Source organism: Phyllobates terribilis, unplaced genomic scaffold (assembly GCF_046119375.1).
Source record: "Phyllobates terribilis strain yellow unplaced genomic scaffold, ASM4611937v1 Scaffold_176__1_contigs__length_3987557, whole genome shotgun sequence".
NCBI classification, from domain to species: domain Eukaryota; kingdom Metazoa; phylum Chordata; class Amphibia; order Anura; family Dendrobatidae; genus Phyllobates; species Phyllobates terribilis.
The window spans coordinates 3,389,572-3,533,750 of record NW_027362936.1 but is presented as its reverse complement, the minus strand read 5'-3'; positions in this window follow the sequence as shown (position 1 = coordinate 3,533,750).

Below are 144,179 nucleotides of genomic sequence, written 5' to 3'. Positions count from 1 at the left end.
GGGGGACTTGTCTATATACCGTATGCTGTGTGTGGGGGACTTGTCTATATACTGCCTCCTGTGTGTGGGGGACTTGTCTATATACTGTTTGCTGTGTGTGGGGGTCTTGTCTATATACCGTATCCTGTGAGGGGGACTTGTCTATATACCGTATGCTGTGTGTGGGGGACTTGTCTATATACTGTATGCTATGTGGGGGACTTGTCTATATACCGTATGCTGTGTGTGGGGAACTTGTCTATATACTGTATGTTGTGTGTGGGGGACTTGTCTATATACCGTATGCTGTGTGGGGGGGACTTGTCTATATACCGTATGCTGTGTGGGGGGGACTTGTCTATATACTGTATGCTATGTGGGTGACTTGTCTATATACTGTATGCTGTGTGTGTGGGGGACTTGTCTATATACCGTATGCTGTGTGGGGGGGACTTGTCTATATACTGTATGTTGTGTGTGGGGGACTTGTCTATATACTGTATGTTGTGTGTGGGGGACTTGTCTATATACTGTATGTTGTGTGTGGGGGACTTGTCTATATACTGTATGCTGTGTGGGGGGGACTTGTCTATATACTGTATGTTGTGTGTGGGGGACTTGTCTATATACTGTATGTTGTGTGTGGGGGACTTGTCTATATACTGTATGCTGTGTGTGGGGGACTTGTCTATATACTGTATGCTGTATGGGGGACTTGTCTATATACTGTATGCTGTGTGTGGGGGACTTGTCTATATACCGTATGCTGTGTGGGGGACTTGTCTATATACTGTATGCTGTGTGGGGGGGACTTGTCTATATACTGTATGTTGTGTGTGGGGGACTTGTCTATATACTGTATGTTGTGTGTGGGGGACTTGTCTATATACCGTATGCTGTGTGGGGGGGACTTGTCTATATACAGTATGCTATGTGGGGGTCTTGTCTATATACCCTATGCTGTGTGTGGTGGACTTGTCTATATACTGTATGCTGTATGGGGGACTTATCTATATACTGTATGCTGTGTGTGGGGGACTTGTCTATATACCGTATGCTGTGTGGAGGACTTGTCTATATACTGTATGCTGTATGGGGGACTTATCTATATACTGTATGCTGTGTGTGGGGGACTTGTCTATATACCGTATGCTGTGTGGGGGACTTGTCTATATACTGTATGCTGTGTGTGGGGGACTTGTCTATATACCGTATGCTGTGTGGGGGGGACTTGTCTATATACTGTATGTTGTGTGTGGGGGACTTGTCTATATACTGTATGTTGTGTGTGGGGGACTTGTTTATATACTGTATGTTGTGTGTGGGGGACTTGTCTATATACTGTATGTTGTGTGTGGGGGACTTGTCTATATACCGTATGCTGTGTGTGGGGGGCTTGTCTATATACCGTATGCTGTGTGGGGGGGACTTGTCTATACACTGTATGCTGTGTATGGGGGACTTGTCTATATTAGATATTAGAAAAAACTTTACAGATTAGATATTAGAAAAAACTTTTTGACAGTTAGGGTGATTAATGAGTGGAACAGGCTGCCACAAGAGGTGGTGAGTTCCCCTTCAATGGACGTCTTCAAACAGAGGCTGGACAGACATCTGTCTGAGATGATCTAGTGAATCCTGCTTTGAGCAGGGGGTTGGACCAGATGACCCAGGAGGTCCCTTCCAACTCTACCATTCTATGATTCTATGATTCTATATACTGTATGTTGTGTGTGGGGGGGACTTGTCTATATACTGTATGCTGTATGGGGGACTTGTCTATATACTGTATGCTGTGTGTGGGGGACTTTTCTGTATACCGTATGCTGTGTGGGGGACTTGTCTATATACTGTATGCTGTGTGGGGGACTTGTCTATATACTGTATGCTGTGTGGGGGGGACTTGTCTATATACTGTAGGCTGTGTGTGGGGGACTTGTCTATATACTGTGTGCTGTGTGTGGGGGACTTGTCTATATACCGTATGCTGTGTGGGGGACTTGTCTATATACTGTATGCTGTATGGGGGACTTGTCTATATACTGTATGCTGTGTGTGGGGGACTTGTCTGTATACCGTATGCTGTGTGGGGGACTTGTCTATATACCGTATGCTGTGTGTGGGGGACTTGTCTATATACTGTGTGCTGTGTGTGGGGGACTTGTCTATATACCGTATGCTGTGTGGGGGACTTGTCTATATACCGTATGCTGTGTGTGGGGGCTTGTCTATATACTGTATGCTGTGTGTGGGGGACTTGTCTATATACTGTGTGCTGTGTGTGGGGGACTTGTCTATATACCGTATGCTGTGTGGGGGACTTGTCTATATACTGTATGCTGTGTGGGGGACTTGTCTATATACTGTATGCTGTGTGGGGGGGACTTGTCTATATACTGTATGCTGTGTGGGGGGGACTTGTCTATATACCGTATGCTGTGTGTGGGGGACTTGTCTATATACCGTATGCTGTGTGTGGGGACTTGTCTATATACCGTATGCTGTGTGTGGGGACTTGTCTATATACCGTATGCTGTGTGTGGGGGACTTGTCTATATACCGTATGCTGTGTGTGGGGGACTTGTCTATATACCGTATGTTGTGTGTGCGGGACTTGTCTATATACCGTATGCTGTGTGTGGGGGACTTGTCTATATACCGTATGCTGTGTGTGGGGGACTTGTCTATATACCGTATGCTGTGTGGGGGGGACTTGTCTATATACCGTATGCTGTGTGTGGGGGACTTGTCTATATACCGTATGCTGTGTGTGGGGACTTGTCTATATACCGTATGCTGTGTGTGGGGGCCTTGTCAATATACCGTATGCTGTGTATGGGGGACTTGTCTATATACCGTATGCTGCGTGGGGGGGACTTGTCTATATACCGTATACTGTGTGTGGGGGACTTGTCTATATACCGTATGCTGTGTGTGGGGGACTTGTCTATATACCGTATGCTGTGTGTGGGGGACTTGTCTATATACCGTATGCTGTGTGTGGGGACTTGTCTATATACCGTATGCTGTGTGTGGGGGACTTGTCTATATACCGTATGCTGTGTGCGGGGGACTTGTCTATATACCGTATGTTGTGTGTGTGGGACTTGTCTATATACTGTATACTGTGTGTGGGGGACTTCTCTATATACCGTATGCTGTGTGGGGGACTTGTCTATATACCGTATGCTGTGTGTGGGGGACTTGTCTATATACCGTATGCTGTGTGCGGGGGACTTGTCTATATACCGTATGCTGTGTGCGGGGGCCTTGTCTATATACCGTATGTTGTGTGTGGGGGACTTGTCTATATACTGTATGCTGTGTATGGGGGACTTGTCTATATACCGTATGCTGTGTGTGGGGGACTTGTCTATATACCGTATACTGTGTGTGGGGGACTTGTCTATATACCGTATGCTGTGTGGGGGACTTGTCTATATACCGTATGCTGTGTGTGGGGGACTTGTGTATATACTATATGCTGTGTGTGGGGGACTTGTCTATATACTGTATGCTGTGTATGGGGGACTTGTCTATATACAGTATGCTGTGTGTGGGTGACTTGTCTATATACCGTATGCTGCGTGGGGGGGACTTGTCTATATACTGTATACTGTGTGTGGGGGACTTGTCTATATACCGTATGCTGTGTGTGGGGGACTTGTGTATATACCATATGCTGTGTGTGGGGGACTTGTCTATATACTGTATGCTGTGTATGGGGGACTTGTCTATATACAGTATGCTGTGTGGGGGGGACTTGTCTATATACTGTATGCTGTGTGTGGGGGACTTGTCTATATACCGTATGCTGTGTGGGGGACTTGTCTATATACCGTATGCTGTGTGTGGGTGACTTGTCTATATACCGTATGCTGCGTGGGGGGGACTTGTCTATATACTGTATACTGTGTGTGGGGGACTTGTCTATATACTGTATGCTGTGTGTGGGTGACTTGTCTATATACCGTATGCTGCGTGGGGGGGACTTGTCTATATACTGTATACTGTGTGTGGGGGACTTGTCTATATACCGTATGCTGTGTGGGGGGGACTTGTCTATATACTGTATGCTGTGTATGGGGGACTTGTCTATATACAGTATGCTGCGTGGGGGGGACTTGTCTATATACCGTATGCTGTGTGTGGGGACTTGTCTATATACCGTATGCTGTGTGTGGGGGCCTTGTCAATATACCGTATGCTGTGTATGGGGGACTTGTCTATATACCGTATGCTGCGTGGGGGGGACTTGTCTATATACTGTATACTGTGTGTGGGGGACTTGTCTATATACTGTATGCTGTGTGTGGGGACTTGTCTATATACTGTAAGCTGTGTGTGGGGGCCTTGTCAATATACCGTATGCTGCGTGGGGGGGACTTGTCTATATACCGTATACTGTGTGTGGGGGACTTGTCTATATACCGTATGCTGTGTGTGGGGGACTTGTCTATATACCATATGCTGTGTGTGGGGACTTGTCTATATACCGTATGCTGTGTGTGGGGGACTTGTCTATATACCGTATGCTGTGTGTGGGGGACTTGTCTATATACCGTATGCTGTGTGTGGGGGACTTGTCTATATACTGTATGCTGTGTGTGGGGGACTTGTCTATATACCGTATGCTGTGTGCGGGGGACTTGTCTATATACCTTATGTTGTGTGGGGGGGACTTGTCTATATACCGTATGCTGTGTATGGGGGACTTGTCTATATACTGTATACTGTGTGTGGGGGACTTGTCTATATACTGTGTGCTGTGTGTGGGGGTCTTGTCTATATACCGTATGCTGTGTGTTGGGGACTTGTCTATATACCGTATGCTGTGTGCGGGGGACTTGTCTATATACCTTATGTTGTGTGGGGGGGACTTGTCTATATACCGTATGCTGTGTATGGGGGACTTGTCTATATACTGTATACTGTGTGTGGGGGACTTGTCTATATACCGTATGCTGTGTGCGGGGGACTTGTCTATATACCTTATGTTGTGTGGGGGGGACTTGTCTATATACCGTATGCTGTGTGGTGGGGGACTTGTCTATATACTGTATGCTGTGTGTGGGGGACTTGTCTATATACTGTATGCTGTGTGAGGGGGACTTTTCTATATACCGTATGCTGTGTGGGGGGGACTTGTCTATATACCGTATACTGTGTGGGGGGGACGTGTCTATATACCGTATGCTGTGTGGGGGGGACTTGTCTATATACTGTATACTGTGTGTGGGGGACTTGTCTATATACCGTATGCTGTGTGTGGGGGACTTGTCTATATACCGTATGCTGTGTGTGGGGGACTTGTCTATATATCGTATGCAGTGTGTGGGGGACTTGTCTATATATCGTATGCAGTGTGTGGGGGACTTGTCTATATATCGTATGCAGTGTGTGGGGGACTTGTCTATATACCGTATGCCGTGTGTGGGGGACTTGTCTATATACTGTATGCTGTGTGGGGGACTTGTCTATATACCGCATGCTGTGTGTGGGGGACTTGTCTATATATCGTATGCAGTGTGTGGGGGACTTGTCTATATATCGTATGCAGTGTGTGGGGGACTTGTCTATATACCGTATGCCGTGTGTGGGGGACTTGTCTATATACGGTATGCCGTGTGTGGGGGACTTGTCTATATACGGTATGCCGTGTGTGGGGGACTTGTCTATATACCGCATGCTGTGTGGGGGGGACTTGTCTATATACCGTATGCTGTGTGCGGGGGACTTGTCTATATACCGTATGCTGTGTGCGGGGGACTTGTCTATATACCTTATGTTGTGTGGGGGGGACTTGTCTATATACCGTATGCTGTGTATGGGGGACTTGTCTATATACAGTATGCTGTGTGTGGGGGACTTGTCTATATACAGTATGCTGTGTGTGGGGGACTTGTCTATATACAGTATGCTGTGTGTGGGGGGGACTTGTCTATATACCGTATGCTGTGTGTGGGGGACTTGTCTTTATACCGTATGCTGTGTGTGGGGGACTTGTCTATATACCGTATGCTGTGTGTGGGGGACTTGTCTATATACTGTATGCTGTGTGTAGGGTACTTGTCTATATACCGTATGCTGTGTGTGGGGGACTTGTCTATATACTGTATGCTGTGTGGGGGACTTGTCTATATACCGTATGCTGTGTGTGGGGGACTTGTCTATATGCCGTATGCTGTGTGTGGGGGACTTGTCTATATACCGCATGCTGTGTGTGGGGGACTTGTCTATATACCGCATGCTGTGTGTGGGGGACTTGTCTATATACCGTATGCTGTGTGTGGGGGACTTGTCTATATACTGTATGCTGTGTGGGGGGGACTTGTCTATATACTGTATGCTGTGTGTGGGGGACTTGTCTATATATCGTATGCTGTGTGTGGGGGACTTGTCTATATACTGTATGCTGTGTGTGGGGGACTTGTCTATATACTGTATGCTGTGTGGGGGGGACTTGTCTATATACCGTATGCTGTATGGGGGACTTGTCTATATACCGTATGCTGTGTGTGGGGGACTTGTCTATATACTGTATGCTGTGTGTGGGGGACTTGTCTATATACTGTATGCTGTGTGTGGGGACTTGTCTATATACCGTATGCTGTATGGGGGACTTGTCTATATACTGTATGCTGTGTGGGGGGGACTTGTCTATATACCGTATGCTGTATGGGGGACTTGTCTATATATCGTATGCTGTGTGGGGGACTTGTCTATATACTGTATGCTGTGTGTGGGGGGACTTGTCTATATACTGTATGCTGTGTGGGGGGGACTTGTCTATATACCGTATGCTGTATGGGGGACTTGTCTATATATCGTATGCTGTATGGGGGACTTGTATATATACTGTATGCTGTGTGTGGGGGACTTGTCTATATACTGTATGCTGTGTGTGGGGGACTTGTCTATATACTGTATGCTATGTGGGTGACTTGTCTATATACTGTATGCTGTGTGGGGGGGACTTGTCTATATACTGTATGCTGTGTGGGGGGGACTTGTCTATATACTGTATGCTGTGTGGGGGACTTGTCTATATACCGTATGCTGTGTGGGGGGGACTTGTCTATATACTGTATGCTGTGTGGGGGACTTGTCTATATACCGTATGCTGTGTGTGGGGGACTTGTCTATATACTGTATGCTGTGTGGGGGGGACTTGTCTATATACTGTATGCTGTGTGGGGGGACTTGTCTATATACCGTATGCTGTATGGGGGACTTGTCTATATACCGTATGCTGTGTGTGGGGGACTTGTCTATATACTGTATGCTGTGTGTGGGGGTCTTGTCTATATACCGTATCCTGTGAGGGGGACTTGTCTATATACCGTATGCTGTGTGTGGGGGACTTGTCTATATACCGTATGCTGTGAGGGGGACTTGTCTATATACCGTATGCTGTGTGTGGGGGTCTTGTCTATATACCGTTTCCTGTGAGGGGGACTTGTCTATATACCGTATGCTGTGTGTGGGGGACTTGTCTATATACCGTATGCTGTGAGGGGGACTTGTCTATATATCGTATGCTGTGTGTGGGGGACTTGTCTATATACCGTATGCTGTGAGGGGGACTTGTCTATATACCGTATGCTGTGTGTGGGGGACTTGTCTATATACCGTATGCTGTATGGGGGACTTGTCTATATACCGTATGCTGTGTGTGGGGGACTTGTCTATATACTGTATGCTGTGTGAGGGGGTCTTGTCTATATACCGTATCCTGTGTGTGGGGGACTTGTCTATATACCGTATGCTGTGTGGGGGGGACTTGTCTATATAACGTATGCTGTATGGGGGACTTGTCTATATACCGTATGCTGTGTGTGGGGGTCTTGTCTGTATACCGTATGCTGTGTGGGGGGGACTTGTCTATATACTGTATGTTGTGTGTGGGGGACTTGTCTATATACCGTATGCTGTGTGTGGGGGACTTGTCTATATACCGTATGCTGTGTATGGGGGACTTGTCTATATACTGTATGCTGTGTGTGGGGGACTTGTCTATATACCGTATGCTGTGTATGGGGGACTTGTCTATATACTGCATGCTGTGTGTGGGGGACTTGTCTATATACTGTATGCTGTGTGTGGGGGACTTGTCTATATACTGTATGTTGTGTGTGGGGGACTTGTCTATATACCGTATGCTGTGTGTGAGGGACTTGTCTATATACTGTATGCTGTGTATGGGGGACTTGTCTATATACTGTATGCTGTGTGTGGGGGACTTGTCTTTATACCGTATGCTGTGTGTGGGGGACTTGTCTATATACCGTATGCTGTGTGTGGGGGACTTGTCTATATACTGTATGCTGTGTGTAGGGTACGTGTCTATATACCGTATGCTGTGTGTGGGGGACTTGTCTATATACTGTATGCTGTGTGGGGGACTTGTCTATATACCGTATGCTGTGTGTGGGGGACTTGTCTATATGCCGTATGCTGTGTGTGGGGGACTTGTCTATATACCGCATGCTGTGTGTGGGGGACTTGTCTATATACCGCATGCTGTGTGTGGGGGACTTGTCTATATACCGTATGCTGTGTGTGGGGGACTTGTCTATATACTGTATGCTGTGTGGGGGGGACTTGTCTATATACTGTATGCTGTGTGTGGGGGACTTGTCTATATATCGTATGCTGTGTGTGGGGGACTTGTCTATATACTGTATGCTGTGTGTGGGGGACTTGTCTATATACTGTATGCTGTGTGGGGGGGACTTGTCTATATACCGTATGCTGTATGGGGGACTTGTCTATATACCGTATGCTGTGTGTGGGGGACTTGTCTATATACTGTATGCTGTGTGTGGGGACTTGTCTATATACCGTATGCTGTATGGGGGACTTGTCTATATACTGTATGCTGTGTGGGGGGGACTTGTCTATATACCGTATGCTGTATGGGGGACTTGTCTATATATCGTATGCTGTGTGGGGGACTTGTCTATATACTGTATGCTGTGTGTGGGGGGACTTGTCTATATACTGTATGCTGTGTGGGGGGGACTTGTCTATATACCGTATGCTGTATGGGGGACTTGTCTATATATCGTATGCTGTATGGGGGACTTGTATATATACTGTATGCTGTGTGTGGGGGACTTGTCTATATACTGTATGCTGTGTGTGGGGGACTTGTCTATATACTGTATGCTATGTGGGTGACTTGTCTATATACTGTATGCTGTGTGGGGGGGACTTGTCTATATACTGTATGCTGTGTGGGGGGGACTTGTCTATATACTGTATGCTGTGTGGGGGACTTGTCTATATACCGTATGCTGTGTGGGGGGGACTTGTCTATATACTGTATGCTGTGTGGGGGACTTGTCTATATACCGTATGCTGTGTGTGGGGGACTTGTCTATATACTGTATGCTGTGTGGGGGGGACTTGTCTATATACTGTATGCTGTGTGGGGGGACTTGTCTATATACCGTATGCTGTATGGGGGACTTGTCTATATACCGTATGCTGTGTGTGGGGGACTTGTCTATATACTGTATGCTGTGTGTGGGGGTCTTGTCTATATACCGTATCCTGTGAGGGGGACTTGTCTATATACCGTATGCTGTGTGTGGGGGACTTGTCTATATACCGTATGCTGTGAGGGGGACTTGTCTATATACCGTATGCTGTGTGTGGGGGTCTTGTCTATATACCGTTTCCTGTGAGGGGGACTTGTCTATATACCGTATGCTGTGTGTGGGGGACTTGTCTATATACCGTATGCTGTGAGGGGGACTTGTCTATATATCGTATGCTGTGTGTGGGGGACTTGTCTATATACCGTATGCTGTGAGGGGGACTTGTCTATATACCGTATCCTGTGTGTGGGGGACTTGTCTATATACCGTATGCTGTATGGGGGACTTGTCTATATACCGTATGCTGTGTGTGGGGGACTTGTCTATATACTGTATGCTGTGTGAGGGGGTCTTGTCTATATACCGTATCCTGTGTGTGGGGGACTTGTCTATATACCGTATGCTGTGTGGGGGGGACTTGTCTATATACCGTATGCTGTATGGGGGACTTGTCTATATACCGTATGCTGTGTGTGGGGGTCTTGTCTGTATACCGTATGCTGTGTGGGGGGGACTTGTCTATATACTGTATGTTGTGTGTGGGGGACTTGTCTATATACCGTATGCTGTGTGTGGGGGACTTGTCTATATACCGTATGCTGTGTATGGGGGACTTGTCTATATACTGTATGCTGTGTGTGGGGGACTTGTCTATATACCGTATGCTGTGTATGGGGGACTTGTCTATATACTGCATGCTGTGTGTGGGGGACTTGTCTATATACTGTATGCTGTGTGTGGGGGACTTGTCTATATACTGTATGTTGTGTGTGGGGGACTTGTCTATATACCGTATGCTGTGTGTGAGGGACTTGTCTATATACTGTATGCTGTGTATGGGGGACTTGTCTATATACTGTATGCTGTGTGTGGGGGACTTGTCTAAATACCGTATGCTGTGTGGGGGGGACTTGTCTATATACCGTATACTGTGTGTGGGGGACCTGTCTGTATACCGTATGCTGTGTGTGGGGGACTTGTCTATATACCGTATGCTGTGTGTGAGGGACTTGTCTATATACCGTATGCTGTGTGTGGGGGACTTGTCTATATACTGTATGCTGTGTGTGGGGGACCTGTCTGTATACCGTATGCTGTGTGTGGGGGACTTGTCTATATACCGTATGCTGTGTGTGAGGGACTTGTCTATATACCGTATGCTGTGTGTGGGGGACTTGTCTATATACCGTATGCTGTGTGTGGGGGACTTGTCTATATACCGTATGCTGTGTGTGGGGGACTTGTCTATATACCGTATACTGTGTGTGGGGGACCTGTCTGTATACCGTATGCTGTGTGTGGGGGACTTGTCTATATACCGTATGCTGTGTGTGAGGGACTTGTCTATATACCGTATGCTGTGTGTGGGGGACTTGTCTATATACCGTATGCTGTGTGTGGGGGGCTTGTCTATATACCGTATGCTGTGTGTGGGGGACTTGTCTATATACTGTATGCTGTGTGTAGGGGGACTTGTCTATATACCGTATGCTGTGTGTAGGGGACTTGTCTATATACCGTATGCTGTGTGTGGGGGACTTGTCTATAAACCGTATGCTGTGTGTGGGGGACTTGTCTATATACCGTATGCTGTGTGTGGGGGACTTGTGTATATACCATATGCTGTGTGTGGGGGACTTGTCTATATACTGTATGCTGTGTATGGGGGACTTGTCTATATACTGTATGCTGTGTGTGGGGGACTTGTCTATATACCGTATGCTGTGTGTGGGACTTGTCTATATACCGTATGCTGTGTGTGGGGGACTTGTCTATATACCGTATGCTGTGTGTGGGACTTGTCTATATACCGTATGCTGTGTGTGGGGGACTTGTCTATATACCGTATGCTGTGTGTGGGGGACTTGTCCATATACCGTATGCTGTGTCTGGGGGACTTGTCTATATACTGTATGCTGTGTGTGGGTGACTTGTCTTTATACCGTATGCTGCGTGGGGGGACTTGTCTATATACCGTATACTGTGTGTGGGGGACTTTTCTATATACCGTATGCTGTGTGTGGGGGACTTGTCTATATACCGTATGCTGTGTGTGGGGGACTTGTCTATATACTGTATGCTGTGTGTGGGGGCCTTGTCTATGTACCGTATGCTGTGTGTGCGGGACTTGTCTATATACCGTATGCTGCGTGGGGGACTTGTCTATATACCGTATGCTGTGTGGGGGACTTGTCTATATACCGTATGCTGCGTGGGGGACTTGTCTATATACTGTATGCTGTGTGGGGGCTTGTCTATATACCGTATGCTGTGTGTGGGGGACTTGTCTATATACTGTATACTGTGTGTGGGGGACTTGTCTATATACCGTATGCTGTGTGTGGGGGACTTGTCTATATACTGTATGCTGTGTGTGGGGGACTTGTCTATATACTGTATGCTGTGTGTGGGGGACTTGTCTATATACTGTATGCTGTGTGTGGGGGTCTTGTCTATATACCGTATCCTGTGAGGGGGACTTGTCTATATACCGTATGCTGTGTGTGGGGGACTTGTCTATATACCGTATGCTGTGTGTGGGGGACTTGTCTATATACTGTATGCTGTGTGGGGGACTTGTCTATATACTATATGCTGTGTGGGGGGGACTTGTCTATATACCGTATGCTGTGTGTGGGGGACTTGTCTATATACTGTATGCTGTGTGTGGGGGCCTTGTCTATATACCGTATGCTGTGTGTGCGGGACTTGTCTATATACCGTATGCTGCGTGGGGGACTTGTCTATATACCGTATGCTGTGTGGGGGACTTGTCTATATACCGTATGCTGCGTGGGGGACTTGTCTATATACTGTATGCTGTGTGGGGGCTTGTCTATATACCGTATGCTGTGTGTGGGGGACTTGTCTATATACTGTATACTGTGTGTGGGGGACTTGTCTATATACCGTATGCTGTGTGTGGGGGACTTGTCTATATACTGCCTCCTGTGTGTGGGGGACTTGTCTATATACTGTTTGCTGTGTGTGGGGGTCTTGTCTATATACCGTATCCTGTGAGGGGGACTTGTCTATATACCGTATGCTGTGTGTGGGGGACTTGTCTATATACCGTATGCTGTGTGTGGGGGACTTGTCTATATACTGTATGCTGTGTGGGGGACTTGTCTATATACTATATGCTGTGTGGGGGGGACTTGTCTATATACCGTATGCTGTGTGTGGGGACTTGTCGATATACCGTATGCCGTGTGTGGGGGACTTGTCGATATACTGTATGCTGTGTGTGGGGGACTTGTCGATATACTGTATGCTGTGTGTGGGGGACTTGTCTATATACCGTATGCTGTGTGTGGGGGACTTGTCTATATACCGTATGCTGTGTGTGGGGGACTTGTCTATATACCGTATGCTGTGTGTGGGGGACTTGTCTATATACCGTATGCTGCGTATGGGGGACTTGTCTATATACCGTATGCTGCGTGGGGGGGACTTGTCTATATACTGTATGCTGTGTGTGGGGGACTTGTCTATATACCATATGCTGTGTGTGGGGACTTGTCTATATACTGTATGCTGTGTGAGGGGGACTTGTCTATATACTGTATGCTGTGTGTGGGGGACTTGTCTATATACCGTATGCTGTGTGGGGGGGACTTGTCTATATACTGTATACTGTGTGTGGGGGACTTGTCTATATACCGTATGCTGTGTGGGGGGGACTTGTCTATATACTGTATGCTGTGTGTGGGGGACTTGTCTATATACCGTATGCTGTGTGGTGGGGGACTTGTCTATATACTGTATGCTGTGTGAGGGGGACTTGTCTATATACCGTATGCTGTGTGGGGGGGACTTGTCTATATACTGTATACTGTGTGTGGGGGACTTGTCTATATACCGTATGCTGTGTGGGGGACTTGTCTATATACCGTATGCTGTGTGTGGGGGACTTGTCTATATACCGTATGCTGTGTGTGGGGGACTTGTCTATATACCGTATGCTGTGTGTGGGGGGGACTTGTCTATATACCGTATGCTGTGTGCGGGGGACTTGTCTATATACCTTATGTTGTGTGTGGGGGACTTGTCTATATACCGTATGCTGTGTATGGGGGACTTGTCTATATACTGTATGTTGTGTATGGGGGACTTGTCTATATACAGTATGCTGTGTGTGGGGGACTTGTCTATATACCTTATGCTGTGTGTGGGGGGGACTTGTCTATATACTGTATGCTGTGTGTGGGGGACTTGTCTACATACCTTATGCTGTGTGTGGGGGGGACTTGTCTATATACTGTATGCTGTGTGTGGGGGACTTGTCTATATACTGTATGCTGTGTGTAGGGTACTTGTCTATATACCGCATGCTGTGTATGGGGGACTTGTCTATATACTGTATGCTGTGTGTGGGGGACTTGTCTATATACTGTATGCTGTGTGTGGGGGGGACTTGTCTATATACTGTATGCTGTGTGTGGGGGACTTGTCTACATACCTTATGCTGTGTGTGGGGGGGACTTGTCTATATACTGTATGCTGTGTGTGGGGAACTTGTCTACATACCTTATGCTGTGTGTGTGGGGGACTTGTCTATATACCGTATGCTGTGTGGGGGACTTGTCTATATACTGTATGCTGTGTGTGGGGGACTTGTCTATATACCGTATGCTGTGTGTGGGGGACTTGTCTATATGCCGTATGCTGTGTGTGGGGGACTTGTCTATATACCGCATGCTGTGTGTGGGGGACTTGTCTATATACCGTATGCTGTGTGTGGGGGATTTGTCTATATGCCGTATGCTGTGTGTGGGGGACTTGTCTATATACCGTATGCTGTGTGTGGGGGACTTGTCTATATGCCGTATGCTGTGTGTGAGGGACTTGTCTATATACCGTATGCTGTGTGTGGGGGACTTGTCTATATACCGTATGCTGTGTGTGGGGGACTTGTCTATATACCGTATGCTGTGTGTGGGGGACTTGTCTATATACTGTATACTGTGTGTGGGGGACCTGTCTGTATACCGTATGCTGTGTGTGGGGGACTTGTCTATATACCGTATGCTGTGTGTGAGGGACTTGTCTATATACCGTATGCTGGGTGTGGGGGACTTGTCTATATACCGTATGCTGTGTGTGGGGGGCTTGTCTATATACCGTATGCTGTGTGTGGGGGACTTGTCTATATACCGTATGCTGTGTGTAGGGGGACTTGTCTATATACCGTATGCTGTGTGTAGGGGACTTGTCTATATACCGTATGCTGTGTGTGGGGGACTTGTCTATAAACCGTATGCTGTGTGTGGGGGACTTGTCTATATACCGTATGCTGTGTGTGGGGGACTTGTGTATATACCATATGCTGTGTGTGGGGGACTTGTCTATATACTGTATGCTGTGTATGGGGGACTTGTCTATATACTGTATGCTGTGTGTGGGGGACTTGTCTATATACCGTATGCTGTGTGTGGGACTTGTCTATATACCGTATGCTGTGTGTGGGGGACTTGTCTATATACCGTATGCTGTGTGTGGGACTTGTCTATATACCGTATGCTGGGTGTGGGGGACTTGTCTATATACCGTATGCTGTGTGTGGGGGGCTTGTCTATATACCGTATGCTGTGTGTGGGGGACTTGTCTATATACTGTATGCTGTGTGTAGGGGGACTTGTCTATATACCGTATGCTGTGTGTAGGGGACTTGTCTATATACCGTATGCTGTGTGTGGGGGACTTGTCTATAAACCGTATGCTGTGTGTGGGGGACTTGTCTATATACCGTATGCTGTGTGTGGGGGACTTGTGTATATACCATATGCTGTGTGTGGGGGACTTGTCTATATACTGTATGCTGTGTATGGGGGACTTGTCTATATACTGTATGCTGTGTGTGGGGGACTTGTCTATATACCGTATGCTGTGTGTGGGACTTGTCTATATACCGTATGCTGTGTGTGGGGGACTTGTCTATATACCGTATGCTGTGTGTGGGACTTGTCTATATACCGTATGCTGTGTGTGGGGGACTTGTCTATATACCGTATGCTGTGTGTGGGGGACTTGTCCATATACCGTATGCTGTGTCTGGGGGACTTGTCTATATACTGTATGCTGTGTGTGGGTGACTTGTCTTTATACCGTATGCTGCGTGGGGGGACTTGTCTATATACCGTATACTGTGTGTGGGGGACTTTTCTATATACCGTATGCTGTGTGTGGGGGACTTGTCTATATACCGTATGCTGTGTGTGGGGGACTTGTCTATATACTGTATGCTGTGTGTGGGGGCCTTGTCTATGTACCGTATGCTGTGTGTGCGGGACTTGTCTATATACCGTATGCTGCGTGGGGGACTTGTCTATATACCGTATGCTGTGTGGGGGACTTGTCTATATACCGTATGCTGCGTGGGGGACTTGTCTATATACTGTATGCTGTGTGGGGGCTTGTCTATATACCGTATGCTGTGTGTGGGGGACTTGTCTATATACTGTATACTGTGTGTGGGGGACTTGTCTATATACCGTATGCTGTGTGTGGGGGACTTGTCTATATACTGCCTCCTGTGTGTGGGGGACTTGTCTATATACTGTATGCTGTGTGTGGGGGTCTTGTCTATATACCGTATCCTGTGAGGGGGACTTGTCTATATACCGTATGCTGTGTGGGGGCTTGTCTATATACCGTATGCTGTGTGTGGGGGACTTGTCTATATACCGTATGCTGTGTGTGGGGGACTTGTCTATATACTGTATGCTGTTTGGGTGACTTGTCTATATACTATATGCTGTGTGGGGGGGACTTGTCTATATACCGTATGCTGTGTGTGGGGGACTTGTCTATATACTGTATGCTGTGTGTGGGGGCCTTGTCTATATACCGTATGCTGTGTGTGCGGGACTTGTCTATATACCGTATGCTGCGTGGGGGACTTGTCTATATACCGTATGCTGTGTGGGGGACTTGTCTATATACCGTTTGCTGCGTGGGGGACTTGTCTATATACTGTATGCTGTGTGGGGGCTTGTCCATATACCGTATGCTGTGTGTGGGGGACTTGTCTATATACTGTATACTGTGTGTGGGGGACTTGTCTATATACCGTATGCTGTGTGTGGGGGACTTGTCTATATACTGCCTCCTGTGTGTGGGGGACTTGTCTATATACTGTTTGCTGTGTGTGGGGGTCTTGTCTATATACCGTATCCTGTGAGGGGGACTTGTCTATATACCGTATGCTGTGTGTGGGGGACTTGTCTATATACCGTATGCTGTGTGTGGGGGACTTGTCTATATACTGTATGCTGTGTGGGGGACTTGTCTATATACTATATGCTGTGTGGGGGGGACTTGTCTATATACCGTATGCTGTGTGTGGGGACTTGTCGATATACCGTATGCCGTGTGTGGGGGACTTGTCGATATACTGTATGCTGTGTGTGGGGGACTTGTCGATATACTGTATGCTGTGTGTGGGGGACTTGTCTATATACCGTATGCTGTGTGTGGGGGACTTGTCTATATACCGTATGCTGTGTGTGGGGGACTTGTCTATATACCGTATGCTGTGTGTGGGGGACTTGTCTATATACCGTATGCTGCGTATGGGGGACTTGTCTATATACCGTATGCTGCGTGGGGGGGACTTGTCTATATACTGTATGCTGTGTGTGGGGGACTTGTCTATATACCATATGCTGTGTGTGGGGACTTGTCTATATACTGTATGCTGTGTGAGGGGGACTTGTCTATATACTGTATGCTGTGTGTGGGGGACTTGTCTATATACCGTATGCTGTGTGGGGGGGACTTGTCTATATACTGTATACTGTGTGTGGGGGACTTGTCTATATACCGTATGCTGTGTGGGGGGGACTTGTCTATATACTGTATGCTGTGTGTGGGGGACTTGTCTATATACCGTATGCTGTGTGTGGGGGACTTGTCTATATACCGTATGCTGTGTGGTGGGGGACTTGTCTATATACTGTATGCTGTGTGAGGGGGACTTGTCTATATACCGTATGCTGTGTGGGGGGGACTTGTCTATATACTGTATACTGTGTGTGGGGGACTTGTCTATATACCGTATGCTGTGTGGGGGACTTGTCTATATACCGTATGCTGTGTGTGGGGGACTTGTCTATATACCGTATGCTGTGTGTGGGGGACTTGTCTATATACCGTATGCTGTGTGTGGGGGGGACTTGTCTATATACCGTATGCTGTGTGCGGGGGACTTGTCTATATACCTTATGTTGTGTGTGGGGGACTTGTCTATATACCGTATGCTGTGTATGGGGGACTTGTCTATATACTGTATGTTGTGTATGGGGGACTTGTCTATATACAGTATGCTGTGTGTGGGGGACTTGTCTATATACCTTATGCTGTGTGTGGGGGGGACTTGTCTATATACTGTATGCTGTGTGTGGGGGACTTGTCTACATACCTTATGCTGTGTGTGGGGGGGACTTGTCTATATACTGTATGCTGTGTGTGGGGGACTTGTCTATATACTGTATGCTGTGTGTAGGGTACTTGTCTATATACCGCATGCTGTGTATGGGGGACTTGTCTATATACTGTATGCTGTGTGTGGGGGACTTGTCTATATACTGTATGCTGTGTGTGGGGGGGACTTGTCTATATACTGTATGCTGTGTGTGGGGGACTTGTCTACATACCTTATGCTGTGTGTGGGGGGGACTTGTCTATATACTGTATGCTGTGTGTGGGGAACTTGTCTACATACCTTATGCTGTGTGTGTGGGGGACTTGTCTATATACCGTATGCTGTGTGGGGGACTTGTCTATATACTGTATGCTGTGTGTGGGGGACTTGTCTATATACCGTATGCTGTGTGTGGGGGACTTGTCTATATGCCGTATGCTGTGTGTGGGGGACTTGTCTATATACCGCATGCTGTGTGTGGGGGACTTGTCTATATACCGTATGCTGTGTGTGGGGGATTTGTCTATATGCCGTATGCTGTGTGTGGGGGACTTGTCTATATACCGTATGCTGTGTGTGGGGGACTTGTCTATATGCCGTATGCTGTGTGTGGGGGACTTGTCTATATATCGTATGCTGTGTGTGGGGGACTTGTCTATATACCGCATGCTGTGTGTGGGGGACTTGTCTATATGCCGTATGCTGTGTGTGGGGGACTTGTCTATATATCGTATGCTGTGTGTGGGGGACTTGTCTATATACCGTATGCTGTGTGTGAGGGACTTGTCTATATACTGTATGCTGTGTGGGGGGGACTTGTCTATATACCGTATGCTGTGTGTGGGGGACTTGTCTATATACTGTATGCTGTGTGTGGGGGACTTGTCTATATATCGTATGCTGTGTGTGGGGGACTTGTCTATATACCGTATGCCGTGTGTGGGGGACTTGTCTATATACCGCATGCTGTGAGGGGGACTTGTCTATATACTGTATGCTGTGTGTGGGGACTTGTCTATATATCGTATGCTGTGTGTGGGGGACTTGTCTATATATCGTATGCTGTGTGTGGGGGACTTGTCTATATACCGTATGCTGTGTGTGGGGGATTTGTCTATATACCGTATGCTGTGTGTGTGGGACTTGTCTATATACCGTATGCTGTGTGTGGGGGACTTGTCTATATATTGTATGCTGTGTGTGGGGGACTTGTCTATATACCGCATGCTGTGTGTGGGGGACTTGTCTATATACTGTATGCTGTGTGTGGGGGACTTGTCTATATACTGTATGCTGTGTGTGGGGGACTTGTCTATATACTGTATGCTGTGTGGGGGGGACTTGTCTATATACCGTATGCTGTGGAGGGGGACTTGTCTATATACTGCATGTTGTGTGTTTGGGGACTTGTCTATATACTGTATGCTGTGTGTGGGGACTTGTCTATATACTGTATGCTGTGGGGGGGACTTGTCTATATACCGTATGATGTGAGGGGGACTTGTCTATATACCGTATGCTGTGTGTGGGGACTTGTCTATATACTGTATGCTGTGGAGGGGGACTTGTCTATATACTGTATGCTGTGTGTGGGGACTTGTCTATATACTGTATGCTGTGTGTGGGGGACTTGTCTATATACTGTATGCTGTGAGGGGGACTTGTCTATATACCGTATGCTGTGTGTGGGGACTTGTCTATATACTGTATGCTGTGGAGGGGGACTTGTCTATATACTGTATGCTGTGTGTGGGGACTTGTCTATATACTGTATGCTGTGTGGGGGGGACTTGTCTATATACCGTATGCTGTGAGGGGGACTTGTCTATATACTGTATGCTGTGTGTGGGGGACTTGTCTATATACTGTATGCTGTGTGTGGGGGACTTGTCTATATACTGTATGCTGTGTGGGGGGGACTTGTCTATATACCGTATGCTGTGGGGGGGGACTTGTCTATATACTGCATGTTGTGTGTTTGGGGACTTGTCTATATACTGTATGCTGTGAGGGGGACTTGTCTATATACTGTATGCTGTGAGGGGGACTTGTCTATATACTGTATGCTGTGTGGGGGGGGACTTGTCTATATACTGTATGCTGTGAGGGGGACTTGTCTATATACCGTATGCTGTGAGGGGGACTTGTCTATATACCGTATGCTGTGTGTGGGGGACTTGTCTATATACCGTATGCTGTATGGGGGACTTGTCTATATACTGTATGCTGTGTGGGGGGGACTTGTCTATATACCGTATGCTGTGTGTGGGGGACTTGTCTATATACTGTATGTTGTGTGTGGGGGACTTGTCTATATACCGTATGCTGTGTGTCTGGGGGACTTGTCTATATACCGTATGCTGTGAGGGGGACTTGTCTATATACTGTATGCTGTGTGTCTGGGGGACTTGTCTATATACCGTATGCTGTGTGGGGGGGACTTGTCTATATACCGTATGCTGTGAGGGGGACTTGTCTATATACTGTATGCTGTGTGTGGGGGACTTGTCTATATACTGTATGCTGTGTGTGGGGGACTTGTCTATATACTGTATGCTGTGTGGGGGGGACTTGTCTATATACCGTATGCTGTGGGGGGGGACTTGTCTATATACTGCATGTTGTGTGTTTGGGGACTTGTCTATATACTGTATGCTGTGTGTGGGGGACTTGTCTATATACCGTATGATGTGAGGGGGACTTGTCTATATACCGTATGCTGTGTGTGGGGACTTGTCTATATACTGTATGCTGTGGAGGGGGACTTGTCTATATACTGTATGCTGTGTGTGGGGACTTGTCTATATACTGTATGCTGTGTGTGGGGGACTTGTCTATATACTGTATGCTGTGAGGGGGACTTGTCTATATACCGTATGCTGTGTGTGGGGACTTGTCTATATACTGTATGCTGTGGAGGGGGACTTGTCTATATACTGTATGCTGTGTGTGGGGACTTGTCTATATACTGTATGCTGTGTGGGGGGGACTTGTCTATATACCGTATGCTGTGAGGGGGACTTGTCTATATACTGTATGCTGTGTGTGGGGGACTTGTCTATATACTGTATGCTGTGTGTGGGGGACTTGTCTATATACTGTATGCTGTGTGGGGGGGACTTGTCTATATACCGTATGCTGTGGGGGGGGACTTGTCTATATACTGCATGTTGTGTGTTTGGGGACTTGTCTATATACTGTATGCTGTGAGGGGGACTTGTCTATATACTGTATGCTGTGAGGGGGACTTGTCTATATACTGTATGCTGTGTGGGGGGGGACTTGTCTATATACTGTATGCTGTGAGGGGGACTTGTCTATATACCGTATGCTGTGAGGGGGACTTGTCTATATACCGTATGCTGTGTGTGGGGGACTTGTCTATATACCGTATGCTGTATGGGGGACTTGTCTATATACTGTATGCTGTGTGGGGGGGACTTGTCTATATACCGTATGCTGTGTGTGGGGGACTTGTCTATATACTGTATGTTGTGTGTGGGGGACTTGTCTATATACCGTATGCTGTGTGTCTGGGGGACTTGTCTATATACCGTATGCTGTGAGGGGGACTTGTCTATATACTGTATGCTGTGTGTCTGGGGGACTTGTCTATATACCGTATGCTGTGTGGGGGGGACTTGTCTATATACCGTATGCTGTGAGGGGGACTTGTCTATATACTGTATGCTGTGTGTGGGGGACTTGTCTATATACTGTATGCTGTGTGTGGGGGACTTGTCTATATACTGTATGCTGTGTGGGGGGGACTTGTCTATATACCGTATGCTGTGGGGGGGGACTTGTCTATATACTGCATGTTGTGTGTTTGGGGACTTGTCTATATACTGTATGCTGTGAGGGGGACTTGTCTATATACTGTATGCTGTGAGGGGGACTTGTCTATATACTGTATGCTGTGTGTGGGGGACTTGTCTATATACCGTATGCTGTGTGTGGGGGACTTGTCCATATACCGTATGCTGTGTCTGGGGGACTTGTCTATATACTGTATGCTGTGTGTGGGTGACTTGTCTTTATACCGTATGCTGCGTGGGGGGACTTGTCTATATACCGTATACTGTGTGTGGGGGACTTTTCTATATACCGTATGCTGTGTGTGGGGGACTTGTCTATATACCGTATGCTGTGTGTGGGGGACTTGTCTATATACTGTATGCTGTGTGTGGGGGCCTTGTCTATATACCGTATGCTGTGTGTGCGGGACTTGTCTATATACCGTATGCTGCGTGGGGGACTTGTCTATATACCGTATGCTGTGTGGGGGACTTGTCTATATACCGTATGCTGCATGGGGGACTTGTCTATATACTGTATGCTGTGTGGGGGCTTGTCTATATACCGTATGCTGTGTGTGGGGGACTTGTCTATATACTGTATACTGTGTGTGGGGGACTTGTCTATATACCGTATGCTGTGTGTGGGGGACTTGTCTATATACTGCCTCCTGTGTGTGGGGGACTTGTCTATATACTGTATGCTGTGTGTGGGGGTCTTGTCTATATACCGTATCCTGTGAGGGGGACTTGTCTATATACCGTATGCTGTGTGTGGGGGACTTGTCTATATACCGTATGCTGTGTGTGGGGGACTTGTCTATATACTGTATGCTGTGTGGGGGACTTGTCTATATACTATATGCTGTGTGGGGGAGACTTGTCTATATACCGTATGCTGTGTGTGGGGGACTTGTCTATATACTGTATGCTGTGTGTGGGGGCCTTGTCTATATACCGTATGCTGTGTGTGCGGGATTTGTCTATATACCGTATGCTGCGTGGGGGACTTGTCTATATACCGTATGCTGTGTGGGGGACTTGTCTATATACCGTATGCTGCGTGGGGGACTTGTCTATATACTGTATGCTGTGTGGGGGCTTGTCTATATACCGTATGCTGTGTGTGGGGGACTTGTCTATATACTGTATACTGTGTGTGGGGGACTTGTCTATATACCGTATGCTGTGTGTGGGGGACTTGTCTATATACTGCCTCCTGTGTGTGGGGGACTTGTCTATATACTGTATGCTGTGTGTGGGGGTCTTGTCTATATACCGTATCCTGTGAGGGGGACTTGTCTATATACCGTATGCTGTGTGTGGGGGACTTGTCTATATACCGTATGCTGTGTGTGGGGGACTTGTCTATATACTGTATGCTGTGTGGGGGACTTGTCTATATACTATATGCTGTGTGGGGGGGACTTGTCTATATACCGTATGCTGTGTGTGGGGACTTGTCGATATACCGTATGCCGTGTGTGGGGGACTTGTCGATATACTGTATGCTGTGTGTGGGGGACTTGTCGATATACTGTATGCTGTGTGTGGGGGACTTGTCTATATACCGTATGCTGTGTGTGGGGGACTTGTCTATATACCGTATGCTGTGTGTGGGGGACTTGTCTATATACCGTATGCTGTGTGTGGGGGACTTGTCTATATACCGTATGCTGCGTATGGGGGACTTGTCTATATACCGTATGCTGCGTGGGGGGGACTTGTCTATATACTGTATGCTGTGTGTGGGGGACTTGTCTATATACCATATGCTGTGTGTGGGGACTTGTCTATATACTGTATGCTGTGTGAGGGGGACTTGTCTATATACTGTATGCTGTGTGTGGGGGACTTGTCTATATACCGTATGCTGTGTGGGGGGGACTTGTCTATATACTGTATACTGTGTGTGGGGGACTTGTCTATATACCGTATGCTGTGTGGGGGGGACTTGTCTATATACTGTATGCTGTGTGTGGGGGACTTGTCTATATACCGTATGCTGTGTGTGGGGGACTTGTCTATATACCGTATGCTGTGTGGTGGGGGACTTGTCTATATACTGTATGCTGTGTGAGGGGGACTTGTCTATATACCGTATGCTGTGTGGGGGGGACTTGTCTATATACTGTATACTGTGTGTGGGGGACTTGTCTATATACCGTATGCTGTGTGGGGGACTTGTCTATATACCGTATGCTGTGTGTGGGGGACTTGTCTATATACCGTATGCTGTGTGTGGGGGACTTGTCTATATACCGTATGCTGTGTGTGGGGGGGACTTGTCTATATACCGTATGCTGTGTGCGGGGGACTTGTCTATATACCTTATGTTGTGTGTGGGGGACTTGTCTATATACCGTATGCTGTGTATGGGGGACTTGTCTATATACTGTATGTTGTGTATGGGGGACTTGTCTATATACAGTATGCTGTGTGTGGGGGACTTGTCTATATACCTTATGCTGTGTGTGGGGGGGACTTGTCTATATACTGTATGCTGTGTGTGGGGGACTTGTCTACATACCTTATGCTGTGTGTGGGGGGGACTTGTCTATATACTGTATGCTGTGTGTGGGGGACTTGTCTATATACTGTATGCTGTGTGTAGGGTACTTGTCTATATACCGCATGCTGTGTATGGGGGACTTGTCTATATACTGTATGCTGTGTGTGGGGGACTTGTCTATATACTGTATGCTGTGTGTGGGGGGGACTTGTCTATATACTGTATGCTGTGTGTGGGGGACTTGTCTACATACCTTATGCTGTGTGTGGGGGGGACTTGTCTATATACTGTATGCTGTGTGGGGGACTTGTCTATATACTGTATGCTGTGTGTGGGGGACTTGTCTATATACCGTATGCTGTGTGTGGGGAACTTGTCTACATACCTTATGCTGTGTGTGTGGGGGACTTGTCTATATACCGTATGCTGTGTGGGGGACTTGTCTATATACTGTATGCTGTGTGTGGGGGACTTGTCTATATACCGTATGCTGTGTGTGGGGGACTTGTCTATATGCCGTATGCTGTGTGTGGGGGACTTGTCTATATACCGCATGCTGTGTGTGGGGGACTTGTCTATATACCGTATGCTGTGTGTGGGGGATTTGTCTATATGCCGTATGCTGTGTGTGGGGGACTTGTCTATATACCGTATGCTGTGTGTGGGGGACTTGTCTATATGACGTATGCTGTGTGTGGGGGACTTGTCTATATATCGTATGCTGTGTGTGGGGGACTTGTCTATATACCGCATGCTGTGTGTGGGGGACTTGTCTATATGCCGTATGCTGTGTGTGGGGGACTTGTCTATATATCGTATGCTGTGTGTGGGGGACTTGTCTATATACCGTATGCTGTGTGTGAGGGACTTGTCTATATACTGTATGCTGTGTGGGGGGGACTTGTCTATATACCGTATGCTGTGTGTGGGGGACTTGTCTATATACTGTATGCTGTGTGTGGGGGACTTGTCTATATATCGTATGCTGTGTGTGGGGGACTTGTCTATATACCGTATGCCGTGTGTGGGGGACTTGTCTATATACCGCATGCTGTGAGGGGGACTTGTCTATATACTGTATGCTGTGTGTGGGGACTTGTCTATATATCGTATGCTGTGTGTGGGGGACTTGTCTATATATCGTATGCTGTGTGTGGGGGACTTGTCTATATACCGTATGCTGTGTGTGGGGGACTTGTCTATATACCGTATGCTGTGTGTGTGGGACTTGTCTATATACCGTATGCTGTGTGTGGGGGACTTGTCTATATATTGTATGCTGTGTGTGGGGAACTTGTCTATATACCGCATGCTGTGTGTGGGGGACTTGTCTATATACCGTATGCTGTGTGTGGGGGACTTGTCTATATACTGTATGCTGTGTGTGGGGGACTTGTCTATATACCGTATGCTGTGTGTGGGGGACTTGTCTATATACCGTATGCTGTGTGTGTGGGGGACTTGTCTATATACTGTATGCTGTGTGTGGGGGACTTGTCTATATACTGTATGCTGTGTGGGGGGGACTTGTCTATATACCGTATGCTGTGGAGGGGGACTTGTCTATATACTGCATGTTGTGTGTTTGGGGACTTGTCTATATACTGTATGCTGTGTGTGGGGGACTTGTCTATATACCGTATGCTGTGAGGGGGACTTGTCTATATACCGTATGCTGTGTGTGGGGACTTGTCTATATACTGTATGCTGTGGAGGGGGACTTGTCTATATACTGTATGCTGTGTGTGGGGACTTGTCTATATACTGTATGCTGTGTGTGGGGGACTTGTCTATATACTGTATGCTGTGAGGGGGACTTGTCTATATACCGTATGCTGTGTGTGGGGACTTGTCTATATACTGTATGCTGTGGAGGGGGACTTGTCTATATACTGTATGCTGTGTGTGGGGACTTGTCTATATACTGTATGCTGTGTGGGGGGGACTTGTCTATATACCGTATGCTGTGAGGGGGACTTGTCTATATACTGTATGCTGTGTGTGGGGGACTTGTCTATATACTGTATGCTGTGTGTGGGGGACTTGTCTATATACTGTATGCTGTGTGGGGGGGACTTGTCTATATACCGTATGCTGTGGGGGGGGACTTGTCTATATACTGCATGTTGTGTGTTTGGGGACTTGTCTATATACTGTATGCTGTGAGGGGGACTTGTCTATATACTGTATGCTGTGAGGGGGACTTGTCTATATACTGTATGCTGTGTGGGGGGGGACTTGTCTATATACTGTATGCTGTGAGGGGGACTTGTCTATATACCGTATGCTGTGAGGGGGACTTGTCTATATACCGTATGCTGTGTGTGGGGGACTTGTCTATATACCGTATGCTGTATGGGGGACTTGTCTATATACTGTATGCTGTGTGGGGGGGACTTGTCTATATACCGTATGCTGTGTGTGGGGGACTTGTCTATATACTGTATGTTGTGTGTGGGGGACTTGTCTATATACCGTATGCTGTGTGTCTGGGGGACTTGTCTATATACTGTATGCTGTGTGTCTGGGGGACTTGTCTATATACCGTATGCTGTGTGGGGGGGACTTGTCTATATACCGTATGCTGTGAGGGGGACTTGTCTATATACTGTATGCTGTGTGTGGGGGACTTGTCTATATACTGTATGCTGTGTGTGGGGGACTTGTCTATATACTGTATGCTGTGTGGGGGGGACTTGTCTATATACCGTATGCTGTGGGGGGGGACTTGTCTATATACTGCATGTTGTGTGTTTGGGGACTTGTCTATATACTGTATGCTGTGAGGGGGACTTGTCTATATACTGTATGCTGTGAGGGGGACTTGTCTATATACTGTATGCTGTGTGGGGGGGACTTGTCTATATACCGTATGCTGTATGGGGGACTTGTCTATATACCGTATGCTGTATGGGGGACTTGTCTATATACTGTATGCTGTGTGTGGGGGACTTGTCTATATACCGTATGCTGTGAGGGGGACTTGTCTATATACCGTATGCTGTGTGTGGGGGACTTGTCTATATACCGTATGCTGTATGGGGGACTTGTCTATATACTGTATGCTGTGTGGGGGGGACTTGTCTATATACCGTATGCTGTATGGGGGACTTGTCTATATACCGTATGCTGTGTGTGGGGGACTTGTCTATATACTGTATGTTGTGTGTGGTGGACTTGTCTATATACCGTATGCTGTGTGTCTGGGGGACTTGTCTATATACCGTATGCTGTGAGGGGGACTTGTCTATATACCGTATGCTGTGTGTCTGGGGGACTTGTCTATATACCGTATGCTGTGAGGGGGACTTGTCTATATACTGTATGCTGTGTGTCTGGGGGACTTGTCTATATACCGTATGCTGTGAGGGGGACTTGTCTATATACCGTATGCTGTGTGTGGGGGACTTGTCTATATACCGTATGCTGTATGGGGGACTTGTCTATATACCGTATGCTGTGTGTGGGGGACTTGTCTATATACTGTATGCTGTGTGTAGGGGTCTTGTCTATATACCGTATCCTGTGTGTGGGGGACTTGTCTATATACCGTATGCTGTGTGGGGGGGACTTGTCTATATACCGTATGCTGTATGGGGGACTTGTCTATATACCGTATGCTGTGTGTGGGGGTCTTGTCTGTATACCGTATGCTGTGTGGGGGGGACTTGTCTATATACTGTATGTTGTGTGTGGGGGACTTGTCTATATACCGTATGCTGTGTATGGGGGACTTGTCTATATACTGTATGCTGTGTGTGGGGGACTTGTCTATATACCGTATGCTGTGTATGGGGGACTTGTCTATATACTGTATGTTGTGTGTGGGGGACTTGTCTATATACCGTATGCTGTGTGTGAGGGACTTGTCTATATACTGTATGCTGTGTATGGGGGACTTGTCTATATACTGTATGCTGTGTGTGGGGGACTTGTCTATATACCGTATGCTGTGTGGGGGGGACTTGTCTATATACCGTATACTGTGTGTGGGGGACCTGTCTGTATACCGTATGCTGTGTGTGGGGGACTTGTCTATATACCGTATGCTGTGTGGGTGGGGACTTGTCTATATACTGTATGCTGTGTGTGGGGGACTTGTCTATATACTGTATGCTGTGTGTGGGGGACTTGTCTATATACTGTATGCTGTGTGAGGGACTTGTCTATATACCGTATGCTGTGTGTGGGGGACTTGTCTATATACCGTATGCTGTGTGTGGGGGACTTGTCTATATACTGTATGCTGTGTGTGGGGGACTTGTCTATATACCGTATGCTGTGTGTGGGGGACTTGTCTATATACCGTATGCTGTGTGTGGGGGACTTGTCTATATACCGTATGCTGTGTGTGGGGGACTTGTCTATATACCGTATGCTGTGTGTGGGGGACTTGTCTATATACTGTATGCTGTGTGTGGGGGACTTGTCTATATACTGTATACTGTGTGTGGGGGACTTGTCTATATACCGTATGCTGTGTGTGGGGGACTTGTCTATATACCGTATGCTGTGTGTGGGGGACTTGTCTATATACTGTATACTGTGTGTGGGGGACTTGTCTATATACCGTATGCTGTGTATGGGGGACTTGTCTATATACTGTATGCTGTGTGTGGGGGACTTGTCTATATACTGTATACTGTGTGTTTGGGGACTTGTCTATATACCGTATGCTGTGTATGGGGGACTTGTCTATATACCGTATGCTGTGTGTGGGGGACTTGTCTATATACCGTATGCTGTGTGTGGGGAACTTGTCTATATACCGTATGCTGTGTGTGGGGGACTTGTCTATATACGGTATGCTGTGTGTGGGGGACTTGTCTATATACCGTATGCTGTGTGGGGGACTTGTCTATATACCGTATGCTGTGTGGGGGGGACTTGTCTATATACAGTATGCTGTGTGTGGGGGCTTGTCTATATACCGTATGCTGTGTGTGTGGTGGTGTGTGGTTTGACTTGTCTATATACCGTATGCTGTGTGTGTGTGGAGGGGGGGACTTGTCTATATACCGTATGATGTGTGTGGGGGACTTGTCTATATACCGTATGCTGTGTGTGGGGGCTTGTCTATATACCGTATGCTGTGTGTGTGGTGGTGTGTGGTTTGACTTGTCTATATACTGTATGCTGTGTGTGTGTGGAGGGGGGGACTTGTCTATATACCGTATGATGTGTGTGGGGGACTTGTCTATATACCGTTTGATGTGTGTGGGGGACTTGTCTATATGCCGTATGCTGTGTGTGGGGGACTTGTCTATATACCGCATGCTGTGTGTGGGGGACTTGTCTATATACCGTATGCTGTATGGGGGACTTGTCTATATACCGTATGCTGTGTGTGGGGGACTTGTCTATATACCGTATGCTGTATGGGGGACTTGTCTATATACCGTATGCTGTGTGTGGGGGACTTGTCTATATGCCGTATGCTGTATGGGGGACTTGTCTATATACCGTATGCTGTGTGTGGGGGACTTGTCTATATACCGTATGCTGTGTGTGTGGGGGACTTGTCTATATACTGTATGCTGTGTGTGGGGGACTTGTCTATATACCGTATGCTGTGTGTGTGGGGGACTTGTCTATATACTGTATGCTGTGTATGGGGGACTTGTCTATATACTGTATGCTGTGTGGGGGGGACTTGTCTATATACCGTATGCTGTGGGGGGGGACTTGTCTATATACTGCATGTTGTGTGTTTGGGGACTTGTCTATATACTGTATGCTGTGTGTGGGGACTTGTCTATATACCGTATGCTGTATGGGGGACTTGTCTATATACTGTATGCTGTGTGGGGGGGACTTGTCTATATACCGTATGCTGTATAGGGGACTTGTCTATATACTGTATGCTGTATGGGGGACTTGTCTATATATCGTATGCTGTATGGGGGACTTGTCTATATACTGTATGCTGTGTGTGGGGGACTTGTCTATATACTGTATGCTGTATGGGGGACTTATCTATATATCGTATGCTGTATGGGGGACTTGTCTATATACTGTATGTTGTGTGTGGGGGACTTGTCTATATACTGTATGCTGTGTGTGGGGGACTTGTCTATATACCGTATGCTGTGAGGGGGACTTGTCTATATACCGTATGCTGTGTGTGGGGGACTTGTCTATATACCGTATGCTGTATGGGGGACTTGTCTATATACTGTATGCTGTGTGGGGGGGACTTGTCTATATACCGTATGCTGTATGGGGGACTTGTCTATATACCGTATGCTGTGTGTGGGGGACTTGTCTATATACTGTATGTTGTGTGTGGGGGACTTGTCTATATACCGTATGCTGTATGGGGGACTTGTCTATATACCGTATGCTGTGTGGGGGGTACTTGTCTATATACTGTATGCTGTGTGGGGGGGACTTTTCTATATACCGTATGCTGTGTGTGGGGGACTTGTCTATATACTGTATGCTGTGTGGGGGGGGACTTGTCTATATACTGTATGCTGTGTGGGGGGGACTTGTCTATATACCGTATGCTGTATGGGGGACTTGTCTATATACCGTATGCTGTGTGGGGGGGACTTGTCTATATACTGTATGTTGTGTGTGGGGGACTTGTCTATATACCGTATGCTGTGTGTGGGGGACTTGTCTATATACCGTATGCTGTGTGGGGGGGACTTGTCTATATACTGTATGTTGTGTGTGGGGGACTTGTCTATATACCGTATGCTGTGTATGGGGGACTTGTCTATATACTGTATGTTGTGTGTGGGGGACTTGTCTATATACCGTATGCTGTGTGTGGGGGAATTGTCTATATACCGTATGCTGTGTGTGGGGGACTTGTCTATATACCGTATGCTGTATGGGGGGGACTTGTCTATATACTGTATGCTGTGTGGGGGGGACTTGTCTATATACCGTATGCTGTATGGGGGACTTGTCTATATACCGTATGCTGTGTGGGGGGGACTTGTCTATATACTGTATGTTGTGTGTGGGGGACTTGTCTATATACTGTATGTTGTGTGTGGGGGACTTGTCTATATACTGTATGCTGTGTGTGGGGGACTTGTCTATATACCGTATGCTGTGTATGGGGGACTTGTCTATATACTGTATGCTGTGTGTGGGGGACTTGTCTATATACCGTATGCTGTGTATGGGGGACTTGTCTATATACTGTATGTTGTGTGAGGGGGACTTGTAATATGATATGAGTGGGGTCCATGAGGCAGAGCAGTGTGTGGTACGTGTGACATTTCCTAATATCGAGCAATCAATACTGTACCTTGGTCTGCAATGCAAAGTCTGCGTGGACAAGGAAGGGGCTCCCAGATGCCAGCTGTAAAACCCGCTGCTCCACCATCACACGCTCATCACCGTCAGCAAGCAGGGCTCTTTTGCAGATGATCTTAACAGCAAAATGTTTGCGGGTAGATGAATCTTCCGCCAGCAGGACCGTTCCATAGCATCCCCGGCCAAGCACTTGATGGAATAATAATCTCCTCTTGATGGTATCAGAGACTGTGCTTTTGGAGCCGGTTGGCCGAACACCGCTGCTTCCTTCAGCTTCTTCAGCCTTCTGGTTTAGATCCATGGGTTTCTGTCCTAATGTAATCCTTCTTCTTTTCTTCTCCTTTTTGTCCCCTGATGAGATGAAGATGGCTCCTCTCTTCATGGCTCCCATCTTCTGACTTTCTACCTTCTCCTTTTCTTCCACTTCTTCTTTCTTCTGGACTGGTTGTTTTGTCCTGTTGACTGAAGACTTCCTCTCATCATCAGATGTGTCATGGGAAGGTCTTAGTCTCTTCGCTCCTTCTCTCCTCACCACGTTCTCCTCTACTTCTTCTTTCTTCTGGACTGGTTGTTTTGTCCTGTTGACTGAAGACTTCCTCTCATCATCAGATGTGTCATGGGAAGGTCTTAGTCTCTTCGCTCCTTCTCTCCTCACCACGTTCTCCTCTACTTCTTCTTTCTTCTGGACTGGTGGTTTTGTCCTGTTGACTGAAGACTTCCTCTCATCATCAGATGTGTCATGGGAAGGTCTTCGTGTCTTCACTCTTTCTCTGTTCACCACAATCTCCTCCTCTTTTATATCCATATTATTGCTTTGCTTAGATTTAGCCGACATCTCCTCCACTGTTGTTGGTCAATTCCAACTGTCACTTACAACTGTCACTCAGTGCACTTCATATGGAATCATCATGCATGCACCACCACTGGTCATGTGATCAGCATCTGACCAATGATATTTAAGAGATAAATGAACATTAGCTGAGATTAAATATTCAGGTAATATTCAGATATTCTGTGGAACACAAGGTGCCACATTTACTAATAGTAATAGAACTGCACTAAGTCGCCAATTTAATTTACATTGTTACTACAGAGCATCAGATGAATGTAATATAATAAATATTAGCAAGATGTATGATTTCCATCCACTCTACGTATCATAGAAATACAGATGTACTATCTTTTAATATAGAGATGTAGCAGAAGCCATCCTGATTGTTTGCAGCATGCTATGGTGATAGAGAAGCATGCATGACTGTGCCATGCAAATGGTGAGGAGCACCAAAATGGGACATATGATTCACGTAGCCAGGGGCGTAATGTCCGCGGTCGCAGTGGCAGTCACTGCGACCGGGCCCAGGGGGGTTGGGGCTTGTAAATGCTAGCAGAAATTTCAACAGGATGTGTGTATCGCAGTGCACAGTCGCTTCGGGTCCGTGCGTGACAAATCAGGGGCGGACTGGGTCGGGGGCAGAGCCGGACTGGGGTGTCTGGGGCCCACCAGGGACATTGACTCCAGGGACCCACCCACCCTTCAGCTATTTGCAAATACCTGTTAGCCGTTATACCCATTATACTGGCGGCTCCTGCCCATCACTGTGCGCTCACCAGAACTGCGATGTACAATTACTGTAGTTTGCATTAAAGGGTTTTTATTGGTGAAAACAAGTTCTCAGCGATGCACAGGTTGGGAAGGTGATCACTTATTTATTGGTGGAATCCGCACTGTCAGAAGATTGTGGCACTTTGAGTATTTGGTGAGATTTTTACCTCTGTATTTATAAGACAAAACCAGGAGTGGAGCAATCCGAGGTCATGTTTTATGCATTTCTCACCCACTCCTGGTTTTGTCTTATAAATACAGAGGTGAAAATCTCACCAAATGCCAACTTGCTTTCTCTGGTGAACCTCTGTAACTGCATCTCTGCTGCTGTGTAATAGTCACAGGGCAGGGAGGGGTTAAACATCCAAGTATTTAATATCTATTGGAAATAAAGAGGTTTCCCCTTATTGATATCAGATAAAACAAATGACCAACCACAATCCACTCTACCAAGACCAATATTACCAGATAGAAGGCAGAAATACCACCACACCGTGACCAGATCACATATTACCACCACATAGTGCCCAAATAATGCCACATACAAGGCACAAATACCGCCACACCATGACCAAAGCACATAATACCACCACATAGTGATCAAATGCTACCAGATACAAGGTATAAATACTGACACACCATGAGACCACATATTACCACCACATAGTGACTGAATAATACAACATAGAAGGGACAAATATCGTCATGTCATGACCAAAGCACATAATGCCACCACATAGTGACAAATAATGCTAAAATAATAAAAATGTAAAAAAGCTCAGTATATTGGGTCAGTGTACAGGTTATACAGTGATCACCATTGACATTATGCACAGGAGCTCTGTATATAGTGTACAGGTTATACAGTCATCACCAGTGACATTATACACAGAAGCTCTGTATATAGTGTCAGTGTACAGGTAATGCAATGATCACCATTGATATTATACACAGGAGCTCTGTATATAGTGTACAGGTAATACAGTGATCACCAGTGACATTATACACAGGAGCTCTGTATATAGTGTCAGTGTACAGGTAATACAGTGATCACCAGTGACATTATGCACAGGAGCTCTGTATATAGTGTCAGTGTGTGTGTATAGGTAATACACATACTCACCAGTGATGTCTCTAGGTGAAGTTCTTTAACTGCAGACCGATATATCACATCTTCTATGCAGGACTTATCTCTGCAGAAAATAACATAGTTAGCTATAACTGATCACTTCCAGAGCACAATCCACACTTTTCCCAAGATTTCTACACTGCATGAAATGACAAAATGCAACATAGTGCCGCACTACACAGTAAAAATAAAACACAAAATACATTTAGGGACTCCATCTTTAATAAAAAAAAAACATCATGAGAGATCAGAGATTATGGGGCCCAGTCAGGGATCGTACATAGAAATCATGTGGCCCAGTCAGGGGCGTATACAGAAATCATGGGGCCAATCAGGTTAGGGGTGTACATAGAGATCATGGGGCCCAGTCAGCGGCGTACATAGAGATCATGGGGCCCAGTCAGCGGCGTACATAGAGATCATGGGGCCCAGTCAGCGGCGTACATAGAGATCATGGGGCCAATCAGGTTAGGGGTGTACATAGAGATCATGGGGCCCCCTCAGCGGCGTACATAGAGATCATGGGGCCCAGTCAGCGGAGTACATAGAGATCATGGGGCCCAGTCAGCGGCATACATAGAGATCATGAGGCCCAGTCAGCGGTGTACATAGAGATCATGGGGCCCAGTCAGCGGCGTACAAAGAGATCATGGGGCCCAGTCAGCGGCGTACATAGAGATCATGGGGCCCAGTCAGCGGCGTACATAGAGATCATGGGGCCCAGTCAGCGGCGTACATAGAGATCATGGGGCCCAGTCAGCAGCGTACATAGAGATCATGGGGCCCAGTCAGCGGCGTACATAGAGATCATGGGGCCCAGTCAGCGGCGTACATAGAGATCATGGGGCCCAGTCAGCGGCGTACATAGAGATCATGGGGCCCAGTCAGCGGCGTACATAGAGATCATGGGGCCCAGTCAGCGGCGTACATAGAGATCATGGGGCCCAGTCAGCGGCGTACATAGAGATCATGGGGCCAATCAGGTTAGGGGTGTACATAGAGAACATGGGGCCCCCTCAGCGGCGTACATAGAGATCATGGGGCCCAGTCAGCGGAGTACATAGAGATCATGGGGCCCAGTCAGCGGAGTACATAGAGATCATGGGGCCCAGTCAGCGGCGTACATAGAGATCATGGGGCCCAGTCAGCGGCGTACATAGAGATCATGGGGCCCAGTCAGCGGCGTACATAGAGATCATGGGGCCCAGTCAGCGGCGTACATAGAGATCATGGGGCCCAGTCAGGGATCGTACATAGAGATCATGGGGCCGTATGAGGTGAGGCTCTCACCACCTCAGGGAGCTCTCACAGGGCATCACAGGCCTTAGTATGAAGCAATACTAGAAGACTTGTGGAATTGCTTCATACTAAGGCCTGTGATGCCCTGTGGGAGCTCCTGAGGGCACAATACTGGGGAGGTGAGATCCTCACTTGGCAGTAGTAGGAGCAGCATCTCCATAGTGTGGCATTCACATCACACTACATGCTGCACTGTACAGGACTCCCAGCCGGCAGCAGGACAGATGAGGAGGTAACTGTCTGGGACCAGCGCTGGACTGGAGTACCTGGGGCCCACCAGGAAAAAATCAATCTTGGGGCCCACCAGCACCATGCAGTTACCGTATATAGGAATAACATAAGTCCACAAACTCTTTCAAAATGAATCAACTTTATTAACCAATAAATCTCTGCTGCTGTGTAGTAGTCACAACACAGGGAGAGGTTAAACATCCAAGTATTTAATATGTATTGCAAATAAAGAATGTTCCCATTCTTAATATCCGAAAAAACAAATGACTGACAACTATCCACTATACCTAGACTAATAATACCATATAGAAGAGAGAAATACCGCCACACCATGACCAGAACACATACCACCACATAGTAATCAAATACTACCAAGTACAAGGTATATATACTGCCACACCATGAGAAGACCACATATTACCACAACATAGTGACTGTCTGAATAATACCACATACAAGGGACAAATACCGCCACGCCATGACCATGGCACATAATGGCACCAGATAGTGACTGATAATGAAAATGTAAAAAAGCTCTGTATATAGAGTCAGTGTACAGATAATGTAGAGATTATCAGTGACATTATACACAGGAGCTCTGTGTATAGTGTCAGTGTAGAGGTAATACAGTGATCATCAGTGACATTATACACAGAAGCTCTGTATATAGTGTCAGTGTACAGGTAATACAGTGATCACCAGTGACATTATACATAGGAGCTCTGTATATAGTGTCAGTGTACAGGAAATACAGGGATCACCAGTGACATTATACACAGGAGCTCTGTATATAGTGTCAGTGTACAGGTAATATAGTGATCACCAGTGACATTATGCATAGGAGCTCTGTACATAGTGTCAGTGTACAGGTAATATAGTGATCACCAGTGACATTATGCATAGGAGCTCTGTATATAGTGTCAGTGTACAGGTAATATAGTGATCACCAGTGACATTATGCATAGGAGCTCTGTATATAGTGTCAGTGTACAGGTAATATAGTGAGCACCAGTGACATTATGCACAGGAGCTCTGTATATAGTGTCAGTGTACAGGTAATATAGTGATCACCAGTGACATTATACACAGGAGCTCTGTATATAGTGTCAGTGTACAGGTAATATAGTGATCACCAGTGACATTATACACAGGAGCTCTGTGTATGGTGTCAGTGTACAGGTAATACAGGGATCACCAGTGACATTATGCACAGCTCTGTGTAACGGGTCTGGGAGGCGGAACCTCTGAGCAACTTATACAAGGGGGCGGTCCTTGTAAGGAAGCGGGTGGCGACCAGGGAAGACAGGCAGGTAGTCACAGCAGGTGACCGGGACAGTCTCTGGGTAAACGGGCAGGAGGTCACGGCAAGTGCCCGGGACAGTCTCTGGGTAAACGGGCAGGAGGTCACAGCAAGTGACCGGGGCAGTCTCTGGGTGAACGGGCAGGAGGTCACGGCAAGTGACCGGGACAGTCTCTGGGTAAACGGGCAGGAGGTCACGGCAAGTGACCGGGACAGTCTCTGGATAAAGGGTAGGTACGACCTGTGACGGCTGAGCCTCCAGGTAGGCTAGCAGGCAGATGGCAGATGTGTGCTCCCAGGTGAGCAGACGAGAGTCTCTGGATAAGCAGGTGGTCACAGCATGTGACGGCGGAGCCTCCAGGTAGGTTAACAGGCAGGTAGCAGATGAGAGCTCCCAGGTGAGCGGACCAGAGTCTCTGGACTGGCAGGTGGTCACAGCACGTGACGGCGGAGCCTCCAGGTAGGCTAACAGGCAGGTAGCAGATGAGCGCTCCCAGGTGAGCGGGCAAGAGTCTCTGGACTGGCAGGTGGTCACAGCACGTGACGGCGGAGCCTCCAGGTAGGCTAACAGGCAGGTAGCAGATGAGCGCTCCCAGGTGAGCGGGCAAGAGTCTCTGGACTGGCAGGTGGTCACAGCACGTGACGGCGGAGCCTCCAGGTAGGCTAGCAGACAGGTAGCAGGTGAGCGCTCCCAGGTGAGCGGGCAAGCTGGTCCATAGACAGATTGACAGATGTCGGAAGGCAGACCGTCGGACCTCAGGCTAGCAAGCAGGTAAGCGGATAACAGGCAGGAATCAGACAGCAAACTGGCAGGTAACTGGCAGGTAACTGGAAACGGGACCTGAGGGCTGAAGCAGAGTAGTGAACAGTGCAACAACATTGCTCGGGCACCTCCATTTTGGAGGAGGTGCCTTATATATGGTGAAGTCCTCCGGCCATTGGCCGGGGACTCCTTAGGACGGCGCGCGCGGCCCCTTTAAGAGGGGGGGAGCGCGCGCGCGCCCTAAGCACCGTGGCCGGGAAGGAGCGCGCGCTGCCAGCAGAGCGGGAGGAGGACGCCGGGCTCGGAGCGGAGAGGTGAGGGGAACAGCGTCCCTGCCTAGCAGGAGGCAGGGACGCCGACGCTACAGTACCCCCCCCTTTAGGCCCCCCTTTTTTAGGCCAGACAGAAATTTAGCAAGGATGAGAGGGGCATCGATGTTCTCCCGGGGCTCCCACGTTCTCTCCTCAGGACCAAACCCCCTCCAATCTACTAGAAAAAAGGTCTTTCCTCTTACCCTTTTTGTGGCCAGAATGTTCTCTACCTCAAACTCGTTTTCAGCGGAAACCGGAGCAGGAGGCGTACCTGTAGACTTGGAAAAAGAGTTAAGTACCACGGGTTTGAGGAGAGATACATGGAAGGAGTTAGGGATCCGCAAGTTGGCCGGGAGTTTCAATTTATAGGCCACCGGGTTGATCTGACTGATGATCTCCAGAGGACCGATGAACCGAGGCCCTAACTTATAGGAAGGAATCTTGAGCCGGACATACTTGGACGAGAGCCAGACCTTATCCCCTGGACGGAATTGAGGAGGATCCAGACGTTTTTTGTCAGCATGTCTTTTCATACGCTCAGACGACTGAAGGAGTGCGGACCGGGTACTCTCCCACATGGAGGAAAATTTGTTAACAAGAGATTCCGCAGCCGGATTATCCACCGAGGTGGAGACGGGAAATGGGATCCGAGGATGCTGACCGAAGACTACAAAAAACGGGGATTTGGAGGAAGATTCGCTCTCGTGATTGTTGTAAGAGAATTCGGCCCATGGCAGGAGATCCACCCAGTCAGAATGGTGGGCATTAACGAAGTGCCGGAGGTAACTGGTCAGGATCTGATTGATCCGCTCCACTTGACCATTAGACTGTGGATGGTAAGCGGAGGAGAAGTCCAGGGTGACGTCTAGCAATTTACAAGTGGCTCTCCAGAAACGTGAGGTGAACTGAACCCCACGATCCGACACGATGTGGAGGGGCAGGCCATGAAGACGGAAGATGTGGCGGAAAAAGTCTTTAGCCAGCTCGGGTGCAGACGGGAGGCCTGGCAGGGGAACGAAATGAGCCATCTTGGAAAAGCGGTCAGCGACCACCCAAATGACCGTACAACCGGCAGAGACGGGGAGATCAGTTATGAAATCCATAGCTATATGCTGCCAGGGGGCAGCAGGTACAGGAAGCGGAAGGAGGCGACCGGCTGGCAGGTGTCTCGGGACTTTGTTGCGGGCGCAGGACACACAGGCAGAAACAAAGTCTATTACGTCCTTGTGCAGAGTAGGCCACCAGTAGTGCCGGGTAATAAGCTGGAGGGTCTTTTTCTGACCAGCGTGGCCAGCTAGTTTAGACGAATGACCCCAGTGTAGGATCCTCTCCCGATCAGGTACCGATCCGAACGTCTTACCGGGAGGGAGACGATTTAGACTCACGGGAGCCACCTGCATTACTCTGGCGGGATCGATGATATGTTTAGGTTCTTCCTCGAGGTCAGACACCAGAAAGGATCGGGACAAGGCGTCCGCTTTGATGTTTTTGTCAGCCGGGCGAAAATGAAGAACAGAATCAAAGCGAGCAAAAAACAAGGACCACCGGGCTTGGCGCGGGTTAAGTCTCTGGGCATGCTGGAGGTAAGCCAAGTACTTGTGGTCGGTGTAAATTATTACCGGGTGAAGAGCCCCCTCGAGTAGGTAACGCCACTCCTCCAATGCCAGCTTGATGGCCAATAACTCTCGGTCTCCTATGGAATAGTTGCGCTCAGAAGAGGAGAAGAGTTTGGAGAAGAAGCCGCAAGTTACCATTCTCCCGGAAGACGATTTTTGGGTAAGTACCGCACCGGCTCCAGAGGAGGAGGCGTCAACTTCCAGGAAGAACTGCTTGTTGCCGTCCGGGCGATGCAGCACCGGGGCGGAAGAGAAGGCCTGTTTTAAAGAAAGAAAGGCCTCCTCTGCTTCGGGCGGCCACTCTCTGGGATTAGTGCCCTTATGGGTGAGCGCGGAAATTGGGGCAGTCCGGGAAGAGAAGTGCGGTATGAAGAGGCGGTAGTAGTTGGCGAAGCCCAGGAACCGCTGAATAGCCTTCAACCCCTCCGGTCGAGGCCATTTCTCGATGGCAGACAGTTTCTCTGGATCCATTCGGAGGCCGGTCTGAGAAATAATGTAGCCCAAAAACGGAAGCGAGGTCTGCTCAAAGAGGCACTTCTCATATTTAGCGAAGAGGTGATTCTGCCTGAGCCTGAGCAGGACCTGACGAACATCCCTCCGGTGAGTCTGGAGATCCGGAGAGAAGACCAAGATGTCGTCCAGGTACACCACTACGCAGGAGTAGAGAAGGTCCCGGAAGATGTCATTGACCAACTCTTGAAAGACGGCAGGAGCGTTACAGAGACCAAAGGGCATTACCAGATATTCATAGTGGCCGTCCCGGGTGTTGAATGCCGTCTTCCATTCATCCCCCTGACGGATATGGACCAGGTTGTACGCCCCACGGAGGTCTAGTTTGGTGAAGATTCTAGCCCCCCTCAGACGATCAAATAATTCCGGAATGAGCGGAAGGGGGTACTTATTCTTCACCGTAATCTGGTTAAGGCCTCTATAGTCTATACAGGGACGGAGAGAGCCGTCCTTCTTTTTAACGAAAAAGAAGCCTGCTCCCGCCGGGGAGGTAGATTTCCGGATGAATCCCCAGGCCAGATTCTCCTCAATATATTCGGACATCGACCGGGTCTCAGCAGCGGACAATGGGTAAATACGCCCACGGGGAGGCGTAGTACCGGGTAACAGGTCGATAGGACAGTCGTATGGCCTATGAGGGGGTAATGTCTCTGCCTCCTTTTTATTAAAGACATCAGCAAATGCCCAATAAGGAATCGGAAGTCCAGGTAGATTAGTTGGGGTAGGAGAAGGACGGATGGGATGAACGGGAACCAAACAAGTCTTATGGCAGTCCTGTCCCCAACGAAGGACTTCTCCGGTCCTCCAGTCAAGCACGGGTGCATGTTTCTGGAGCCAAGGTAGGCCTAGTAAGAGGGCGTGAGAGAGTCCAGGCAGAACATGAAAAGAGATGCTCTCAGAATGCAGCATTCCCACCTGCAGAGTAATGGATTCGGTGATGAGTTGGATGGGACGTGGTAAGAGGCCCCCATCCACGGCAGCGACAGATAAGGGTACAGCCAGAGGTTTGGTGGGAATGCGGTGTTTTTCTACCAGGGACTGTGAAATAAGATTCCCGGCTGCTCCAGAGTCAAGTTGGGCTAGTTCGAAATAACGGTTCTCCCCGCAGATAATTGAGACTGACAGCAGCAGAGATGGAGAGGATTTATTCTTTTCTAGGTCGACCTCTCTGAGCGAACCTAGACACAGGCGTTTCCCGACCTCTCCGGGCAGGTACGGATCCGGTGCTCCTTGCTGCCACAGTAGAAGCAGCACCCCTCGGCACGGAGTAAGTCCTGACAGGTTTTGACCATCTTGGTCTGGTCGACCTGCATTGGCTCAGGAGAGTGTACCTGGGGAGAAACGGAGGGAGTGACGGGTTTCTGGAAGGTAGGAGCTAGACGTGGAAACCTCCTCTCACGGGTGACCTCTTTGGCACGCTCCTGGAACCGTAGGTCAATCCGGGTGGCAAGAGTTATTAAGTCATCGAGAGTGGTAGGAATGTCTCGACCGGCGAGTTCATCTTTAATACGGCCGGACAGACCCTCCCAGAAGACAGATACCAGAGCGTCGTTATCCCAGGCCAGCTCCGAGGCAAGGGTACGGAACCGTATGGCATATTGGCCCACGGTGAGACTTCCCTGACGGAGGCGTAGCAGAGACGATGCGGATGAGGTCTTCCGTCCGGGTTCGTCGAAGACTTTCCGGAAAGCCGTGAGAAAGGCAGGCAAGTCGGACACCAGGGGGTCTCCTCTCTCCCATAGAGGATTTAGCCAAGCCAGTGCCTCCCCCGTGAGGTGGGACATGATGAAGGCTACTTTGGCCCGGTCGGAGTTAAACTGGTGGGACAGGAGTTCAAAGTGCAGGGTGCACTGGTTTCTGAAGCCCCGAGCCTGAGCGGGGTCGCCTCCGAAGCGAGGAGGTGCAGAAAGCCGGAGTCCGGAGCAGGATACCATGGTATTGGTGGGCAGCGGAGCTGCCGGGTTGCGAGTCATGACACTAGCGGTGGTTGCTGGTGGAGCAGTCAGAGTGTCCAGGCGAGAATTGACATTCCGCAGGTGACTCAGGATGGACTCCTGTTGGGACCTCTGACGGGACAGTTCATGACAAAGGTCCGAGAGCGAGGGAGCTTGGGTGCCACCGGGTTCCATGGCCCGAGCAAACTGTAACGGGTCTGGGAGGCGGAACCTCTGAGCAACTTATACAAGGGGGCGGTCCTTGTAAGGAAGCGGGTGGCAACCAGGGAAGACAGGCAGGTAGTCACAGCAGGTGACCGGGACAGTCTCTGGGTAAACGGGCAGGAGGTCACGGCAAGTGACCGGGACAGTCTCTGGGTAAATGGGCAGGAGGTCACAGCAAGTGACCGGGGCAGTCTCTGGGTGAACGGGCAGGAGGTCACGGCAAGTGACCGGGACAGTCTCTGGGTAAACGGGCAGGAGGTCACGGCAAGTGACCGTGACAGTCTCTGGGTAAAGGGTAGGTACGACCTGTGACGGCTGAGCCTCCAGGTAGGCTAGCAGGCAGATGGCAGACGTGTGCTCCCAGGTGAGCAGGCGAGAGTCTCTGGATAAGCAGGTGGTCACAGCATGTGACGGCGGAGCCTCCAGGTAGGTTAACAGGCAGGTAGCAGATGAGCGCTCCCAGGTGAGCGGACCAGAGTCTCTGGACTGGCAGGTGGTCACAGCACGTGACGGCGGAGCCTCCAGGTAGGCTAACAGGCAGGTAGCAGATGAGCGCTCCCAGGTGAGCGGGCAAGAGTCTCTGGACTGGCAGGTGGTCACAGCACGTGACGGCGGAGCCTCCAGGTAGGCTAACAGGCAGGTAGCAGATGAGCGCTCCCAGGTGAGCGGGCAAGAGTCTCTGGACTGGCAGGTGGTCACAGCACGTGACGGCGGAGCCTCCAGGTAGGCTAGCAGACTGGTAGCAGGTAAGCGCTCCCAGGTGAGCGGGCAAGATGGTCCATAGACAGACTGACAGATGTCGGAAGGCAGACCGTCGGACCTCAGGCTAGCAAGCAGGTAAGCGGATAACAGGCAGGAATCAGACAGCAAACTGGCAGGAAACTGGAAACGGGACCTGAGGGCTGAAGCAGAGTAGTGAACAGTGCAACAACATTGCTCGGGCACCTCCATTTTGGAGGAGGTGCCTTATATATGGTGAAGTCCTCCGGCCATTGGCCGGGGACTCCTTAGGACGGCGCGTGCGGCCCCTTTAAGAGGGAGGGAGCGCGCGCGCGCCCTAAGCACCGTGGCCGGGAAGGAGCGCGCGCTGCCAGCAGAGCGGGAGGAGGACGCCGGGCTCGGAGCGGAGAGGTGAGGGGAACAGCGTCCCTGCCTAGCAGGAGGCAGGGACGCCGACGCTACACTCTGTATATAGTGTCAGTGTGTGTGTGTATAGGAAATACAGGGATCACCAGTGACATTATACACAGGAGCTCTGTATATAGTGTCAGTGTACAGGTAATACAGTGATCACCAGTGACATTATGCACAGGAGCTCTGTATATAGTGTCAGTGTGTGTGTGTATAGGTAATACACATACTCACCAGTGATGTCTCTAGGTGAAGTTCTTTAACTGCAGACCGATATATCACATCTTCTATACAGGACTTATCTCTGCAGAAAATAACCTAGTTAGCTATAACTGATCACTTCCAGAGCAGAATCCACACTTTTCCCAAGATTTCTACACTGCATGAAATGACAAAAAAAGAAACATAGCACTGCACTACACAGTAATAGTGCTCCAGTGTCATTCTGTGCCTGCTCATCTGTCAGCAGACATATTTGTCTGATGGCAAAGATCTAAGAGAGATGAAGACAGAAGACCTATGGATTCCGTTGGGAGTGAGGATTTTTCTTTATTAAAGATGGAGTCCCTAAATGTGTTTTATTTTTAATAATAAAAAAAAAAAATTCTGTCTTTTTTTTTTTTCTGTTTACTAGAAATTGATGGTGGCTATGTCTAATTTGGCGTGAAACCATGAATTTCGGGCTTAGTACCAGCTGATAAGGCAAAGATGGCCTGGTACTAACCCTATTATTACCCAGGTTGCCACTCACCACCAGGGCCGCTGGAAGAGCCGGGTAAAGCACTTGGAAATGGTGCTATGATGAATGCGCCATTTTCAAGGGTGGCTGTGGGCTGCGATTTTCAGCGTGGAGGGCCAAGAACGCTTGCGCCTTACCATGCTGCGAATCCCAGCCCCCAGTTGCCTGGTTTTATCTGGCTGGCGATCAACATATGGTGGGAAAAAAAAAAGTTAAGTTTAAAACAAATATTCGGCTTCTCTGTCTTTTGATCGCCAGCCAAGGTAAAGCCAGGCAGCTGGGGGTGGCAGTACGTAGCTGTCTGCTTTATCTGCAGTGAGAATCAAAAATTCATTTTTAAAATTTTCTTTTCACACTTTTATATGTGACAGACCCAACAGTCAATCGCAGATGCTGTCAAAGAGGATGGGCTTCTGTGATTGGCTGTTTGAGTAATGTACAATCAGCCCATACATTCTAGTATGATACTATGTATGGGCTGCTTTCAGGTTACTCAAGCAGCCAGTCACAGACGCCCATTCTCTGTGTCAGCGTCTGTGATTAGCTGTTGGGACTGTCACATATAGAAGTGTGAAAATAAATAAATAATAAAACAAAAATGACATAGCGCTCTGCAGAATTTTTGATTCTCAGTGCAGATAGAGGTGGCAGCCCGTAGCTGTCTGCTTTATCTGCCTGGTTTTACCTTGACTGGCGATCAAAAGTCAGGAAAGCCCAATGTTTTTTTTAAATTATTTAAAAAAATAATTAAAAAAAAAAAAATGCGTGGGCTCCCGCCATATTTTGATCGGGGGGGCTGGGGGCTGGATTCTCAGCATGGTAAGGCCCAAGCATTCTGGGCCCCCCACGCTGAAAATGGCAGCCTGCAGCCACCCCTGGAATTGGCGCATTCATCGTAGCGCCATTTCCAGGCACTTTATCCGGCTCTTCCAACAGCCCTGGTGGGGGGTGGCACGCTGGGTAATAATGGAGTTAATACCAGCTTTGTATTATCAGCTGGCACTAAGCCTGAAATTCATGGAGTCACGCCAAACTACACATGGCCACCATGAATTTCCAGTAAACAGAAAAAAACACAACACAGAATTTTTTTTTAATAAAAATAAAACACAAAACACATGTAGGGACTCCATCTTTAATTAAAAACAAAATCCTCGCTCTGACGTAATCCACGGATCTTCTGTCTCCAGCTCTGCTACATCTTTGGCATCAGACAAATATGCCTGCTGACAGAGATGAGCAGGCACAGAATAACACTAGAACCCAGTTGTCAGAGAAGTGCTCAGCTGGCCTCCAGCCGCCGACCATGTTTTCCTGTGCGTTGCAAATAATGCATACTTTCAAACACATGCCTATTTTTGCTATGCAAGTCTACAGTACATTGCGTCTGCGCTGATTTACAACGGATGCGTTGTAACGCACAGCATAAACGCAATGTTAACCCAGCCTAACAGCAGCGAGAAGGGGAGACGGAGCCCTGGAGACCGCCTAGTCAGTCTACTGGTGGTACTATCATGCCCATTGCCCAGTATGTACTGCCAGCCTCTGTGGTATTAGCATTCAAGCTCACATGGCATGTCCTGCCAGCCAGCCACTGGTGTTAGTACTAGCATGATAGCACCACACCACCAGTGGCTGGGTAATGGGCATGTATGATGGTACCAACAGTGGCTGGCAGGACATGCTGGGCATGATTCATGCCAAGTATGTCCTGCCTGCCTCCTTGGTACTATCATGCCCACCCACTATGTCCTGCCAGCCACTGGTGGTAGTACATGCTGCTGGGCATAGTACCAGTAACCAGAGGCTGGCAGCAGGACATGCTGGGCAATGGGCATGATGAGAACCATGCCCATTGTCCAGTAGTATTTACTGCCAGCCTCGGCCAGGGGTCCTCCCAGTCACCCCTCCCCCCTATCCCTTCCCCCCACCCCTCCCCGTTTCATACTGACGCGTCGAGATGAGCTGCAGCCGCTGCCTGGAGCGACGCAGGGTCCGTACTCCACAGCGCGCACAGGAAGCAGTCCCAGGGCAATGACGTCATCACCCTGAGACTGACCTCCTGCGCACGCGCCGGCAGTGTCGCGCTGCGCAGAGGAGGCAGAGGGCCCATCACTAATCATATCGGCAGTGCTGCGAACCGGGGGGGGGGGGGGCCTCTGTTCTCTGTACAGGGCCCAGGGGGGTAGGGGGCGGGACCCGGGGGTTTTCCCGATCCTCCGGTGGGCCAGTCCGCTCCTGCAGAGGGGCATATGTATATATGCAGGTCGGCCACATCCCAGTGGTGCAGACACATCCACACTGCACCCTGTATCCTTGTGCACTGCCGTCTGCTGCAGTGGTAGGAGCCGCCTGAATACATCTTCTTCCTGCCGGAGAGGAGCTTGTGGGCCTGTGCGGTGAGGAGGTGGACGCTGCGCACCTCCTGAGAAGTATATGGCACTCCATGTATCTGTGCACATAGTATACCACTCTAGTGTATAGCAGAAAGGAGACATCGACCAGAAGAGTCCAGGCATGTGGGTGATGCACATAATTATTATATTGATAACCAGGTGGAAGAGGAGGAAATGCAAAAAAAGGGGGGAATTAAAAACTATACGCAAAGGGGACGTCGAGACAGGAATTACAATTAACACCAGTGGGAATGGATCATGATTAGAACAGCAAAGGGATAATACAGAGAATCAAGCAACAAATTAATCCAGTATATAAAAATATATATACATATCATTAGTTAGATATATCTGTACGTATGATTGTTTAATTATCATAAACTTTACATAAAGTGCAAGTGCCTCCAAAGAATAAATCTACATAAATTATATATCTCATATGTGAACAAATACAGGTGTTTCTCACTAAATTAGAATATAATCAAACAGTTATTGTTTATTTCTGTTAATGCTGATGATTATGGCTATACGAGTTTCACTTTTTTGTATTGAAGAACTGAAATAAATTAACTTTTTGATGATATTCTATTTTAGTGAGATGCACCTGTATATGTATATATACAAGGGCTGGTCCCTTATTATTTGGATGTCAGTGTGAATCCTGTAGAGAGTAGTGCACTGACTTGGGCATATGTGCTGTTGACAGATATGTATTTGTATCCACTTTAAGCGTTTTTAAAAAAGGTGACCACATGTGCATTGTACTCACGCTGTAGCAGATGCAGATCCCACTCCTGAATGGCGTCCACCCGACGTATGTTTCGGCTTCTTGTCTTCGTCAGGGGGTGGCATCATTCGGAAAGAGCTAAGAGTTAAACGGCCAACTATAGCCAATCAGGATGGAGGTATGTCTCCACCAACCAATGGGTGCTGAGGAGGCGTGGCGCGATACACAACGCGCACCAACGCTACGAGGAAACTATGTGACCTGTGATGCTGCGAGCACGTGATGGAGACACTTGATCGGGGGTCACGGGGCACATATAGATACAGTCGGGGAGGATGATGTGGAGACGTTCATGTGTATTGCCTCTTCAGCAGACATCTAATCTACTGATTGAGTGTGGATATATCGGATAAAGTGGAAAATCTTCTTAATTTATAATGATGGATAACGAGTATAGGTTACATATTACAGCAATACACAGGAATAGGGGGTAGTGAGTGTTACATGTATATAAGCATAGGCGGATTATAATGAGGACGATCTGGGCTACCGCCCGGGGCCCCGAACCTCCAGGGGGCTCCGGGGTGTCTATGGCCAGATTGTCCTCATTATATGTGCGGCGCCACGGCACATACCGGCAGACAGTGGGGGGTGGCCCAGGATCGCTCCCCCAGCAGCGGCACACAGCCGCTGCTTCTTCTTCGGCCGGGCCAGCACTGCAGCAGTTAACTTCCCTGTGCTGGCCCGGCCGCGTCACTGCTAGGAGACACGGCCCTGTGCGTGGCCGTGTCTCCTAGCTGTGACGTCACGCAGTGCGCACCCGGCCTGCAGTGCTGCACCGGAAAAGAGCTGGAGCCGAGTCGGGGGATGGTGAGTGTGTGTGTGTGTATGTATATGTATGTATGTGTGTGTGTGTGCAGGCAGATGTAATTGTGTGATGTCTGTTTATATGTATTTTTATGTTTCAAATGTGTTTATGCGTGTATGTATATGTCTGTATATGTTTGTGTGTGCGTGACTGCGTGCGGCCTCCTGCTGAGTATAGATGGCGCCGAGCGGCCTCCTGCTGTCTCTGGGGGGGCGCCGTGCGGCCTCCCGCTGTGTATAGATGGCGCTGTGCGGCCTCCTGCTGTCTCTGGGGGGGGGCGCCGTGCGGCCTCCCGCTGTGTATAGATGGCGCCGTGCGGCCTACTGCTGTCTCTTGGGTGGGGGCGCCGTGTAGCCTCCCGCTGTGTATATATGGCGCCGTGCAGCCTCCCGCTGTGTATAGATTGCGCCGTGCGGCCTCCCGCTGTGTATAGATGGCATTGTGCGGCCCCCTGTGTATAGATGGCATCGTGCGGCCTTCCGCTGTTTATAGGTGGCGCCGTGGGGCCTCCCGCTGTGTATAGGTGGCGCCGTGCGGCCTCCCGCTGTGTATAGGTGGCGCCGCCCGCTGTGCATAGGTGGCGCCGTGCGGCCTCCCGCTGTGTATAGGTGGCGCCTCCCGCTGTGTATAGGTGGCGCCGTGCGGCCTCCCGCTGTGTATAGGTGGCGCCGTGCTGCCTCCCGCTGTGTATAGGTGGCGCCGTGCGGCCTCCCGCTGTGTATAGGTGGCGCCGTGCGGCCTCCCGCTGTGTATAGGTGGCGCCGTGCGGCCTCCCGCTGTGTATAGGTGGCGCCGTGCGGCCTCCCGCTGTGTATAGGTGACGCCGTGCGGCCTCCTGCTGAGTATAGATGGCGCCATGCGGCCTCCTGCTGTCTTTGGGGTCGGGTGCGCCGTGCGGCCTCCTGCTGAGTATAGATGGCGCCGTGCGGCCTCCTGCTGTCTCTGTGAGGGGGGCGCTGTGCGGCCTCCCGCTGTGTATAGATTGCGCCGTGCGGCCTCCTGCTCTCTCTGGGGGGGGCGCTGTGGGCCTCCCACTGTGTATAGGTGGTGCCGTGTGGCCTCCCGCTGTGTATAGATGGCGCCGTGCGGCCTCCCGCTGTGTATAGATGGCTACGTGCGGCCTCCCGCTGTGTATAGATGGCTACGTGCGGCCTCCCGCTGTGTATAGATGGCTACGTGCGGCCTCTCGCTGTGTATAGATGGCTTAGTGCGGCCTCCCGCTGTGTATAGATGGCTACGTGCGGCCTCCCGCTGTGTATAGATGGCTACGTGCGGCCTCCCGCTGTGTATAGATGGCTACGTGCGGCCTCCTGCTGTGTATAGATGGCTACGTGCGGCCTCCAGCTGTGTATAGATGGTTACATGTGCTCAATATTGAGTCATACAATTAATGTAAGGCTATGTGCCCACGATGCAGAAATGCTCTGGATTTTTTTTGAGTGTTTCCGCATCTCCCTGGCAGAAAAAACGCATGTGGATTGTACATGCGGATTGTACATGCTTTTTTCCTGCCTGGGACTTGCTGATGTGAAGCGTTCTTCACTTGCATTTCCGCATGCGGGTTGACAAGCGCTTTCCAAGCGATTTTAGCATCACTTGGAAAGTGCTTGACAACTTGGTCACACTATATAAATACATGCAACCGGCATGGATTTATATAGTGTGACCATAAAAGAATGGTAAAAAATAAATATATAATTACCTTCTGATGGCCTGCCGACGTCAGCGGTCGCGTGACCCGTCACATGACTAAATGACGTCACGGCAGGTCCTTTTCAGACCATCGCGAGCTGCTGGCAAGCCAGGACGCATCGGATAAAGACACCGGGGGCCATCAGAAGGTAAGTATAATATTTATTTTTTATTTTATTCTTTTTTTACAGGTTCTATGGTACCCGGGTCCGGAGGACAGTCTCCTCTTCTCCAAACCCGGGTACCATCCGCACATTGAAGCGCATGGATTCTGCATGTACAGATGCAGTGATGCGGATTCCATGTGTTCTAATGCAAGTCAATGGCGACGAAAGCGCCGTGCTTCCGCAAAATAATTGGTAGTGCAGCGGATTTTTCCGCAATGATAATTCGCAGCGGAAATTTACACAGCATGTGCACAGCACATGCGGATTATCATTGGGGAACATGGCCGACCTTCTATCAAGCGTTTTTAAGCGTTTCTGCAGCGGAATTGCCACCGCGGAAACGCTTAAAAAACGCATAGTGGGCACACAGCCTAAAAAAAATTATTATAATTAATATTGTGCTCTCCCCGCCTCAGTCCTCACTGCACAACGCAGAACACGAGCTCCTCATCACCAGTCCTCCTGTCCCGGCACAATGTGCGCACTGCTGCAGCTGCAGGTGGAATAGTGTCCACTGGACTGAGAAGGCCCCGCCCCTTCCGGTGACATCATGATTCCATGAAATCACTCCTCCCCCTCAAGAAATCAACTCCAATCTAGACGCTCCCCTGTTGCTGAGGCGTGGTGACGCTGTTGCTGGGTGATTGCAGGCAGAGTAGTGGTGTTTGGCGTCTGTACTACAGGTAAGAAGATGGGAATGTGCCAAGGTGATTACTACATTCAGGACAATAAGTAGCTAGCTGTAGGTGTGCAGAATCCCACTCCCAATATTGTCAGGGTCTCGCACCCCCTCGTGTCGTGGGCTGCCAGGCTCCCGCACCCCCTCGTGTCGTGGGCTGTCAGGCTCCCGCACCCCCTCGTGTCGTGGGCTGCCAGGCTCCCGCATCCCCTCGTGCTGTGGGCTGTCAGGCTCCCGCACCCCCTCGTGTCGTGGGCTGCGAGGCTCCCGCACCCCCTCGTGTCGTGGGCTGCCAGGCTCCCGCACCACCTCGTGTCGTGGGCTGTCAGGCTCCCGCACCCCCTCGTGTCGTGGGCTGTCAGGCTCCCGCACCCCCTCGTGTCGTGGGCTGTCAGGCTCCCGCACACCCTCGTGTCGTGGGCTGTCAGGCTCCCGCACCCCCTCGTGTCGTGGGCTGTCAGGCTCCCGCACCCCCTCGAGTCGTGGGCTGTCAGGCTCCCGCACCCCCTCGTGTCGTGGGCTGTCGGGGCTCCCGCACTCCCTCGTGTCATGGGCTGCCAGGCTCCCGCACCCCCTCGTGTCGTGGGCTGTCAGGCTCCCGCACCCCCTCGTGTCGTGGGCTGTCAGGCTCCCGCACCCCCTCGTGTCGTGGGCTGCCAGGCTCCCGCACCCCCTCGTGTCGTGGGCTGCCAGGCTCCCGCACCCCCTCGTGTCGTGGGCTGCCAGGCTCCCGCACCCCCTCGCGTCGAGGGCTGTCAGGCTCCCGCCCCCCGTCGTGTCATGGGCTGTCAGGCTCCCGCACCCCCTCGTGTCGTGGGCTGCCAGGCTCCCGCACCCCCTCGTGTCGTGGGCTGTCAGGCTCCCGCACCCCATCTTGTCGTGGGCTGCCAGGCTCCCGCACCCCCTCTTGTCGTGGGCTGCCAGGCTCCCGCACCCCCTCGTGTCGAGGGCTGTCAGGCTCCCGCACCCCCTCATGTCGTCGGCTGTCAGGCTCCCGCACTCTCCCCTTGTCGTTGTCTGTGGAGAAGATTAATACATATTTTCATTTTTCAGGTTTTCTCTTATAAAACAAGATCTCTGAGCTTCTGTCTTTGACCGAAAAAATGGCCTCTGACAAGTCGCTGCTGTCTGCAGAAATGAACACAAACATGGAGGAAGCGCTGTATGAACAGATGCTGATGAAGGTACGAAGATGAATTGGAGAGGCCAGCAATCACCGGGTGAATGTCTCCTCCGTCAGCCGCCGGGGGCGCGGCAGTCTCCAACATTTACCTAATGTGTATTGTTGGCTTTAGACCCCTCACATTTGTACTATTTTGGTGCAGGAAAAATCAGTTTGCAGAACCATCCTGTTCACGTTACTCACTGATTCTCACTTGTTGCCTCATTTCACGCCAAACAGGAGATGGAGAGCAGAATACCGAACTTACCAGAAAGCAGAGAGATCAGACCCCAGCCGGGTGAGATGGGCGTCCTCTGATTATTATCCAGATTACTTTGTGCATATTATGTGACAGATACCACAGTGGGGCAGTGGGGTCTTATTGACTGCAACGGTCACATGATGCAACCAACGTGGGGGGTCACATAATTTCTTATGCAGTTGATTACATGTAAATGCTGCTTGGCTTTTGCCGATTTTATTGTGTTTTTGTTCACTTTTTGTTTTTATTTCTGTGTTAGGTTTCTGCATTAAAACTCGCACATCCAAAAATACCAAAATCTTTATTAACATCTGCAAGTCGAACCAGATCCCAGCGGCCCCGGACCTGACGGAGCAGGAGTTAGTCAGCATCCTGGAATCTGATGATCCCTCCGGCTATCGAGTCCCCATGAGCCTTGGAGAGCCCCACGTTGAAGTTGATAATAGTACGTTTTTTTTTAATACAGCGCTTCTCTTTTTAAAGGGATAGTCCAGAGATATCCTTAAAGGGGTTAAAATAGCAAGTATTACAACTTACTAATCCTCAATGGTCAAAGGTGCCATCTCCACAGGTTCTGGTAGGTCCACTTCCAGTCTGCGGAATAAAGTTTGACATCTTGTTGTTGACTTTTGAACTTTTTTGGTTTAGATTTGGGACTTAGAGGGATTGTCCACTACTTGGATTCCCCTTTAAGAACTTATACCACTTATTCATAGCAGCCCTACTAAGGTCAATGGATTGAGTCGGCACCGCAAAGTATCTAAGTCCTGGTGCACTTTGTCCTACAGGTAGAGGCGGCTGCTCGGCGTACGACATAGTGATTAATGGCACCTTCTTTGAGAAAATTACGGTAACTGCAATTGCTTATTCCGACATACGAGCTGTCTGCTCTCCTTTGTGTCAGCTCCTTACTTTGTATTTTTTTTATTAGAATAATGAGCTTTTCAGGGAATTTTTTATCACCGTGGCCATGGAGGGACTAGAGAACAAGTACGAAATGGAGCTGTCAAGAGGTAACGACCGCATCACTGATCTTTTCCTTGATTTTTCCATCGACCACACAAGGACTTGTTCTTTCGTGGAGCAAGTTTACCATATAATATATTGAACATTTTTATGTACCAACCTGTTGTATGGCACCGTATCAAATGCCTTTGAAAAGTCCAGATAGACAACATCCACTAAGTTTCCCTGGTCCAACCTGAACTTACCTCCCCATAGAATCTTTTCAGATTAGTTTGCAGGACAGATCCCTCATAATCATATGTTTAGGTTATTCTTATTGAGGTGCTCCAGGTTAGTATCTCTTAGAAAACCCTCAAAGTTGTTGCCCACAGTACAAGTTAAACTTACCGACCTATAAATTCCAGGCTCAGATGTTATCCCCTTCTTGAATATTGGTACCACATTTGCTATGTGGGTGTAACCCTGGTGGATATGGACCCACTGCCCCATGGGAGGGTTGTGACTAGGTGTCTACTGGGTCTCCACTAGAACCTCTGGTGGTGAGGATAGACTGGGCCTCCGGTAGACACCAGGTACCACTTCAGTGCAGTTCCCGGGACTGCAGCAGCATTCCGGAGGTACCAGGGTACCAGACTCAGGAGAGCGAAGACAAGGACTAGGTCAGACAGTCCGAGATCAGGGCAGGAAGCACAGGTTCAGGATAGAGAAAAATGGCAAGGGGGACAGGGGTTTTTGATACCAGAAAACTCCTTTAACGCTTGCAACCTCTGTTGCTTGACTGCTACTCAAACAGTCAAATCAGTCAGTAAGAATTTAGGGAACTTCCATGGCGATATTTTGCATCAGTATTTGTTAGCAGACGCCAGGAGTGGATCCAAAACAGAAGAGGTGAAAGTGTTTCAGTTACTATTTTTCACTGTGTTTGTTCCCCTCTGGTTTTCAGCTTACAAATACTGATGTAAATTAGTGCCCAAAATACTCACTGTGTGAATGAGACGAGGAAGCTGCTTGTAGTACTGTAATAGAAGTCCTTATTCTGAGGATGAGTTCTGTAATTCTTGTCTTCTCTGCTCCATCAAACTCCCCAGAGCAGGGGCAACCCCTGGAGCAAAACTTCTGGCGGCAGATGTCCAGACGTATGACTCAGTGATGTGTGATGGACCCCGACTCCCAAACAAAATGAATCAGACACATACAAAATAAATACACAAATCATTGCAATTAGGTGTCAAACGTTCTCAACTTTATTTAAATTTACATGACACCGAAAATGGCACAACCCTCGACTCACGAAGAGTCACCCTCCAGCTCTCAGGAGAGGAAAACCCCCTGTGGAGGAAACCTCTAGGGAACCATGGCTGGAGGGCTGCCCTTCCCTTGGGCTTAGAGAGTTAGTGCCGATATATGACGGAGTTTTAGAATTTCTACATATTTACAGAGAACGACATAACAAATATAGACTATTAATGTGATAAACTGGATGTGGGAGAGATCTGGCTGCGATATCTGTCACCACATTTATTGCTGGAACGAATTTAGTTGATCTGATTTCCCAGGTGGATCTACCACTTCTCCCTTACAGATCCAGCTCCGTCTCTCAAGATGTTGGGTACTTGGTTACAGGGGTTGCTCATTATGGATAACCCCTAATAGGATGAGTATCCCCTCCCCCTCCCAATTTATCACCCATTAAAGTCAAGGATCCATCTATGAACTCCCAAAGAAGAGCAGCTCTTTGTACATAGTAACAGAAGGGGATCCTGTTTTGGGGACCCCCCCCCTCTGTTACCTTCCCTTCCCCCCGGGGTGTCTAAGAAGACAACCCCTTTCCCTGCTAGAACCTCCAAATTACACCAACATTGGCACATTACGTGGGGTGGTCAAGCTCAAGGTCCTCAGGCGCATCATCAGTAATGGCGCTGATCATGGCAGCGCGGCATTCTTTTATGGAATCTTCTTTATGACACTTGTTTATGCCCTCACAATAGTTGTCATGGTTACTACACGGGCTATTACTGATGCAGGGTCCAAGTATTAACCCTTTCATCATTGGTAATTCACTTTCATTATGGAGGCAAATAACTGCACTTGTTACCAAGCAGGAGTCTTATCATTACGGCTTCCCTTAGGCACCATAAGAAATAAAGATTATAGAACATACGTACAAGTGTTTCAGGAGTGTTTTGCACTTTTTAGATCCATAGATTGGGCTTATAACTAGCACTTTACAAAGCGGAAAATTAAGAGGAAATTACTTGTAAAATAATATTATAGGGAATTGCATTTCAAGCATTTTCCTAATGTGCATTCTGCATACTTGCATAGTTACATAGGTTGAAAAAGTTTTAACTTTAATGTCCTTGGTCTATCTCCAAAGTTATACATTTTCTATTACTAGATTATTTATAACCCACAATGTCATGTTTTGTTAAAAAAGTATCCAGCCCTTCTATAAATGCTGTTATACTATCTGCCATTACTATATCTTGTGGTTGGCATTCCACAGTCTGACTGCTCTAACTGTAAAGAATCCTTTCCTATTAAGTTGCCAGAATCGCTTCTCCTCCGCTTGTTATGAATGTTCCTGGTGCTTTGTAAGGTCCTGGAAAGTGATAAGTCATGTGCCAGTACTATGCATTGACCACATATGTATTTATACATATAAATGTATATTTATGAAGGAGATGATAATTACCCTTCATAGAGGTGTTATGATCATTCATAAATTGCTTTCATAGGTTTGATCTCCAGGATTAGGAGAGATTTGGGGTGTAAACGTAATAAACAATGAGTAAAACATCAAAGCAAACGAAAAAGGGTTTGTGACCCAAACTGGTAGGTGAGACCGGCTAGCCCCATATTATACAAGGTCACAACCAGGTTTCGCCTGAGGAGGGCAGCACTAATGAGTCCTCAGGAGCGCATAACCCTGAAATATGCAGCGATTCTACACGATCTATTATAAAAGGGTTTAATATGCTACTTACTACCATGTTTTAGCTAAGATACAAGGCATACTTGTAAGGAGAGATGAAAAAGGTGATGGGGGACAACATATAAATATACTGAGGAACTCTATACACTAGTGGCCAAAATTGAGGCAACACCCCCAAGATTTATGAATTTTTAGCATTTTGCCAATACAAATACAAATTTCATGAATGTTTTTGATTTCACAGTAAAGTTTTTAAGTAGAAATAAAATCTCATATAGAAACACAATATTAGCAGGAAATTTGTTCATTTGTCAACAAATTGGACACTATTGTCACTCAGATGACTGTGGGAGAAAAGCCATTGATTTGTCCTATTTTCATATCTAACACTAAATGTTAATACTCAGTTGGATAGCCCTCGGCCTTGATGACTGCCTGGCATCTACTTGGCATGCTATCTACCAGTTTGTGTAAATCAGATGGTGTGATGATATGAAGCCATGATTTGATGATGGCTGCAATGAGTTCCTGCTTGTGTGAAGCCCGCTGTTTTGACACCGCTCTTTTGAGCCGAGCCCAGAGATTCTCAATAGGATTGAGATCTGGGCTGTTTCCTGGCCAATTCAATAGCTGGACATTTTTGGCCTTGAACCAAGAGAGCCATTTTTTAGCTGTATGGCATGGGGCTCCATCTTAAAATAAACGGTGTCCCTTCACCAAATACATCACGTGCCGAAGGAATGAGTTTAGGCTGAAGGACTTCCTTGATGTACTTTTCAGCATTAACTGTTCCTTCAATTACCTGCAGCCGACCACCTGCATCTCTGGACACGCAGCCCCCTACCATAACACTCAGAGGAGGCTTCATGGTGGGTACTGTACCCTCTGGCAACCAGTCCTCTCCAGGTCGTCGTCGAACGTAGCGGACACCGTCGCTGCCAAAGATGGATATGCGTGTCTCATCGCTCCATATAACATTTCACCATTGTTCAATGGTCCATTTACAATGTTCTTTGGCCCCTGCAGACGTTTCTGACGCTGTGAGGCATTCAAAAATGGCTTTTTACCTGGTATTCTGGCTCTTAACCCCGCGTTTACCAGTCGTCGTCGAACCGTCCGGTCAGACACTGTCACTCCGGTGTTGACAAGCTCCTTGATGTTAACAGCCGTTTATTTCCTGTTATTTAGGGCGATTCTAACAATTCTTCTATCAGTCTGAGGAGCTGTAGCCTTCTTCCTTTCTCTACCTGGTTTATTCTTTATCGAACCAGTCTCTTGAAACCGCTTACACACTTTGAGAACGGAAACATGTAATTGCTTACCTTCTGATGACAAACTGGCTTTAAAATATAAAAACCGCATTTTAATCGCACAATATCTGTCTTACAACCCACACCCAGGTCACTATAAACCAACATAGAATACATATGGCAGAAGAGGGCGTGTGTACAAGTAAGTAGGTCAGTGAAATCCTCCATTAAATATTGGTGATGGTGAAAAACTGAAGGTGTTGCCTCAATTTTGGCCACTAGTGTATAACACAAAATATAAACAAAAAAGAAAGGAAAGAACATTTCTGCACAAAAAACGTGTCGCTCGGCAGGAAAATCCCGTTGATGTTGCGTTTTTTGAGATTTTTTTTCCCCTTTCTTTAGAAACGCTGCAAAAATACTGAAAGAATAGACATGAAACTGCTTCAAATCTGCAAGGATTCACTTTTCCTGCTTTTCCTGGTACTATCAAGCATAGCGTTTTTGGGAACATGGAGCTCTATATTACAAATATGTCCGTCCCTCCAGTTGAAAGAAATTAACATTTTCCTGGAGGGAAGTTTATATTTTACATTATGTCAGTTTTTGTCTATCGATGATAAAGTGCAGTTTGCAGCAATTTTTATTGTGACATATACCCAAATCATTCATGAAAATATTTCACATTCAACGCGCGTCGGGCGGGCCTGCGTCCTCTCACATGCCAGGGCTGAGTTTCAGTTCCAGTCCGACCCTGTTAATCATCTATGGTTTCCCTTCAGAGTGGAAAATGCTGAAAAATCGGAAGTTCCTGGGATCCATTTTTGAACAGAATATCAGAACCAAATCAAAACCGATGATTCATAATAGGGGTAAGTCCCAACTCTAAGGTACAAGTCTATGGCATACAGTCTGTAAAAGACGACAGAGTAGGGTGCTGTTGAGCATCGATGTTGAGCATTCTCTGATGTTCCTCGCTCATCCATGCAGTACATAGTCGGCCATTCAATTGATTGGATATCTTATAATACCACATTTCCCCTAGGGACACAAAGTATGACGAGCGCCACTCCTCCTGGTGATAGGTTATACCCAACAGATGGGGCAGCGCCACTCCTCGTGGTGATGGGTTACACCCAACAGATGGGGGAGCGCCACTCCTCGAGGTGATGGGTTACACCCAACAGATGGGGGAGCTCCACTCCTCTTGGTGATGGGTTATACCCAACAGATGGGGGAGCGCTACTCCTTGAGGTGATAGGTTATACCCAACAGATGGGGGAGCGCCACTCCTCGTGGTGATGGGTTATACCCAACAGATGGGGGAGCGCCACTTCTCGTGGTGATGGGCTGCACCCAACAGATGGGGGAGCTCCACTCCTTGTGGTGATGGGTTACACCCAACAGATGGGGGAGCTTCACTCCTTGAGGTGATGGGTTATACCCAACAGATGGGGGAGCGCCACTCCTCGTGGTGATGGGTTATACCCAACAGATGGGGGAGTGCCACTCCTCGTGGTGATGGGTTATACCCAACAGATGGGGGAGCCCCACTCCTCGTGGTGATGGGTTAAACCCAACAGATGGGGGAAGTTGCAGAATGGCTTGTTATGGTGCAAGAACAATGTGGACATTGTTTTTTTTTGTTTTTGTTTTAACTATTATGCCTTTATGTTCTTTATTTTTTTCCTACAGACCCTCCCAGCTAACTCCAAGCAAGTCCCTAATCTCAGAAATTGAAAGGTTTGGGTTTCTTTGAGGTTTAATGCATGCATTTACTTTTTTTAGAATCCCATCTTACAAAAGATATAGGATATCCAACTTCTTGGACTCCAAGAATAAGGGGGCTGCAGCCTGGAAGTAACCCCGCTGCCCTTTTTAAAGAATATGCTGGTGTGGGGCAGCTACCCGGATATTCACTATGCAGGAGAACTGCAGCTAAGCCCATTCACTTTGCTGGATCTATGCTGTCGTTCCGCTGCACAGTGGAGGCCATGATGCCGATGTGCAGGGAATGACTGTGAAAGGGGCTGTTCCTCATTACCAGCATCAGTGCCCCTTTATTATATTAGAGATCGACCCCAACAGATCATAAATTGATGGTGTACCCTTGCAGTATACTGCTGCCTTCCTTTTTTTTATCAGTTCACCCGTGAAACCAGATTACATGATTGTGGCGGAACCTCCTGTAGGACACCCAAGTTTTCTGGTGGCTGAAATCTCTTTACCTAAAATGGTGAGACCCTTAGATGTGGTTTAGGATTGTGACCTTTTTGTATTTCATGTGATTTCCAATAGTCTTCCTTTATTAAAAGTCTGTGCCAACCTCGTGCTACCGGTCCTCCTCTGCCAACTTTTATCATCACAGCTTTGATGTGTCCACAGTAGCCAATTGCTGGCAGCTGTGACACATTTACTGGATGATGATGATATAATTTTTTTTTCATACCATGGTGGGTTGTTTGCAAGCTGTTGGAATGGGAAAGAAGATCTCTGTAAACGACTCTGTCAGCAGAGAACGACTGTTCAAACCAAGCACAGACGCCCAGTGCTTCACGGCGGGACCAGTCATTTATATAAGCCTCCCCCCCTGCTTGTTTCCCCTCCATCTCCACCATCACCTCTTCTTTGACAGTTCTGGCTTCATAGATCCAGAGAGGAGATAGAGGGAAAACAAGCTGGTGGGAAGATGTATATATTATTATTGTTATTTAATTATATAGTGCCATTGATTCCATGGTGCTGGTGCATATAAATGATGTTATAATGATGATATAAATGATGAAAGAGGCTTGTTGCAATAGTGTAGAACACGCCGCTCTTTATTTTTTCTATATTAATGCGACATTTGGAGGAATCGCACAGAAAATGCTTTAAATGTATTTATTTTTTAATTTGATTTTTCTCATGTCCATGATTCACATTGCATTAAATGAGGCATAATGAAGATTAAGAATGTTTCAGCTAATGTAGCCTTCATCAGACAGGATAATGTAGCTTAAGGGGACCCACTTGGTTAAATATAGGGGTCAGTTCTGGTCTTCCCAAAAAGCAGATTAAGTAGTCACCACACGGGAATCTGGTGATTACTGGGTTTGCTTTTGGGGACCCCAGATTTCTTCATATAACCGAGTGGGCCTTCTGCCTAATGAAGGCTACATTATGTGAAATTCTGGTACCATTCATTATGCCTCACTTAAAGGGGTTGCCTGGCACTTTAATATTGATGACCTATCCTAAGGATATTCCATTAGTATTAAAGTGGTGGGCAACCCCTTTTAATGCAGTGTGAATCCTAAAAAATATTTTTCAGCATTTTCTGTGAGCAGTTCCTCCACGTGTCAGATTTAATGTAGGAGACGTGTGGAGCTACACAGTAACTTCTAGTTGGCCACGTATTAAGATAAAAGTTTAGATTTTTGTGCACTTGTTGGTTACAACTTTCTTTCCCGTACAGAAGCATTCAGCGACATAAGCGTTGTTACCACGCTGGTCTTCTCTTTACAGTCTTCTGCTAGATCTCTTGTGTTGGACTTGGGTGAAGACAGAATAGTCAGACGTCCCGATTTGTATCATCTAGACGTCTTCATTCCTTACAATATCATCCAAGAACAAAGTGGAGCTCAGTTCAACAAGGACAGTAAGGTGAGACAATTAAGCAAAGCTGGACATGTCTTCTAGCCCATTCTGAAATCTCCTTCTTAAAGAGGTTCTCTGAGAAAATGTATAAAATAAAATTTTAAAAACTGTATACATTTATTTAGCAAAAATAAATTGTTTTAATTAGTGAATAATTCTATGTGAATACTTTTATGCCCAAAAATGGCAAAAGTATTCTCGGAGTGATACCTTTATTGGCTAACCAGAAAAAAAAAAAAATATATGCAAGCTTTCAGAGCACAGAGGCTCCTTCTTCAGGCAATATTACAAATGAATTCATAACATTTGTAATCCTGCCTGAAGAAGGAGCCTGTGTGCTCTGTAAGTTTGCATATATATATATTTTTTTCTGGTTAGCCAATAAAGGTATCACTCCGAGAATACTTTTGCCATTTTTGGGCATAAAATTATTTCCATCAAATTTTCTGGCTAACACGGTACCACAATATAAATTTGTACTGTACATCACAATTAGGGGATAATAATTGCATATGGACATAATGGCCAACGATGTCAGCAGCCATCCATCCCAGATGGGTGAAAGTAAACTGTTTGAGACGGACTTCTCTGACCTACCTGTCGGAATCAAGAACGTGCATCTATGTCATCGATTGACTGACTGATCACGTCCATGAGTCAACATGTTGTAAACCTGTCATGATGAGTGAGCAGATAGGATGCTGCCCCTCACCCTGACAGGAACTTACCTATCACAACATATAGTTGCCCAGAGACATCTGAATGCATCGGCTTTCCTTTATGCCATTCATCAAACATGTCGTATATTTTGTGTATAGCGAGTCACAAGCCTCGCACTGCTCTGCGTCTTATCATTTGGTTCTATGAGCTGCAGTAAAACGTGACGTATATTCCAGGTGCTGACGATCACAATGCCGGTGCAGCCAGCATAGCGGTGGGCTCAGAAGATCAGCTTTGGAAAACGTTCCTCTTATATAGATCCAGTGGATCCTACTTACATTCGCTGCTGTTTACATTGTATGGTTACAATTCTATTTAGACTTCAATATGACTCCAGAATAATTTTTTGTCTTTCTTATACTTGCCGTATATTTTTCCCAAGGAGGGGGTTTAGGTATTGTGCTTTTTTTTTTTTATTTCTACTGTAATATTTCATAATATCTGTGAATAAGTCTTGAAAATAATTTGCATTGAAAAGGTTGAGATCCTCTGAATCTACAGGGATTTTTAGGAATTAAAAATCTACAGCAGTAAATCTGCAGCAGAATTTACATTTTGCACCATGTCTGGATTTAGTAGCAGCTGCCCCTTTAAATGGAATATGTCAGCAGGTTTTTGCTACCCCATTTGAGAGCAGCATAATCCGAGGCCCTGATTCCAACGATGTATCACTTACTGGGCTGCTTGGTGTTATTTTGATAAAATTGCAGTTTTTTTTTTCTCATGCAGATCTCTGAATGCTGAGCTCTGTATAATAACCCCACCCACACCACTGATTGGCAGCTTTCTGTGTACACTGTATATAAACTGCCAATCAGTGGTGGGGGGCGTGGTTGGACTACCTGGCTGCAGGTTTACTAGTCCTCTAGTGATAATCTTTTGCTAATAAAAGTGTGATTTTTATCAAAACTACAACCAGCAGCCCTGTAAGTGAGACGTCCCTAGAATCAGGGTCTTTGTCTCTACATCATGCTGCTCTCAACAACAACCAATATATAGTACATCCGACAAGGGGTCAATGTGTTAAAAAAGACCTTTATTATAACAATTTGGGTACATGGCGGGAAAGAAAAGAGCACACACACATATATATAGTAATACCATATAATAGTGAGGAGGTATAGTGTAAATATTTGAATTGCAGAGACACCAGGGCTAAATAGTAGTAGCTCCAATTGTGCTAATGCATACTGATAGTATATCCTAGGTCACATAGTAAAAGGATATAATCCCAAATAATAAAAGCCAATATAGGCATTCCCAAGATAATGACCTTTTGGTATATACATATCAAGGGATGTATTATATCCAAGTAGGTTAATTCCCAAGTAACAATAATGTTGTATTGGATTCATTCATACCTGGTATATATTGTCTGCACGTCTTGCAATAGCTCTGGGCTCGGTGGTCCTACTCCTAGTGTGGCGCTCACCCCATCATGCTGCTCTCAGAATAGCCAAGAAAAACCTGCTGACAGATTCCCTTTACAAATAGCTGAAATGGCTCCTAGATACCAGAGAAGGAAAACGTTATTAAAACGGTTTTATTTCCTCAATAGAAAAGCAAATTAAACACCACTGGATAATGTGCTGTGTGAAACCGTCCATTGGATTGCTGTTTCGGGTGGGCTCAGGAGCAGAGCCCCCATCCTACACAGCTGACATCTTGCTGTAACAGCAGCGGCCAGAGCGGAGCGTCAATCACTGCTGTTTAACCATTTATATGCCGTCAATCACTGATGGCAAGTTAAATAGCGCAATCGCCGGTACGCTATGCAATGTTACTAGAATTTTTTTTTTACTTTTCCATTTCCTTGAATTACTTGTTGTGATTTGCGGATCCATTGACTGGCCAAGTGGAAGGGCTGCAGCCGATCATTCATGTCCGTAGCAGATACACATTTACATGTGTAAATAGGCCCTTATAGAAATCAATCAATAGAACGTATACCTGGATATCCAGGTTTATCCTTTGCATACATTTAAAGAGGTATAAGTCATGGCATATTACTAGGATGTCATTCTTGGGGGTCTGACAGCCTAATTTAGAAAGAAGTGGATGCATTATTTTTTTCGCGCTCCCAATTTAACAATTTGAGTACAGTTGGATCTATTGTTTTTTTTATTTTTTGCACTGTGGGTGGGTGGTTGGGAGCACAGCTGTGCAGGAAAAAAAAAGCTTATAGGTTCTCAATTCCTTCATTCTTGGGATCGGTGGCGGAACCACAGGTCGGACCATCGCCAATCAAGATATTATATCCCTTCACACTCATCATTGCTCACAATTAACAATTTGAGTACGTGCATTTTTTTAGGGTATTTTTTTTAGGGTATTTTTGCTCAATGGGTGGGAGCACAGCTGTGCAGGAAAAAAAGCTGATAGGTTCCCCATTTCTTCATTCTCAGAATCAGTGGATGGAACATCGCCAATCACAATATTATATCCTTCACACTAATCGTTGCTCCCAATTATCAATTTGAGTACGGTTATACCTATTGTTTTTTTAGGGGTTTTTTTTGCACTGTGGGTGGTTGGGAGCACAGCTGTGCAGGAAAAAAAAAGCTGATAGGTTCCCCATTCCTTCATTCTCAGGATCAGTGGTGGAACCAGAGGGTGGATCATCTCCAATCAAAATATTATATTATTCACAATAATCATTGCTCCTAGTTAACAATTTGAGTACGGTTGAACCCATTGTGTTTTTTTAGGGTTTTTTTTTTTTTTGCACTATGGGTGCAAGTTATAGTAATATGTGTCACCTTAAAAAAAAAACTAATAGTGTCTCCTGATTGTTCAGACACAAATATATCTGTTGAAAATAGTCTGGTATTCACCAGTAAATTATAACTGTGGTTTTGCTGTTCCACGGTAAAAAATCTCTATTATCCTGCTTTTGGCATTTTTTGCCGCAAAGAAAAACAGTAGTAGTGTCTCCTGATTGTTCAGACACAAATATATCTGTTGAAAATAGTCTGGTATACACCACTAAATTATAACTGTGGTTTTGCTGTTCCACGGTAAAAATCTCTATTATCCTGATCTTGGCATTTTTTGCCGTAAAAAAAAACTAATAGTGTCTCCCTGATTTTTCAGACACAAATATATCTGTTGAAAATAGTCTGGTGTGGGCCCGAGAAATACAAGTGTGGTTTTGCAGTTCCACGGGTCAAATCTTTGTATTATCCACTTTTGGGCCATTTTTACCTAAAAATAAACAGTTTGAGTGTGTCGCTCATTGTTCAGCCGCAAATATATCTATTCAAAATTTTCTGGTATACCCCAGTAAACAATAACTGTGGTTTTGCCATTCCACGGTAAAAATCTCTATTATTCACCTTTTGGTATTTTTTCCGTAAAGAAAAACAGTAATAGTTTCTCCCTGATTGTTCAGATTGTTTAAAAGAGTCGGGTGTAGGCCAGAGAAATAGAACTGTGATTTTCCTCTTCCACGGTTCTAATCTACTTTATTACCCTTTTTCCATTGATAGTGCGAGTGTAAGCTATTTTACTTACTTTACAATGGGCAAGGCGCGTGGCAAGGGACATGGAAGTGGACGTTCTGGTGATGGTACATGCAGAGGACGGGGCCGTGGCCAAGATGAAAATGTGCCACAACCAACAGCCATATCTTCTCGCTCCCACTTCTTGACCGAATTACTAGGGAAGCACAGAACAACACCAGTATTGCGAACTGATCAGTGTGAACAGGTTATTAATTGGATAGCAGACCACCACTTCCGGTCTGTCTTCGACACGGTCAACTCTTAGTAGCCGTGAGTCTCGACCGCATACTCCTCCTCACCCTGATGCTCCTTCCTCCCACCATGCCGAGTATCGTCAGACAGCAACTGATCCCACACTTGGACACTCTGAAGAGCTGTTCACTGGTCCATTTCCAGATTTGTGCCCCTCGCCTGCTCCGCTTGAAGTGGTGGAAGAGGAGATCCCATGTAGAGATGCCCAAATATTTGAACAGCCACGGCCACAGGAAGTCAACGCTGGCAATTTGTCACAAGAGGTTGACGATGACGAAACACAATTGCCAAGAAGTGAGGAGGAGGATCGTGGTGCGCAAGTGGAAGAGGAGGAGGTGGTGGATGATCTAGTAACTGACCCAACGTGGCAGGAGGACATGCAGAGCAAGGCCAGCAGCAGACCGGGTGAGGGAGACAGAGTACCCCAACAGGCAGGAAGAAGCAGTGTGGTGGCCGCACACAGAAGGCCGGCAACAGTTCCCCGTAACACCAACACGAGGGACGTTGCCAGTAAAACCTGTGGGTCTTCCAGAGTCTGGAATTTTTTTAAAGACTCTGCTGATAACCCCAAAAAGGCCATTTGTACCACCTGCCATGCCAGCATCAGCAGGGGTGACAAAACTACCAGCCTGACCACCACCAGCATGATCAGGCACATGGCAGTAAAGCACCCGACTTTGTGGGGCGAACCCCAGGGTCCACGACCAGTGTCAGCAGGTGTCACCTGTTGTGTGTGCATGGCAATCCCCTGTCCATACTGCATGCAAAGATGCCCCCTCCTCTCAGTCTTTATGGCAGTCTCTCAAGTGTGTGCAAAGCAGTCATCAAAGCAAAAGGTGGCTACTTTGAAGAATCTAGAATATAAGACATATTTTCAGTTGTTTCACACTTTTTTGTTAAGTATATAATTCCACATGTGTTAATTCATAGTTTTGATGCCTTCAGTGTGAATGTACAATTTTCATAGTCATGAAAATACAGAAAAATCTTTAAATGAGAAGGTGTGTCCAAACTTTTGGTCTGTACTGTATGTACCATCTTGACCAACTTTGAGAAGTCCACCAAGATGGTGAGTGGCGATGACTCCATCATTAGCGTCAGCATTCCACTTGTCTGTCTTTTGCAATGCTCTCTGCAGAGAATTAAAGAGGAGGCATTGCAGCCAGAGTATGATGAGATGGATCAAGAAGCCGTAGCGGTCGATTACACACAGCCCAGCCTCATCTCATCCCAACGTGCATTGGGCGACAATGAGGGAGAGGAGGAGGAGGAAGAACAGGAGCTTGTATCATGCGCTGTAGGCGGTAGTACCTGTACAACTGTCATACCGTCGGTTCAGCGTGGGTGGCCTGAGGACAGGGGGGAGGAGGAGGAGGAGAGCATGGTCATTCGTCATCTTGGTGTGGACACGGAAGTCTTGCCCGTTACCAGTCTGGCGCGCATGGCTGACTTTCTTACTCTGCCTTAACCGTGACCCTCGCGTTGTCAAAATGTTGGGTGACAGTCATTACTGGTTGGTGACACTTTTAGACCCCCGCTACAAGGAGAACGTTCACTCTCTTATTCCTGAGGTGGAGAGGTCTACAAAAATGGGGCAGTACCAGAAGGCCCTTGCTGCAGAACAGTTAAAAAAAAATTCCCATCTGAAGACACTAGCGGCAGAGGTCACAGTTCGTTGACCAACCAAGGCGTACAAGCGAGAGAGAGGCAACTCCAATCCAGCAGAGGCAGGGGAACACTGTCAACATTCTGGGACAGTTTTCTGAGACCTGCCCAGCTTACAGGCCCTGAGGCGCGGGGTACTCTCACAAGGAGTGGAAAGTTTCAAAAGATGGTGAGGGAGTACCTTGCCGACCGTACCAGCGTCCTCCGTGATTCCTCTGTGCCTTTTAATTATTGGGTATCCAAGCTGGACACTTGGAATGAAATCGCTCTGTACACCTTGGAGGTCCTGGCCTGCCCTGCCGCTAGCGTGTTATCGGAGCGTGTTTTTAGTGCTGCTGGGGTAATTATAACTGATAAGCGCACTCGCCTGTCAACTGACAATGCTGACAAGCTGACCCTTATCAAAATGAACAAGAGCTGGATTGGGCCAGACTTCTCATCACCACCAAATGACAGCAGAGTAACATAAAGTCAAATCCACTGTGTTATTTCGGGAGGTGTATTCAAATGCACCACTTCACACCCACACATGGGTATACGCTTCCTCATTTCGGCTGTTTTATGTTCTTCTCCTTATCCTCAGCCTCCACTACCACTATACCACCAGGGTGACCGTGGTCCGTGTTGCCATTATTGAAAGTTCCTCAGTCCTTATTTTTGTCAGCTTTTGCTTGGAAGGCATAAGCAAAGACTGTGGGAGACCCACTCCCCAATAATGGGAATAATATATTTAAAATGCTGTACTGTATGGCTCTTGTAAGGGGCATTAAAATCGTCTTGTTAAGCTACTGCGACCTCCACCACTATTCCGAGGAGCATGAAAAGCATCTTGTTAAGCTACTGTGACCTCCACCACTTTTCCGAGGGCCATTAAAAGCGTCTTGTTAAGCTACTGGGACGTCCACCACTTTTCCGAGGAGCATTAAAACCGTCTTGTTAATCTACTGGGACTTCCACGTCTCTTCCAAGGGGCATTCAAACCGTCTTGTTAAGCTACTGCGATCTCCACCACTTTTCCGAGGGGCATTAAAAACGTCTTGTTAAGCTAGTTGGACCTCCACGTCTCTTCCAAGGGGAATTCAAACTGTCTTGTTAAGCTGCTGGGACATCCACGTCTCTTCCAAGGGGCATTCAAACCGTCTTGGTAAGCTACTGCGACCTCCACCTCTTTTTCGAGGGGCATTAAAAGCGTCTTATTAAGCTACTGGGACCTCCACCACTTTTCCGAGAAGCATTAAAACCGTCTTGCTAAGCTACTGGGACCTCCACGTCTCTTCCAAGGGGCATTAAAAGCGTCTTTTTAAGGTACTGGTACCTCCACGTCTCTTCCAAGGGGCATTCAAACCGTCTTGTTAAGCTACTGGGACCTGCAGCACTTTTCCAAGGGGCATTCAAACAGTCTTGTTAAGCTACTGCGAACTCCACCACTTTTCCAAGGGGCATTAAAACCGTCTTGTTAAGCTACTGGGACCTCCACCACTTTTCCGAGGGGCATTAAAAGCATCTTGTTAAGCTATTGGGACCTCCACCACTTTTCTGAGGTGCATTAAAACCGTCTTGTTAAGCTACTGGGACCTCCACGTCTCTTCCAAGGGGCATTCAAACAGTCTTGTTAAGCTACTTAGACCTCCACGTCTCTTCTGAGGACATTAATAGCGTCTTGTTAAGCTACTGTGACCTCCACCACTTTTCCGAGGGGCATTCAAACTGTCTTGTTAAGCTACTGGGACCTCCACGTCTCTTCCAAGGGGCATTCAAACAGTCTTGTTAAGCTACTGGGACCTCCACGTCTCTTCCAAGGGGCATTCAAAGCGTCATGTTAAGCTACTGGGACCTCCACCACTTTTCCGAGGGGCATTAAAAGCATCTTGTTAAGCTACTGGGACCTCCACCACTTTTCCGAGGAGCATTAAAACCATCTTGTTAAGCTACTGGGACCTCCACCACTTTTCCGAGGAGCATTAAAACCATCTTGTTAAGCTACTGTGACCTCCACGTCTCTTCCAAGGAGCATTCTGACCGTCTTGCTAAGCTACTGCGACCTCCACCACTTTGGCGAGGGGCATTAAAACCGACTTGTTAAGCTACTGGGACCTCCACGTCTCTTCAAAGGGGCATTCAAACCGTCTTGTTAAGCAACTGGGACCTAAACGTCTCTTCCAAGGGGCATTCAAACCGTCTTGTTAAGCTACTGCGACCTCCACCACTATTCAAAGGGGCATTAAAACCGTCTTGTTAAGCTACTGGGACCTCCACCACTTTTCCGAGGGACATTAAAACAGTCTTGTTAAGCTACTGGGACCTCCACGTCTCTTCCAAGGGGCATTGAAACCGTCTTGTTAAGCTACTGGGACCTCCACTTCTCTTCTGAGGGGCATTAGAAGCGACGTGTTAAGCTACTGGGACCTCCACTTCTCTTCTGAGGGGCATTAAAAGCGACGTGTTAAGCTACTGTGACCTACACCACTTTTCCGAGGGGCATTAAAACAGCCTTGTTAAGCTACTGGGACCTCAACGTCTCTTCCAAGGGGCATTCAAACCGTCTTGTTAAGCTACTGGGACCTCCATGTCTCTACCAAGGGGCATTCAAACCGTCTTGTTAAGCTACTGCGACCTCCACCACTTTTTCGAGGGGCAGTAAAAGCTTCTTATTAAGCTACTGGGTCCTCCACCACTTTTCCAAGAAGCATTAAAACCATCTTGTTAAGCTACTGGGACCTCCACGTCTCTTCCAAGGGGCATTCAAGCCGTCTTGTTAAGCTCCTGGGACCTCCACGTCTCTTCCAAGGGGCATTCAAACAGTCTTGTTAAGCTACTTAGACCTCCACGTCTCTTCTGAGGACATTAATAGCGTCTTGTTAAGCTACTGTGACCTCCACCACTTTTCCGAGGGGCATTCAAACCGTCTTGTTAAGCTACTGGGACCTCCACGTCTCTTCCAAGGGGCATTCAAACAGTCTTGTTAAGCTACTGGGACCTCCACGTCTCTTCCAAGGGGCATTCAAAGCGTCATGTTAAGCTACTGGGACCTCCACCACTTTTCCGAGGGGCATTAAAAGCATCTTGTTAAGCTACTGGGACCTCCACCACTTTTCCGAGGAGCCTTAAAACCTTCTTGTTAAGCTACTGGGACCTCCACCACTTTTCCGAGGAGCATTAAAACCATCTTGTTAAGCTACTGTGACCTCCACGTCTCTTCCAAGGGGCATTCTGACCGTCTTGCTAAGCTACTGCGACCTCCACCACTTTGGCAAGGGGCATTAAAACCGACTTGTTAAGCTACTGGGACCTCCACGTCTCTTCAAAGGGGCATTCAAACCGTCTTGTTAAGCTACTGGGACCTAAACGTCTCTTCCAAGGGGCATTCAAACCGTCTTGTTAAGCTACTGCGACCTCCACCATTATTCAAAGGGGCATTAAAACCGTCTTGTTAAGCTACTGGGACCTCCACCACTTTTCCGAGGGGCATTAAAACAGTCTTGTTAAGCTACTGGGACCTCCACGTCTCTTCCAAGGGGCATTCAAACCGTCTTGTTAAGCTACTGGGACCTCCACTTCTCTTCTGAGGGGCATTAAAAGCGACGTGTTAAGCTACTGTGACCTCCACCACTTTTCCGAGGGGCATTAAAACCGTCTTTTTAAGCTACTGGGACCTCAACGTCTCTTCCAAGGGGCATTCAAACCGTCTTGTTAAGCCACTGGGACCTCCACGTCTCTACCAAGGGGCATTCAAACCGTCTTGTTAAGCTACTGCGACCTCCACCACTTTTTCAAGGGGCAGTAAAAGCGTCTTATTAAGCTACTGGGTCCTCCACCACTTTTCCGAGAAGCATTAAAACCGTCTTGTTAAGCTACTGGGACCTCCACGTCTCTTCCAAGGGGCATTCAAGCCGTCTTGTTAAGCTCCTGGGACCTCCACGTCTCTTCCAAGGGGCATTCAAACCATCTTGTTAAGCTACTGGGACCTCCACGTCTCTTCTGAGAGGCATTAAAAGCGTCTTGTTAAGCTACTGTGACCTCCACCACTTTTCCGAGGGGCATTAAAACCGTCTTGTTAAGCTACTGGGACCTCCATGTCTCTTCCAAGGGGCATTCAAACCGTCTTGTTAAGCTACTGGGACCTCCACCACTTATCTGCGGGGCATTAAAAGCGTCTTGTTAAGCTACTGTGACCTCCACCACTTTTTCGAGGGGCATTAAAACCGTCTTGTTAAGCTACTGGGACCTCCACGTCTCTTCCGAGGGTCATTCAAACCGTCTTGTTAAGCTACTGGGACCTCCACGTCTCTTCCAAGGGGCATTCAAACCATCTTGTAAAGCTACTGCAACCTCCACCACTTTTCCAAGGGGCATTAAAACCGTCTTGTTAAGCTACTGGGACCTCCACCACTTTTCCGAGGGGCATTGAAAGCATCTTGTTAAGCTACTGGGACCTCCACCACTTTTCTGAGGAGCATTTAAACCATCTTGTTAAGCTACTGGGACCTCCACGTCTCTTCCAAGGGGCATTCAAACCGTCTTGTTAAGCTACTGGGAACTCCACGTCTCTTCTGAGGGGCATTAAAAGCGTCTTGTTAAGCTACTGTGACCTCCACCACTTTTCCGAGGGGCATTAAAACCGTCTTGTTAAGATACTGGGACCTCCACGTCTCTTCCGAGGGGCATTCAAACCGTCTTGTTAAGCTACTTGGACCTCCACGTCTCTTCCGAGGGGCATTAAAAGCGTCTTGTTAAGCTACTGTGACCTCCACCACTTTTCCGAGGGGCATTAAAACCGTCTTGTTAAGCTACTGGGACCTCCTCCACTTTTCTGAGGAGCATTAAAACCGTCTTGTTAAGCTACTGGGACCTCCACGTCTCTTCCAAGGGGCATTCAAACCGTCTTGTTAAGCTACTGGGACCTCCACGTCTCTTCTGAGGGGCATTAATAGCGTCTTGTTGAGCTACTGTGACCGCCACCACTTTTCCAAGGGGCATTAAAACCGTCTTGTTATGCTACTGGGATCTCCACTTTTCTTCTGAGGGGCATTAAAAGCTTTTTCTTAAGCTACTGTGACCTCCACCACTTTTCCGAGGGGCATTAAAACCGTCTTGTTAAGCTACTGGGACCTCCACCACTTTACCAAGGGGTATTAACACCGTCTTGTTAAGCTACTGGGACCTCCACATCTCTTTTGAGGGGCATTAAAAGTGTCTTGTTAAACCACTCTGAACTCCACAGCTCTTCCAAGGGGCATTGATATGTTGTTTTTAATTAACTCTAACCTCCACGACTCTTCGAACGGGCATTGCATTTCCTCTTAATATAATGTTTGTAATATGCTGTACTGCAAGGCTCTTGTAAGGGGCACTGCAAGTTCCTCCGTCCTAATTTTTGGCATCTTTTGCTTGGAAGGCATAAGCAAAGACTATGGGAGACCCACTCCCCAATAATGGGAATAATGTTTGTAATATGCTGTACTGCATGGCTCTTGTAAGGGGCATTGCAAGTTCCTCCGTCCTAATTTTTGGCAGCTTTTGCTTGGAAGGCATAAGGAAAGACTATGGGAGACACATTCCCAATAATGGGAATAATGTTTGTAATATGCTGTACTGCATGGCTCGTGTAATGGGCATTGCTAGTTCCTCCGTCCTAATTTTTGGCAGCTTTTGCTTGGAAGGCATAAGCAAATACTATGGGAGACCCACTCCCCAATAATGGGAATAATGTTTGTACTATGCTGTACTGTATGGCTCTTGGAAGGGGCATTCAAATCGTCTGGTTAAGCTACTGGGACCTCCACGTCTTTTCCGAGGGGCATTAAAACCATCTTGTTAAGCTACTGTGACCTCCACGTCTGTTCAAAGGGACATCAAAAGTCTTCTTAAGCCACTCTGAACTCCACAGCTCTTCCTAGGGGCATTGAAATGTTGTTTTTAATTACCTCTTACCTCCACGACTCTTCCAACGGACATTGCATTTCCTCCTAATTTTAGTCAGCTTTTGCTTTTCAATGCAAAGGCGAAAACTAAGGGAGACCCACTCCCCAATAGTGGGTAGAAGGTTTTTAGTACGCTGTAATCCATGTCTGTTTCAAGGGGCATTGCAGTTCCTCATAATTTTTGGAAAGCCTTCCATTCACTGCTTAGGCCAACAGTGTACAGGAGACCCAGTTGCTATAAATGGAAAAAAACGGTTTAGTTAAGGCCCTCTGACCTCCATGTCATTTCCAAGGTACATTGGAGTGCCTCGAAATTTTTGGTAGGCATTGCACTCACTGTATGCCCTATAACTGTGTAGCCAAACTGCTCCTTTTGTTACAGAAACATATCCTACAAGACATATGTGGTTGACTGGCCTGATATTGATGTGAATGGTCCCTGTTCCTCCTGCTCTTTCTCCTTTGCCACCACCTCATCCATCATTCATCACCTGAAGCTTTGTTTTAACGGGAGTCATAGAACTGGGATAGTAGTAGGAAAACATCCAGCAATCCTCGGAGGAGGTAGGATATGCGCGAAAACGCTGACCACCTCAGGCCTAGCCGCTACTACATACATGCGCTTGCATTCCAACAAAACAAAGCAGATGCTAACTTGTATCATCATCATCATGGTCCTCACCTTGTCACTCTCAACTCCCCTGATGGAGAAGCCAGGGCCCACCGGAGGAGTCTGGTTCTCTGGTGGGCTCGTCCAATGCTGCCCTAAAGCAGGCCAGGCTAAGAAAAGTGTGTAGGGGGATGTTCCAAGGAGAAATAGGGGCGACTGGGGGACCGTTTATGGACACCCGGCTGCCCCCAGGCGGCTGGGGACCGTGTGTGAACACCCGGCCGCGGGGCGGCTGGGGACCGAGTATGGACTCCCGGCCGCCCCCTGGCGGCTGGGGACCGAGTGTGGACACCTGGCAGCCGGGCGGCTGGAGACTGAGTATGGATTACAGGCCACCAATGCTGCCTTGACGCGGTGGTCAGATTCCGCCTCCATGTGCCTAAAAAGGCCCAATTTCAAGTGCAAGCAAGCAAGCAGTATGGTATTGCAGCCTGGCGGTGGGTGGGTGGATGGCAGGCTGCACACTTCGCTTGCATTCCAAGAAAACAAAGCAGATGCTAACTTGTATCATCATCATCATGGTCCTCACCTTGTCACTCTCAACTCCCCTGATGGAGAAGCCAGGGCCCACCGGAGGAGTCTGGTTCTCTGGTGGGCTCGTCCAATGCTGCCCTAAAGCAGGCCGGGCTAAGAAAAGTGTGTGGGGGGATGTTTCAAGGAGAAATAGGGGCGGCTGGGGGCCGTTTATGGACACCCGGCTGCCCCCAGGCGGCTGGGGACCGAGTATGGACATCCGGCCGCCCCCTGGCGGTTGGGGACCGAGTGTGGACACCCCGCCGCCGGGCGGCTGGGGACTGAGTATGGATACCAGGCCGCCAACGCTGCCATGACATGGTGGCCAGATTCCGCCTCCACATGCCTAAAAGGCCCAATTTCAAGTGCAAGCAAGCAGTATGGTATTACAGCCTGGGGGTGGGTGGGTGGTTGGCTGCATATTTGCGCTTGCATTGCAAGGAATGGGAGAGGTACAATTGAACCCTGCCCTGGGACAAGAACTTGCACGGGGATAATTGCAAGTCTGCATCTTCTGATGCTTCAAGGATGACTTCTGATGGGCACACTTTTAGGCAGTGACCGGGGAGTCAGAGATGCTTCCAGGGGTCTTCCCCATGCTGTCCCCATGTCTTTTCAGCACTGTATGCATGTGTCACACAGCACATGGCCAGATAAGGTTGTAAAATGTTAAAATGACATTTCCCGGTGAATGCATTTGTCACGGTTGAAGCAATACAAAAGTGCAAAAACGCATAAAAAATGCCACTTGTGAACATAGCCCAAGGAGTGGAGGAGTATTTTTTTTTTTTGGTATTTATTTTACCTTATACACGAGTCTTTACCCTGGAAAGGAACTTCCTTAACTGAAAGCAGTTTCAGTTTCGTTTTTTGAACGTTTTATTGTGAGCCCTTAAAAGTGGCTTAATACCTCTGACCACGTTGTTGACAGCAGTGACCTGGGGGTCAGAAATGCTTCCTGGGGCGATCCCCATGCTGTCCCCATGTCATTTTAGCACTGTCACGATCGTTTTGGGCACTTGTTAGGCTTTTAACAGACAGCCGGGGATGCCGCCGCGAAAGCTCTCGGGTCTCCCATTGACTAACATTGGGCTCGTGGCTCAGGTCGAGCAACCGAGTATCATGGCGAGCTCGGCCCGAGCTTCGAGCCCCCGAGCATTTTAGTGCTCGCTCTTCACTACTAAATACCCTTCATTATTTATTATTTTTGCACTTTGCGATTTACCCATTCACTTCCGGTTACTTGGATATTTTGCTTGTCTTTGGTTTTTCTTTGTCTAGTGGCCTGGTGTGAACATGCATTTACATTTTGCATGCACATCAATTTATGTTTCAGTTCAGACTTCTAGGTTTTTTCTTTATATGCTATATATGCTGTATGTGCGGGAAGGGAGCTTGTATGTACACTGCTTGCAATGTATGGGGGAGGGAAGCTGTCGGACAAAGAGGGGTCCTGCAAACATCCAACTAATGGCCCCCCATATATATTACAGGAAGGTAGGTCAAACCCAAGGATTTTTGCTGGAGCAGCCGACCATGTGCTGTGTATGGGGCCATCTCCCCCACACATATAACCACATTCATGTATATGAGGGAGTCGGGATGTGTTGTGTGGACAAGCGTCCGGTCTAAAGCTAACTAGTGTATGGGCATCTGAGAGTAAGGCAAGTTATCATCCAGAAAGTCTTTCTCCAGCCTGCTGAAAAAATGCCGGATAGAGAAAGGCTTTTATCACCTAAGCCAGATCTCACTGGAGGGGAAGCAAGAAGAAAAAAGGAGAAATGTAAAATAAGACACAAGTCCAGACAGTTGTCATCCAAAACGTTATCTGGTATCGACCAAGAAAATTACAATCAGTAAAAGTATAAACCACATTTAGGAAAAACACAGATGAGCTGCGGGACCATCGCTTCTTCTTCTGGGACTTTTTGGCGGACAGGTTGCTCTGCTGTCGGAGGCCTTTCTTGTTCTTGGACTTCTCCTTCATGTGGATTCTGAAGACTAGGAGGCTCCTGAGGGTCCATCTCTCCTGCCGGCAGCTCAGAGTGACTTGGAGATATGTTTCCTTCAGTCCAGGAAAGCAAGAGAGGAAAAAGATGAATGTGATGTAATAACAAGACAAAGCTAAAAAAAAACATGTATAAAAAATCATGTAACTGCAAACTGCACAAAAATGACCCCAATAACATAAGTGCTGTAGTATTAAAGAACCTGCAAAACGAGTGGTGTGAAAAGACCTGGGACTTGTCAGGAATATGTAATGTTTTGTCTAAAATGACAAAAAAAAAGAAAAGATTCAAGGGATGAGCAGCATTTTATAACAGGTAAAAAATGTACAAATTTGTGACAAGTGACCGGTATTAAGTATTGTGGATGATAACCAGACGTTTATTTCAAATGAAGAGTTTAATGAACGTCTTGTATTCGGCCAAATGGAAACTTCCCGGAAATGTCTGCGCCGGTGATAAAATCTACTTACTAATAGAGTTCCCGACTGGACACAAAGAACTGCAGCTCATGGAGGAATGAAGCTTCTTTCCTTCTCAGCCAAGAACTTCTTATACCAGTCCCGTACGGCCTCTATCATGTGCTGATATCTAGCAGAAAGAGAAAAAATCAATTATAAACTAAATAAAATTTATTAAAGAAAAAAAAACCTCCTGCAAACATGAAGCATTTGTAGCAAAGCACAGCCATTATTTACAGAGCACAATTGTTTTACTTTATTCTATATTAGTGGCCGCTCTGTGCAAAAACTTGTGGGTAATTACTGCAGCACTAATATTGTCCGTCCAGAGAGCACCCAAGTATTCCCCAATTTCTGACTCCACCGCCCGATAGCCCCCACAAGCACAATGCTGCACCGCTGTCACCTGCCTGGTACAGGCTCCTTTATAGGGTCCTTTCAGCTGTTGTTCACCAAGATGTGAAGTAATCCGAGTACAGGGTTTCCCATGTCTGAGTGCAGGGGTGGAGAGCAGAGAGGATCAGACAGGGAGAGGCCCATACACAGACTGCTGGTATATAGAGGACAAATCTCGCTAAACAGCAGCTACAAGAAGCTTCTGGATGGGGGCAGTGGGGGTGAGACAGCACTTCAGCAACGTGTTTGGGAGAGAAGGAAGAAAATAAGCAAATGAAAAATATTTATAAAGTTCACAAGTCTGCAATGTGAGGAGGATAATTACATGAAGAAAACCCTCTAGGTGCAGCGTCCGCAACCGGAAAACCGCCCAAGGTCCACCTGTGTCATCAGCGCCCCCCTGCTGGACCCCTAATCAGTTGTACTGCAGACTCTGATGATTGATAGTGACACTAGGTCAGCTCTTTCCCTATGGCGGCACTAGCTGACCATCCTGTGGATAGTACAGGTGCCGGATTATTCAGTCCTATCCCTCTTCCCCAACGTGAAGCAAACATCCCTCTGACCAGACAAACATCCCCCTGACCAGACAAACATCCCCCTGACCAGACAAACATCCCCCTGACCAGGCAAACATCCCCCTGACCAGGCAAACCTCCCCCTGACCAGGCAAACATCCCCCTGACCAGACAAACATCCCCCTGACCAGGCAAACATCCCCCTGACCAGGCAAACATCCCCCTGACCAGGCAAACATCCCTCTGACCAGGCAAACATCCCTCTGACCAGGCAAACATACAACCCCTTTTTTTCTTTCCCATTTTACTTCCTTTATTAATTTCTCCTCCAACATTACTGACAACTCCAAGTTCGATAGTTTGATAGTCTCATCTCCTGCCTTTGTATGTGGAGGAGACAATAAACAGCCGTATACATCCTAAACCTGTCACAAGGACTTTCTCTGCAACTCCCTACTCTCAGCTGTCCCCCTTTAACAATCCACCTTTTTCTCTTTCTCGCTCATACATTTCAGACACTTTATTAACATGTTAATCATATTTCTAAACTTACTGCATTCCACTTCATCTGATCATACATCACCGTTTAAAAGAATCACAATCACTTACTTGTCTGCTGCTGTAATTCTTGGATTGTTTTCTTGCTGTTACTTGGTCTTATTTTGCTGTTTGCTGTCCTTAAACCACCATCTGCCGCACAGTGTCCACATCTTGTTCCACCGGGTCGCTCTTTTGATCCCTGCAACAACAGACACTATGCGAGTATGACTTCACATGTGACATTTCCAAGTCCCTTTACCATTGTGGTGCCAATGGAGTACCCCTTTTCTCATTATCATGCCCCCGAAGCACACCATTTCCCGCTAGCATGCCACCGTAGCACACCTTTTCCCGTTAGTATGCCACCGGGCACACCTATTCCCGTTAGCATGACATCGCAGCACACCTATTCCCGTTAGCATGCCACCGGAGCACACCTTTACCATTAGCATGTCACGTCTCCACGTCTCTTCCAAGGGGCATTCAAACCGTCTTGTTAAGCTACTGGGACCTCCACCACTTATCTGAGGGGCATTAAAAGCTTCTTGTTAAGCTGCTGTGACCTCCACCACTTTTTCGAGGGGCAATAAAACCGTCTTGTTAAGCTACTGGGACCTCCACGTCTCTTCCGAGGGGCATTCAAACTGTCTTGTTAAGCTACTGGGACCTCCACGTCTCTTCCAAGGGGCATTCAAACCGTTTTGTTAAGCTACTGCGACCTCCACGTCTCTACCAAGGGGCATTCAAACCGTCTTGTTAAGCTACTGCGACCTCCGCCACTTTTTCGAGGGGCAGTAAAAGCGTCTTATTAAGCTACTGGGACCTCCACCACTTTTCTGAGAAGCATTAAAACCGTCTTGTTAAGCTACTGGGACCTCCACGTCTCTTCCAAGGGGCATTCAAACCGTCTTGTTAAGCTACTGCGACCTCCACTTCTCTTCTCAGGGGCATTAAAAGCGACTTGTTAAGCTACTGTGACCTCCACCACTTTTCCGAGGGGCATTAAAACCGTCTTGTTAAGCTACTGGGACCTCCACGTCTCTTCCAAGGGGCATTCAAACCGTCTTGTTAAGCTACTGGGACCTCCACGTCTCCACCAAGGGGCATTCAAACCGTCTTGTTAAGCTACTGCGACCACCACTTTTTCGAGGGGCAGTAAAAGCGTCTTATTAAGCTACTGGGACCTCCACCACTTTTCCGAGAAGCATTAAAACCGTCTTGTTAAGCTACTGGGACCTCCACGTCTCTTCCAAGGGGCATTCAAACCGTCTTGTTAAGCTACTGGGACCTCCACGTCTCTTCCAAGGGGCATTCAAACCATCTTGTTAAGCTACTGGGACCTCCACGTCTCTTCTGATAGGCATTAAAAGCATCTTGTTAAGCTACTGGGACCTCCACAACTTTTCTGAGGGGCATTAAAACCATCTTGTTAAGCTATTGGGACCTCCACGTCTCTTCCAAGGGGCATTCAAACCATCTTGTTAAGCTACTGGGACCTCCACCACTTATCTGAGGGGCACTAAAAGTGTCTTGTTAAGCTGCTGTGACCTCCACCACTTTTTCAAGGGGCAATAAAACCGTCTTGTTAAGCTACTGGGACCTCCACGTCTCTTCCGAGGGGCATTCAAACCGTCTTGTTAAGCTACTGGGACCTCCACGTCTCTTCCAAGGGGCATTCAAACCGTCCTGTTAAGCTACTGCGACCTCCACCACTTTTCCAAGGGGCATTAAAACCGTCTTGTTAAGCTTCTGGGACCTCCACCACTTTTCCGATGGGCATTAAAAGCATCTTGTTAAGCTACTGGGACCTCCACCACTTTTCTGAGGAGCATGAAAACCGTCTTGTTAAGCTACTGGGACCTCCACGTCTCTTCCAAGGGGCATTCAAACCGTCTTGTTAAGCTACTGGGACCTCCACGTCTCTTCTGAGGGACATTAAAAGCGTCTTGTTAAGCTACTGTGACCTCCACCACTTTTTCGAGGGGCATTAAAACCACCTTGCTAAGATACTGGGACCTCCACGTCTCTTCCGAGGGGCATTCAAACCGTCTTAAGCTACTGGGACCTCCACGTCTCTTCCAAGGGGCATTCAAACCGTCTTGTTAAGCTACTTGGACCTCCACGTCTCTTCCGAGGGGCATTAAAAGCGTCTTGTTAAGCTACTGTGACCTCCACCACTTTTCCGAGGAGCATTAAAACCGTCTTGTTAAGCTACTGGGACCTCCTCGTCTCTTCCAAGGGGCATTCAAACTGTCTTGTTAAGCTACTGGGACCTCCACTTCTCTTCTGAGGGGCATTAATAGTGTCTTGTTAAGCTACTGTGACATCCACCACTTTTCCGAGGGGCATTTAAACCGGCCAGTTAAGCTACTGGGACCTCCACGTCTCTTCCAAGGAGCATTCAAACAGTCTTGTTAAGCTACTGGGACCTCTACCACGTTTCTGAGGGGCATTAAAATCATCTTGTTAAGCTACTGGGACCTCCACCACTTTTCTGAGGAGCATTAAAACCATCTTGTTAAGCTGCTGGGACCTCCACGTCTCTTCTGAGGGGCATTAATAGCGTCTTTTTAAGCTACTGCGACCTCCACGTCTCTTCCAAGGGGCATTCAAACCGTCTTGTTAAGCTACTGTGACCTCCACGTCTCTTCCAAGGATCATTCAAACCGTCTTGTTAAGCTACTGCGACCTCCACCACTTTTCCAAGGGGCATTAAAACCATCTTGTTAAGCTACTAGGATCTCCACGTTTCTTCTGAGGGGCATTAAAAGCGTCTTCTTAAGCTACTGTGACCTCCACCACTTTTCTGAGGGGCATTAAAACCGTCTTGTTAAGCTACTGGGACCTCCACATCTCTTTTGAGGGGCATTAAAAGTGTCTTGTTAAACCACTCTGAACTCCACAACTCTTCCAAGGGGCATTGATATGTTGTTTTTAATTAACTCTAACCTCCACGACTCTTCGAACGGGCATTTCATTTCCTCTTAATTTTTGGCTGCTTTTTCTTGGAAGGCATAAGCAAATACTATGGGAGACCCACTCCCCATTAATGGGAGTAATGTTTGTAATATGCTGTACTGCATGGCTCTTGTAAGGGGCACTGCAAGTTCCTCCGTCCTAATTTTTGGCAGCTTTTGCTTGGAAGGCATAAGCAAAGACTATGGGAGACCAACTCCCCAATAATGGGAATAATGTTTGTAATATGCTGTACTGCATGGCTCTTGTAAGGGGCATTGCAAGCTCCTTCGTCCTAATTTTTGGCAGCTTTTGCTTGGAAGGCATAAGCAAAGACTATGGGAGACCCACTCCCCAATAATGGGAATAATGTTTGGAATATGCTGTACTGCATGGCTCTTGTAAGGGGCATTGCAAGTTTCTCCATCCTAATTTTTGGCAGCTTTTGCTTGGAAGGCATAAGCTATGACTATGGGATACACACTCCCCAATAATGGGAATAATGTTTGTACTATGCTGGACTGTATGGCTCTTGGAAGGGGCATTAAAAGCCCCTTTTCCGAGGGGCATTCAAAACGTCTGGTTAAGCTACTGGGACCGCCACGTCTTTTCCGAGGGGCATTAAAACCATCTTGTTAAGCTACTGTGACCTCCACGTCTGTTCAAAGGGACATCAAAAGTCTTCTTAAGCCACTCTGAACTCCACAGCTCTTCCTAGGGGCATTGAAATGTTGTTTTTAATTACCTCTAACCTCCACGACTCTTCCAACGGACATTGCATTTCCTCCAAATTTTAGTCAGCTTTTGCTTTTCAATGCAAAGGCGAAAACTAAGGGAGACCCACTCCCCAATAGTGGGTAGAAGGTTTTTAGTACGCTGTAATCCACGTCTGTTTCAAGGGGCATTGCAGTTCCTCATAATTTTTGGAAAGCCTTCCATTCACTGTTTAGGCCAACAGTGTACAGGAGACCCAGTTGATATAAATGGAAAAAACGGTTTAGTTAAGGCCCTCTGACCTCCATGTCATTTCCAAGGTACATTCGAGTGCCTCAAAATTTTTGGTAGGCATTGCACTCACTGTATGCCCTATAACTGTGTAGCCAAACCGCTCCTTTTGTTACAGAAACATATCCTACAAGACATAGGTGGTTGACTGGCCTGATATTGATGTGAATGGTCCCTGTTCCTCCTGCTCTTTCTCCTTTGCCACCACCTCATCCATCATTCATCACCTGAAGCTTTGTTTTAATGGGAGTCATAGAACTGGGATAGTAGCAGGAAAACATCCAGCAATCCTCGGAGGAGGTAGGATATGCGCCAAAACGCTGACCACCTCAGGCCTAGTCGCTACTACATACATGCGCTTGCATTCCAAGAAAACAAAGCAGATGCTAACTTGTATCATCATCATCATGGTCCTCACCTTGGCACTCTCAACTCCCCTGATGGAGAAGCCAGGGCCCACCGGAGGAGTCTGGTTCTCTGGTGGGCTCGTCCAATGCTGCCCTAAAGCAGGCCAGGCTAAGAAAAGTGTGTGGGGGGATGTTCCAAGGAGAAATAGGGGCCCCTGGGGACCGTTTATGGACACCCGGCTGCCCCCAGGGGGCTGGGGACCGTGTGTGAACACCCGGCCGCGGGGCGGCTGGGGACCGAGTATGGACACCCGGCCGCCCCCTGGCGGCTGGGGACCGAGTGTGAACACCTGGCAGCCGGGCGGCTGGGGACTGAGTATGGATTCCAGGCCGCCAATGCTGCCATGACTCGGTGGTCAGATTCCGCCTCCACGTGCCTAAAAAGGCCCAATTTCAAGTGCAAGCAAGCAGTATGGTAATGCAGCCTGGCGGTGGGTGGGTGGCAGGCTGCACACTTACGCTTGCATTCCAAGAAAACAAAGCAGATGCTAACTTGTATCATCATCATCATGGTCCTCACCTTGTCACTCTCAACTCCCCTGATGGAGAAGCCAGGGCCCACCGGAGGAGTCTGGTTCTCTGGTGGGCTCGTCCAATGCTGCCCTAAAGCAGGCCGGGCTAAGAAAAGTGTGTGAGGGGATGTTCCAAGGAGAAATAGGGGCGGCTGGGGACCGTTTATGGACACCCGGCTGCCCCCAGGCGGCTGGGGACTGAGTATGGACTCCCGGCCGCCACCTGGCGGTTGGGGACCGAGTGTGGACACCCCGCCGCCGGGCGGCTGGGGACTGAGTATGGATACCAGGCCGCCAACGCTGCCATGACATGGTGGCCAGATTCCGCCTCCACATGCCGAAAAGGCCCAAGTTCAAGTGCAAGCAAGCAGTATGGTATTGCAGCCCGGGGGTGGGTGGGTGGTTGGCTGCATATTTGCGCTTGCATTGCAAGGAATGGGGGAGGTACAATTGAACCCTGCCCTGGGACAAGAACTTGCACGGGGATAGTTGCAAGTTTGCATCTTCTGATGCGGCAAGGATGACTTCTGATGGGCACACTTTTAGGCAGTGACTGGGGAGTCAGAGATGCTTCCAGGGGTCTTTCCCATGCTGTCCCCATGTCTTTTCAGCACTGTATGCATGTGTCATACAGCACATGGCCAGATAAGGTTGTAAAATGTTAAAATTACATTTCCCAGTGAATGCATTTGTCACGATTGAAGCAATACAAAAGTGCAAAAACGCATTAAAAATGCTACTTGTGAACATAGCCCAAGGTGTGGAGGAGTATTTTTTTTTTTGGTTATTTATTTTACCTTATACACAAGTCTTTACCCTGGAAAGGAACTTCCTTAACATATTTCACAGGAAAGCAGTTTCAGTTTAGTTTTTGAACGTTTTATTGTGAGCCCTTAAAAGTGGCTTAATACCTCTGACCACATTGTTGACAGCAGTGACCTGGGGGTCAGAAATGCTTCCTGGGGCGATCCCCATGCTGTCCCCATGTCATTTGAGCACTGTCACTATCGTTTTGGGCACTTGTTAGGCTTTTAAAAGACATCCGGGGATGCCGCCGCGAGAATGCTGGGGTCTCCCATAGACTAACATTGGGCTCGTGGCTCAGGTCGAGCACCCGAGTATCATGGCGAGCTCGGCCCGAACTTCGAGCACCCGAGCATTTTAGTGCTCGCTCTTCACTACTAAATACCCTTCATTATTTATTATTTTTGCACTTTGCGATTTACCCATTTACTTCCGGTTACTTGGGTATTTTGCTTGCCTTTGGTTTTTCTTTATCTAGTGGCCTTATGTGAACATGCATTTACATTTTGCCTGCAATTTATGTTTCAGTTCAGACTTCTAGGTTTTTTCTTTGTAGTTCAGTGTGCTTTAGTGCATATTAGGGTGTGGCCACCCTTTGTCTGAGCTGAAATGTTTATTCTGCCTCAGGTCTATGCTTCTACTAGGGGGTCAGTCTCTCTGCCCTTATCCATATGTACGTCACTTGACAAATGGTAAGGTTTTAATATTAGAGTTAGGACTGTCCCATAAGGGTTGCCGTGATGTTGCGGCATAGCTTTTGCATTATTTTTATCAAAATTATGTTAACTAAATACCCTTCATTATTTATTATTTTTGCACTTTGCGATTTACCCATTCACTTCCGGTTACTTGGGTATTTTGCTTGTCTTTGGTTTTTCTTTGTCTAGTGGCCTTGTGTGAACATGCATTTACATTTTGCATGCACATCAATTTATGTTTCAGTTCAGACTTCTAGGTTTTTTCTTTATATGCTATATATACTGTATGTGCGGGAAGGGAGCTTGTATGTACACTGCTTGCTATGTGTGGGGGAGGGAAGCTGTCGGACAAAGAGGGGTCCTGCAAACATCCAACTAATGGCCCCCCATATATATTACAGGAAGGTAGGTCAAACCCAAGGATTTTTGCTGGAGCAGCCGACCATGTGCTGTGTATGGGGCCATCTCCCCCACACATATAACCACATTCATGTATATGGGGGAGTCGGGATGTGTTGTGTGGACAAGCGTCCGGTGTAAAGCTAACTAGTGTATGGGCACCTGAGACTAAGGCAAGTTATCATCCAGAAAGTAATTCTCCAGCCTGCTGCAAAAATGCTGGATAGAGAAAGGCTTTTATCACCTAAGCCAGATCTCACTGGAGGGGAAGCAAGAAGAAAAAAGGAGAAATGTAAAATAAGACACAAGTCCAGACAGTTGTCATCCAAAACTTTATCTGGTATCGACCAAGAAAATTACAATCAGTAAAAGTATAAACTACATTTAGGAAAAACACAGATGAGCTACGGGACCATCGCTTCTTCTTCTGGGACTTTTTGGCGGACAGGTTGCTCTGCTGTCGGAGGCCTTTCTTGTTCTTGGACTTCTCCTTCATGTGGATTCTGAAGACTAGGAGGCTCCTGAGGGTCCATCTCTCCTGCCGGCAGCTCAGAGTGACTTGGAGATATGTTTCCTTCAGTCCAGGAAAGCAAGAGAGGAAAAAGATGAATGTGATGTAATAACAAGACAAAGCTAAAAAAAAACATGTATAAAAAATCATGTAACTGCAAACTGCACAAAAATGACCCCAATAACGTAAGTGCTGTAGTATTAAAGAACCTGCAAAACGAGTGGTGTGAAAAGACCTGGGACTTGTCAGGAATATGTAATGTTTTGTCTAAAATGACAAAAAAAAAAGAAAAGATTCAAGGGATCAGCAGCATTTTATAACAGGTAAAAAATATACAAATTTGTGACAAGTGATCGGTATTAAGTATTTTGGATGATAACCAGACGTTTATTTCAAATGAAGAGTTTAATGAACGTCTTGTATTCGGCCAATTGGAACCTTCCCGGAAATGTCTGCGCCGGTGATAAAATCTACTTACTAATAGAGTTCCCGACTGGACACAAAGAACTGCAGCTCATGGAGGAATGAAGCTTCTTTCCTTCTCAGCCAAGAACTTCTTATACCAGTCCCGTACGGCCTCTATCATGTGCTGATATCTAGCAGAAAGAGAAAAAATCAATTATAAACTAAATAAAATTTATTAAAGAAAAAAAACCTCCTGCAAACACGAAGCATTTGTAGCAAAGCACAGCCATTATTTACAGGGCACAATTGTTTTACTTTATTCTATATTAGTGGCCGCTCTGTGCAAAAACTTGTGGGAAATTACTGCAGCACTAATATTGTCCGTCCAGAGAGCACCCAAGTATTCCCCAATTTCTGACTCCACCGCCCGATAGCCCCCACAAGCACAATGCTGCACCGCTGTCCCCTGCCTGGTACAGGCTCCTTTATAGGGTCCTTTCAGCTGTTGTTCACCAAGATGTGAAGTAATCCGAGTACAGGGTTTCCTATGTCTGAGTGCAGGGGTGGAGAGCAGAGAGGATCAGACAGAGACAGGCCCATACACAAACTGCTGGTATATAGAGGACAAATCTCACTGAACAGCAGCCACAAGAAGCTTCTGGATGGGGGCAGTGGGGGTGAGACAGCACTTCAGCAACGTGTTTGGGAGAGAAGGAAGAAAATAAGCAAATGAAGAATATTTATAAAGTTCACAAGTCTGCAATGTGAGGAGGATAATTACATGAAGAAAACCCTCTAGGTGCAGCGTCGGCAACCAGAAAACCGCCCAAGGTCCACCTGTGTCATCAGCGCCCCCCTGCTGGACCCCTAATCAGTTGTACTGCAGACTCTGATGATTGATAGTGACACTAGGTCAGCTCTTTCCCTATGGCGGCACTAGCTGACCATCCTGTGGATAGTACAGGTGCTGGATCATTCAGTCCTATCCCTCTTCCCCAACGTGAAGCAAACATCCCTCTGACCAGACAAACATCCCCCTGACCAGACAAACATCCTCCTGACCAGGCAACCATCCCCCTGACCAGGCAAACATCCCCCTGACCAGGCAAACATCCCCCTGACCAGGCAAACATCCCTCTGACCAGGCAAACATCCCCCTGACCAGACAAACATCCCCATGACCAGGCAAACATCCTCCTGACCAGGCAACCATCCCCCTGACCAGGCAAACATCCCCCTGACCAGGCAAACATCCCCCTGACCAGGCAAACATCCCCCTGACCAGACAAACATCCCCATGACCAGGCAAACATCCCTCTGACCAGGCAAACATACAACCCCTTTTTTTCTTTCCCATTTTACTTGCTTTATTAACTTCACCTCCAACATTACTGACAACTCCAAGTTCAATAGTTTGATAGTCTCATCTCCTGCCTTTGTATGTGGAGGAGGCAATAAACCGCCGTATACATCCTAAACCTGTCACAAGGACTTTCTCTGCAACTCCCTACTCTCAGCTGTCCCCCTGTAACAATCCACCTTTTTCTCTTTCTCGCTCATACATTTCAGACACTTTATTAACATGTTAATCATATTTCCAAACTTACTGCATTCCACTTCATCTGATCATACATCACCGTTTAAAAGAATCACAATCACTTACTTGTCTGCTGCGGTAATTCTTGGATTGTTTTCTTGCTGTTGCTTGGTTTTATTTTGCTGTTTGCTGTCCTTAAACCACCATCTGTCGCACAGTGTCCACATCTTGTTCCACCGGGTCGCTCTTTTGATCCCTGCAACAACAGACACTATGCGAGTATGACTTCACATGTGACATTTCCAAGTCCCTTGACGATTGTGGTGCCAATCGAGTACCCCATTTCTCGTTATCATGCCACCGAAGCACACTATTTCCCGCTAGCATGCCACCGTAGCACACCTTTTCCCGTTAGTATGCCACCGGGCACACCTATTCCCGTTAGCATGCCATCGAAGCACACCTATTCCCGTTAGCATGCCACCGGAGCACACCTTTACCATTAGCATGTGACCGCAGCACACCTTTACCGTTAGAATGCCACTGGAGCACACCTTTACCATCAGCATGCCACCGGAGCACACCTTTTCCCGTTGGCTTGCCACCGGAGCACGCCACTTTCCCGTTGGCTTGCCACCGGAGCACGCCACTTTCCCGTTGGCTTGCCACCGGAGCACGCCACTTTCCCGTTGGCTTGCCATCGGAGCACGCCACTTTCCCGTTGGCTTGCCACCGGAGCACGCCACTTTCTACCGGAGCACGCCACTTTCCCGTTTGCTTGCCACCGGAGCACGCCACTTTCCCGATGGCTTGCCACCGGAGCACGACACTTTCCCGGTGGCTTGCCACCGAAGCACGACACAGTCCCGTTGGCTTGCCACCGGAGCACGCCACAGTCCCGTTGGCTTGCCACCGGAGCACGCCACTTTCCCGTTGGCTTGCCACCGGAGCACGCCACTTTCCCGTTGGCTTGCCACCGGAGCACGCCACTTTCCCGTTGGCTTGCCACCGGAGCACGCCACTTTCCCGTTGGCTTGCCACCGGAGCACGCCACTTTCCCGTTGGCTTGCCACCGGAGCACGCCATTTTCCCGTTGGCTTGCCACCGGAGCACGCCACTTTCCCGTTGGCTTGCCACCGGAGCACGCCACTTTCCCGTTGGCTTGCCACCGGAGCACGCCACTTTCCCGTTGGCTTGCCACCGGAGCACGCCACTTTCCCGTTGGCTTTCCACCGGAGCACGCCACTTTCCCGCTGGCTTGCCACCGAAGCACGCCACAGTCCCGTTGGCTTGCCACCGGAGCACGCCACAGTCCCGTTGGCTTGCCACCGGAGCACGCCACTTTCCCGTTGGCTTGCCACGGAGCACGCCACTTTCCCGTTGGCTTGCCACCGGAGCACGCCACTTTCCCGTTGGCTTGCCACCGGAGCACGCCACTTTCCCGCTGGCTTGCCACCGAAGCACGCCACAGTCCCGCTGGCTTGCCACCGGAGCACGCCACAGTCCCGTTGGCTTGCCACCGGAGCACGCCACTTTCCCGTTGGCTTGCCACCGGAGCACGCCACTTTTCCGTTGGCTTGCCACCGAAGCACGCCACTTTCCCGTTGGCTTGCCACCGGAGCACGCCACTTTCCCGTTGGCTTGCCACCGGAGCACGCCACTTTCCCGTTGGCTTGCCACCGGAGCACGCCACTTTCCCGTTGGCTTGCCACCGGAGCACGCCACTTTTCCGTTGGCTTGCCACCGGAGCACGCCACTTGCCCGTTGGCTTGCCACCGGAGCACGCCACTTTCCCGTTGGCTTGCCACCGGAGCACGCCACTTTCCCGTTGGCTTGCTACCGGAGCACGCCACTTTCCCGTTGGCTTGCCACCGGAGCACGCCACTTTCCCGTTGGCTTGCCACCGGAGCACGCCACTGTCCCGTTGGCTTGCCACCGGAGCACGCCACAGTCCCGTTGGCTTGCCACCGGAGCACGCCACAGTCCCGTTGGCTTGCCACCGGAGCACGCCACAGTCCCGTTGGCTTGCCACCGGAGCACGCCACTTTCCCGTTGGCTTGCCACCGTAGCACGCCACTTTTCCGTTGGCTTGCCACCGGAGCACGCCACTTTTCCGTTGGCTTGCCACCGGAGCACGCCACTTTCCCGTTGGCTTGCCACCGGAGCACGCCACTGTCCCGTTGGCTTGCCACTGGAGCACGCCACTGTCCCGTTGGCTTGCCACCGGAGCACGCCACTTTCCCGTTGGCTTGCCACCGGAGCACGCCACTTTCCCGTTGGCTTGCCACCGGAGCACGCCACTTTCCCGTTGGCTTGCCACCGGAGCACGCCACTTTCCCGTTGGCTTGCCACCGGAGCACGCCACTTTCCCGTTGGCTTGCCACCGGAGCACGCCACTTTCCCGTTGGCTTGCCACAGGAGCACGCCACTTTCCCGTTGGCTTGCCACCGGAGCACGCCACTTTCCCGTTGGCTTGCCACCGGAGCACGCCACTTTCCCGTTGGCTTGCCACCGGAGCACGCCACTTTCCCGTTGGCTTGCCACCGGAGCACGCCACTTTCCCGTTGGCTTGCCACCGGAGCACGCCACTTTCCCGTTGGCTTGCCACCGGAGCACGCCACTTTCCCGTTGGCTTGCCACCGGAGCACGCCACTTTTCCGTTGGCTTGCCACCGGAGCACGCCACTTTCCCGTTGGCTTGCCACCGGAGCACGCCACTTTCCCGTTGACTTGCCACCGGAGCACGCCACTTTCCCGTTGGCTTGCCACCGGAGCACGCCACTTTCCCGTTGGCTTGCCACCGGAGCACGCCACTTTCCCGTTGGCTTGCCACCGGAGCACGCCACTTTCCCGTTGGCTTGCCACCGGAGCACGCCACTTTCCCGTTAGCTTGCCACCGGAGCACGCCACTTTCCCGTTGGCTTGCCACCGGAGCACGCCACTGTCCCGTTGGCTTGCCACCGGAGCACGCCACAGTCCCGTTGGCTTGCCACCGGAGCACGCCACAGTCCCGTTGGCTTGCCACCGGAGCACGCCACAGTCCCGTTGGCTTGCCACCGGAGCACGCCACAGTCCCGTTGGCTTGCCACCGGAGAACGCCACTTTCCCGTTGGCTTGCCACCGGAGCACGCCACTTTTCCGTTGGCTTGCCACCGGAGCACGCCACTTTCCCGTTGGCTTGCCACCGGAGCACGCCACTTTCCCGTTGGCTTGCCACCGGAGCACGCCACTGTCCCGTTGGCTTGCCACCGGAGCACGCCACTGTCCCGTTGGCTTGCCACCGGAGCACGCCACTGTCCCGTTGGCTTGCCACCGGAGCACGCCACTGTCCCGTTGGCTTGCCACCGGAGCACGCCACTGTCCCGTTGGCTTGCCACCGGAGCACGCCACTGTTCCGTTGGCTTGCCACCGGAGCACGCCACTTTCCCGTTGGCTTGCCACCGGAGCACGCCACTTTCCCGTTGGCTTGCCACCGGAGCACGCCACTTTCCCGTTGGCTTGCCACCGGAGCACGCCACTTTCCCGTTGGCTTGCCACCGGAGCACGCCACTTTCCCGTTGGCTTGCCACCGGAGCACGCCACTTTCCCGTTGACTTGCCACCGGAGCACGCCACTTTCCCGTTGGCTTGCCACCGGAGCACGCCACTTTCCCGTTGGCTTGCCACCGGAGCACGCCACTTTTCCGTTGGCTTGCCACCGGAGCACGCCACTTTCCCGTTGGCTTGCCACCGGAGCACGCCACTTTCCCGTTAGCTTGCCACCGGAGCACGCCACTGTCCCGTTGGCTTGCCACCGGAGCACGCCACTGTCCCGTTGGCTTGCCACCGGAGCACGCCACTGTCCCGTTGGCTTGCCACCGGAGCACGCCACTTTCCCGTTGGCTTGCCACCGGAGCACGCCACTTTCCCGTTGGCTTGCCACCGGAGCACGCCACTTTCCCGTTGGCTTGCCACCGGAGCACGCCACTTTCCCGTTGGCTTGCCACCGGAGCACGCCACTTTCCCGTTGGCTTGCCACCGGAGCACGCCACTTTCCCGTTGGCTTGCCACAGGAGCACGCCACTTTCCCGTTGGCTTGCCACCGGAGCACGCCACTTTCCCGTTGGCTTGCCACCGGAGCACGCCACTTTCCCGTTGACTTGCCACCGGAGCACGCCACTTTCCCGTTGGCTTGCCACCGGAGCACGCCACTGTCCCGTTGGCTTGCCACCGGAGCACGCCACTTTCCCGTTGGCTTGCCACCGGAGCACGCCACTTTCCCGTTGGCTTGCCACCGGAGCACGCCACTTTCCCGTTGGCTTGCCACCGGAGCACGCCACTTTCCCGTTGGCTTGCCACCGGAGCACGCCACTTTCCCGTTGGCTTGCCACCGGAGCACGCCACTTTCCCGTTGGCTTGCCACAGGAGCACGCCACTTTCCCGTTGGCTTGCCACCGGAGCACGCCACTTTCCCGTTGGCTTGCCACCGGAGCACGCCACTTTCCCGTTGACTTGCCACCGGAGCACGCCACTTTCCCGTTGGCTTGCCACCGGAGCACGCCACTTTCCCGTTGGCTTGCCACCGGAGCACGCCACTTTTCCGTTGGCTTGCCACCGGAGCACGCCACTTTTCCGTTGGCTTGCCACCGGAGCACGCCACTTTCCCGTTGGCTTGCCACCGGAGCACGCCACTGTCCCGTTGGCTTGCCACCGGAGCACGCCACTGTCCCGTTGGCTTGCCACCGGAGCACGCCACTGTCCCGTTGGCTTGCCACCGGAGCACGCCACTTTCCCGTTGGCTTGCCACCGGAGCACGCCACTTTCCCGTTGGCTTGCCACCGGAGCACGCCACTTTCCCGTTGGCTTGCCACCGGAGCACGCCACTTTCCCGTTGGCTTGCCACCGGAGCACGCCACTTTCCCGTTGGCTTGCCACCGGAGCACGCCACTTTCCCGTTGGCTTGCCACCGGAGCACGCCACTTTCCCGTTGGCTTGCCACCGGAGCACGCCACAGTCCCGTTGGCTTGCCACCGGAGCACGCCACTTTCCCGTTGGCTTGCCACCGGAGCACGCCACTTTCCCGTTGGCTTGCCACCGGAGCACGCCACTTTCCCGTTGGCTTGCCACCGGAGCACGCCACTTTCCCGTTGGCTTGCCACCGGAGCACGCCACTTTCCCGTTGGCTTGCCACCGGAGCACGCCACTTTCCCGTTGGCTTGCCACCGGAGCACGCCACTTTCCCGCTGTCTTGCCACCGGAGCACGCCACTGTCCCGCTGGCTTGCCACCGGAGCACGCCACTGTCCCGCTGGCTTGCCACCTGAGCACGCCACTTTCCCGCTGGCTTGCCACCGGAGCACGCCACTTTCCCGCTGGCTTGCCACCGGAGCACGCCACTTTCCCGCTGGCTTGCCACCGGAGCACGCCACTTTCCCGCTGGCTTGCCACCGCAGCACGCCACTTTCCCGCTGGCTTGCCACCGGAGCACGCCACTTTCCCGCTGGCTTGCCACCGGAGCACGCCACTTTCCCGCTGGCTTGCCACCGGAGCACGCCACTGTCCCGCTGGCTTGCCACCGGAAGCACGCCACTTTCCCGCTGGCTTGCCAAGGGAGCACGCCATCATCCATTTAATAAAATGGGCCACACTTAGCTTTTTCTTTTATATAATGGGCCCATATAGTTTTTCATTGAATATATTGGGCCCTACATAACCTTACATTTAATATATATAATCGTCTTATCATGTCTGTCTGTCTGTCCTTCTGTCCAGGAAGTCCTGCGTCGCTGATTGGTCAGACCGTGGTCAATCAGCGACGTGGGATTTCAGAAAAAGATGGCGGCCATTAGCAGCTCATCTGCCGCACGGAGGTCAGCGGCGATGTAGGCGGGAGATGACCGGCGCTAGCCGGTCAACTCCCGGTTGCTCGCAGCAGAAGTACCCCGACCAGCGGCGCCGCTGACCTCCATGCGGCTACCGTCGGGAGATCAGCGGTTAGGGCCGCTGATCTTCCGACGGAAAGTGTGAAGGGAGGACCGGGGAGCGGCGCCACCGGTCCGGATACTTCTGCTGCGAGCAGCCGGTCATTTCCCGGCTGCTCGCAGTGGAAGTACCCGCACAGGCAGCGCCGCTCCCCTGTCCTCACTAATACGATTCGGCGGCCACGACCAATCAGCGATATTGGCTCCAAATTTAAACACCGCTCTGCACAGAGGTCAGTGGCGATGCAGCCGGTCATCTCCCGGCTGCTTGCAGCAGAAGTACCCTGACCTGCGGCGCCGCTGACCTCCATGCGGCTACCGTCGCTAGATCAGCGGCTAGGGCCGCTGATCTCCCGACGGCAAGTGTGAAGGGAGGACCGGGGAGCGGCGCCGCCGGTTGGGATACTTCTGCTGCGAGCAGCCGGTCATCTCCCGGCTGCTCACAGTGGAAGTACCCGCTCCCCGGTTCTCACTAATACGATTCGCTGATTGGTCGCAGCCGCCAGCCGTGACCAATCACCGGTTTTGGCGCCAAATTTAAACATGCTCTCCGGTCCTCACTAACACGGTTCGCTGATTGGTCGCGGCCGGCCGCATACATATTCTAGAATACCCGATGAGTTAGAATCAGGCCACCATCTAGTTTAATATAATGGGCCACAAATTGCCTTCTAGTTATTACAAGAGGTCCTGCATAGTCTTCCATTTATTTTAATAGGCCCCATATAACCTTTCAGCATCTGAAACAACGGATACTGAAAGCCTGTGCTAGCATTTCTTCTGCGGTGTTGGTATCAGTGTGTCAAGAGTGGGAGAAGAGGGTTGCATTGACAATCCAACACAATGGGCAGCACTTTAAACACATTTTATAAGTGGTCATAAACTTGTAAAAAATTCATGAAAGAATAAAGTTATGTTAAAACCAAGCACACCATTGTATTTTCTTATGAAATTCTCAATGAGTTTGATGTGTCACATCACCCTCTTCCCATTGAAAAAAATAAAGTTAGATCCAAAATGGCCGACTTCAAAATGGCCACCATAGTCACCACCCATCTGGAAAAGTTTCCCCCTCCCATATACTAATGTGCCATAAACAGGAAGTTGACATCACCAACCATTCCCATTTAATTTAGGTGTATCCATATAAATAGCCCACCCTGTATTATTACCATTTTTATTATTGCTGTACATACTGTAGCTTTTCATTTAATTTATTGGGCCCCATATAGGCTTCCATTTAATATAATGGGCCCCACATAGCCTTCCATTTAATTTAATGGGGTCCACATAGCCTTCCATTTAATTTAATGGGGTCCACATAGCCTTCCATTTTATTTAATGGGACCCACATATGTTTTTATTTAATATAAAGAGCCCCACATAAGCCCCTAATTAATATAATGGGCCCCACCTTGCTTTCCATATAAAATAATGGGTCCCACATAGCCCTCCCTTTTCTTATGATGAGCCTTACATATCACACCATTTCCCGATGATCTGCCACCGAAGTACACCATTGGCTGCTGGGGTGCCACTGGAACACACTCTTTACAGTTGGGGTGCTAACAGAGCACACCTTTCACCATTAGCATGCCACCGGAGTACACTTTTTGCCACTGGCATGCCACTGAAGCACACCCTTTACCATTGGAGTACCATCGGGCACACCCTTTACCGTTGGTGTGCCATCGGAGAACTCTATTTCCCGTAGGCCTACCAGAGGGGCCCAATATGTGACCTTTTTTGCTTACCACCGGGGCACCCATCTTGGGCTTTTTAGCTTCCACCGGGGTGCACTCTTTGGCCTTTTAGCTTACCACCGGGGCACCCAACTTGGGCTTTTTAACTGCGACCGGGGTACACTCTGACCATTTTGCTTACCACCGGGGCACTCATTTTAGGCTTTTTTAGCCTGCCACCGGGGTGCACTTTTTGGCCTTATTGCTTACCACTGGGGCGCACTCTAGGGCTTTTTAGCCTACCACCAGGGTACATTCTTTGGCCTTATTGCTTATCACTGGGGCGCACTCTAGGGCTGCTCAGTCTGCCACCAGAGTCTACTCTTTGGCCTTTTTGCCATTGGTGTGCCACCAGAGCACACCCTATGACGTTGGAGTGCCACCGGAGCACACCCTTTACCTTTGGAGTGCCACCGGAACACACAATTTGCCATTGGCAAAAGTATAATGGACCCCCACATAGAATTCTATAAAGTATAATGGCCCCCACATAGCCCTCTATATAGTATAATGAGCCGCACATTGCCTTCCATGTACTATAATTTAATTTATTGGGCTCCACATAGCTTTTCATTTAATTTATTGAACCCCACATAACCGTCAATTTAATATAATAGGCCGCACTGGACTCCATTTAATATATTGGACCTGACATAGCCTTCCATTTAATAAAATGGGGCCAAAATATCCCTCTATTTAATATAATGGGCACCAAAAAGCCTTCCATGTTTTATATTGGGCACCACATAGCCCTCTATTTAATACAATTGGCCCCACTTAACCTTCCATTTAAAATATTGGGCCCCACATAGCTTTACATTTAATTTACTGGGCTCCATATAGGCTTCCATTTAATATAATGGGCCCCACATAACCCTCCATTTAATATAATGGTCCCCACATTGCCTTCCATTTATTATAATGGAGCCAAGATACATCTCTATTTAATATAATGGACAAAACACAGGCTTCCATTTAATATAATTGGCGCTACATAGCCCTTTATTTGATAAATGCGCCTCACATAGCCCTCCATATAATATTATGGGCCCCGCAACGCTTTCCATTTAATTTAATAGGCCTCACATAGCCCTCAATTTAATACAGAGGGCCCCACAAAACCTTCCAGATAACATAGTGGGCCCCAATATAGCTTTCTTTTCAATGTATTGGTCCCCACATAGCTCTCTATTTAATATAATGGGCCTCACATAGCCTTCCATTAAATATCATGGGCCCCATATAGAATTTATCATATACGTAGATGTCCCTTTAAGATAACGGGCCCCACATAGCTTTCCCTTTAATATAATGGGCCCCACATAGATTTTATTATTATATAATGGGCCCCACATAGCTTTCCCTTTAATATAATGGGCCCCACATAGCTTTCTCTTTAATATAATGGGCCCCACATAGCTTTCCCTTTAATATAATGGGCCCCACATAGCTTTCTCTTTAATATAATGGGCCCCACATAGCTTTCTCTTTAATATAATGGGCCCCACATAGCTTTCTCTTTAATATAATGGGCCCCACATAGCCATCCATTTAATATAATGGGCCCTACGTAGATGTCCCTTTAAGATAACGGGCCCCACATAGCTTTCCCTTTAATATAATGGGCCCCACATAGCTTTCCCTTTAATATAATGGGCCCCACATAGCTTTCTCTTTAATATAATGGGCCCCACATAGCTTTCCCTTTAATATAATGGGCCCCACATAGCTTTCCCTTTAATATAATGGGCCCCACATAGCTTTCCCTTTAATATAATGGGCCCCACATAGCTTTTTCTTTAATATAATGGGCCCCACATAGCTTTCCCTTTAATATAATGGGCCCCACATAGCTTTCTCTTTAATATAATGGGCCCCACATAGCTTTCTCTTTAATAAAATGGGCCCCACATAGCTTTCTCTTTAATATAATGGGCCGCACATAGCTTTCCCTTTAATATAATGGGCCCCACATAGCTTTCCCTTTAATATAATGGGCCCCACATAGCTTTCCCTTTAATATAATGGGCCTCACATAGCTTTTTCTTTAATATAATGGGCCCCACATAGCTTTCTCTTTAATATAATGGGCCCCACATAGCTTTCTCTTTAATATAATGGGCCGCACATAGCTTTCTCTTTAATATAATGGGCCCCACATAGCTTTCTCTTTAACATAATGGGCCCCACATAGCTTTCCCTTTAATATAATGGGCCCCACATAGCTTTCTCTTTAATATAATGGGCCCCACATAGCTTTCTCTTTAATATAATGGGCCCCACATAGCTTTCCCTTTAATATAATGGGCCCCACATAGCTTTCTGTTTAATATAATGGGCCCCACATAGCTTTCCCTTTAATATAATTGGCCCCACATAGCTTTCCCTTTAATATAATTGGCCCCACATAGCTTTTCCTTTAATATAATGGGCACCACATAGATTTATTATAATATAATGGGCCCCACATATCCGTCCCTTTAATATTATGGACCGCACATAGATTTATTATAATATAATGGGCCCCACATAGATTTATTATAATATAATGGGCCCCACATAGATTTATTATAATATTATGGACCCCACATAGATTTATTATAATATTATGGACCCCACATAGATTTATTATAATATAATGGGCCGCACATAGATTTATTATAATATAATGGGCCCCACCTAACCCTCCAGTTTATACACTGCAGTCGCTCTCTTTCTTCTCTTCTTTACCTAGTCCAGTCTTTCGTGACGACTTCCCGCCATGATTCGTCTTTGCAGTTTGCTGTCCAGGTTTCGGCTGCTCCGCACTTTTCAGCAGATCACCGCACTCCTGAAAAACAAAAATGTTACAAATATAAGCGACTTAAATAAATAATGTCGCCCACTGTGCCACCAAATGCAAATATGTGCCACACTGTGCCCATGAGTATATCATTCACCGCAATGAAGTCTGCTCCACTGAGAATATAAATCAGTCACTAGCTTGTGCTCCCATTATAAATAGTGTTGAGCGAGCACTAAAATGCTCGGGTGCTCGAAGCTCGGCCCGAGCTCGCCGTGATACTCGGGTGCTCGACCTGAGCAACGAGCCCATGTTAGTCTATGGGAGACCCGAGCATTTTTGCGGAGGCACCCCCGGCAGTCTGTAGAAAGCCTAAAAAGTGCCCAAAATGATAGTGACAGTGCTCAGATGACATGGGGACAGCATGGGGATCGCCCCAGGAAGCATTTCTGACCCCCAGGTCACTGTTGTCAACAACGTGGTCAGAGGTATTAAGCCACTTTTACAGGCTCATAAGAAAATGTTCAAAAACGAAAGTGAAACTTTTTTCCTGTGAAATATGTTAAGGAATTTCTTTTCCAGGGTAAAGACTTGTGTATAAGGTAAAATAAATAACCAAAAACAAAAATACTCCTCCACACCTTGGGCTATGTTCACAAGTAGCATTTTTTATGCGTTTTTGCACGTTTGTATTGCTTTCAACTGTGACAAATGCATTCACCGGGAAATGTCATTTTAACATTTTACAACCTTATCTGGCCATGTGCTGTGTGACACATGCATACAGTGCTGAAAAGACATGGGAACAGCATGGGGAAGCATCTCTGACTCCCAGGTCACTGCCTAAAAGTGTGCCCATCAGAAGTGATCCTTGCCGCATCAGAAGATGCAGACTTGCAACTATCCCCGTGCAAGTCCTTGTCCCAGGGCAGTGTTCAATTGTACCTCCCCCATTCCTTGCAATGCAAGCGCAAATATGCAGCCAACCACCCACCCACCCCCAGGCTGCAATACCATACTGCTAGCTTGCACTTGAAATTGGGCCTTTTAGTTTTGAGGAGGCCGAAGCTGGCCACTACTTCATGGCTGCTTCGGCAGCGAGGTATCCATACTCAGTCCCCAGCCGCCCGGCGGCCGGGTGTCCACACCTGGTCCCCAGCCGCCTGGGGGCGGCGGGGTGTCCATAGACGGTCCCCAGCCACCCCGATTTCTTCGCGGAACATCCCCACACACTTTTCTTAGACTGGCCTGCTTTAGGGCAGCATTGGACGAGCCCACTAGAGAACCCGACTCCATCAGGGGAGGTGAGAATGCCAAGGTGAGGAGCATGATGATGATAGAAGTTAGCATCTGCTTTGTTTTGTTGGAATGCAAGCATAAGTGTGCAACCTGCCACCAACCCACCCCGAGGCTGCAATACCATACTGCTAGCATGCGTGCACTTGAAATTGGGCGTTTTAGGCATGTGGAGGCCAGAGCTGACCACTACCTCATGGCTGCTTCGGCAGCGAGGTATCCATACTCAGTCCCCAGCCGCCCGGCGGCCGGGTGTCCACACCTGGTCCCCAGCCGCCTGGGGGCGGCGGGGTGTCCATAGACGGTCCCCAGCCACCCCGATTTCTTCGCGGAACATCCCCACACACTTTTCTTAGACTGGCCTGCTTTAGGGCAGCATTGGACGAGCCCACTAGAGAACCCGACTCCATCAGGGGAGGTGAGAATGCCAAGGTGAGGAGCATGATGATGATAGAAGTTAGCATCTGCTTTGTTTTGTTGGAATGCAAGCATAAGTGTGCAACCTGCCACCAACCCACCCCGAGGCTGCAATACCATACTGCTAGCATGCGTGCACTTGAAATTGGGCGTTTTAGGCATGTGGAGGCCAGAGCTGACCACTACCTCATGGCTGCTTCGGCAGCGAGGTATCGATACTCAGTCCCCAGCCGCCCGGCGGCCGGGTGTCCATGCTCGGTCCCCAGCCGCCAGGGGGCGGCCGGGTGTCCACACTCGGTCCCCAGCCGCCCCGCGGCCAGGTGTCCATAAACGGTTCCAAGCCGCCCCGATTTCTCCGCGGAACATCCCCACACACTTTTCTTAGACTGGCCTGCTTTAGGGCAGCATTGGACGAGCCCACCAAAGAACCCGACTTCTCCGGTGGGCCCTGGCTTCTCTATCAGGGGAGTTGAGAGTGCCAAGGTGAGGAGCATGATGAGAATGATAGAAGTTAGCATCTGCTTTGTTTTCAAGGAATGCAAGCGCATGTATGTAGTAGCGGCTAGGCCTGAGGTGGTCAGCGTTTTGGCGCATATCCTACCTCCTCCGAGGATTGCTGGATGTTTTCCTGCTACTATCCAAGTTCTATGACTCTCGTTAAAACAAAGCTTCAAGTGATAAATGATGGATGAGGTAGTGGCAAAGGAGAAAGAGCAGGAGGAACAGGGACCATTCACATCAATATCAGGCCAGTCAACCACATATGTCTTGTAGGATATGTTTCTGTAACAAAAGGAGCGGTTTGGCTACACAGTTATAGGGCATACAGTGAGTGCAATGCCTACCAAAACTTTTGAGGCACTCCAATGCCCCTTGGAAATGACATGGAGGTCAGAGGGCCTTAACTAAACCTTTTTTTCCATTTATGGCAACTGGGTCTCCTGTGCACTGTTGGCCTAAGCAGTGAATGGAAGGCTTTCCAAAAATTATAAGGAACTGCAATGCCCCTGGAAACAGACGTGGATTACAGCGTACTAAAAACCTTCTACCCATTATTGGGGAGTGTGTCTCCCTTAGTTTTCACCTTTGCATTGAAAAGCAAAAGCTGACTAAAATTAGGAGGAAATGCAATGCCCGTTGGAAGAGTCGTGGAGATTAGAGGTAAGGTAATTAAAAACAACATTTCAATGCCCCTTGGAAGAGCTGTGGAGTTCAGAGTGGCTTAAGAAGACGCTTTTAATGCCCCTTTGAAGACACGTGGAGGTCACAGTAGCTTAACAAGACGGTTTTAATGCCCCTTACAAGAGCCATACAGTACAGCATCTTAAAAACATTATTCCCATTATTGGGGAGTGGGTCTCCCATAGTATTTGATTATGCCTTCCAAGCAAAAGCTTCCAAAAATTATGAGGAAATGCAATGCCCGTTCGAAGAGTCGTGGAGATCCCAGTAGCTTAACAAGACGCTTTTAATGCCCCTCACAAGAGACGTGGAGGTCAGAGTGGCATAACAAGACAGTTTTAATGCCCCTTACAAGACACGTGGAGGTCAGAGTGGTATAACAAGACGCTTTTAATGCCCCTCAGAAGAGACGTGGAGGTCAGAGTGGTATAACAAGACGGTTTTAATGCCCCTTACAAGAGACGTGGAGGTCAGAGTGGTATAACAAGATTGTTTTAATGCCCCTCAGAAGAGACGTGGAGGTCAGAGTGGTATAACAAGATGGTTTTAATGCCCCTCTGAAGAGACGTGGAGGTCAGAGTGGTATAACAAGACGGTTTTAATGCCCTTTACAAGACACGTGGAGGTCAGAGTGGTATAACAAGACGGTTTTAATGCCCCTCTGAAGAGACGTGGAGGTCAGAGTGGTATAACAAGATGGTTTTAATGCCCCTCAGAAGAGACGTGGAGGTCAGAGTGGTATAACAAGACGGTTTTAATGCCCCTCTGAAGAGACGTGGAGGTCAGAGTGGTATAACAAGACGGTTTTAATGCCCTTTACAAGACACGTGGAGGTCAGAGTGGTATAACAAGACGGTTTTAATGCCCCTTACAAGACACGTGGAGGTCAGAGTGGTATAACAAGACTCTTTTAATGCCCCTTACAAGAGACGCTCATTATTCTGGCATTTGGCAAATATTAAAAATGATGGTAATCCTAATTGACCTAAAATGGGAAAGGTTTATTCTGATTTCATGTCAGATATTGAGAAAAACCTGCAGATGTGTCTATTTATACAGTGTATGGAAACTTCTGATTTCAACTGTGTATGTATATATATATATATATATATATATATATATGTGTATAATATATACACGGCGAAGCTCACACAACACAACACCCACAGCAGAGGAACTGGCTGCACACACACCTGCTCCTGTCAGTGCTGTGAGCGCCCCTCATATCGCTGCTGGCTCCGCCCCTCATATCGCTGTTGGCTCCGCCCCTCACATCGCTGCTGGCTCCGCCCATCAGCCGCTCACAGTCCTCAGCAATATGGAGACATCCGCACTGATCAGAATCCTCAGGGGCGTGGCCTGTCACTGTAGTCACACAAGGGTTGTCATGGAGATCTCAAGGGAAGGCTGGTGGGCGGGGCTTAGAGCAGGAAGTAGAAGCCGTGCAGTGTGATTGGCTCCTTAACTTCTACCAGTAATGGAGCAGATATATGGCTCCTATATAATGGAGGGGGCTCAGGAGGGGTTCCCCACCCAAAAGGTCAGGGGATAAATAATACTGGACATGAGCGAGGGCAGGAGGACATTATTCTATATTGTAAGAAATCTGATTTCTTCTTTCCTCACAGTTTTTCCTGTGCAAGGCCACATGTATTGTGCAATAATCTGTGAATATGGGGGGATCTGCTCCTCACATCCACATCAATCCCCCCATGTCTGAGCTCTCCCTTACAGGGGTCTTCTGCTCTGCACATTGATGCCGTATCCATGGAGATGACATCATGGCCGGTACATGCGGATCTCCCCGATGGGACCCTCATGTATCTGGAGGACGAGGCGCTGCTGCTCCTCGGGGAGAGGGGGCACAATTCCTGTACACATGATACAGGGGCTTCTGCCATCTCTGGGCTGAGAATAATGCTGGCAGCGCGCAGTCTACATGATGTGAGGATTACAAGTCTGCAGTCACAGAGAGTCACACAGATGACTGCAGCCTTCAGCTTCACACCGGACAATCCCTTTAAATACATGTATATTGGTCTAAAAATACTTTTTACTATTTTGCTTCTTGTAACATTTGCTCTGTTCGGCCTTTACCAGCTTATTGTTTCCCAGCAGCACATTGATGGCTGCAGAATGAGTTAACTTGAGATTCAGTCAGTGAGCTCCTTATGATGTGGAGTTTCCAGCGCTTTTATTTCTGCGATGATTTATGACTGCATCAGAGATCAGCCCAACTTTCATGCTGGTCTGTGAACATAATCAGCACAGAGAAGGTCAGAATGAGCTCACTGATAAATTCTCAGTGAGCTCATTCTGCAACTAGCAATGCAAAGGAAATAAAAAAGCCAAATTGTTTTTGAAACGTTATTGAAAAAATATTTGTATGTATATATTTAGCCCAAAATGTCTGAGTGTCCATATCCTTAGTACCAGCACAGCTGAGGATTTGGTATAATCAGGGGCGTACATAGGACGCAGAAGTTCTAATTGGGCCCCCCCCCCCGCAACAAAAATGTAAATAATTGTCGGGGTCGCAGAAGATCAGATCTCACAACCTTCCAGCCTTTACATAGTAATTTTCCTCCTGCTGAAGTCCTAGATCCCTTTTTCATTGCCCATAAAGTGTGGTGCCAACAAAAGTGCCCCCCAAACACGGTATGATACCCCCATGGTGAATTCCTCCATATGCGCAGTATAATGACCCTACTGTACCCGACCTCAACTCCCAGGGTAAAGTATGATCCCCCAACTGCCCCACACCTCTCCACACTCCATAGAGTATAATGCACTCAGTATAAGACTCTCGCCATGGTTCTCCACACAGTATAAGGCACTCGCCATGGTCCTCCACGCAGTATAATGCACTCCCTCGTGGTCCTCCACGCAGTATAATGCACTCCCACGTGGTCCGCCATGCAGTATAATGCACTCCCTCGTGGTCCTCCACACAGTACAATGCACTCCCCGTGGTCCTCCACACAGTATAATGCACTCCCCCATGGTCCTCCACACAGTACCATGCACTCCCCCATGGTCCTACACACAGTACAATGCACTCCCCCATGGTCCTCCACACTGTACAATGTACTCCCCCATGGTCCTCCACACAGTATAAAGCCCCGTCTCACATAGCGATATCGCTAGCGAGATCGCTGCTGTGTCACGGTTTTGGTGACTCACCAGCGACCTCACCAGAGATGTCGCTATGTGTGACACTTTGCAACGATCAGGCCCCTGCTGTGAGGTCGCTGATCGCTGCAAAGTGTCCTGGACCATTTTTTTGGTCGTTGGCCTCCCGCTGGCCAGCACACATCGCTGTGTGTGACCAGCAGGACCAACGATCTGGCTGGTAACCATGGTAAACATCGGGTTACTAGGGGCACGCGCGCACTTAGTAACCCGCTGTTTACCATGGATACCACTCTGCTACGGTGCGCGGAGGCTACCGTTCACCTTAGCAGAGTCGTATCCATGATAAACAGCGGGTTACTAGGGGCACACGCGCACTTAGTAACCCGATGTTTACCATAGTTACCAGCCTGCTCCTGCTTAAGCAGCAGGCTGGTAACAGGAGCAGGACATCGTGGAACGATTCTTTCCACGATATCGCTGCTCCCCTGATCGCTGGTGAGCCTGCCTGTTTGACAGCTCCCCAGCGATGTATTAGCGATGCAGCAACGATCCCTGACAGGTCGTATCGTTGTCGGGATCGCTGCTGCATCGCTTAGTGTGACGGGGCCTTAAGACACTCGCCATGGTTCTCCACTCAGTATAATGCATTCCCCCATGGTCCTGTACGCAGTATAATGCAGCCCCCCATAGGGTAAAATGCAGCCCTCCCCCCACCCGTAGGGTAAAATGCAGCCCCAGTCCTCCAGTATTATCAGTACACAATGATTTAAAAAATAAATACATACTTACCGCTCCTCGTTCCCCGCTGCTTCAGTCTCTGCAGCTGATCACCACAGCAGCTGCCAGCTCCACTGTCTGACACAGCGTGGCGCGTCATCATGCCGCTGCGTCAGACGCAGAGGAGGAATGATGGGAGAGGGAGTGTCACATGATGCTCCCTCCTCCAGATTTTCGTGGGCCCCGGGCGAAAGAGTCTCAGTGGCCCCTTTAACACATCCAACCATTCATGATACACAGATACAGCAGAGAAATTATAGATATAGATATAGTACAATGCCAAAAATTTCACTGACTCCTTACATTTCATGAGTGATATCTACTGTAAATTCTACAATAGCTCAGAAACCGGTGAATCCTCACAGCGCACAGTGCAGACCGGACAGTATAGTCCTCCATACAGTGTTATGGCACCACTAAGTCCTCCATACAGTATTATGAGCCCTATATAATGCTCCATACAAGATACTGGATCCCATATAATTCACCATAGAGAATACTGCCTGGTCCCCATGTAATGCCATATGCAGGCTGGACCTCATACAGAGGCCCCATAAGCCCGCTGCATCCTCCCCGGGGCCCCCACAAGCCGGCTGCATCCCCCCAGGGCCCCCCTCAAGCCTGCATCACCCCCCCCAGAGCCCCCACATGCCTGCAGCATCCCCCCCATAGACCCCACAAGCCTGCAGCATCCCCCCCAGAGCACCCACAAGCCCACAGCATCCCCTCCAGGGCCCCACAAGCCCGCAGAATCCCCCCCAGGGCCCCACAAGCCCGCAGCATCCCCTTAGGGCCCCCACAAGCCCGCAGCATCCCCCCGGGGCCCCCACAAGCCCTGGACCGTACCTGCATCACCACCAGTAAAGGTATTGAAGTTTACCCTTGTGTGTGTGCCTGTACTTCCTCTGGAACCGTCCTGCCATCTCCCTCCTGCTTCCACCATCTTTCTACACCTCCACACTGCCCTGAGGCCTGCTCTACCTGTGGGGAGCCGTCCCATCATAGCTGCCCCTAACATCAGCCTCAGTGGACTGTCGCAGCGCTGGTAACCTCTTACCAGAATCCACAGGTGGCGTCACGACAATTTCCCCTATAAGCATTCCCCCCCCCCTTTGAGTGACCGCCCTGGGCCACGGACTGGGCCAGCCACCGTGATATCCCCCGGCAACCAGAGGCCCGGCTTCCGAGTGCCCCACGGCCCTGGGGGCGAGTCACTATGCACAGTGGTTCATGAATTAATATTCACAGTGACCCTCCATCCTGTGATTAAAAGGGTCCGTACATTTGACACCTCCGTCTGACTCCCACAGTCTCCTCCGCACAGATCGATATTAAGATGGCCACCGCAATGGCATGGGGAGTGCAGCGGTGAGTCCAGAGCGCAGCTCCTCGCTCTAAAATGCCCATCAGAAAGAAGAGGTCAGACATTTATTTTCTATGAGCACTCTATTATCCTATTTATCAAACATCAGCACTACAAGAATCCGTCCTGAGCCGTGCTGGGATCTTTGAACGTGGGCCCCCGGGAGGATCGGGCCCCTCATGGTGGAGCAGATCACACTCATTATAATCCATCACTGATAGAAGATACATAAACAACAACACAGGATGATTGTAAAACAGTGAGGTAATATTTTATTGAGCCACCAAACACACAATAAACATATCGAACAGTCCCAGCAAATACCTAATATGGTGCAAATTACAGAGTCTCACCCTTCCGCTGACTCGCTGGGATTGAAGCAGCTGCCAATCCGAGGGGCTTCTGGGGCTGACTACCCCCACCAATGGCACCCCCACCAAAGAGCACCCACAAAGAGGAGGTAACAACAAGCTTAGAAAGCTGACAGTCCATTGAGGTACGTGGCCAGGAGACCAGAAAGTTCCAACCTGGCTTCTCCGAACATATCCATGGAACTAGGTGACCGGAAGGTCCCGACTTGGCTTTTTCCGAGCATATTCACGAGTTCCAGGTGGCCGGAGTGTCCCAACCTGGCTACTCCAAACATCTCCATGGGACCAGGTGACTGGTGGGTCCCAACCTGGTTTTCCCAGATGTATCCATGGGTTCTATAGTAGTCAATGGAGCAGATCTGTATTCCTCCAGCCAGGGCTGTGGTCCCTTAAGCTGGCATCCTGTAGAAACCAAATCTATGTCCCTCTTAATAGAGTCATGGTGTTCTGTAGAGCTGTCCCATAGAGTGTTCCTGGCAGTGGTTTTGTAAAAAGACTCCTTTATGTAGTTCACAACTGTCCTTCTTCAAGACTTCATCCACAGGTCAAGAGAAAGGGGTGGTGTTACTAATTCCCATTACTGGAGCATCAACAGTTCATCCCCCAATGTTGACTTGCAAACATTGCAAGCATTGAAGGATAAACTATAAATTCCGAAACAATGCAAGTCAACAAATTGCATGGACTTCTAAAATGGTAATCAACATATTTAGCAAACATCCATTGTTCAAAGAGCCTGCGTCCCTGTATTGCAAAGAAGATAACAGTACAATAAACCAGAAGAGTTGATATAAGAGGTAAATAACCATTTATCAATTAACAAATATCACCTCAACCTACAAGATGAGTCAACATTCGGACTAATGACAAAAGATCATGTGCGTTGACCAACCGAAGAAAGAAACACATAAATTCAATAGTTAATAATTCAGGCAATAGTCTATCATTCTGGGCCTATGGAATTTACATCTGGATAATTACGATTAAATGCTGTGTCGTCACAGGCCCCTTTAGTTTTAGGGACTGGCAGGGGTCCTTTACAGTTGCTCTCCCACTAGTTCATCCTTCTTTCCTTTACTCCGTTTCAATAAAATATTTGGAAATATACAAAGTAAAAACTCAAATATAATTTTTTTTCTTACATTAAAACTAGATTTTATTAAAATAAACCCCCAAAAAACAAGAACAAAAAAACTAAACCTGATTAACATCGCAGAGAACAACAATCCAAACTGTACAACGATCACATGATTTATCCGGCACGAAAAACAGCATCAAGAATAAAATAGTAATAATTAATGGCAAAATTGTAGCTTTTGTTCATTTTGTCTCTATACTGCACGATAAACGCTGGAAAGAAAAAATATAAGAACCATTCCTGGGGTTTTGCCATTGAATGCTGGAAAAAATAAAAAAACATCAGCAGAATTGTTTTTTATTAATCTCACGCAAAAGAAAAATGGAATAAAAATTATAAAAACGTTGTCTGTTCCCCAAAATGTTCCCAGTGAATCCTATAGCTGCTCCGCATGGACCCAAACTGGTAAACTAAAAACTCCTGCATGCCCCGCGTGTGTGTGTATGTATATATATATATACATACACATATATATATACTCCTCTGTACTATATACACGGCAGAGCTCACACACCACAACACGCTCCGCTGCGGCGCCACAAAAGAGCGGACCTGGCTGCACACACACCTGCTCCTGTCACCTGTATACACAGTTGAAACCAGAAATTTACATACACTATATAAATGTTAGAACCCTCCTGTTTGTTTTTTCCATCTTGTGTTTTGCGGTCACAAGACCATCTGCCTTTATATTCCAGCTCCGCCCTTTTGGCTGTGTTGGACTTCAGTGTTGTTTGACTGCTTTTCTAGCCAGGTGCTTCTGTGCCTTTCTCTGTCAGTTCGCTTGGTCCTTCTGGGACCTCTAGTACCTTTTTGTCAGTTTATCTTTTTGTGTTTTGTAACAACTTCTCTGTTTAGGAGATGTCCCATTTTTGTTCCAGTCCTTAGTTCTTTTTGGGACCCCTCTCCTTTATGCTATAGGTCTTCGTTCAGACTAGCCGAGGACTAAGGCGGGTCTGTTCGCTAGGAACAGGCAGCCGCTACATCGTAGGGATTCAGCTTAGTCTTACTGTAGGGATAGCTTTCTCCTTTCTTTCCTTAGTACTTGTTGCAGATCATAACAATAAAAAGACACATCTGCATGTTTTTCTCAATATCTGACATGAAATCAGAATAAACCTTCCCGTTTTAGGTCAATTAGGATTACCATAATTTTTAAGATTTGCCAAATGCCAGAATAATAAGAGAGAGAGAGAATGTTTTAAAGCATTTTTATTACTTACTGCAAAGTCATAAGTTTACATACACTAATATTGCTATACCTTTAAACAATTCTGGACTGCCCATATGATGATGTCATGTGTTTGGAAACTTCTGATAGCTTTTTTGGCAACATCTCAGTTAATTAGAGACACACCTGTGGATGTATTTTAATGCACACCTGAAACACACTGCTTCTTTGTGTAGCATCATGGGAAAGTCTAAAGAAATCAACCAAGATATCAGGAAGAGACTTGTGGACTTGCACAAGTCTGGCTCATCCTTGGGTACAATTTCAAGATACCTGAAGGTGCCTCGTTAATCTGTACAAACAATTATATGCAAGTACAAACAAGATGGGAATGTCCAGCCATCATACCGCTCAGGAAGGAGACGGGTTCTGTGTCCCAGAGATGAACGTGCTTTGGTCCGATATGTGCATATCAAGGACAAAAGCAAAAGATCTTGTGAAGATGATAGGGGAAGCTGATAAGATTGTGTCAATATCCACAGTGAAATGAGTACTGTATCAATATAGGCTGAAAGGCCACTGTGCCAGGAAGAAGCCATTACTCCAAAAGAAAGATAAAAAAGCCAGATTAATGTTTGCAAATGCACACAGGAACAAAGACCTTAATTTTTGGAGACATGTCCCGTGGTCTGATGAAACTAAAATTGAACTTTTTGGGCATAGTGACCATCGTTACTTTTGGAAGAAAAAAGGAGAAGCTTGGAAGCCTAAGAACACCATCCCAACTGTGAAACACGGGGGAGGCAGCATCATGTGGGGTTGATTTCCTGTAGGAGGGACTGGCGATAGCGCCACTCACAGGCATCACGTGACCCCCGGCTGCAGCCGGCTCTTTCTTCCGCTGATGTCACGTCAAATGAGGGGTGACATTAGTGTCGCGGACCCCGCGGTGGATGCTGGGCTGTGGGCGGGGGTTACCCCGCACGTCCCACCCAGCATCCTCCGCGCCCCACTCCCAATGAATGAGGAGAGGGAAAGAGGTAAACTTTTGACTTAGCAGTAAGTAATAAAAATGTCCTAAAACATTCTCTCTCTCTCATTATTCTGGCATTTGGCAAATATTAAAAATGATGGTAATCCTAATTGACCGAAAATGGGAAAGGTTTATTCTGATTTCATGTCAGATATTGAGAAAAACCTGCAGATGTGTCTATTTATACAGTGTATGGAAACTTCTGATTTCAACTCTGTATATATATATATATATATGTGTATATTATATACACGGCGAAGCTCACACACCACAACACCCACAGCAGAGGAACTGGCTGCACACACACCTGCTCCTGTCAGTGCTGTGAGCGCCCCTCATATCGCTGCTGACTCCGCCCCTCATATCGCTGCTGGCTCCGCCCCTCATGTCGCTGCTGGCGCTCCGCCTCTCATATCGCTGCTGGCTCCGCCCCTCACATCGCTGCTGGCTCCGCCCATCAGCCGCTCACAGTCCTCAGCAATATGGAGACATCCGCACTGATCAGAATCCTCGGGGGCGTGGCCTGTCACTGTAGTCACACAAGGGTTGTCATGGAGATCTCAAGGGAAGGCAGGTGGGCGGGGCTTAGAGCAGGAAGTAGAAGCCGTGCAGTGTGATTGGCTCCTTACCTTCTGCCAGTAATGGAGCAGATATATGGCTCCTATACAATGGAAGGGGCTCAGGAGGGGTTCCCCACCCAAAAGGTCAGGGGATAAATAATACTGGACATGAGCGAGGGCAGGAGGACATTATTCTATATTGTAAGAAATCTGATTTCTTCTTTCCTCACAGTTTTTCCTGTGCAAGGCCACATGTATTGTGCGATAATCTGTGAATATGGGGGGATCTGCTCCTCACATCCACATCAATCCCCCCACGTCTGAGCTCTCCCTTACAGGGGTCTTCTGCCGTATCCATGGAGATGACATCATGGCCGGTACATGCGGATCTCCCCGATGGGACCCTCATGTATCTGGAGGACGAGGCGCTGCTGCTCCTCGGGGAGAGGGGGCACAATTCCTGTACACATGATACAGGGGCTTCTGCCATCTCTGGGCTGAGAATAATGCTGGCAGCGCGCAGTCTACATGATGTGAGGATTACAAGTCTGCAGTCACAGAGCGTCACACAGATGACTGCAGCCTTCAGCTTCACACCGGACAATCCCTTTAAATACATGTATATTGGTCTAAAAATACTTTTTACTATTTTGCTTCATGTAACATTTGCTCTGTTCGGCCTTTACCAGCTTTTTGTTTCCCAGCAGCACATTGATGGCTGCAGAATGAGTTAACTTGAGATTCAGTCAGTGAGCTCCTTATGATGTGGAGTTTCCAGCTCTTTTATTTCTGCGATGATTTATGACTGAATCAGAGATCAGCCCAACTTTCATGCTGGTCTGTGAACATAATCAGCACAGAGAAGGTCAGAATGAGCTCACTGATAAATTCTCAGTGAGCTCATTCTGCAACTAGCAATGCAAAGGAAATAAAAAAGCCAAATTGTTTATGAAACGTTAGTGAAAAAATATTTGTATGTATATATTTAGCCCAAAATGTCTGAGTGTCCATATCCTTAGTACCAGCACAGCTGAGGATTTGGTACAATCAGGGGCGTACATAGGAATCATGGGGCACCATAGCAGAAGTTCTAATTGGGCCCCCCCCACAACAAAAAATTGTAAAAATGTAAATAATTGTCGGGGTCACAGAAGAGCAGATCTCACAACCTTCCAGCCTATACATAGTAATTTTCCTCCTGCTGAAGTCCTAGATCCCTTTTTCATTGCCCATAAAGTGTGGTGCCAACAAAAGTGCCCCACAAACATGGTATGATACCCCCATGGTGAATTCCTCCATATGCGCAGTATAATGACCCTACTGTACCCGACCTCAACTCCCAGGGTAAAGTATGATGACACCAACACAGTATGATCCCCCAACTGCCCCACACCTCTCCATACTCCATAGAGTACAATGCACTCGCCATGGTCCTCCACACAGTATAAGACTCTCGCCATGGTCCTCCACACAGTATAAGGCACTCGCCGTGGTCCTCCACGCAGTATAATACAGTCCCCATGGTCCTCCACGCAGTATAATGCACTCCCTCGTGGTCCTCCACACAGTATAATACACTCCCTCGTGGTCCTCCACGCAGTATAATGCACTCTCTCGTGGTCCTCCACACAGTACAATGCACTTCCCGTGGTCCTCCACGCAGTATAATGCACTCCCACGTGGTCCTCCACACAGTACAATGCACTCCCCCATGGTCCTCCACACAGTATAAGACACTCGCCATGGATCTCCACACAGTGTAATGCACTCCCCCATGGTCCTCCACACAGTACAATGCACTCCCCCATGGTCCTCCACACAGTACAATACACTCCCCCATGGTCCTCCACACAGTATAAGACACTCGCCATGGATCTCCACTCAGTATAATGCATTCCCCCATAGGGTAAAATGCAGCCCCAGTCCTCCAGTATTATCAGTACACACTGATTTAAAAATAAATACATACTTACCGCTCCTCGTTCCCCGCTGCTTCAGTCTCTGCAGCTGATCACCTCAGCAGCTGCCAGCTCCACTGTCTGACACAGCGTGGCGCGTCATCATGCCGCTGCGTCAGACGCAGAGGAGGAATGATGGGAGAGGGAGTGTCACATGATGCTCCCTCCTCCAGGTTTTCGTGGGCCCCGGGAGAAAGAGTCTCAGTGGCCCCTTTAACACATCCAACCATTCATGATGCACAGATACAGCAGAGAAATTATAGATATAGATATAGTACAATGCCAAACATTTCACTGACTTCTTACATTTCATGAGTGATATCTATTGTAAATTCTACAATAGCTCAGAAACCGGTGAATCCTCACAGCGCACAGTGCAGACCGGACAGTATAGTCCTCCATACAGTGTTATGGCACCACTATGTCCTCCATACAATATTATGGGCACCACATAGTCCTCCATACAGTATTATGAGCCCCATATAATGCTCCATACAAAATACTGGATCCCATATAATTCACCGTAGAGAATACTGCCTGGTCCCCATGTAATGCCATATGCAGGCTGGACCCCATACAGAGGCCCCACAAGCCTGCAGCACCCCCCCGCAGAGGACCCAGAAGCCTGCAGCATCCCCCCCAGAGCCCCCATAAGCCCACAGCATCCCCCCCAGAGCACCCACAAGCCTGCAATATCCCCCCGAGAGCACCCACAAGCCCACAGCATCCCCCCCCAGGGCCCCACAAGCAAGCAGCATCCCCCCCCAGAGCACCCACAAGCCCAGAGTATCCCCCCAAGGGCCCCCACAAACCCACAGCATCCCCCCCAGGGCCCCAGAAGCCAACAGCATCCCCCCCAGGGCCCCCACAAGCCCACAGCACCCCTTCAGGGCCCCACAAGCCCGCAGCATCCCCCCCAGAGCACCCACAAGCCCACAGCATCCCCCGCAGGGCCCCACAAGCCCGCAGCATCTCCCCCAGGGCCCCACAAGCTCGCAGCATCCCCCCCAGAGCCCCCACAAGACCGCAAAATCCCCCTTAGGGCCCCCACAAGCCCGCAGCATCCCCCCCCAGAGCCCTCAAAAGACCACAGCATCCCCTTAGGGAACCCACAAGCACACATTATCCCTGCATTATTCCCCAGAGCCCCCTAAGATCTCCACAAGCATTAATTAACCCCACCAGACTGCCCTCCAGCATTAACCCCCCAAATCCCTCACTCGCAAGTATCAAGCCCCCTCACCCCAAAAACAACAAGAAGAAAAGACATCAGACCAGCAATTAATAGAACAATCTCCTGTTTCTCAGCTTAGGATACTGACCTCCTCCTGCAGCTTCACCGGCAGCTCTGTCTCTGCATGAGACTCTGGCGTCTGGTGCTGAACTAGAACACGCCCCCGGAAATGACATCACACCTGGAAGGATCCCATACATTCTAGCGTCTAGGGCACTGGAAGAGGTAATTATTGTGACGGCCGGGGCCCTGAGCAGGCGGGGGGACCCATAGTGCGCTCAGGGCCCCGCCGCTTGCCTGGGTGCAGGAGGGGGACCCGATGCGGGGGTACACAGTGCAGGCCACTGCTATGGGGCCCCCCCAGCTCACGGGCCCCATAGCAGTCGCGTGGCCTGCCGCCATTGGCGGGACGCCACTGGGTACAATGGTGTCTGGCCTGGACAATCCTCTGTAAGGGAAACCAAGTCCAAACTGATAGATTTTCCCTGCACTGATACATTGTAGCAAACGGTCAGGACAGGAGGGGGATCGTCTAGACTGAATACCATTGTAATAAATGCTCCGCTGCTGTCAGGATTAGATTTTTTTCAGGTTCTGGTTATTAAGAAGAATGTTTTTATTCTCAGACAACAAGCAGAGATCTTACAAATGGCAGAAAAGTGGAATAATCCTTCATTGCAGAGAGGAGAACTTTCCTCCTGTATCCGGCGGATCGTCCTGTGGCTGAGAACAGTCTTTGCGGAGCGATTCCTCCCTATGAGGGGAACGTCGGCGCGGTGGAGCTGCTGTATCAGCCACGGAGGGGAATGAAGAGCAAGAAAGATTTATCCCTCATCCTGGAGGATCCGGAACTGAAGACTGCGGAGATCAAAGCTGAAGGTGAAGCCACATGTGATCTGTATACATCGGCAGAGGGGTCGTCACATGAGGAAATCCCCCCATATCTATGGAGATGGCGATCTGTGGGGGCCGGACACAGAATGGGTGTGTGGTGTAACCAAAGAGAACACTAAGTCAGCACAGGAGCTGTGTACACAAAACGGAAGCATTCTGCAAAGTTACTTTATTCTCTTTATCCCCTTCCCGACATCTGCAGAATTTAAGTGTCGCAATTCCAATGAGTTGTGGATTTTTGATTCAAGTTGCCCAACGGGACCAAAAAATAATGTGATAGAAAAGGATTAAAATTGAAATTTATATATATAAAAAAAATCCTTTTAAATTTCCTACCTCCATTTGTCAATACAAAGCAAGACTAAAAGATTATATATATATATTTATTTATTTAGTATTGACACACTGACAAAAAGTCCATCTATCAAATCATAAATATATTAACCCCTACAGCAAATGCCCAACAGCAAAGATAATCTAAACACCCCAGTTTTTTTTTTCTTTTTGGGTAATTTTACCTCCCAAAAAATGCATCAAAAAGAGATGAAAAGTTTGTAGACAGCAGAGAATGGCATCAATAACCCCCGCAGGTCGGCGAGCAGAAAGCGAACCTCGCCCAGATTCATCAGCAGAAACATGGAACAAATGCAGGGTCTCACAAAATGGTGACACAATACCGGGTTATTTATTACTGTTTGGTGACACCATAATACGGCAATTCTGGCTTCTTAATTTATTTTTCCGCTATTTAACGTGCGGTTTAAATAATTTGGGCTTTGATAGGTCGGACTTTTACAGACATGACAATATAAAATGTTTCTTTTTTAATTTATTTTTTTTTACCTCGGAAAATAGGGGTGATTTAACATTTTTGTTTATTTTTTTTCCTTTGTAAAACTTTTCTTTTTTTTCCATTTTTACTTTATTTTTTTATGTCCCCTTAGGGCACTTGAACCTGCGATCTCTTGACTGCTTATTCTATATACAGTAATCCTCTAGTAATGCAGTATACAGTTTATAAGATTAAGTTCAGACTGTGGATGAACTTCACAGGAGTACCAAGATGGCAGCCATGCAGGCCTTCACCATTCCCCTGACTGCCATTGTCATCCATTTCCTGGCGATAGCTCAATTTAAATGCCGCTGTTGGCTCAGGTGGCCACAGTCTACTCAAGTCGCTGCTGTCGGCTCAGGTCACCGCTGTTCTGGGCTGGCTGGCAAATTGCACACAGTAGCAACCCATCCTTATTGAGTTTTATCTGTGGCTGATTCAGAAAGTGAGTAAAGGTTACAAAGCTTTAAAAAGATAAAGCCGGTGTTATGATGTAATAGTTGAGATCAAATGCCGACTAGATTCTCATCCACTTCTATCAGTGGGCTACTCAGAGAGGTGTCTGAGACTCTAGTCAGCATGTGACCAGGCTCGGACTGGCCTGCTGGGGAATTCCCCGGTGGGCCCCACTGCAGGGCCAGCACTGACAAGAGAAGGAAGGCTCCTCCCACTCCTACCCTACCACAGCTATGCACTTGTCTACACTGTGTTCCAAATTATTATGTAAATAATATTTTCTCAGATTTTCCCAAATTTCCTATATGAATTGCAGTCATTGGAATTTTCCAGTCAAATAACTATTAGAGTACAATTGAAAGGTTTTTGTACAAACTGCCTATGATAACAGTATATTTTTAAAAAAATAAAAAACTCAAACTGCACTCAAAATGCATGTTCCAAATTATTATGCAGAGCAGAGTTTTCAACCTTTTCATTTTAATAAAGAACAAAAAAATGGTCATTTTTGAAATTATAAGCATTAGCAGGTTATCACAAACTGAAATCAAACAGTTTTCAACTCAAAACTTTATTCTAGGTGATGTTAGATTTGCACATAGGACCCCTTGTTCGAAAGGAGCTTCTGAACTCTCTCGTCCATTGAATTTGTCAGGTTTTGGATGGTTTCTGCTTCAATTGTTTTGCATGAGGACAGAATACCCTCCCAGAGCTGTTGCTTAGATGTGAACTGCCTCCCGCCATCATAGACACTCCTTTTGATGATGCTCCAGAGGTTCTGAATGGGGTAGAGGTCAGGGGAGCATGGGGGTCACACCATAAGTTTGTCCCCTTTTATGCCCATAACAGCCAGAGATGCAGATGTGTTATGTGCAGCATGAGACGGGGCATTATCATGCATGAAATGATCTCGATGGTCCAGATGGATGGAGTGGAGGATGGCTGGTTGATGGACACCCCATGCAAACACGGCTACGGCACCAACAAGGAGGAGGTGGAGTAATGTTTTGGGCTGGAATCATGGGGAGAGAGATTGTTGGCCCCTTTAAGATCCCTGAAGGGGTAAAGATTAACTCCATAATGTATGTTGAGTTTCTCAAATAGCACTTCCTGCCATGGTTCAAGAAGAAGAACCGTGCATTCCACAGCAAGATCATTTCATGCATGATAATGCCCCGTCTCATGCTGCACATAACACATCTGCATCTCTGGCTGCTATGGGCATAAAAGGGGACAAACTTATGGTGTGGCCCCCATGCTCCCCTGACCTCAACCCCATTGAGAACCTCTGGAGCATCATCAGAAGGAGTGTCTATGATGGCGGGAGGCAGTTCACATCTAAGCAACAGCTCTGGGAGGGTATTCTGTCCTCATGCAAAACAATTGAAGCAGAAACCATCCAAAACCTGACAAATTCAATGGACGAGAGAGTTCAGAAGCTCCTTTCGAACAAGGGGTCCTATGTGCAAATGTAACATCACCTAGAATAAAGTTTTGAGTTGAAAACTGTTTGATTTCAGTTTGTAATAACCTGCTAATGCTTATCATTTCAAAAATGACCATTTTTTTGTTCTTTATTAAAATGAAAAGTTTGAAAACTCTGCTGTGCATAATAATTTGGAACATGCATTTTGAGTGCAGTTTGAGTTTTTTAGTTTTTTAAAAATATACTGTTATCATAGGCAGTTTGTACAAAAACCTTTCAATTGTACTCTAATAGTTATTTGACTGGAAAATTACAATGACTGCAATTCATATAGGAAATTAGGGAAAATCTGAGAAAATATTATTTACATAATAATTTGGAACACAGTGTATATATCGTATGCTGTGTGTGTGTGTGGGGGGGGGGTACTTGTCTATATACCGTATGCTGTGTGTGGGGGACTTGTCTATATACTGTATGCTGTGTGGGGGACTTGTCTATATACCGTATGCTGTGTGGGGGGGACTTGTCTATATACCGTATGCTGTGTGTGGGGGACTTGTCTATATACCGTATGCTGTGTGTGGGGTACTTGTCTTCATACCGTATGCTGTGTGTGGGGGACTTGTCTATATACTGTATGCTGTGTGGGGGACTTGTCTATATACCGTATGCTGTGTGTGGGGGACTTGTCTATATACTGTATGCTGTGTGGGGGGGACTTGTCTATATACTGTATGTTGTGTGTGGGGGACTTGTCTATATACTGTATGTTGTGTGTGGGGGACTTGTCTATATACTGTATGTTGTGTGTGGGGGACTTGTCTATATACTGTATGCTGTGTGTGGGGGACTTGTCTATATACTGTATGCTGTGTGTGGGGGACTTGTCTATATACAGTATGCTGTGTGTGGGGGACTTGTCTATATACTGTATGCTGTGTGGGGGGGACTTGTCTATATACCGTATGCTGTGTGTGGGGGACTTGTCTATATACTCTATGCTGTGTGTGGGGGACTTGTCTATATACTGTATCCTGTGTGTGGGGGACTTGTCTATATACCGTATGCTGTGTGGGGGACTTGTCTATATACTGTATGTTGTGTGTGGGGGACTTGTCTATATACTGTATGTTGTGTGTGGGGGACTTGTCTATATACCGTATGCTGTGTGTGGGGGACTTGTCTATATACCGTATGCTGTGTGTGGGGGACTTGTCTATATACTGTATGCTGTGTGGGGGACTTGTCTATATACTGTATGTTGTGTGTGGGGGACTTGTCTATATACTGTATGCTGTGTGTGGGGACTTGTCTATATACCGTATGCTGTGTGTGGGGGACTTGTCTATATACCGTATGCTGTGTGGGGGGACTTGTCTATATACCGTATGCTGTGTGTGGGGGACTTGTCTATATACTGTATGCTGTGTGTGGGGGACTTGTCTATATACCGTATGCTGTGTGGGGGGGACTTGTCTATATACTGTATGTTGTGTGTGGGGGACTTGTCTATATACCGTATGCTGTGTGGGGGGGACTTGTCTATATACCGTATGCTGTGTGTGGGGGACTTGTCTATATACTGTATGTTGTGTGTGGGTGACTTGTCTATATACTGTATGCTGTGTGTGGGGACTTGTCTATATACTGTATGCTGTGTGGGGGACTTGTCTATATACTGTATGTTGTGTGTGGGGGACTTGTCTATATACTGTATGCTGTGTGGGGGACTTGTCTATATACTGTATGTTGTGTGTGGGGGACTTGTCTATATACTGTATGCTGTGTGTGGGGGACTTGTCTATATACCGTATGCTGTGTGGGGGGGACTTGTCTATATACTGTATGTTGTGTGTGGGGGACTTGTCTATATACCGTATGCTGTGTGGGGGGGACTTGTCTATATACCGTATGCTGTGTGTGGGGGACTTGTCTATATACTGTATGTTGTGTGTGGGTGACTTGTCTATATACTGTATGCTGTGTGTGGGGACTTGTCTATATACTGTATGCTGTGTGGGGGGGACTTGTCTATATACTGTATGCTGTGTGTGGGGGACTTGTCTATATACTGTATGTTGTGTGTGGGGGACTTGTCTATATACCGTATGCTGTGTGGGGGGGACTTGTCTATATACAGTATGCTGTGTGGGGGGGACTTGTCTATATACTGTATGCTATGTGGGTGACTTGTCTATATACTGTATGCTGTGTGTGGGGGACTTGTCTATATACTGTATGCTATGTGGGGGACTTGTCTATATACTGTATGCTGTGTGTGGGGAACTTGTCTATATACTGTATGTTGTGTGTGGGGGACTTGTCTATATACCGTATGCTGTGTGGGGGGGACTTGTCTATATACCGTATGCTGTGTGGGGGGGACTTGTCTATATACTGTATGCTATGTGGGTGACTTGTCTATATACTGTATGCTGTGTGTGTGGGGGACTTGTCTATATACCGTATGCTGTGTGGGGGGGACTTGTCTATATACTGTATGTTGTGTGTGGGGGACTTGTCTATATACTGTATGTTGTGTGTGGGGGACTTGTCTATATACTGTATGTTGTGTGTGGGGGACTTGTCTATATACTGTATGCTGTGTGGGGGGGACTTGTCTATATACTGTATGCTGTATGGGGGACTTGTCTATATACTGTATGCTGTGTGTGGGGGACTTGTCTATATACCGTATGCTGTGTGGGGGACTTGTCTATATACTGTATGCTGTGTGGGGGGGACTTGTCTATATACTGTATGTTGTGTGTGGGGGACTTGTCTATATACTGTATGTTGTGTGTGGGGGACTTGTCTATATACTGTATGTTGTGTGGGGGGGACTTGTCTATATACCGTATGCTGTGTGGGGGGGACTTGTCTATATACAGTATGCTATGTGGGGGTCTTGTCTATATACCCTATGCTGTGTGTGGTGGACTTGTCTATATACTGTATGCTGTATGGGGGACTTATCTATATACTGTATGCTGTGTGTGGGGGACTTGTCTATATACCGTATGCTGTGTGGGGGACTTGTCTATATACTGTATGCTGTGTGTGGGGGACTTGTCTATATACCGTATGCTGTGTGGGGGGGACTTGTCTATATACTGTATGTTGTGTGTGGGGGACTTGTCTATATACTGTATGTTGTGTGTGGGGGACTTGTTTATATACTGTATGTTGTGTGTGGGGGACTTGTCTATATACTGTATGTTGTGTGTGGGGGACTTGTCTATATACCGTATGCTGTGTGTGGGGGGCTTGTCTATATACCGTATGCTGTGTGGGGGGGACTTGTCTATACACTGTATGCTGTGTATGGGGGACTTGTCTATATACTGTATGTTGTGTGTGGGGGGGACTTGTCTATATACTGTATGCTGTATGGGGGACTTGTCTATATACTGTATGCTGTGTGTGGGGGACTTGTCTGTATACCGTATGCTGTGTGGGGGACTTGTCTATATACTGTATGCTGTGTGGGGGACTTGTCTATATACTGTATGCTGTGTGGGGGGGACTTGTCTATATACTGTAGGCTGTGTGTGGGGGACTTGTCTATATACTGTGTGCTGTGTGTGGGGGACTTGTCTATATACCGTATGCTGTGTGGGGGACTTGTCTATATACTGTATGCTGTATGGGGGACTTGTCTATATACTGTATGCTGTGTGTGGGGGACTTGTCTGTATACCGTATGCTGTGTGGGGGACTTGTCTATATACCGTATGCTGTGTGTGGGGGACTTGTCTATATACTGTGTGCTGTGTGTGGGGGACTTGTCTATATACCGTATGCTGTGTGGGGGACTTGTCTATATACCGTATGCTGTGTGTGGGGGCTTGTCTATATACTGTATGCTGTGTGTGGGGGACTTGTCTATATACTGTGTGCTGTGTGTGGGGGACTTGTCTATATACCGTATGCTGTGTGGGGGACTTGTCTATATACTGTATGCTGTGTGGGGGACTTGTCTATATACTGTATGCTGTGTGGGGGGGACTTGTCTATATACTGTATGCTGTGTGGGGGGGACTTGTCTATATACTGTATGCTGTGTGTGGGGGACTTGTCTATATACCGTATGCTGTGTATGGGGGACTTGTCTATATACTGTGTGCTGTGTGTGGGGGACTTGTCTATATACCGTATGCTGTGTGTGGGGGACTTGTCTATATACCGTATGCTGTGTGTGGGGGACTTGTCTATATACCGTATGCTGTGTGTGGGGACTTGTCTATATACCGTATGCTGTGTGTGGGGACTTGTCTATATACCGTATGCCGTGTGTGGGGGACTTGTCTATATACCGTATGCTGTGTGTGGGGGACTTGTCTATATACCGTATGCTGTGTGTGGGGGACTTGTCTATATACCGTATGCTGTGTGTGGGGACTTGTCTATATACCGTATGCTGTGTGTGGGGACTTGTCTATATACCGTATGCTGTGTGTGGGGGACTTGTCTATATACCGTATGCTGTGTGTGGGGGACTTGTCTATATACCGTATGTTGTGTGTGCGGGACTTGTCTATATACCGTATGCTGTGTGTGGGGGACTTGTCTATATACCGTATGCTGTGTGTGGGGGACTTGTCTATATACCGTATGCTGTGTGGGGGGGACTTGTCTATATACCGTATGCTGTGTGTGGGGGACTTGTCTATATACCGTATGCTGTGTGTGGGGACTTGTCTATATACCGTATGCTGTGTGTGGGGGCCTTGTCAATATACCGTATGCTGTGTATGGGGGACTTGTCTATATACCGTATGCTGCGTGGGGGGGACTTGTCTATATACCGTATACTGTGTGTGGGGGACTTGTCTATATACCGTATGCTGTGTGTGGGGGACTTGTCTATATACCGTATGCTGTGTGTGGGGGACTTGTCTATATACCGTATGCTGTGTGTGGGGACTTGTCTATATACCGTATGCTGTGTGTGGGGGACTTGTCTATATACCGTATGCTGTGTGCGGGGGACTTGTCTATATACCGTATGTTGTGTGTGTGGGACTTGTCTATATACTGTATACTGTGTGTGGGGGACTTCTCTATATACCGTATGCTGTGTGGGGGACTTGTCTATATACCGTATGCTGTGTGTGGGGGACTTGTCTATATACCGTATGCTGTGTGCGGGGGACTTGTCTATATACCGTATGCTGTGTGCGGGGGCCTTGTCTATATACCGTATGTTGTGTGTGGGGGACTTGTCTATATACTGTATGCTGTGTATGGGGGACTTGTCTATATACCGTATGCTGTGTGTGGGGGACTTGTCTATATACCGTATACTGTGTGTGGGGGACTTGTCTATATACCGTATGCTGTGTGGGGGACTTGTCTATATACCGTATGCTGTGTGTGGGGGACTTGTGTATATACTATATGCTGTGTGTGGGGGACTTGTCTATATACTGTATGCTGTGTATGGGGGACTTGTCTATATACAGTATGCTGTGTGTGGGTGACTTGTCTATATACCGTATGCTGCGTGGGGGGGACTTGTCTATATACTGTATACTGTGTGTGGGGGACTTGTCTATATACCGTATGCTGTGTGTGGGGGACTTGTCTATATACCGTATGCTGTGTGTGGGGGACATGTCTATATACCGTATGTTGTGTGTGGGGAACTTGTCTATATACTGTATGCTGTGTGTGGGGGACTTGTCTATATACCGTATGCTGTGTATGGGGGACTTGTCTATATACTGTATGCTGTGTGTGGGGGACTTGTCTATATACCGTATTCTGTGTGGGGGACTTGTCTATATACCGTATGCTGTGTGTGGGGGACTTGTGTATATACCATATGCTGTGTGTGGGGGACTTGTCTATATACTGTATGCTGTGTATGGGGGACTTGTCTATATACCGTATGCTGTGTGTGGGTGACTTGTCTATATACCGTATGCTGCGTGGGGGGGACTTGTCTATATACTGTATACTGTGTGTGGGGGACTTGTCTATATACCGTATGTTGTGTGTGGGGGACTTGTCTATATACTGTATGCTGTGTGTGGGGGACTTGTCTATATACTGTATGCTGTGTGTGGGGGACTTGTCTATATACCGTATGCTGTGTGGGGGACTTGTCTATATACCGTATGCTGTGTGTGGGTGACTTGTCTATATACCGTATGCTGCGTGGGGGGGACTTGTCTATATACTGTATACTGTGTGTGGGGGACTTGTCTATATACCGTATGTTGTGTGTGGGGGACTTGTCTATATACTGTATGCTGTGTATGGGGGACTTGTCTATATACCGTATGCTGTGTGTGGGGGACTTGTCTATATACCGTATGCTGTGTGGGGGACTTGTCTATATACCGTATGCTGTGTGTGGGGGACTTGTGTATATACCATATGCTGTGTGTGGGGGACTTGTCTATATACTGTATGCTGTGTATGGGGGACTTGTCTATATACAGTATGCTGTGTGGGGGGGACTTGTCTATATACTGTATGCTGTGTGTGGGGGACTTGTCTATATACCGTATGCTGTGTGGGGGACTTGTCTATATACCGTATGCTGTGTGTGGGTGACTTGTCTATATACCGTATGCTGCGTGGGGGGGACTTGTCTATATACTGTATACTGTGTGTGGGGGACTTGTCTATATACTGTATGCTGTGTGTGGGTGACTTGTCTATATACCGTATGCTGCGTGGGGGGGACTTGTCTATATACTGTATACTGTGTGTGGGGGACTTGTCTATATACCGTATGCTGTGTGGGGGGGACTTGTCTATATACTGTATGCTGTGTATGGGGGACTTGTCTATATACAGTATGCTGCGTGGGGGGGACTTGTCTATATACCGTATGCTGTGTGTGGGGACTTGTCTATATACCGTATGCTGTGTGTGGGGGCCTTGTCAATATACCGTATGCTGTGTATGGGGGACTTGTCTATATACCGTATGCTGCGTGGGGGGGACTTGTCTATATACTGTATACTGTGTGTGGGGGACTTGTCTATATACTGTATGCTGTGTGTGGGGACTTGTCTATATACTGTAAGCTGTGTGTGGGGGCCTTGTCAATATACCGTATGCTGCGTGGGGGGGACTTGTCTATATACCGTATACTGTGTGTGGGGGACTTGTCTATATACCGTATGCTGTGTGTGGGGGACTTGTCTATATACCATATGCTGTGTGTGGGGACTTGTCTATATACCGTATGCTGTGTGTGGGGGACTTGTCTATATACCGTATGCTGTGTGTGGGGGACTTGTCTATATACCGTATGCTGTGTGTGGGGGACTTGTCTATATACTGTATGCTGTGTGTGGGGGACTTGTCTATATACCGTATGCTGTGTGCGGGGGACTTGTCTATATACCTTATGTTGTGTGGGGGGGACTTGTCTATATACCGTATGCTGTGTATGGGGGACTTGTCTATATACTGTATACTGTGTGTGGGGGACTTGTCTATATACTGTGTGCTGTGTGTGGGGGTCTTGTCTATATACCGTATGCTGTGTGTTGGGGACTTGTCTATATACCGTATGCTGTGTGCGGGGGACTTGTCTATATACCTTATGTTGTGTGGGGGGGACTTGTCTATATACCGTATGCTGTGTATGGGGGACTTGTCTATATACTGTATACTGTGTGTGGGGGACTTGTCTATATACCGTATGCTGTGTGCGGGGGACTTGTCTATATACCTTATGTTGTGTGGGGGGGACTTGTCTATATACCGTATGCTGTGTGGTGGGGGACTTGTCTATATACTGTATGCTGTGTGTGGGGGACTTGTCTATATACTGTATGCTGTGTGAGGGGGACTTTTCTATATACCGTATGCTGTGTGGGGGGGACTTGTCTATATACCGTATACTGTGTGGGGGGGACGTGTCTATATACCGTATGCTGTGTGGGGGGGACTTGTCTATATACTGTATACTGTGTGTGGGGGACTTGTCTATATACCGTATGCTGTGTGTGGGGGACTTGTCTATATACCGTATGCTGTGTGTGGGGGACTTGTCTATATATCGTATGCAGTGTGTGGGGGACTTGTCTATATATCGTATGCAGTGTGTGGGGGACTTGTCTATATATCGTATGCAGTGTGTGGGGGACTTGTCTATATACCGTATGCCGTGTGTGGGGGACTTGTCTATATACTGTATGCTGTGTGGGGGACTTGTCTATATACCGCATGCTGTGTGTGGGGGACTTGTCTATATATCGTATGCAGTGTGTGGGGGACTTGTCTATATATCGTATGCAGTGTGTGGGGGACTTGTCTATATACCGTATGCCGTGTGTGGGGGACTTGTCTATATACGGTATGCCGTGTGTGGGGGACTTGTCTATATACGGTATGCCGTGTGTGGGGGACTTGTCTATATACCGCATGCTGTGTGGGGGGGACTTGTCTATATACCGTATGCTGTGTGCGGGGGACTTGTCTATATACCGTATGCTGTGTGCGGGGACTTGTCTATATACCTTATGTTGTGTGGGGGGGACTTGTCTATATACCGTATGCTGTGTATGGGGGACTTGTCTATATACAGTATGCTGTGTGTGGGGGACTTGTCTATATACAGTATGCTGTGTGTGGGGGACTTGTCTATATACAGTATGCTGTGTGTGGGGGGGACTTGTCTATATACCGTATGCTGTGTGTGGGGGACTTGTCTTTATACCGTATGCTGTGTGTGGGGGACTTGTCTATATACCGTATGCTGTGTGTGGGGGACTTGTCTATATACTGTATGCTGTGTGTAGGGTACTTGTCTATATACCGTATGCTGTGTGTGGGGGACTTGTCTATATACTGTATGCTGTGTGGGGGACTTGTCTATATACCGTATGCTGTGTGTGGGGGACTTGTCTATATGCCGTATGCTGTGTGTGGGGGACTTGTCTATATACCGCATGCTGTGTGTGGGGGACTTGTCTATATACCGCATGCTGTGTGTGGGGGACTTGTCTATATACCGTATGCTGTGTGTGGGGGACTTGTCTATATACTGTATGCTGTGTGGGGGGGACTTGTCTATATACTGTATGCTGTGTGTGGGGGACTTGTCTATATATCGTATGCTGTGTGTGGGGGACTTGTCTATATACTGTATGCTGTGTGTGGGGTACTTGTCTATATACTGTATGCTGTGTGGGGGGGACTTGTCTATATACCGTATGCTGTATGGGGGACTTGTCTATATACCGTATGCTGTGTGTGGGGGACTTGTCTATATACTGTATGCTGTGTGTGGGGGACTTGTCTATATACTGTATGCTGTGTGTGGGGACTTGTCTATATACCGTATGCTGTATGGGGGACTTGTCTATATACTGTATGCTGTGTGGGGGGGACTTGTCTATATACCGTATGCTGTATGGGGGACTTGTCTATATATCGTATGCTGTGTGGGGGACTTGTCTATATACTGTATGCTGTGTGTGGGGGGACTTGTCTATATACTGTATGCTGTGTGGGGGGGACTTGTCTATATACCGTATGCTGTATGGGGGACTTGTCTATATATCGTATGCTGTATGGGGGACTTGTATATATACTGTATGCTGTGTGTGGGGGACTTGTCTATATACTGTATGCTGTGTGTGGGGGACTTGTCTATATACTGTATGCTATGTGGGTGACTTGTCTATATACTGTATGCTGTGTGGGGGGGACTTGTCTATATACTGTATGCTGTGTGGGGGGGACTTGTCTATATACTGTATGCTGTGTGGGGGACTTGTCTATATACCGTATGCTGTGTGGGGGGGACTTGTCTATATACTGTATGCTGTGTGGGGGACTTGTCTATATACCGTATGCTGTGTGTGGGGGACTTGTCTATATACTGTATGCTGTGTGGGGGGGACTTGTCTATATACTGTATGCTGTGTGTGGGGGACTTGTCTATATACTGTATGCTGTGTGTGGGGGACTTGTCTATATACTGTATGCTGTGTGGGGGACTTGTCTATATACCGTATGCTGTGTGGGGGGACTTGTCTATATACCGTATGCTGTATGGGGGACTTGTCTATATACCGTATGCTGTGTGTGGGGGACTTGTCTATATACTGTATGCTGTGTGTGGGGGTCTTGTCTATATACCGTATCCTGTGAGGGGGACTTGTCTATATACCGTATGCTGTGTGTGGGGGACTTGTCTATATACCGTATGCTGTGAGGGGGACTTGTCTATATACCGTATGCTGTGTGTGGGGGTCTTGTCTATATACCGTATCCTGTGAGGGGGACTTGTCTATATACCGTATGCTGTGTGTGGGGGACTTGTCTATATACCGTATGCTGTGAGGGGGACTTGTCTATATATCGTATGCTGTGTGTGGGGGACTTGTCTATATACCGTATGCTGTGAGGGGGACTTGTCTATATACCGTATGCTGTGTGTGGGGGACTTGTCTATATACCGTATGCTGTATGGGGGACTTGTCTATATACCGTATGCTGTGTGTGGGGGACTTGTCTATATACTGTATGCTGTGTGAGGGGGTCTTGTCTATATACCGTATCCTGTGTGTGGGGGACTTGTCTATATACCGTATGCTGTGTGGGGGGGACTTGTCTATATACCGTATGCTGTATGGGGGACTTGTCTATATACCGTATGCTGTGTGTGGGGGTCTTGTCTGTATACCGTATGCTGTGTGGGGGGGACTTGTCTATATACTGTATGTTGTGTGTGGGGGACTTGTCTATATACCGTATGCTGTGTGTGGGGGACTTGTCTATATACCGTATGCTGTGTATGGGGGACTTGTCTATATACTGTATGCTGTGTGTGGGGGACTTGTCTATATACCGTATGCTGTGTATGGGGGACTTGTCTATATACTGCATGCTGTGTGTGGGGGACTTGTCTATATACTGTATGCTGTGTGTGGGGGACTTGTCTATATACCATATGCTGTGTGTGAGGGACTTGTCTATATACTGTATGCTGTGTATGGGGGACTTGTCTATATACTGTATGCTGTGTGTGGGGGACTTGTCTAAATACCGTATGCTGTGTGGGGGGGACTTGTCTATATACCGTATACTGTGTGTGGGGGACCTGTCTGTATACCGTATGCTGTGTGTGGGGGACTTGTCTATATACCGTATGCTGTGTGTGAGGGACTTGTCTATATACCGTATGCTGTGTGTGGGGGACTTGTCTATATACTGTATGCTGTGTGTGGGGGACCTGTCTGTATACCGTATGCTGTGTGTGGGGGACTTGTCTATATACCGTATGCTGTGTGTGAGGGACTTGTCTATATACCGTATGCTGTGTGTGGGGGACTTGTCTATATACCGTATGCTGTGTGTGGGGGACTTGTCTATATACCGTATGCTGTGTGTGGGGGACTTGTCTATATACCGTATACTGTGTGTGGGGGACCTGTCTGTATACCGTATGCTGTGTGTGGGGGACTTGTCTATATACCGTATGCTGTGTGTGAGGGACTTGTCTATATACCGTATGCTGTGTGTGGGGGACTTGTCTATATACCGTATGCTGTGTGTGGGGGGCTTGTCTATATACCGTATGCTGTGTGTGGGGGACTTGTCTATATACTGTATGCTGTGTGTAGGGGGACTTGTCTATATACCGTATGCTGTGTGTAGGGGACTTGTCTATATACCGTATGCTGTGTGTGGGGGACTTGTCTATAAACCGTATGCTGTGTGTGGGGGACTTGTCTATATACCGTATGCTGTGTGTGGGGGACTTGTGTATATACCGTATGCTGTGTGTGGGGGACTTGTCTATATACTGTATGCTGTGTATGGGGGACTTGTCTATATACTGTATGCTGTGTGTGGGGGACTTGTCTATATACCGTATGCTGTGTGTGGGACTTGTCTATATACCGTATGCTGTGTGTGGGGGACTTGTCTATATACCGTATGCTGTGTGTGGGACTTGTCTATATACCGTATGCTGTGTGTGGGGGACTTGTCTATATACCGTATGCTGTGTGTGGGGGACTTGTCCATATACCGTATGCTGTGTCTGGGGGACTTGTCTATATACTGTATGCTGTGTGTGGGTGACTTGTCTTTATACCGTATGCTGCGTGGGGGGACTTGTCTATATACCGTATGCTGTATGGGGGACTTGTCTATATACCGTATGCTGTGTGTGGGGGTCTTGTCTGTATACCGTATGCTGTGTGGGGGGGACTTGTCTATATACTGTATGTTGTGTGTGGGGGACTTGTCTATATACCGTATGCTGTGTGTGGGGGACTTGTCTATATACCGTATGCTGTGTATGGGGGACTTGTCTATATACTGTATGCTGTGTGTGGGGGACTTGTCTATATACCGTATGCTGTGTATGGGGGACTTGTCTATATACTGCATGCTGTGTGTGGGGGACTTGTCTATATACTGTATGCTGTGTGTGGGGGACTTGTCTATATACTGTATGCTGTGTGTGGGGGACCTGTCTGTATACCGTATGCTGTGTGTGGGGGACTTGTCTATATACCGTATGCTGTGTGTGAGGGACTTGTCTATATACCGTATGCTGTGTGTGGGGGACTTGTCTATATACCGTATGCTGTGTGTGGGGGACTTGTCTAAATACCGTATGCTGTGTGGGGGGGACTTGTCTATATACCGTATACTGTGTGTGGGGGACCTGTCTGTATACCGTATGCTGTGTGTGGGGGACTTGTCTATATACCGTATGCTGTGTGTGAGGGACTTGTCTATATACCGTATGCTGTGTGTGGGGGACTTGTCTATATACTGTATGCTGTGTGTGGGGGACCTGTCTGTATACCGTATGCTGTGTGTGGGGGACTTGTCTATATACCGTATGCTGTGTGTGAGGGACTTGTCTATATACCGTATGCTGTGTGTGGGGGACTTGTCTATATACCGTATGCTGTGTGTGGGGGACTTGTCTATATACCGTATGCTGTGTGTGGGGGACTTGTCTATATACCGTATACTGTGTGTGGGGGACCTGTCTGTATACCGTATGCTGTGTGTGGGGGACTTGTCTATATACCGTATGCTGTGTGTGAGGGACTTGTCTATATACCGTATGCTGTGTGTGGGGGACTTGTCTATATACCGTATGCTGTGTGTGGGGGGCTTGTCTATATACCGTATGCTGTGTGTGGGGGACTTGTCTATATACTGTATGCTGTGTGTAGGGGGACTTGTCTATATACCGTATGCTGTGTGTAGGGGACTTGTCTATATACCGTATGCTGTGTGTGGGGGACTTGTCTATAAACCGTATGCTGTGTGTGGGGGACTTGTCTATATACCGTATGCTGTGTGTGGGGGACTTGTGTATATACCATATGCTGTGTGTGGGGGACTTGTCTATATACTGTATGCTGTGTATGGGGGACTTGTCTATATACTGTATGCTGTGTGTGGGGGACTTGTCTATATACCGTATGCTGTGTGTGGGACTTGTCTATATACCGTATGCTGTGTGTGGGGGACTTGTCTATATACCGTATGCTGTGTGTGGGACTTGTCTATATACCGTATGCTGTGTGTGGGGGACTTGTCTATATACCGTATGCTGTGTGTGGGGGACTTGTCCATATACCGTATGCTGTGTCTGGGGGACTTGTCTATATACTGTATGCTGTGTGTGGGTGACTTGTCTTTATACCGTATGCTGCGTGGGGGGACTTGTCTATATACCGTATACTGTGTGTGGGGGACTTTTCTATATACCGTATGCTGTGTGTGGGGGACTTGTCTATATACCGTATGCTGTGTGTGGGGGACTTGTCTATATACCGTATGCTGTGTATGGGGGACTTGTCTATATACTGTATGCTGTGTGTGGGGGACTTGTCTATATACCGTATGCTGTGTGTGGGACTTGTCTATATACCGTATGCTGTGTGTGGGGGACTTGTCTATATACCGTATGCTGTGTGTGGGGGACTTGTCCATATACCATATGCTGTGTCTGGGGGACTTGTCTATATACTGTATGCTGTGTGTGGGTGACTTGTCTTCATACCGTATGCTGCGTGGGGGGACTTGTCTATATACCGTATGCTGTGTGTGCGGGACTTGTCTATATACCGTATGCTGCGTGGGGGACTTGTCTATATACCGTATGCTGTGTGGGGGACTTGTCTATATACCGTATGCTGCGTGGGGGACTTGTCTATATACTGTATGCTGTGTGGGGGCTTGTCTATATACCGTATGCTGTGTGGGGGGGACTTGTCTATATACTGTATACTGTGTGTGGGGGACTTGTCTATATACCGTATGCTGTGTGGGGGGGACTTGTCTATATACTGTATGCTGTGTGTGGGGGACTTGTCTATATACCGTATGCTGTGTGTGGGGGACTTGTCTATATACCGTATGCTGTGTGGTGGGGGACTTGTCTATATACTGTATGCTGTGTGAGGGGGACTTGTCTATATACCGTATGCTGTGTGGGGGGGACTTGTCTATATACTGTATACTGTGTGTGGGGGACTTGTCTATATACCGTATGCTGTGTGGGGGACTTGTCTATATACCGTATGCTGTGTGTGGGGGACTTGTCTATATACCGTATGCTGTGTGTGGGGGGGACTTGTCTATATACCGTATGCTGTGTGCGGGGGACTTGTCTATATACCTTATGTTGTGTGTGGGGGACTTGTCTATATACCGTATGCTGTGTATGGGGGACTTGTCTATATACTGTATGTTGTGTATGGGGGACTTGTCTATATACAGTATGCTGTGTGTGGGGGACTTGTCTATATACCTTATGCTGTGTGTGGGGGGGACTTGTCTATATACTGTATGCTGTGTGTGGGGGACTTGTCTACATACCTTATGCTGTGTGTGGGGGGGACTTGTCTATATACTGTATGCTGTGTGTGGGGGACTTGTCTATATACTGTATGCTGTGTGTAGGGTACTTGTCTATATACCGCATGCTGTGTATGGGGGACTTGTCTATATACTGTATGCTGTGTGTGGGGGACTTGTCTATATACTGTATGCTGTGTGTGGGGGGGACTTGTCTATATACTGTATGCTGTGTGTGGGGGACTTGTCTACATACCTTATGCTGTGTGTGGGGGGGACTTGTCTATATACTGTATGCTGTGTGTGGGGGACTTGTCTACATACCTTATGCTGTGTGTGTGGGGGACTTGTCTATATACCGTATGCTGTGTGGGGGACTTGTCTATATACTGTATGCTGTGTGTGGGGGACTTGTCTATATACCGTATGCTGTGTGTGGGGGACTTGTCTATATGCCGTATGCTGTGTGTGGGGGACTTGTCTATATACCGCATGCTGTGTGTGGGGGACTTGTCTATATACCGTATGCTGTGTGTGGGGGATTTGTCTATATACCGCATGCTGTGTGTGGGGGACTTGTCTATATACCGTATGCTGTGTGTGGGGGATTTGTCTATATGCCGTATGCTGTGTGTGGGGGACTTGTCTATATACCGTATGCTGTGTGTGGGGGACTTGTCTATATGCCGTATGCTGTGTGTGGGGGACTTGTCTATATATCGTATGCTGTGTGTGGGGGACTTGTCTATATACCGCATGCTGTGTGTGGGGGACTTGTCTATATGCCGTATGCTGTGTGTGGGGGACTTGTCTATATATCGTATGCTGTGTGTGGGGGACTTGTCTATATACCGTATGCTGTGTGTGAGGGACTTGTCTATATACTGTATGCTGTGTGGGGGGGACTTGTCTATATACCGTATGCTGTGTGTGGGGGACTTGTCTATATACTGTATGCTGTGTGTGGGGGACTTGTCTATATATCGTATGCTGTGTGTGGGGGACTTGTCTATATACCGTATGCCGTGTGTGGGGGACTTGTCTATATACCGCATGCTGTGAGGGGGACTTGTCTATATACTGTATGCTGTGTGTGGGGACTTGTCTATATATCGTATGCTGTGTGTGGGGGACTTGTCTATATATCGTATGCTGTGTGTGGGGGACTTGTCTATATACCGTATGCTGTGTGTGGGGGACTTGTCTATATACCGTATGCTGTGTGTGTGGGACTTGTCTATATACCGTATGCTGTGTGTGGGGGACTTGTCTATATATTGTATGCTGTGTGTGGGGGACTTGTCTATATACCGCATGCTGTGTGTGGGGGACTTGTCTATATACCGTATGCTGTGTGTGGGGGACTTGTCTATATACTGTATGCTGTGTGTGGGGGACTTGTCTATATACCGTATGCTGTGTGTGGGGGACTTGTCTATATACCGTATGCTGTGTGTGTGGGGGACTTGTCTATATACTGTATGCTGTGTGTGGGGGACTTGTCTATATACTGTATGCTGTGTGGGGGGGACTTGTCTATATACCGTATGCTGTGGAGGGGGACTTGTCTATATACTGCATGTTGTGTGTTTGGGGACTTGTCTATATACTGTATGCTGTGTGTGGGGGACTTGTCTATATACCGTATGCTGTGAGGGGGACTTGTCTATATACCGTATGCTGTGTGTGGGGGCTTGTCTATATACTGTATGCTGTGGAGGGGGACTTGTCTATATACTGTATGCTGTGTGTGGGGACTTGTCTATATACTGTATGCTGTGTGTGGGGGACTTGTCTATATACTGTATGCTGTGAGGGGGACTTGTCTATATACCGTATGCTGTGTGTGGGGACTTGTCTATATACTGTATGCTGTGGAGGGGGACTTGTCTATATACTGTATGCTGTGTGTGGGGACTTGTCTATATACTGTATGCTGTGTGGGGGGGACTTGTCTATATACCGTATGCTGTGAGGGGGACTTGTCTATATACTGTATGCTGTGTGTGGGGGACTTGTCTATATACTGTATGCTGTGTGTGGGGGACTTGTCTATATACTGTATGCTGTGTGGGGGGGACTTGTCTATATACCGTATGCTGTGGGGGGGGACTTGTCTATATACTGCATGTTGTGTGTTTGGGGACTTGTCTATATACTGTATGCTGTGAGGGGGACTTGTCTATATACTGTATGCTGTGAGGGGGACTTGTCTATATACTGTATGCTGTGTGGGGGGGGACTTGTCTATATACTGTATGCTGTGAGGGGGACTTGTCTATATACCGTATGCTGTGAGGGGGACTTGTCTATATACCGTATGCTGTGTGTGGGGGACTTGTCTATATACCGTATGCTGTATGGGGGACTTGTCTATATACTGTATGCTGTGTGGGGGGGACTTGTCTATATACCGTATGCTGTATGGGGGACTTGTCTATATACCGTATGCTGTGTGTGGGGGACTTGTCTATATACTGTATGTTGTGTGTGGGGGACTTGTCTATATACCGTATGCTGTGTGTCTGGGGGACTTGTCTATATACCGTATGCTGTGAGGGGGACTTGTCTATATACTGTATGCTGTGTGTCTGGGGGACTTGTCTATATACCGTATGCTGTGTGGGGGGGACTTGTCTATATACCGTATGCTGTGAGGGGGACTTGTCTATATACTGTATGCTGTGTGTGGGGGACTTGTCTATATACTGTATGCTGTGTGTGGGGGACTTGTCTATATACTGTATGCTGTGTGGGGGGGACTTGTCTATATACCGTATGCTGTGGGGGGGGACTTGTCTATATACTGCATGTTGTGTGTTTGGGGACTTGTCTATATACTGTATGCTGTGAGGGGGACTTGTCTATATACTGTATGCTGTGAGGGGGACTTGTCTATATACTGTATGCTGTGTGGGGGGGACTTGTCTATATACCGTATGCTGTATGGGGGACTTGTCTATATACCGTATGCTGTATGGGGGACTTGTCTATATACTGTATGCTGTGTGTGGGGGACTTGTCTATATACCGTATGCTGTGAGGGGGACTTGTCTATATACCGTATGCTGTGTGTGGGGGACTTGTCTATATACTGTATGCTGTATGGGGGACTTGTCTATATACTGTATGCTGTGTGGGGGGGACTTGTCTATATACCGTATGCTGTATGGGGGACTTGTCTATATACCGTATGCTGTGTGTGGGGGACTTGTCTATATACTGTATGTTGTGTGTGGGGGACTTGTCTATATACCGTATGCTGTGTGTCTGGGGGACTTGTCTATATACCGTATGCTGTGAGGGGGACTTGTCTATATACCGTATGCTGTGTGTCTGGGGGACTTGTCTATATACCGTATGCTGTGAGGGGGACTTGTCTATATACTGTATGCTGTGTGTCTGGGGGACTTGTCTATATACCGTATGCTGTGAGGGGGACTTGTCTATATACCGTATGCTGTGTGTGGGGGACTTGTCTATATACCGTATGCTGTATGGGGGACTTGTCTATATACCGTATGCTGTGTGTGGGGGACTTGTCTATATACTGTATGCTGTGTGTGGGGGTCTTGTCTATATACCGTATCCTGTGTGTGGGGGACTTGTCTATATACCGTATGCTGTGTGGGGGGGACTTGTCTATATACCGTATGCTGTATGGGGGACTTGTCTATATACCGTATGCTGTGTGTGGGGGTCTTGTCTGTATACCGTATGCTGTGTGGGGGGGACTTGTCTATATACTGTATGTTGTGTGTGGGGGACTTGTCTATATACCGTATGCTGTGTATGGGGGACTTGTCTATATACTGTATGCTGTGTGTGGGGGACTTGTCTATATACCGTATGCTGTGTATGGGGGACTTGTCTATATACTGTATGTTGTGTGTGGGGGACTTGTCTATATACCGTATGCTGTGTGTGAGGGACTTGTCTATATACTGTATGCTGTGTATGGGGGACTTGTCTATATACTGTATGCTGTGTGTGGGGGACTTGTCTATATACCGTATGCTGTGTGGGGGGGACTTGTCTATATACCGTATACTGTGTGTGGGGGACCTGTCTGTATACCGTATGCTGTGTGTGGGGGACTTGTCTATATACCGTATGCTGTGTGGGTGGGGACTTGTCTATATACTGTATGCTGTGTGTGGGGGACTTGTCTATATACTGTATGCTGTGTGTGGGGGACTTGTCTATATACTGTATGCTGTGTGAGGGACTTGTCTATATACCGTATGCTGTGTGTGGGGGACTTGTCTATATACCGTATGCTGTGTGTGGGGGACTTGTCTATATACTGTATGCTGTGTGTGGGGGACTTGTCTATATACCGTATGCTGTGTGTGGGGGACTTGTCTATATACCGTATGCTGTGTGTGGGGGACTTGTCTATATACCGTATGCTGTGTGTGGGGGACTTGTCTATATACCGTATGCTGTGTGTGGGGGACTTGTCTATATACTGTATGCTGTGTGTGGGGGACTTGTCTATATACTGTATACTGTGTGTGGGGGACTTGTCTATATACCGTATGCTGTGTATGGGGGACTTGTCTATATACCGTATGCTGTGTGTGGGGGACTTGTCTATATACTGTATACTGTGTGTGGGGGACTTGTCTATATACCGTATGCTGTGTATGGGGGACTTGTCTATATACTGTATGCTGTGTGTGGGGGACTTGTCTATATACTGTATACTGTGTGTTTGGGGACTTGTCTATATACCGTATGCTGTGTATGGGGGACTTGTCTATATACCGTATGCTGTGTGTGGGGGACTTGTCTATATACCGTATGCTGTGTGTGGGGAACTTGTCTATATACCGTATGCTGTGTGTGGGGGACTTGTCTATATACGGTATGCTGTGTGTGGGGGACTTGTCTATATACCGTATGCTGTGTGGGGGACTTGTCTATATACCGTATGCTGTGTGGGGGGGACTTGTCTATATACAGTATGCTGTGTGTGGGGGCTTGTCTATATACCGTATGCTGTGTGTGTGGTGGTGTGTGGTTTGACTTGTCTATATACCGTATGCTGTGTGTGTGTGGAGGGGGGGACTTGTCTATATACCGTATGATGTGTGTGGGGGACTTGTCTATATACCGTATGCTGTGTGTGGGGGCTTGTCTATATACCGTATGCTGTGTGTGTGGTGGTGTGTGGTTTGACTTGTCTATATACCGTATGCTGTGTGTGTGTGGAGGGGGGGACTTGTCTATATACCGTATGATGTGTGTGGGGGACTTGTCTATATACCGTATGATGTGTGTGGGGGACTTGTCTATATACCGTATGCTGTGTGTGGGGGACTTGTCTATATGCCGTATGCTGTGTGTGGGGGACTTGTCTATATACCGCATGCTGTGTGTGGGGGACTTGTCTATATACCGTATGCTGTATGGGGGACTTGTCTATATACCGTATGCTGTGTGTGGGGGACTTGTCTATATACCGTATGCTGTATGGGGGACTTGTCTATATACCGTATGCTGTGTGTGGGGGACTTGTCTATATGCCGTATGCTGTATGGGGGACTTGTCTATATACCGTATGCTGTGTGTGGGGGACTTGTCTATATACCGTATGCTGTGTGTGTGGGGGACTTGTCTATATACTGTATGCTGTATGTGGGGGACTTGTCTATATACCGTATGCTGTGTGTGTGGGGGACTTGTCTATATACTGTATGCTGTGTATGGGGGACTTGTCTATATACTGTATGCTGTGTGGGGGGGACTTGTCTATATACCGTATGCTGTGGGGGGGGACTTGTCTATATACTGCATGTTGTGTGTTTGGGGACTTGTCTATATACTGTATGCTGTGTGTGGGGACCTGTCTATATACCGTATGCTGTATGGGGGACTTGTCTATATACTGTATGCTGTGTGGGGGGGACTTGTCTATATACCGTATGCTGTATAGGGGACTTGTCTATATACTGTATGCTGTATGGGGGACTTGTCTATATATCGTATGCTGTATGGGGGACTTGTCTATATACTGTATGCTGTGTGTGGGGGACTTGTCTATATACTGTATGCTGTATGGGGGACTTATCTATATATCGTATGCTGTATGGGGGACTTGTCTATATACTGTATGCTGTGTGTGGGGGACTTGTCTATATACTGTATGCTGTGTGTGGGGGACTTGTCTATATACCGTATGCTGTGAGGGGGACTTGTCTATATACCGTATGCTGTGTGTGGGGGACTTGTCTATATACCGTATGCTGTATGGGGGACTTGTCTATATACTGTATGCTGTGTGGGGGGGACTTGTCTATATACCGTATGCTGTATGGGGGACTTGTCTATATACCGTATGCTGTGTGTGGGGGACTTGTCTATATACTGTATGTTGTGTGTGGGGGACTTGTCTATATACCGTATGCTGTATGGGGGACTTGTCTATATACCGTATGCTGTGTGGGGGGGACTTGTCTATATACCGTATGCTGTGTGTGGGGGACTTGTCTATATACCGTATGCTGTATGGGGGACTTGTCTATATACCGTATGCTGTGTGTGGGGGACTTGTCTATATACTGTATGTTGTGTGTGGGGGACTTGTCTATATACCGTATGCTGTATGGGGGACTTGTCTATATACCGTATGCTGTGTGGGGGGGACTTGTCTATATACCGTATGCTGTGTGTGGGGGACTTGTCTATATACTGTATGCTGTGTGGGGGGGGACTTGTCTATATACTGTATGCTGTGTGGGGGGGACTTGTCTATATACCGTATGCTGTATGGGGGACTTGTCTATATACCGTATGCTGTATGGGGGGGACTTGTCTATATACTGTATGTTGTGTGTGGGGGACTTGTCTATATACCGTATGCTGTGTGTGGGGGACTTGTCTATATACCGTATGCTGTGTGGGGGGGACTTGTCTATATACTGTATGTTGTGTGTGGGGGACTTGTCTATATACCGTATGCTGTGTATGGGGGACTTGTCTATATACTGTATGCTGTGTGTGGGGGACTTGTCTATATACCGTATGCTGTGTGTGGGGGACTTGTCTATATACCGTATGCTGTATGGGGGGGACTTGTCTATATACTGTATGCTGTGTGGGGGGGACTTGTCTATATACCGTATGCTGTATGGGGGACTTGTCTATATACCGTATGCTGTGTGGGGGGGACTTGTCTATATACTGTATGTTGTGTGTGGGGGACTTGTCTATATACTGTATGTTGTGTGTGGGGGACTTGTCTATATACTGTATGCTGTGTGTGGGGGACTTGTCTATATACCGTATGCTGTGTATGGGGGACTTGTCTATATACTGTATGCTGTGTGTGGGGGACTTGTCTATATACCGTATGCTGTGTATGGGGGACTTGTCTATATACTGTATGTTGTGTGAGGGGGACTTGTAATATGATATGAGTGGGGTCCATGAGGCAGAGCAGTGTGTGGTACGTGTGACATTTCCTAATATCGAGCAATCAATACTGTACCTTGGTCTGGAATGCAAAGTCTGCGTGGACAAGGAAGGGGCTCCCAGATGCCAGCTGTAAAACCCGCTGCTCCACCATCACACGCTCATCACCGTCAGCAAGCAGGGCTCTTTTGCAGATGATCTTAACAGCAAAATGTTTGCGGGTAGATGAATCTTCCGCCAGCAGGACCGTTCCATAGCATCCCCGGCCAAGCACTTGATGGAATAATAATCTCCTCTTGATGGTATCAGAGACTGTGCTTTTGGAGCCGGTTGGCCGAACACCGCTGCTTCCTTCAGCTTCTTCAGCCTTCTGGTTTAGATCCATGGGTTTCTGTCCTAATGTAATCCTTCTTCTTTTCTTCTCCTTTTTGTCCCCTGATGAGATGAAGATGGCTCCTCTCTTCTTGGCTCCCATCTTCTGACTTTCTACCTTCTCCTTTTCTTCCACTTCTTCTTTCTTCTGGACTGGTTGTTTTGTCCTGTTGACTGAAGACTTCCTCTCATCATCAGATGTGTCATGGGAAGGTCTTAGTCTTTTCGCTCCTTCTCTCCTCACCACGTTCTCCTCTACTTCTTTCTTCTGGACTGGTGGTTTTGTCCTGTTGACTGAAGACTTCCTCTCATCATCAGATGTGTCATGGGAAGGTCTTCGTGTCTTCACTCTTTCTCTGTTCACCACAATCTCCTCCTCTTTTATATCCATATTATTGCTTTGCTTAGATTTAGCCGACATCTCCTCCACTGTTGTTGGTCAATTCCAACTGTCACTTACAACTGTCACTCAGTGCACTTCATATGGAATCATCATGCATGCACCACCACTGGTCATGTGATCAGCATCTGACCAATGATATTTAAGAGATAAATGAACATTAGCTGAGATTAAATATTCAGGTAATATTCAGATATTCTGTGGAACACAAGGTGCCACATTTACTAATAGTAATAGAACTGCACTAAGTCGCCAATTTAATTTACATTGTTACTACAGAGCATCAGATGAATGTAATATAATAAATATTAGCAAGATGTATGATTTCCATCCACTCTACGTATCATAGAAATACAGATGTACTATCTTTTAATATAGAGATGTAGCAGAAGCCATCCTGATTGTTTGCAGCATGCTATGGTGATAGAGAAGCATGCATGACTGTGCCATGCAAATGGTGAGGAGCACCAAAATGGGACATATGATTCACGTAGCCAGGAGCGTAATGTCCGCGGTCGCAGTGGCAGTCACTGCGACCGGGCCCAGGGGGGTTGGGGCTTGTAAATGCTAGCAGAAATTTCAACAGGATGTGTGTATCGCAGTGCACAGTCGCTTCGGGTCCGTGCGTGACAAATCAGGGGCGGACTGGGTCGGGGGCAGAGCCGGACTGGGGTGTCTGGGGCCCACCAGGGACATTGACTCCAGGGACCCACCCACCCTTCAGCTATTTGCAAATACCTGTTAGCCGTTATACCCATTATACTGGCGGCTCCTGCCCATCACTGTGCGCTCACCAGAACTGCGATGTACAATTACTGTAGTTTGCATTAAAGGGTTTTTATTGGTGAAAACAAGTTCTCAGCGATGCACAGGTTGGGAAGGTGATCACATATTTATTGGTGGAATCCGCACTGTCAGAAGATTGTGGCACTTTGACTATTTGGTGAGATTTTTACCTCTGTATTTATAAGACAAAACCAGGAGTGGAGCAATCCGAGGTAATGTTTTATGCATTTCTCACCCACTCCTGGTTTTGTCTTATAAATACAGAGGTGAAAATCTCACCAAATGCCAACTTGCTTTCTCTGGTGAACCTCTGTAACTGCATCTCTGCTGCTGTGTAATAGTCACAGGGCAGGGAGGGGTTAAACATCCAAGTATTTAATATCTATTGGAAATAAAGAGGTTTCCCCTTATTGATATCAGATAAAACAAATGACCAACCACAATCCACTCTACCAAGACCAATATTACCAGATAGAAGGCAGAAATACCACCACACCGTGACCAGATCACATATTACCACCACATAGTGCCCAAATAATGCCACATACAAGGCACAAATACCGCCACACCATGACCAAAGCACATAATACCACCACATAGTGATCAAATGCTACCAGATACAAGGTATAAATACTGACACACCATGAGACCACATATTACCACCACATAGTGACTGAATAATACAACATAGAAGGGACAAATATCGTCATGTCATGACCAAAGCACATAATGCCACCACATAGTGACAAATAATGCTAAAATAATAAAAATGTAAAAAAGCTCAGTATATTGGGTCAGTGTACAGGTTATACAGTGATCACCATTGACATTATGCACAGGAGCTCTGTATATAGTGTACAGGTTATACAGTCATCACCAGTGACATTATACACAGAAGCTCTGTATATAGTGTCAGTGTACAGGTAATGCAATGATCACCATTGATATTATACACAGGAGCTCTGTATATAGTGTACAGGTAATACAGTGATCACCAGTGACATTATACACAGGAGCTCTGTATATAGTGTCAGTGTACAGGTAATACAGTGATCACCAGTGACATTATGCACAGGAGCTCTGTATATAGTGTCAGTGTGTGTGTATAGGTAATACACATACTCACCAGTGATGTCTCTAGGTGAAGTTCTTTAACTGCAGACCGATATATCACATCTTCTATGCAGGACTTATCTCTGCAGAAAATAACATAGTTAGCTATAACTGATCACTTCCAGAGCACAATCCACACTTTTCCCAAGATTTCTACACTGCATGAAATGACAAAATGCAACATAGTGCCGCACTACACAGTAAAAATAAAACACAAAATACATTTAGGGACTCCATCTTTAATAAAAAAAAAACATCATGAGAGATCAGAGATTATGGGGCCCAGTCAGGGATCGTACATAGAAATCATGTGGCCCAGTCAGGGGCGTATACAGAAATCATGGGGCCAATCAGGTTAGGGGTGTACATAGAGATCATGGGGCCCAGTCAGCGGCGTACATAGAGATCATGGGGCCCAGTCAGCGGCGTACATAGAGATCATGGGGCCCAGTCAGCGGCGTACATAGAGATCATGGGGCCAATCAGGTTAGGGGTGTACATAGAGATCATGGGGCCCCCTCAGCGGCGTACATAGAGATCATGGGGCCCAGTCAGCGGAGTACATAGAGATCATGGGGCCCAGTCAGCGGCATACATAGAGATCATGAGGCCCAGTCAGCGGTGTACATAGAGATCATGGGGCCCAGTCAGCGGCGTACAAAGAGATCATGGGGCCCAGTCAGCGGCGTACATAGAGATCATGGGGCCCAGTCAGCGGCGTACATAGAGATCATGGGGCCCAGTCAGCGGCGTACATAGAGATCATGGGGCCCAGTCAGCGGCGTACATAGAGATCATGGGGCCCAGTCAGCGGCGTACATAGAGATCATGGGGCCCAGTCAGCGGCGTACATAGAGATCATGGGGCCCAGTCAGCGGCGTACATAGAGATCATGGGGCCCAGTCAGCGGCGTACATAGAGATCATGGGGCCCAGTCAGCGGCGTACATAGAGATCATGGGGCCCAGTCAGCGGCGTACATAGAGATCATGGGGCCAATCAGGTTAGGGGTGTACATAGAGAACATGGGGCCCCCTCAGCGGCGTACATAGAGATCATGGGGCCCAGTCAGCGGAGTACATAGAGATCATGGGGCCCAGTCAGCGGAGTACATAGAGATCATGGGGCCCAGTCAGCGGCGTACATAGAGATCATGGGGCCCAGTCAGCGGCGTACATAGAGATCATGGGGCCCAGTCAGCGGCGTACATAGAGATCATGGGGCCCAGTCAGCGGCGTACATAGAGATCATGGGGCCCAGTCAGGGATCGTACATAGAGATCATGGGGCCGTATGAGGTGAGGCTCTCACCTCCTCAGGGAGCTCTCACAGGGCATCACAGGCCTTAGTATGAAGCAATACTAGAAGACTTGTGGAATTGCTTCATACTAAGGCCTGTGATGCCCTGTGGGAGCTCCTGAGGGCACCATACTGGGGAGGTGAGATCCTCACTTGGCAGTAGTAGGAGCAGCATCTCCATAGTGTGGCATTCACATCACACTACATGCTGCACTGTACAGGACTCCCAGCCGGCAGCAGGACAGATGAGGAGGTAACTGTCTGGGACCAGCGCCGGACTGGAGTACCTTGGGCCCACCAGGAAAAAATCAATCTTGGGGCCCACCAGCACCATGCAGTTACCGTACATAGGAATAACATAAGTCCACAAACTCTTTCAAAATGAATCAACTTTATTAACCAATAAATCTCTGCTGCTGTGTAGTAGTCACAACACAGGGAGAGGTTAAACATCCAAGTATTTAATATGTATTGCAAATAAAGAATGTTCCCATTCTTAATATCCGAAAAAACAAATGACTGACAACTATCCACTATACCTAGACTAATAATACCATATAGAAGAGAGAAATACCGCCACACCATGACCAGAACACATACCACCACATAGTAATCAAATACTACCAAGTACAAGGTATATATACTGCCACACCATGAGAAGACCACATATTACCACAACATAGTGACTGTCTGAATAATACCACATACAAGGGACAAATACCGCCACGC